A 140,283-nucleotide genomic window follows, 5' to 3' on the forward strand; every position below is an offset into this window, starting at 1 on the left:
TGCTGTATTTACAGCTTCAGCCCATAGAAACTTTGGAACCTCATTCTCACATAACATAGCCCTAGTCATCTCTTGAAGGCTTCTATTCCTTCTTTCAACAACCCCATTTTGTTGAGGTGTTCTAGGGCATAAAAAATTATGAGTAATTCCAAAGTCATCACAGAATTTTTCAAAGTCTTGGTTTTCAAATTCTTTTCCGTGATCACTTCTCAAATGGGCCACTTTCAAATCTTTTTCATTTTGAATTTTCTTGCAAAGAGTTGAGAAAGCATGAAAAGCATCATTTTTATGAGCAAGAAAAAGTACCCAACCAAATCTAGAGTAATCATCTACCACTACCAAACCATAGTGTTTACTTCCTAGACTTTGAGTTTTTGTTGGACCAAAAAGATCAATGTGTAACATCTCTAATGGCCTTTTGGTTGAAATTCCATCTTTTGGTTTAAAAGAGGATTTAACTTGTTTGCCTAATTGACAAGCATCACAAGTAAGATCCTTATCAAATTTGATTTTAGGAATTCTTCTAACCAGATTTTTCCTTACTAGCTTAGAAATTTGGTACATGCTAGCATGACCCAACTTTCTATGCTATAGCCATTTTTCAGATTCAATAGAGGTAAAACATATTACATTTTGTTCTTTCAAGTTCTCAAGAGTTAATCCATACACATTGTTGCATCTTTTAGCTTCAAATAAAATATTCTCAGTTTTTTCACAAACAACCAAACACACAAATTTTCTAAAAACAACTTCAAAACCTAAATCACACAATTGGCTTACACTAAGTAAGTTATGTTTCAAACCATTTACAAGAAGAACATCATTTATACAAGATGAAAAACTTTTACCAACTTTACCAACGGCCACTATCTTTCCTTTACCATCACCACCGAAAGTGACAAGTCCTCTATCATATTCATCAAGCTTTATGAAGAAAGTTGTCTTTTCGGTCATGTGCCTAGAGCACCCGCTGTCCATGTACCACATATTTTCCTTCCGTTTGGATGCTAGGCACACCTACAAAACAAGCTCAAGTGACCTTAGCTATCCAAATTTTCTTGGATCCTTTCACGTTAAACCATCTCCTATGACCCAAGCCATTGTAATAAAAAACAACTTTGTAAACTTTGTCACCAATCATTCTTTCACCAAAAAAACATTGAATGGGAAAGTGTCCATTTCAATTGCATAATCTACAAAACTTTGGAGTTGCTGATTTGTTAAAGTAGGTGGGATCTTGAAACCTTATGTTTTTAGAAGATGAAGCTCCATTTTCAAAAGAAGGTTTCTCATCAGATTTGTAAAACCCCAAACCAGCTTTATCAAAGAGTGGTTTTTGACTAGTCAATATTTGTTTTAAATTTTTAGAACTTTGAGTAAACTTGGCTAAGTCATTTTCCAGATTTTTAATCTTTTTCAGCAACTCTTCATTCTCCTTAAAACAATTTATATATGCAACAACAGAATGGTTACTTTCACAACTTTTAAGTTGGGCTTTTAACTGCTTATTTTCTTCAACAAGATCACAAGCAGTTTCGGCCTCCCTTAGCTTTTCCTTGAGAAAACCATTTTTAGTTTTAAGAATGATAATTTGTTGTTCAAGATCATGGTTATCAAGTAGAAAACATTTTATTTTTCCAGAAAGGTGGTCTATCATAAGATGAAGATCTTCAATGTTAGGGTTGTGAAAGACTACTTGATTTATGTGATCTGCCATGAGACATGGTTGTGACTTAGTCTTGGATTCCTCATCATCATCATCTGAGTCATTTTCCAAATCTTCCAATGAAGCCATCAGTCCCTTCTTCTTTCCTCTTTTTAGCTTCTCCTCCTTCTTTAACTTGGGACAATCAGATTTGAAGTGCCCCATTTTCTTGCAGTTGTAACAAGTTACTTTGCTAAAGTCTTTCTTCATTTTCCTTGAGCTGCTGCCTTTGCCTTTGAACTTTACAATTTTCCTGAATTTTTTCGCAAATAATACAAATTCATTTTCAGATGAGTTATCATTAAATTCATCATTCAATGGGTTAGTTACAGAAGAAAAAGCAATTCTTTTCTTTTTTGACTCTTTTTTCAAATAAGTGTTTTCAAAAGCAAGAAGGTTCCCTCTCAAATCATCACATGTCATGGAATCAAGGCTACTGCTCTCAGAAATAATTAAAGCTTTTGTTTTCCACTCTTTAGTGAGACATCTCAACACTCTTCTCACAAGCACAGAATCAAAATGTGTTATTCCCATAGCATCCAAGCCAACAATGATGGAGTTGAACCGTTCGAATAGTTCATCAATATATTCTCCTTCCTTCACTGCAAACATTTCATACTCTCTGTTTTACATGTCTATCCGAGTCTTCTTCACAATGGTGGTTCCTTGATGAGTGATTTGCAGTTTATCCCAGATTTCCTTTGTCGTTATGCATCGTGATACCCGTGGGTATTCCTCAAAACTGATAGCACAATTGAGTAGATTTACAGCCTTGGCATTTAGTTTCACCTTCTTTCTATCTTCCTCGGTCCAGCTTGCTTCAGGTTTAAGAGTGACTACTCCTTCAGCACTTGTGTTAGTTGGAAATTGAGGACCCTCTAGGATGATCTTCCAGAGTCTGTAGTCTACTGCTTGCACAAATATCTTCATTCTCTCCTTCCAATAGGTGTAGTTTTTCCCATTGAAAATATGCGGTCTATTGCTTGACTGTCCTTCTGTAAGGTTGTAGGACACCAGATTTGAGCCACTGCTTTCTGCCATCTGGATCTTTTCTCCAAGATGCAAAGCTTGATCTCTTTGAAACCAAGTTCTGATACCAATTGATAGTTTTCAGTGACTAAGAGAAGGAGGGGTTGAATCTTAGCCCCCTTTTTGCTTGGTTACACTTGCTGGAGACATAAGGAGACTTTTTTATTTTTGTCTCGTCCATAGCCATGAGACTTTTTATTTTTGTCTCGTTACTTGACACGAGATATTTTTTCAGTTTTAGCTCCTGTGCAGTAGAAACAGAAATGGAGTAGAAGAGAGAGAAAATTACACCCAGATATATCCTGGTTCAGCTGCTGAGTGCAGTGCAGCCTACATCCAGTCTCCATCACAACAATGATGGAATTTCACTATAATCTTCTCGATTAAATACTGTAAAGTGCTAACCTAACTTACAAGGGAATTCCCATAGAATCATGAAATACAACACAGATGTACAAAAGAACTCTAAGGACATCTATGGCTTTTTCTTTTAATTTTGCACTCTCTGTCTTTTTCTTCTCTATGACTTTTTCATACAAACCTCACTGTTTGTCTTTTTCCATGAGACTCAAGACATGACAAAATTAAACAGAAAAATATAAAACAGAATACATTGAAGGAGAAGAGAAATCTGTTAGCTCAGGTAGCTCTGAGAACTCTGTGCATTCCACTCTCACACTTTCTCCTTGCTCCAAACCGTGGCTGTTCTCTCTTTTTATAGAAGAAGGAAGCCTCCACATTTGAAGCCAAAAACCAAGCCAACTTCTTCTTCTCTAAGAACAAAACCGGTTCGGCTAGAGAGAGAGAAGAGATAACCCATGCAAAACCCAACATGCAATTACCTCTAGTCTTTCCTTGTTCATCAATCTTCATTAATCCGAGCGCTCCATCCTTGGCTTGCTCTCTAAGATGAAATTCTGGCCCTTGATACTTCATGATGATGATAGCTTCATCTGCTCCACTTTTGCTTCCTCCCTCACGTAGCCACCTTAGCTACCTTCTGTGATGAGTGAACCCAAATGCAGAGACAAGCCATCCCTCCAAGGATCTTCTCCTTGCTGGCCGAATCTCCTTCAACCATTTTTGGTATAGAAAAGCCAAGATCTCATCACCATATCTTACCATAAGTGATAAGAATCTCAGCCACTACATTTTTTATGTTTTCTTGCAATCAGCTCGATGGTCTTTTGGCGTGCATCTCCTTTTCTTTTTCTTCGGTGTGTAGCCATAGCCTCCATGCTTTCTCTGTGTTGATATGACCGAAGGAAGAAAGAGATGAGAGAGAAGAAACAATTTGGAAGGAAAGCAATTAAATGAATTAAACAAATTAATTGAAAAAAAGTTGATTTTACTTCCTTTGCAAATTAGCGTGCCTCATTATGCCATCAATCAAATCAATGACACTTTCTCTCTCATAGTTCCAATGCTAGCAAATTAAATTTTGAAATCCATCTCAAGAGAAGGAGTGGGATCCGTTGGAGGCATGAAGCAATTTTGCTTCCTTTCACAATATGTTTTGGATCAAGCATTGAATCATGTATCAACAATATTTAACTTGGGCTTGTAGCAATAATATTTTAATTTGACCAAAGTAAAGTAACCATAAATTCAGCCAAGTGGATCAAAGGACATTTTGTATCAATGCTAAATGTTATCTTTAATTTGGGCTTATGATAATATTTGGATTCCGGCCCAAATAATCACAAATTACTTTAGCCACATAATATAGGAAACATTAAACAAGGCTGAATGGTTTTAAGTATATTGGGTTTGCAATAATTTTTTTTTTCTGTTCGGTCCAATAAAAAAACCTGCATCACAAAATTATTAATTAACATATATTTAAATAAAAATCAAATTAATAATTTTGTAATTAATTATTTTAATAATGTTTGTCATCAAAATAAATTTGAGTTTTCAAACTCATCACATGAGAATCTAAAACAGCTCTTTAGGTATCTTAATATTATTCGTTTTTTCTAATATGTGATCATCCACGGTTTTAATGTATTATTTTATTAACACTGGATTTGATCTGCATGCTGTTTTTAGTTTAGTATTGTGTTCTATTGAAGTTGTATTAATTATTTTAATGTAGTAAGATGTTATCTACGATTAATTTTGACATATTTATTTCTTGTATCTTCTATCAGAATTTTTGAATTAGCTTGTTTGATATAATATGGATTTGAATCGGTCCTTATGATAAGGTAAAATAAAATTATAATTTATCATCAAATGATTTTACTGGAAATATTATCTCGATACCACAAAATATTTCTATGTACTATTCAATTTGTGGAATATTTTTTCTTCTTCAATTTTATTCCATATAATTTCTCTTCATGATTTTCTTTATGGGAGTTCCTTCCTACACTTATTCACTCAACAATTTATGTTTTATTTTTTTTTTCAGATAGTGATTTTGTAAATTATGAGAAGACCTAAGTCATGGCTTATGATCTGATTAGTCATATCAAATAAACATTTTGTACTTTTTGGTATTTATTGAACCATGTTTCATTTTTACATTAATTTCATATGTAATTTTATTTTTAGTATTTTGTTTTTGAGATATTACTGTCTTAATTTGTTATTACTCTTATAAATTCTTGTGATATTTTAGTTTTCTGATGTTGTTTCTATTTTTATATTTGTCTAGATGTAGAAATAATTGAGCAGCTTTGTGAAGTAATATATTTTTTAATATAATTTTAAAAATTGTGGTGGCCTGGTTAAAAATCTATAGGATAATACTTTTTAGATTACATATAAATTGTGGCAGTTCATAAACTATTGGTAATCATTTTACAACGGTTTTAATCCAAATTAAATTCCACTAATACTTGTCTCTCTTGCAGTGATTCTCTACTATAAAAATAAAAAATATTATGAAAATTTCATGAATTATTTTTTAATGAAAAAATTAACTATATATTGAGTAGAAGATGTTGTTTCTATTTTTACATTTGTCTAGATATAGAAATAATTGAGCAGCTTTGTAAAGTAATAATATATTTTTTAATATAATTTTAAAAATTGTGGTGGTTAGAAATTTTCAGGATAACATTTTTACATTACATATAAATTGTCGCAGTTCATAAATTGTTGGTAATCATTTTACAGCAGTTTTAATCCAAATTCCATTAATGCTCGTCTCCCTTATAGTGATTCTCTACTATAAAAATAACTAATATTATGAAAATTTCATGAATTATTTTTTAATGAAAAAATTAACTATATATTGAATAGAAGATACTGTTTTTATTTTTACATTGGTCTAGATGTAGAAATAATTGAGCAGCTTTGTGAAGTAATATATTTTTTAATATAATTTTAAAAATTGTGATGGTTAGAAATCTTTAGGATAATATTTTTAACATTACATATAAATTGTGGCAGTTCATAAACTGTTAGGTAATCATTTTACAGCAATTTTAATCCAAATTCCACTAATGCTCGTCTTCCTTGTAGTGATTCTCTACTATAAAAATAACAAATATTATGAAAATTTCATGAATTATTTTTTAATGGAAAAATTAACTATATATTGAGTAGAAGCACATATATGATAGTTTTATATATAATAAAAAGAATTGAATTTGAAATGAAAGTTGTTTAATTTGGCTTGCCTTCATCTCCTTGCTTCTGGTTCTGTACTTCTATGGCAAACTCCCTTCCTCCCTTCCTTTTTCTTTTCTTTTTTAATTAATGACTTAAAACATCCTTCCTTTTCTTTCAACTCCACTTTATTCATCAAGAGATTTAAGTGTAGTATGTTTATACTACTTCTTGTTATAATATTTGTCGTTTTAAAATGAAATCGGTTTAATAAATAATTTTGTAATTAATTATTCCTTCTATTTTAAAATAATTTTGTTATCAGTGTTTTATAAATATGAAACTGCTGCAAATCTATTTTTCGGCACCACAAAAACAGACGGTCTACCAAACACCACCACAAATCCATTTTGTGGCGATTTTAAACTGTCACGAATCTTTAAAAAAATCATTAGTATTTTTCGTATTTTTTTGTAAGGTTTTAAGATATTTGTCAATTGTCGTATTTACATAATGAGAAAGTTTAGGGGCAGTATTTTTATTAAAATTTGGTCAACACTTAACCAACAAAAGAAAAATGAATAATCCCACACCATTGGATGAAATCTCACACTATTAAAAATATCAATGATAGCTAATTGATGGTGACAAATCACAAAACTTGCTGGCCCTCTAACACTCCTCTTATATAATTAAACTAGTGGTTTTTTCCTAATATAATGATGTTATTTTGAAAAAGAGACACTCTAAAAAAAGGATATATTGCCCTTTGCCCACAGTTATCAAGTGTGCCAAACAAGGTTGCGAGAATCGAACCGGTCAATAAACCAAATAAAATTACTTATTTACTGATTTATTGGTTTGACCGAAATTCAACCGAAATTTAACCGGTTTAATTAAATATTAAATAAAATGATTAAAAATTTAATATATAATTTCAATAATTTCTAACTTAATAAAATTCAAAGTATATCATTTCTGTGGTGGTTTGCATTACAATTGATGAAATTACAAACAATGGTAGGAAAAGGCAATTTATGCTGTCACAGCTATAGATTCGTAGCAGTTGCAAAGACTTCTAAAACCATTATAGGCCTCAACTGCAAATGTGTAATGCAATTTAAAACACTAAACTAAAATAGTATTATCAGTTGAATCTTTCATACACAACAAGGTTTGCTACCAAGCTTTATTATACAATAAAAACTTTGTGCTTCTCATTAGCATTTATACTCATGGTTGATTCAAGAGAGTTAGTGCCTTGCTATGTTGGAGCATTTTCTCATCCTCCTACCTTTTATGTATTTTCACTCTTAAATCTTATCTCTAATTAAATAGCCTTTTTACCCATTAATTTATAGCAGTTCATTTTTACTTAATCATTTTAGTATGTCCTAGAACCACTATAAATCAGGTATTTGGAAACTGATTTATTTAGATTTCTATTATCAGAAAAAGTAAACAATAACCATTATCACATTGCCATTACAAGCCTCAATCAGAACCATTCATATGAGAAAACTTTACAATAATTTTATTCACAATTCCAGTACCAGCTAGAAACTCCCCAGATGATCAGAATAATGAACCAACAATATCCCATCTTCTCCCCTCACCCCGCAACTAAGATAAACACCGCACATGATCAAATTCATAAGCATAAAAAGATTCAAAGTTTACAGTAATTCCACCAACATTCATAATTCAGAATCCAAAATTTTATTCAACATTACAAAATTAACAAAATAAAAAATTGAAGAACTAAAGAATTCTGCCAAAATTTATATAATTAACAAAATAAAAAATTTACTGAAATAAAAAACTGAAGAACTCACTGCAGCTTCATATAGTTAACAAAATAAAAAAAATAATTAAAAATTTGAAAAACTCACTGCATCAGAGAGAAGAAAGAAGGTCCAGAGTCCACGGCGGCAGAAGTGATGCTTGGTAGGACAGAGGTGCCTGACGACAGAAGCTTCGAAGTTCGAACCAACCAGCCGTCGACGATGACGACAGAATCTTCAAATCGTGCTTCCGACGACAGAAGCTTTGAAGTTTAGACAAACAGACGACGACTACACCGATTGAAGCTTCGAACCGCGACGGTGGCAACCGCTGGTGGTCATTACTGACGTCGATTGGGCTAGGGATGGTGGAGTTCCTTTTGCCTTCTGCAGTTCTGCTCGTTGAAGGAAAGGGACGTTAGGGTTGAGAGAGGGCTGACAGGCGTGGTGACTTGGTTGGGTTAGGTAGGGGAAGGGCTCTTTCTTTTTTATCAGTGCCAGAAATGATGCCGTTTTGGGGAATGTCAAGAAACCGGGATTAAAAAAACCTGCCCAGTTTGTCTAGTTTGTCGGTTAATTATTGGTTTGACTAATTTTTTATTAGTTTTTTACAAGACGGTTCTGACGTATAACCGAACCGACTAAGTGATCAATTTTTTATTAACCCGATTGAACTAGTCAGTCCAGTCCAATTTTCAAAATCTTGATGTCAAATCCAATCAACATGGCTCAGATATTTAAAAAAGGATAATGTTGTTCTTTAATTAGTTTACAAAATCAAAATAACAATAGTATTATAAACTGAAGGGATGACTTGAATATGTACTTACATGATTAATTATACTGAAATATTATCTATTTTATTATATGAAATTCAAATGATATATATATAGAGAAAGCAAGTTATTACTTATTGCACCTACCTCATGATTGTTATTAAGTAGAAACTCAGGTACAGTTGTTTTCATATAAAGTTGACATTTAAAAGTCATTAGATAATTTGATAAATTTAACTAAATTATTGTCTAATAATTTTTAACTATCAATCTCACATGAAAACAATTGCATATGAATTTTTACCTTATTATTAATTATCCCAAGGATAACATAAGGGGGCTTCAGCACCGGAAACCCTACATGGACCTCCTTCATGAATGTCCCAAATACAATTTGTGCATTTTTCAAAATCACGAGCATGATTAAAGATTTCAAAGTGATGCTCTCCTTCTCCTAACCAAGAAAAGTAGCACCAATACAATGATGTGAACCAAATGGGGTTAGGAGAAAAATTGAAACTCCAAGACTGACCAGGTAAAATATTTATCATCCCAAAATCTGTATTCTTGTCCCTGCAATGAGTATTCAGATTCTTATTATTGCTCAATTTGTTGTTAATGATGACGGTTATTGATTTAGGAGGGAACAATTCACGTCGACTCTCACCAACATTGAACATGAAGGAAACAAGTATACCTAATATTATTGAAAGTGACACTACAATTTTGCAATGTGATGAACTCATTTTTTTTTTCCACAATATAATATATATATTTCGATAATGATGATACAAACAATTTTGTGGAAGACATACACTTCTTTTTATATGCAATACTTGGCGTAAATAAATTGTCAATTATGTCCTTTCTCAAATTACTAATGTGTGTTTGTTTTTTTTTTTTTTAAAGAAGTTATTTATTTGTTTGTTTGATAATTTCTTTAAAAATAATTTTGACATCTAGAATGAATATATATAAACCATAAAAAAATTTAAGAGATGAGAGTTAAAGATTAAAAAAAAAAAGAGAGTACAATTAGCAATTTTACCTCTTCCAAAATCAACTATTTATATGAATTATTATTCAAAATATATCTATTTTAATTTATAAAGGTTTAATTATATTTTTCTCTTTAGTTTTTTCTTCTTCTTTGTTTTCTATATTAGTTTATTCATATCAGAAATACTAGATAACTTAACCAATACTTTTTCTAGTTGACAATAATTGTCATTTGGGGTTATTTGTACATTAATTATATATGAGCTAAAAAAAAGAAGAATTGCTTGTAAAATTATTTCTCAAAAACCAATTTATAATATTGATGTTTTATATTTATTATTCTTGCTATCAGAGTAGTTATTTTGTAAATATTATATGCTTCAGCCTTTATACCAGTAGTGACGCCACACAATAAAAAGTCTTCAGTATGGACAAATTTGCTCACTTATTTCAACCCTCAATTTCAAAAGTATAGTTAAAAATTCAGAGAAACAAGGATAGGAAAAAACAGAAACAATAATTACTCAGAGAGAGTATATATAACTTCAATAAATAAATATTGATATTTAAATTTGAAATCTTCTATGAATAACTATGCAGTGTGATTCGGTTTTGAACACAATTCTGCCACTCATGTTTGTAAGCTTAACAAATTTCTTTATGACTTAAAACCCCAAGATAATAGTTCTTGAAATTCAATACAAGATACAACCTTAAAATTTTTTGGTTTTGTAAGTAACCTCATTTAATTACTTTCAATTTACAATTTACAATCTTTTAAAGATGTCTTTAGTATTTTCTTTATGACATTCGTGTTTTTCTTTAATGCCTTTGTAATGTGAACGCTTCACGTAATCGCATTTTTTAGTTAGAAGTGCTTACTGAATTGGTCAGCACGTGGAAAAAAAAAAGTAAAACCTGAATAAATTATTTTAAAAAATAATATTTTAATAATAAATTTTGAAAATAGTAACGTATTATTAGTAAAATTTTTGACAATGAATATAATAAAAACTTTATCTATTATGTGTCTTAATAAGGATACATATTAGTGTTATTAATTAAAAAAATTTATATAGAAAAAATACAAAATTCAATTTTTTAATAAATTTGTTATTTGTTTATTAAAATAAAAAAAATTAAAAATGTCTACTATTAATAACATTAATATGTGTCCTTAAGTAACAAATGAGTTCTATAATTGACATTTGACATAAATGAATTACTATTTGAATTAAATTTGTTGTTATTTGCTTGTTACTTTTCTCTTCTTTCTCCCTCTTCATTAAGCTTCCAACCCACCAATTATTTGTAATAAAGTAACGTTGACGAATTAAATTCAGTGAAACAAGGATTGGAATAAGAGAAATAATTAGAAGATAACTTAGATGGACAGTCAGAAATTAAAATTCTTATAGATATGATACTTTTAGATTTCGATTAGGCATTCGATGAGTTAATTAACTTTATCTTTTCGAGCTTGATATAATGAAAGTATGAAATGATTCCCCTTAAAAGTTTAAATTTATAGGATGAGTAATTTTATGATATTTAATTTACAGTTAATTATTAATCAATTACTTTAATAATTAAATAATACTAATACTGATCTTAAATATTGTTGACAAAATAAATAGTTAACTATTATTAATTATTTTTATAATAAAAAATGTATCTTAGTTCAGATAATTTTTGTGTTGAAAAAAAAAACGAAAAATTACATAAAATTCTTTGGTCTAAAGGTATTAAATGCTTTTAATTGTTTTAATTTTTCACCTCATAAACTTATTCTTAAAATTGGTATTTCGGTGATACTACTTAAAAATATAAACCAGTCAATTAACTTATGTAATAGTACACGATTACAGAAATGTATTAACAATGTATTTAAAATAGGAATGTATTTTATCTAAAAAATTTAAACTATTTAAAATAGGAATGTATTTTGATAAAATTTTAATGTTCAAATAAAATTTAAACTATTCTCAATTAACAATGTTTATCTAAAAAATAAAAATGTATTTTAATTAAATTTTAATAAAATAATATTATTTAAATTAAAAAATTGACTAAAAACTGAAATTTAAAGAACGATTAACATTTTTGATATTATATTATTAATTTAACAACTAAAATATATTACATAATACTTTTTTATTAAAATTAAAAAAAAATTCTTTTAAAATTAGGCTTAGTTTGATAAAATTTTTTGAAGAGGTGTTTGTGCTTTTTAAAAACTCAAACTCCTTATTTTGTGTTTGGTAAATAAAAAAGACCATGTATTTGTGCTTGTAACTTTTAAAAGATTAGGGTACTTTTGAAAGCACCTAAAATAGAGCTTTTTAAAGTTGGCTTATACTTTTCAAAATTTAAAAATCTAATATAACCTGATATGTTAACTAATTTTTAAATTTAATACTTATATTTATGTCTATTATAATATTTTTAAATTTTAAAAATTATTTTATTAAACACAATTAATATTGGTTGTGTTTATTAAAAATTATTTTTAGGGCAAGTTACTTAAATAAATAGAATAGAGAAAACGTTTACTCAAATGTGCAAAACTGATTCTTGTTACCTGCATGTGCAAAAAGCTATTTCTATGTAATCCGTGGCAACCCACCACGGTTTCAAAACGTGCATAAACCGTGGCAGGTCCTAGCGGATTATGGCCAAAAGATATAGAGTGTAAACCGTGGTAGGTCACCACGGTTTACTAAGGAGAGATGGCGTGCATAAACCGTGGAGAGTCACCACGGTTTATGAAGAAACTTGTTTGCACATAAAACCTTGTGGGTCACCACGGTTTATGTGTGGTAAATACTGGCCAGAAAACCTTGTTAATTTTATGTCCAATAGAAAATGAATTTATTAGCACAATAAATTTATTAGCAGAATCTTAAATTATGTCTTATCAACAACAACTTTTTATAATAGAAAGAGTACAATAAAAAAAATCAGATAATACTAAGAAAATGATTTTTATAGTGCTTAAAAAATTGATGTCTATTTACTAAAAAATAAAAAATTAATATTTAATTTAAAATGATGAAATTTAATAAATTTAAAATATTTAAAATTTGTTATGTAAAATAAATTAGAAAAAAATTAGACTCCAATAATAAACACCATGAAATTTTTGGATTTTTTTTATTATAAAATAAAAAAAAAATATTTTTAAAAATAAATTACACTAACATTAATGTTTGGAATCTGTGTTTTTATTTTTTATTTTAAGTTTTTATAAAATTTTCAAAATCTTAGGCGAACTTATAAAAACTACTCAAAAGTTCGTTTAAGCTTAAGGTGACCTCTCTCATTATATTCATTTTTATTTTTTCATTTATAAAATAAAGATTTATTACACTATAACATATTAATGAGTACAATAAAATAATTACTTGTTAATATTGGTATATTAATATTCATTAACATGCTTATTGATTAAATCTTTTATATAGATTTAATAAATTCACGTATAAGTGTATATTGATACATTAGTATTTGTTAAATTTAAAATAAAAATATTTATTATATTATAAGAATATTAATGAGTACTCTAAAAAATATTAATAAGTAATTATTTTATTATGTTCATTAATATTTTTTATAGTATAATAAATATTTAAATATAGTGTAAAATGAAAAATAGGGATAAACATAATGAAAAACTAATTGATAATACATGTAAAAATTTTATAGTATATATTAGTCAATAATACATAAAGAGAACGAAAAAATTTTATTATAAATATTCAATAGAAATAGATGATTTTTTTTTCTTTATAAAATGTACTATATAGTGTGTATTTATTAGGCTGCCTTTGTTTTCAACAACAAAATAGGATAAGACACTGAAAATAGGACAGGACAAGACACTGATGGATAGAGACACAAAATTTTGTGTTCTTGTAATTCTGCTTGGTGATAAACTAGAACAAATTATGAAAATCTAATTTATTCTCATTTTTTTCATTAAAAAAATTTGAGATGAAAAATATAATAATAAAAAATATAATTATAAAAAATTAACAAGAATAATAAAAAAATAAATAAATAATAAATTGTGTCTCTTGGATATAAAATTAACAAGGTTTTCTGGCCATTATTTACCACACATAAACCGTGGTGACCCACAAAGTTTTATGTGCAAACAAGTTTCTTCATAAACCGTGGTGACTCTCCACGGTTTATGCACGCCATCTCTCCTTAGTAAACTGTGGTGACCTACCACGGTTTACACTCTATATCTTTTGGCCATAATCCGCTAGGATCTGCCACGGTTTATGCACATTTTGAAACCGTGGTGGGTTGCCACGGATTACATAGAAATAGCTTTTTGCACATGCAGGTAATAAGAATCAGTTTTGCACATTTGGGTAAACGTTTTCTCTATTCTATTTATTTAAGTAACTTGCCCTTATTTTTAATTTGATTTACTAAACATAAATGCTACATCTTTTAAAAGTAAATTTTTAAAAAGTAAAAATTTTACAAATTAAGCCTTAATAAACACCCTCTCTAATTCCAACCTTCCAGTTTCAAAAACAACGTTGACAATTTCAGTAAAATAAGGATTTAGATAAGAGAAATAATTGTTGAGAGAGAGAAGAATGGCTTCTATTCGATCCTACCCCAAAGGATAATAAGATGCAATGTATGTAACATGGTAATAAATATTTGTATCAAATGCAATTAATATTCACATGAGTAGTTTTCATTAAAGAGAAATAATAACGATGCAAATTGTTTTTTGTATTTAATACTACAAAGTAAAAATATATAAAATAGTTTCATTTATAATAATTTGTATCAAATAACTAATATTTATCTTAATTAATTTGAATTAGTTGAATGATCATCTCATTCGTCTATGTAAAAAAATATTAAATATTTAAATTTCGCATTGTATATATAATAACTCATTGACTAACGGTAAATTCTCCTGCTGAGTTGAAAAATGTCATAAAAAAATAATATTTATCTTTAAAGTAGAACAATTTCTTATTGATAGTAATACTTATAGAGATTTGTCTTTGTTAAAATTTATCCGTGATAGTTTTATTTATTAGTATCATATTCATTTTTTTGAAATCAAAACAATATGACCAATATTGTCATCAGTTAAAATTTCACATTCTATGACATAATTTTTAAATTTTAAATTTATAAACTTATACCATTACAAAAGTTATTAAACTAATAATATTCTTTAATAATATTATCAAAACACTATGATTAATCAATGAATATTAATTTGTGTGAAGAAAAATCATAATAACTTTTGTTATTCAATTATCTCCTAGATGGATAAATATATTTTCCCCTAGTTTTTACGCCAATTATTATTACACCTTAATTATTCCAAGGATAACATACAGGAGCACCCTTACCCGAAACCCTACATGGACCTTTTTCGGAGATGTCCCAAGTACACTGTTGGCATAAATGAGCATCACGTTTATCAACATAAATATCAAAGGCATGTATTCCCCCGTTTAACCAACCAAATCTACAGAAGTACAATGAGTTGGAAAAATCGGTTGTATGGAAAAGGAAACTCCAACTTTGACCAACTGGAACTATTTGCACCCCTAAATCATGATTTTTATCCTTGCAGTGAAGACCAAGCCGCAAACCGTTCAGTTTGTTGTTCATCGTCACATGAACGGTCCAAGGAAGAGTAATAGTTCTATCAACACTCATACCAACATTGAGATTAAAAGAAGAAACAAGTATGAGCATTATCATGGAAACTGTTATTACAACCTTAGAGAGTGATGATGATGCGATCGTCATATTTAATTTGCACTATGTTGAAGAATTTTAATTTGATGATGAGATCAATCAATTTGTATATATAGAAGAAGCTAAGGCGCCTCTTTTTTTTTTTTTGTATAATGTCTTTTTTTTTAACCAAAATAAGAAACTCTAACCTGGAATCTCTTAATTGAGTATGGAAAGACTATACTAATTTAGCTATAACTTATTGGCTTTTTTGTATAATGTCTTGGTATCGTTGAATTGATAATTATGTTATTATTTAATTTAAAATTGTTATTTGTACGTTAAGATCGGTCATTAAAATTAATTATTATGTATTTATGTATAAATATAAATATAGGTATAGTTTAATTTATTTTTAATATATATTTTATATTTTAATTAATATTTTATATTGCTGACTTAATTTATTTATTAATTTTAATATACATCTAATATAGTTGTATTTAATAATTATTACTATTTTCTTACTCTTATAATAAGATATAGACAACAAATTATTAAATCATTTCACAAAATAATCTATTATCTATTATATCTATCTAGAGTAAAGTATTGTTTTTGTCCCCAACGTTTGGGGTAAATCTCAAAATTGTCCCTAACGTTTCAATCGTCCTATTTACGTCCCTAACGTTTTAAAATTGACTCAATGTTGTCCTGCCGTTAGGGATCCGTTAATAAAATTAACGGCGGGACAAAATTGAGACGATTTTGAAACGTTAGGGACGTAAATAGGACTAAAACGTTGGGGACAAAAACGATACATAGAAATAAATTTTAATTTTATTCTTCAATAATATCAATTTTTTACTGTATATAGTATTCAATTATTTTTAATCATATTTACACTTAATCACCTTATTTTCATTTTAAATAAATTTATTTTTTTAATTTTACACTTAAAGTAATGTATTTTTTTATAAATAAATAAATTTTACACTTTTATTCTAAATAAATAATGTAATGTGATTAGAATGAAAGTGTAAAACTATAAAAAAAATATAAGTAATGTGATTAAGTAATGAAAGTAAAATTACATTATTTATTTAGAATGAAAGTATAAAATTTATTTATTTATAAAAAAATTATATTATTTTAAGCGTAAAATTATTAAGAAAAATTAATTTATTTAGAATGAAAATAAGGTGATTAAGTGTAAATATGATTAAAAATAATTGAATACTATGTACAATAAAAAATTGATATTATTGAAGAATAAAATTAAAATTTATTTCTATGTATCGTTTTTGTCCCCAACGTTTTAGTCTTATTTACGTCCCTAACGTTTCAAAATCGTCTCAATTTTGTCCCGCCGTTAATTTTATTAACGGATCCCTAACGGCAGGACAACATTGAGTCAATTTTAAAACGTTAGGGACGTAAATAGGACGATTGAAACGTTAGGGATAATTTTGAGATTTACCCCAAACGTTGGGGACAAAAACAATACTTTACTCTATCTATTATATATCTCTAATTTTACAACTAAAATATACTACATGTCACTTTCTCATTGCAATTAGAATCAAATCTTTCCCTCCAAAATTAAAGAATTCTCCTCTCCTCCTTACTAATTTTATAACCAAAATGTGCCATATGTCACTTTTCCATTGTCATTGAAATTAAATCTTTCCCTCCAAAATTAAAAAATTCTATCATCCTCCTTACTAATTTTACAACCAAAATGTGCCACATGTCACTCCCTCATTGCAATTGAAATCAAATCTTTTCCACCAAAATTAAATAGTTCTCCCCTCCTCCATCTTCCTTTCTCTATTTCTCTCATTCCTTCAACCACTCTATCTATTTTATATATATCATTATCAATATCAATGATTAATTATTAATTTGACAATCAAAATGTGCAACATAACATCCTTTAATTGCATTAAAATTAAAATTAAAATATTAAAATTGAAATTGAAATATACATATATTATATATCATATATTACTATCTAATTTAATAATCAAATGTGTCACATGACACTCTCTTATTAAAATTGAGAGAAAATAATTTTTTTTCAAAATTAATAAACTCCCTTCTTAAATTCTCTCATCTATCACTCTCCATTTTTCTATTTCTCTCTACTATTTTTACTGTAAATATAATTTATATTTTATATTAGTAATTTGACAAATCAAAATATGTCATCAGAGTTTTTTACAATTAAAATAAATTTTTTCTTCCAAACTTAACAAACTCTCGCTCTCACTCTCATTCTTCATCTTTATCTTTCTCTCTCTTTTCTCTTATTCTCTATTTTTTCTATCTTTCTGTTCTACAGAAAACAAAATTAACAAAATAATATATTTTAAATAAAAAATATTATTATTATATATACATAGTTTTTTAGTTTTCTATTTAGTTTTAAATTTTCACTACTTATCTTTTTAATCTATATTTTTTTTCTTCTTTCAAATATTTGTTACATATAATTTGGAGAAAATACTAATATTATAATTAAAAGTTATAATCAAGATTCAATTATTTTAAAAAAAAATATTTTGAGTTAATTTTATAACTATCTGTATAATTTTTTTATGCTAAGATCTAATTATATTTTTATATACATAAAGAGAAAAAATATTATTTTTAAATAGTAAGTATAAAAATTAATTATTTTTATTTGTGTAACAGACTTAACAGTTAACACCTAATTAAATGTAAAAGTATATACGTTAAATTATTTTAAATTTTAGATAATGAATGTTAAAATTAATTATTAATAAAAAATTAGATTTTTTTTATATAAAAATAATAACTAAAATTTTTTTTATTTGATTTTTTATCTACAAATACCTTAGTTTTCTTAATTAGACACTTTTGTTAATTTACAATTTTTTTTTGTAAAAATAGTTTAATTTTATAAAACTTTTGTATCATACATAATTTATACTATAAAAATAAAATAGACTGTAATTTTAAAAAATTTATATTCTCATAATATTATTACGAGTAAAAAACTAGTTTATTTTTTGTATGCGATCATGTGTTAGGCATACAAATAAATTCAATGATTGTGATCTAATACAGCGGATGTTAATATAATACAAAAGAGGTAGAGAGTTTGAAGAATTTATTGATTTGAATGAGTGTGAAATTATAGAATGAATTCTAATAATACAAGAGGAAAAATAATATAAAGAAACTTATTGAATTAAATGCTTGTGATATTATAGAATCAACAAAAGAAAGGAAAAAAATTAAATCTTAAGAATTGTATTAAGTTGAATGATTGTGATAGTATAGAATCATTTGAAGCGAAAAAAAGAAACTTAAGAATTAGTGCTAATGTGTATGTTTTTGTGTACTGTATAGAATAATACATAAAAATATATGAAATTTTTATTAAAAAAAATTAAACCAAAAGTATATATAATAATTAATTAATTATCACTACAAAAGTCTTACAAAATTATAATTAAAATCAAATTTTAATAATTTTAATATTAAAAATATTAAAAATAATTAATATTTATTTTAATTAATTTAGATTAGTTGAGTGATCATCTTAACTCACCCGTCCACTTAAAATAAATATTAAAGATTCAAATTTTATATTGTGTATATAGCATTTCATTGACTAAGAACAGACATTCTTATTGAATTAAAAAATACCGTAAAAAAATGATATTTGTCTTTAAAGTATAACAATTTCTCATTGATAGCAATATTTATGGAGATTTATCTTTGTTAAAATTTTACCTGCGTCAGATTTATTTATTAGTATCATATTTATTCTTGAAGTTAAAATAATATGGCCAATATTATTACGTGTTAAAATATCATATTTTATGACATGATTTTCAAGTTCCAAATTTATAAACTTATACCACTACAAAAACTATTAAATTAATTAATATTCCTTGATAATATTACCAAAATATCATTGTTGAGTATTAGTTTGTGTAAAAAAAATTATAATAACTTTTGTTATAGAATAAATATATACAATTAATTTATTCTATCTAAAAATAAATTACCATCTATTAGATTGGCAAATACATTTCCCCCAATTTCTTACACCATAATTGTTAGTTAAAAAAAATAAATAACTATATTATCCTATAATATGATATATAAAATAATTTTTTATTTTAAAATTAATTATAATTAGTGAGATAAATTTTAAATTATATTTTATTTTTTACATAGTTAAATTTAAATTTAAAACAATTATTCTCCACGTACAATTCATTTTTTAATATAAGTCTATACAAGCCATTTAATTATATTCACGCGCGCATGTTCTTCTTCGTGCCGTTACTGCACGTTCTCTTCGTTGTTATTTTTCTCTTTTGTTATCATCGTCACTAACACCACCTCTTCCTCCTCCTCTTCTTCCTTCTTCTTTTTTCATTAAAATTTCTTCTCTTCCTTTTTTTTCCTCCTTCTCCTCCATCATCAGTTATCTCGTTGTTGAAAATAATGAATAATTCAAGTTTAGATTGTCAATTGAACCAGAACGAAATTGATTATTGTTTTGAATCAAATCAAGTGGCTGAGGTGTGGTTTGATTCTAGTTAATATTTTTGTTAGTAGTTTATGATTCTTTAGGTAAATAATGTTGTTTTTGTTTATGAAAATTGTTGTTCATCGTTGATGGTTTGAATTGAATGTAATATAAAAGTTCTGCATTAAGGAAAATATTTTTCTGTATTTGCAGTAAATTTCGGTGTAACATGAAGATATCTGAGTGTATTGTTTAAGAATTTTCGGTGTATGTGTGCTGATAAATTCTGCATAATTCAAAACTCTTTCTCATCCTCATCTTCTGCTACTTCTTCTTCTTCATCTTATTTCATATTCTCATAATTCTTTTTGAGAGAAAAAAATCAAACAAAGAAGAAAAAATACATAATGTTACAAAATCAAAGAAAGAGGAGGAGAAAAAAATGCAGCAATGACAACAGTAATTAAAAAAATGATGATGAAGATGAAACACGCAAAAAAAAAAAAAAAAAGAGAAACGCAAAGAAGAAGGAGAAGAAGAATGAAGAGGAGGAGGAGGAGGAGGAACGCGGGATATAAAGAGGAATAACGTGATTTCACGCGTGCGTTATGTACGTGAATTTTGTTGGATTAGGGTTAACTTGTATAACTTGTATGGCAAAAAGACTTGTATGTGTAGTAGTACTCAATTTAAAATTAATTAACAACTCACTCTTTTTTAATTTTAATAACAAAACAAAATTAATTAGTTGCAAAATATTCTCCATTTAATAATTTTAATAATTTAATTTTTAACTACCATAAATTAGGTTAGAAATTAATTATTACTTAATAATCAATAATATATATTAGTACCTAAACAATAATATCTAACATATAATTTATTTATTTTTTGACAGTATTAATGTATAATTTATCGAAAATTTATTGTTCAATTTTTTTTATAAATTTTATAGTATGCTAAAAATAGTGATTTAATTTGTTATTATTATTTTAAAAATTATTTATAATATTTTTATTATGTAATTAAATTAATTAATAACATTTATTATTGCTTTTTTAACATAAAAATTAATTTATACTATTTATTTATTTTTTCAATACTAATAAATAAATAGGTATTTTTACTATTATATTTATTATATTAAATGATGATTTAAGTTGCTTATTTCGTATATTAAATATAAATTATATGTTTTATATTAAATTTATTAATTTAGTCATATTAAGAGGAGAAAAACTATGCAATAAATTATACGTTATAAAAATTAGTTGGTTTACACATAAAATTTTATTAAAAAAATTATTTATCATATATAACAATTTTTTATATATATAATGTCATGTATATATTAGGATGATCTATTTTAATTATGTGAATGATTATTGTTATTTACTTTTTTATTGTATTAGTAAATAATATTTAAAATTAAAAAAGAAAAAAAATTAAAAAGTTTTTTATTTAAATTAAAAAATCTTTTGTAAATATATTTAATTTTTATATACACTAAATGTAATAAAATTTAATAGTATATATAGTATTTGAAAAGATATAGACAACAAATTATTAAATTATTTCACAAAACAATTTATCTTCTGTATCTAATAATGTGTTAGGCATACAAATAAATTCAATGATCGATTGTGATCGAATACAATGGATACTAATATAATACAAAAGAATTAAAAAATAATTTGAAGAATTTAATGATTTGAATGAGTATGAAATAATATAATAAATTCTAATAATACAAGATGAAAAAAGGATATAAAGAATCGTATTAAATTGAATGCTTGTGATATTATAGAACAAAAGAAAAAAATTTTAAAAATTGTATTAAATTGAATGATCGTGATATTATAGGATCATTAGTGTATGTTTTTTATAGAGGATAATACATAAAAATATATGAAAATTTTTATTAAAGAAAATTAAACAAAAAATATATATAATAATTATCATTATAAATAAATCATTCAACTTATTGCAATTCTTAAGATTTATTTTTTTTTTCTTTCTTTTGTTGATATCACAAGCATTCAATTCAATCCGTTTCTTTATAACCTTTTGTCCTCTTGTATTATTAGAATTCATTCTTTAATTTCACACTCATTCAAGTTAATAAATTCTTTGGATTTTCTTCCTCTTTTGTATTATATTAGCATTTATTCTATTAGATCACAAACATTAAATTTATTTGTATACCTAACACGAAAAAGTTTAGAGGGCCAACATCTTTTATATTTTGTAGTCAGCATGTAACCATCAAAAGAAAAGTGAATAATCTCTTACCATTAAATGTAATCTCACACCATTAAAAAGATTATTAATAACCAATTGATAATTACAAAACACAAAAATTGCTAACCCCTAGTACTCCTCTACCTAACACATAATGGCATATAGAAAAAAAGTTATTTCGTGAAATGATTTAATAATTTGTTGTGTATATTATCATAATAACAAAAAATAGTAATAATTAAATACAATCATGTTAGGTGTATATTAAAATAACAAATAAATTAAACTATCAATATAAAATATTAATTAAAATACAAAATATATATTAAAAATAAGTTAAATTATACATATATTTATTTATATTTATACATAAATATATAATAAAATGATAATTTTAAATTAAATAATGACATAATTGTCAATTCAATAATACCAAGGCAGTATTTAAAAAAAAAGGCCTTAGCTTCTTCTATATATACAAATTGATTGATCTCATAATCAAAATTCAGCAACATAGTGCACATTAAAGATGACGATCTCATCATTATCACTCTCTAATGTTGTAATAATGCTCATACTTGTTTCTTTCAATCTCAATATTAGTATGAGTGCTGATACCGTTCAAGTGACCATGAACAACAAACTGAACAATACGCAGCTTGTTATTCATTGCCACGATGATCAATGGGATTCAAAGCCCCAAGTAGCTCCAATTGGTCAAAGTTGGACTTTTTATTTTCAACATAACCCTTCTTCAAATTATTTGTTCTTCTGTACCTTTGCTTGGGTAGAGGGGGGAATATTCCAAGTACGTCGCTTTAATATTTATGAGACTGGACGTGACTATGACTGCCAACAGTGTATTTGGGCCATCACCGAAGAAGGTCCATGTAGGATTTCGGGTCCTGGGGGTACTGAATGTCATGATTGGGAACCGAAAAATGTATAAGGTGACAATAGTATCTCATCTATGGAATAATAATTTATTTTTTAATATAATAAATTATATATTAAACGACAAAAATTATTATGTTTTTTTTTCACGTAAATTAATATTCGACGTTAATGCCTTGGATAATATTACTAAGTAATATTAATCAATTTAATAGTTTTTATAATGGTATAAATTTATAAATTTAGAATTTAAAAATTATGTCATAAAATATTAAATTTTAATAGATAATAATATTGATCATATTATTTTGACTTTAAAAATAAATATGGTATAAATAAATAAAACTGATATAAATAAAATTTAATAAAAATAAATTTTTATAAATATTGCTATCAACGAAAAATTATTCTACCTTAAAGATAAATACTATTTTTTTTCGATCATATTTTCCAATTCATAGATTACGTACCCTATCCAAAGGTTAAAGTCACTCAATGTAATTAACATGTTATCTCAAAGAATGTTTAGTTATAGTATTCATCGCTGAATTTATAAATGAAAAATGTTATATAATATATAAATATTATTATTTTTTTATTAGTATTTAATTAATAATAATTTGTATCTATATTTATTAAAATTTTACACATATAAATAAATACAGTTTGTATTTATATTTTTTTAAATTTATATATATAAATTAAAAAAATTATGTTATTAAAAATAATTTAATATTTATATTGACTAAATAATAATGACAAAAAATATTAAAAATTACTAACTCTCCAAGAATTTATCTTTATAAATTACACTCAATTGTTAATGAATAAAACCATAGTAATTGTAGTGAGTGATGAAGCCTTAGTCGTAATTGTATATATCTCACATGCCATGATTATTATTTTTATTAACTTTTCCAATGATAACATATGGGAATTCCCAAATACAATGTTTGCATCTATATATGTCACGATTATGAACATAAATATCAAAGTAGTGAAATCCTGTTGACCATGCAAAGGAGCAGAAGTACAATGATGTGAACCAAGGAGGAAAGATGAAACTCCAATTCTGACCAACTTGAAGTTCTTTGAATCCAAAATCATTCTTCTTGTCCTTGCAATGAACCGTAAGCTGCTTGCCGCCGCTCAAATTGTTAATAATTGTGACTGTTACTTTCAGAGGTGGAAAAATTCCATCTTCACTCACACAAACATTGAACTTGAAACAAATAAGTAGGCCTAATATCATACAAAGTGACGATACTACAACTTTGAAGAGGGAAAAAAAACATAAGAATTAGTGCTCATTAGTGTATATTTTTCTGTATAGAATAATACATAAAAATATATGAAATTTTTTATTAAAAAAAATTAAACAAAAAATATATATAATAATTATTATTATAAATATTTTATAAAATTATAATTAAAATCAAAATTTAACAATTTTAAAAGTTAAAATATTAAAAAATAATTAGTATTTATTTTAACTAATTTAGATTGATTGAGTGATCATTTCACTCGTTCACTTAAAGTAAGTAATAAGGATTCAAATCATACATTGTATATGTAATAACTCATTGTGTAACACCTTCACTATCAGAATGTCACGCTTCCGGCTGTGCTACTCGGATAGCAAGAAGTGTTACGACGATTTTATATACTTTGACTCGACACCGCATCGCTAACTTCTTTAAAAATAAAAAATAAATACTTTAACTAAAAAAAAACAAACAGTCATAGATTCATATATAAGAGTTCTTACATAATAACTTATAATATAATATACATATAAAATATACAACTCCTATCCCTCTTACAAAATTGTAACAATAAGACGAGAGAAAAAAAATTATCTAATTAATATAATATTGTATAAACTAAAACGTAGTATAACTTTTCATAATGCTCCTTCATCTAATTCTTGAAAAAGTAAAAGTGTAGGGGGATGAGAACCTAACCACACAGTCTCATCCGTTCAGTTTGTTGTTCATGGTCACATGAACGGTCCAAGGAAGAGTAATAGTTCTATCAACACTCATACCAACATTGAGATTAAAAGAAGAAACAAGTATGAGCATTATCATGGAAACTGTTATTACAACCTTAGAGAGTGATAATGATGAGATCGTCATCTTTAATTTGCACTATGTTGAAGAATTTTAATTTGATGATGAGATCAATCAATTTGTATATATAGAAGAAGCTAAGGCGCTTTTTTTTTTTTTTTTTGAGTAAAATATTGATTTTGTCCTCAATATTTGGGTAAGTCTTAAAATTATCCCTAATATTTGAATCGTCCTATTTAAATTCTTAATGTTTCAAAATTGACTCAATATTATTCTGTCGTTAGAAATCTGTTAACGGAATTGATGGCGGGACAAAATTGAGACAATTTTAAAACGTTAGGGACTTAAATAGGATGAACACGTTAAGAACAAAAATGATACATAAAAATAAATTTTAATTTTATCCTTCAATAATATTAATTTTTTACGGTACATAGTTATTTAATTATTTTTTAATCATATCTAAATAAATTACACTTAATCATATTAATTTATTTTAAATAAATTTATTTTTTTATAATTTTATTCTTAAACAATTTTATTCATCATAAAATGTTTGTAGAATGACTAGTACATAAACTTGTGGGAAAAACATGATACATATATAATAAAGTAATGTGATTTTAGTCATTTTACAAACATTTTATGATGAGTAAAAATTTTTAAAAGTAAAATTTAAAAAAAATAAATTTATTTAGAATCAAAGCAATGTGATTAAGTGTAATTTACTTAAATATGATTAAAAAATAATTGAATAATTATGTACCGTAAAAGATTGATATTAGTTAAGGATAAAATTAAACTTTATTTATATGTATTATTTTTGTCCCCAACGTTTTCGTCATATTTAAGTCCCTAATGTTTCAAAATCATGTCAGTTTTGTCCCGCCATCAATTCCGTTAATAGATTCCTAATGACAGGATAACATTGAGTCAATTTTGAAACATTAGAGACTTAAATAAGACGATTCAAATGTTAGGGATAACTTTAAGACTTACCCTAAATATTGAAGACAAAAACGATATATTTTTTTATATACTGTCTTGGTATGTTGAATTGACAATTATGTTATTATTTAATTTAAAATTATTATTTATACGTTAAAATTAATCACTGAAATTAATTAATATATATTTATGTATAAATATAAATATAAATATATTTTAATTTATTTTTAATATATATTTTATATTTCAATTAATATTTTATATTGATATATAGCTTAATTTATTTGCTAATTTTAATATACATCTACTATGGTTATATTTAATAATTATTACTATTTTTTTACTCTAATGATAAGATATAGACAATAAATTATTAAATCATTTCACAAAATAACTTATTTTCTGTATGCGATTATGTGTTAGGCATATAAATAAATTCAATGATTGTGATCTAATACAATAGATGCTAATATAATACAAAAGAGAAAGAGAATTTGAAGAATTTATTGATTTAAATGAGTGTCAAATTATAGAATAAATTCTAATAATATAAGAGAGAGAAATGATATAAAGAATCGTATCGAATTAAATGCTTGTGATATTATAGAATCAACAAAAAAAAAGGAAAAAAAATTAAATCTTAAGAAATTGCATTAAATTTTTTTTGGTTGCCCACGGTATCTTCCAACCTGACAGACCAAGGACTAATCAATCGCAGATCGAAGCTTCATTTAAGAGTCTGTTGCTGGCTAATGGGTTGCTATATGCACAAGGCGGGATTTAAACCTCTGATACTTGTTTAAGCGGACGAGTGAGCTGACCACTTGACCAACTCAAATTGATTAAAAATTGCATTAAGTTGAATTATTGTGATATTATAGGATCATAATAGAGGAAAAGAAACTCAAGAATTAGTGCTCACTAGGTATGTTTTCGTGCATTGCATGGAATAATATATAAAAGTATATGAAATTTTTATTAAAAAATAAAACAAAAAATATATAATAATTATCAATATAAATATTTTATAAAATTATAATTAAAATTAAATTTTAATAATTTTAATATAAAAAATATTAAAAATAATTAATATTTATCTTAATTAATTTAGATTAGTTGAGTGATCATCTTAATTCACTCATTCACTTAAAGTAAGTATTAAAGATTCAAATTTTACATTATGTATATAATAATTTGTTGATCAGCAACAGACCTTTCTGCTGAATTGAAAAATACCGTAAAAAAATGATATTTGTCTTTAAAGTATAACTAACAATTTCTTGTTGATAACAATATTTATGGAGATTTATCTTTTGTTAAAATTTATCTGTGTCAAATTTATTTGTTAGTATCATATTCATTTTTGAAGTCAAAATAATATAGCCAATGTTATTACATGTTAAAATTTTATGTTTTATGACATGATTTTCAAATTTTAAATTTATAGACTTATACTATTATAAAAGCTATTAAATTAATTAGTATTTTTTGGTAATATTACCAAAACATCATCATTGAATATTAGTTTATGTGAAAAAAAAATCATAATAACTTTTGTTATAAAATATATAATTTATTCTATCTAAACATAAATTACTATCTTCTAGATTGGTAAATACATTTCTCCCAATTTCTTATGTCATAATTGTCATTAAAAAATAAATAACTATATTATCTTATAATATGATATATAAAGCAATTTTTATTTTTAAATTAATTATGATTAGTGAGATAAAATTTAAATTATTTTTTTATTTTTTACACAATTAAATTTAAATTTAAAATTAATTAACAACTCACTCTTTTTTGAATTTTAATAACAAAACAAAATTAATTAGGTGCAAAATATTTGTCATTTAATAATTTTAATAATTTAAATTTTAATTACCATAAATGAGGTTAGAAATTAATTATTACTTAATAATCAATAATATATATTAATACATAAATAATAATATTTAATATATAATTTATTTATTTTTTGACATGACTAATGTATAATTTATTGATGATTAATTTATTGTCCAAATTTTTTTATAAACTTTATAGTATGTAAAAATAGTTATCTTAGTTTTTATTATTATTTAAAAAGTTATTCATAATATTTTTATTATGTAATTAACTTAATTAATAACATTTATTATTATTTTTCTAACATTAAAATCAATTTATACTATTTATTTATTTTTTCAATACTAATAAATAAGTAGGTATTTATACTATATATTATATTTATTGTCTTAGATAATGACTTAAGTTATTTATTTTGTATATTAAATAATATAAATTATATGTTTTATATTAAATTCATTAATTTACTCATATTAAGAGAAGAAAAATTATGCAATAAATCATACATTATAAAATTTAGTTGGTTTGCACATAAATTTTATTTAAAAAAATTATTTATCATATATAATAATTCTTTATATATATTATGTCACGTATATATTAGGATGATGTATTTTAATTATGTGAATAATTATTGTTAATTATTTTTTATTATATTAATAAATAATATTTAAAAATATAAAAGAGAAAAATTTAGAATTTTTTTTAATTTGAATTGAAAATTTTTTTGTAAGTATATTTAATTTTTATATATACTAAATATAATAAAATTTAATAGTATATATAATATTTGATAAGATATAGACAACAAATTATTAAATCATTTCACAAAATAACTTATTTTTTGTATCTGACCATGTATTAGGCATATAAATAAATTCAATGATCGATTGTGATCGAATACAATGGATGCTAATATAATACAAAAGAGGAAGAGAATTTGAAGAATTTAATGATTTGAATGAATGTGAAATTATATAATGAATTCTAATAATATAAGAAGGAAAAAGGATATAAAGAATCATATTGAATTGAATGTTTGTGATATTATAGAATCAACAAAAGAAAGAAAAAATTAAATCTTAAGAATTGCATTAAGTTGAATGATTGTGATATTATAAAATCATTTGAAGAGAGAAAAAAAAAACTCAAGAATAAGTGCTCATTAGTGTATGTTTTTGTGCACTGGATGAGATAATACATAAAAATTTATGAAGTTTTTTATTAAAAAATTAAACAAAAAATATATATAATAATTATCACTATAAATATTTTATAAAACTATAACTAAAATAAAAATTGAATGATTTTCAATGCTGAAAATATTAAAAATAATTAGTATTTATCTTAACTAATTTGAATTGTTTAAGTGATCATTTTACTTGTCCACTTAAAGTAAGTATTAAGAATTGAAATTCTACATTGTATATGTAATAACTCACTGATTAGTGGCAGACCTTCTTGCTAAGTTTGAAAATACTATAAAAAAATAATATTTGTCTTTAAATTAGAATAATTTCTCATTGATAACAATATTTATGAAGATTTATTTTTATTAAAATTTACCAATATCAATTTTATTTGTTGATATCATATTCATTCTTGAAGTAAAAATAATATGACTAACATTATTAATTACCTGTTAAAATATCACATTTTATTACTTGATTTTCAAGTTCCAAATTTATAAACCTATAGCGTTACAAAAATTATTAAATTGATTAATATATATTTCTTGATAATATTACCAAAATATTTCGTAAGTATTAATTTGTGTGAAGAAAAATCATAATAACATTTGTTATTTAATATATAACTTATTCTATTTAAAAATAAATTATTATTCCTAGATTAGTAAATACGTTTTTTTTTATTTTTTTTACTATAATTGCCATTAAAAAAACATATAACTATATTATTTTATAATATGATATACAAAGTAATTTTTATTCTAAAATTAATTATCGGTTAGATAAAATTCAAAACATTTTTACGTATTTAAAGTTAAATTCAAAATTGATTAAAAACTCATTTTTTTTATTTTAATAACAAAAAATAAAAATTAATTAGGTGCAAAATATTTGCTATTTAATAATTTTAATAATTTAAATTTCAATTATCATAAATTGGATTAGAAATTAATTATTACTTAATAATCAATAATATATATATATATATATATATATATATATATATATATATATAGTACGTAAGTTAAGTAATAGACTAATGTATAATTTATTGAGGATTATTTTATTGTCCAAAATATTTTTATAAGTTTTGAAGTATGTGAAAATTAAATAGTGACCTTATTTTTTATTATTATTTAAAAAATTATTTATAATTCTTTTATTATGTAACTAACTTAATTAATAACTTTTATTTTTTTAACATAAAAAGTCAATTTATATTATTTATTTATTTTTTTAATACTAATAAATAAGTAAGTATTTGTATTATTATATTTATTATCTTAGATGATGGCTAAAGTTGTTTATTTTATATGTTAATAATATAAATTATATTTTGAATAAAGTACTAAATTGATCTCCAATTTTGGTTCTTAAGGTTTAAAGTGTCCTATTTAAATTTAAAAAAATTTTATTTAACTTCAATTTAGTCCTACCGGAGGTCAAAGATAAATAATTAAGGAAATATCCTATATGACAGCAGTATAAGAACAAGGTCGATAATCTGGAGAATAAGTACAAGTTCCAAAGACACAAAATCAACCGTGGATGCATCAATACATTTATTTATCATTTTTCTTATAATTAAAATGAAATATTTTCTATAAAACTAAAAAAAATGTTAAATACATGTACTGATGCATCCATGGTTGATTTTGTGCCTCTAGAGCTTGTACTTATTCTCCAAATTATCGACTTTATTCTTATACTACTGTCATGTAAGACATTTCGTTAATTATTTATCTTTGACTTCACGGTGGGACTAAATTGAAGCTAAATGAAACTTTTTTGGATTCAAATAGAAGACTTTAAACCTTAAGGACCAAAACTGTAACACCCTAACTTTTAGCACGTCATGATCGTACCAAAAGTAAAGAGTTACTAACCTGTTCTCCTTATTTACTATTTAATATTGAGCCTTTAGGTCGATATCGCGTTTCAGTTTATAAGAAAATACCAGAAAATTATTTGTAGTAATTCAAATCACACAATTATTAATAATAATAAATGTTATACAAATGAATTCAATATAAAACTCAAATACAATACATATCCCTCTGGATAAAATAAAACTTAAAGCAACAAGGGCGAGAGAACTCTATAAAAATAACAGGAATCACAAGTAAATTTACTAGTCGTCTGCATCTTCTAACTGAATCTTCGAACCTGTGTCACTGAAAGGGTGGAAGATTTTGGGGTGAGAACAAACCACACGTTCTCAGTAGGGAATGGGAATGCAGTAAAAGTAATGAATTTAATGCAAATAATTAACTTACTTAGTAAAACTATTTTGTTAATCCTTTGAAAATACTTTTATTTCTACTTTAGATAAATAATTACTTTTCTTTAAATTTCTAAACTCAAAACAAATTTTAAATATAAAACTAGTCACATTTTCTGTCTCTCAGTCACATAGTTAATCCTCGGTCAAATGTCAACTCGTAATCACTTTAATACACTCACAAACAAATAGTGCAAGCATGAGACTTAATTCAATGTACAAGCAAGTCACAACAAGACAAACAATACAATCACAAAGTAATAAAACAAGCAAGCATAATCAAATGCAAATGTGCAAACAACATGATGCATGTCTATCCTTAACGCAGGCCATGAGCTCACGTGTCGGTTGCCTACCCGCTCCCGACATTACCCGGGCACAAGTCCCAGATATGGCTTTCCAGATGCATCAGTGTGCTTATAAGTCGTACGGCTAGGCCGCATCAGTGTGACTTTCCAAATCAATAAGCGTACATCTGGAAAACAGTTCTCAGTGTGTGGGCGTCCTCACTTTACATTTGGCACTAAGGCCCAAACAATGTCACATCTGCTCTCCTGTGGCAGACACTTCATTAATTAATATATTCTTTAAAACCTTGTTCTCTGCTCTCTTGTGGCAGAGATTCCTTTTCTTAATAAACCGAGCTCAAATCTTTACTTAAAACAAAATCTCTCCTTAAAAGATTGAATTTAACATTATATTTTCCTTAATAAATCAAACTTTAAAATAGAGTAAATCTTTTCTTAACTAAATATATTTTAAATAATTTAATTTTTCAAAACCAAATCTTTTGAAATAAATTTTCAAATAAAACCTCAGATTTTATAAAATTTCGACGGTATTTTCTCTAAAATTCGGTCTAAACCACCCTATTCCTCAACAATTCACCAGCCTTTTTCTCAACAATTCTCAAATCAGCGAAATTCTTAATAATCAGAAAACAGTCACATTCACAGCAATAATCCATACTCAATAACATTACTATTATTAATATATATATATATATATATTTTGATATATTTGCAATTATTCAATTAATTTTGTAGGCATTTTAAATTAAAAACGTTTATCTTTAAAAAATAAAGTCCCTACCTCCGTATAAAATCAAAATCCACAAAAGTTCTGGAAAAACTTTTGACCGAGCTGCTGAAAAGAAAAGCGTCAGAAATCATCTGTGTCTCCTAAAACTCCAGTTGGCCGAACTCAAGGGAAAGAGGAGCTACGTCACCGTCAGCCTCCATCGAACAAAAGTGATGCCAACGTGTAGAGGAGGAAAATAAAACCACTTTTATCGGATTAGATTTTTGATTGGAATTATGGATCGCAAGAAATTAAACTTGAAAGATTTTTGGTGCCATGGTTTCTCGTTCTTCTCGCTCACGGCATTCTCCCTCTTTTTTTTCTTTAGTTCATGTTGATGAATGAAAGGAAATGAGGGTGATTAAAGGCTAAGGGTGTTGAATGAGAAATTTTGTGGTATTAAATATTAGGTGTCAAGCTTATATACATATTTATTCATGCACCTAAGCCACGTCTCCATTTTCTTTCTTTTATTTTCTTCATTTTCGGTGGGAAAGGAATGAATAATTAAAGGAAATTGGTAATAAGTTATAATGTGGTGTTTAATGTTATTAGGTGTCATGGCTAATAAATAAAATGAAACATGTGTCATATTTATATATATATATATCCGTTGGTGATGATGATTCATATGATGAAAAATGATGATTATAATTAGGTGACATAGGTTATATGTATATATATACACATAATAGGCTCCTATCTAATAATAATAATAATAATAATAATAATAATAATAATAATAATAATAATAATAATAACTTAAAATATAATAAAATTTAATTTTAAAAACTCAGATGTTGTATCCTATCTACCTTACAAAAATTTTCGCCCTCAAAAATTGATATAAGATGGAAAAGATTCATATCAACTCCATTTTAAAAAAATAACAAAGAAAAGAAATAGAGAGGTGTGGCATGTTCAGTTTGCAAATGTGAAAGAAACCATATTTGATGAAAGAAGTTTGAAACAAAAAGTTTTACGGCAAACAACCAAGAAAGAGATTCAAATTAGCACGAATAAGGATTATGCGTTGAAACGGAGCTAACCCCTAAACTTAACTTCTAACGTTCCCAAACCCCGTAATTTACGTTACTTATTACTTCTATTGGGTCTATGATAATCCGTTAGTACTCTCATATACATAAATCATTAGTATTAAGTTGGCTAGACTTATTACCATGAGGTATGCAATGGTAAGCTAACAGCATTAATCAACAGACAGTCATGCATCTCAAAGCTCAAACTCTTGTCATTAGGACAAGTCCTATTGCATGACAGACACTCAAAGTATGCAGTAAAGCATAATCAGTCCATTCCCAAGGCTCTAATAGGAACGAACTGCTCTGATATCATAATGTAACACCCTAACTTTTAGCACGTCATGATCGTACCAAAAGTAAGGAGTTACTAACCTGTTCTCCTTATTTACTATTTAATATTGAGCCTTTAGGTCAATATCGCGTTTCAGTTTATAAGAAAATACCAGAAAATTATTTGTAGTAATTCAAATCACACAATTATTAATAATAATAAATGTTATACAAATGAATTCAATATAAAACTCAAATACAATACCTATCCCTCTGGATAAAATAAAACTTAAAGCAACAAGGGCGAGGGAACTCTATAAAAATAACAGGAATCACAAGTAAATCTACTAGTCGTCTGCATCTTCTAACTGAATCTTCGAACCTGTATCACTGAAAGGGTGGAAGATTTTGGGGTGAGAACAAACCACACGTTCTCAGTAGGGAATGTGAATGCCGTAAAAGTAATGAATTTAATGCAAATAATTAACTTAGTAAAACTATTTTGTTAACCCTTTGGAAATACTTTTATTTCTACTTTAGATAAATAATTACTTTTCTTTAAATTTCTAAACTCAAAACAAATTTTAAATATAAAATTAGTCACATTTTCTGTCTCTCAGCCACATAGTTAATCTTCGGTCAAATGTCAACTCGTAATCACTTTAATACACTCACAAACAAATAGTGCAAGCAAGAGATTCAATTCAATGTACAAGCAAGTCACAACAAGACAAACAATACAATCACAAAGTAATAAAACAATCAAATGCAAATGTGCAAACAACATGAAGCATGTCTATCCCTAACGCAGGCCATGAGCTCATGTGTCAGTTGCCTACCCGCTCCCGACATTACCCGGGCACAAGTCCCAGATATGGCTTTCCAGATGCATCAGTGTGCTTATAAGTCGTACGGCTAGGCCGCATCAGTGTGACTTTCCAAATCAATAAGCGTACATCTGGAAAACAGTTCTCAGTGTGTGGGCGTCCCCACTTTACATTTGGCACTAAAGCCCAAACAATGTCACATCTGCTCTCCTGTGGCAGACACTTCATTAATTAATATATTCTTTAAAACCTTCTTCTCTGCTCTCCTGTGGCAGAGATTCCTTTTCTTAATAAACCGAGCTCAAATCTTTACTTAAAACAAAATCTCTACTTAAAAGATTGGATTTAACATTATATTTTCCTTAATAAATCAAACTTTAAAATAGAGTAAATCTTTTCTTAACTAAATATATTTTAAATAATTTAATTTTTCAAAACCAAATCTTTTGAAATAACTTTTCAAATAAAACCTCAGATTTTATAAAATTTCGACGGTATTTTCTTTAAAATTCGGTCTAAACCACCCTATTCCTTAACAATTCACCAGCCTTTTTCTCAACAATTCTCAAATCAGCGAAATTCTTAATAATCAGAAAACAGTCACATTCACAACAATAATTCATACTCAATAACATTACTATTATTAATATATATATATATATATATATATATTGATATATTTGTAATTATTCAATTAATTTTGTAGGCATTTTAAATTAAAAACGTTTATCTTTAAAAAATAAATCTCTTACTTCCGTATGAAATCAAAATCCACAAAAATTCTGGAAAAATTTTTGACCGAGCTGCTGAAAAGAAAAGCGTCAGAAATCATCTGTGTCTCCTAAAACTCCAGTTGGCCGAATTCAAGGGAAAGAGGAGTTACGTCACCGTCAGCCTCCATCGAACAAAAGTGACGCCAACGTGTAGAGGAGAAAAATAAAAACACTTTTATCGGATTAGATTTTTGATTGGAATTACGGATCGAAAGAAATTAAACTTGAAAGATTTTTGGTGCCATGGTTTCTCGTTCTTCTCGCTCACGGCATTCTCCCTCTTTTTTTGCTTTAGTTCATGTTGATGAATGAAAGGAAATGAGGGTGATTAAAGGCTAAGGGTGTTGAATGAGAAATTTTGTGGTATTAAATATTAGGTGTCAAGCTTATATACATATTTATTCATGCACCTAAGCCACGTCTCCATTTTCTTTCTTTTATTTTCTTCATTTTCGGTGGGAAAGGAATGAATGATTAAAAGAAATTGGTAATAAGTTATAATGTGGTGTTTAATGTTATCAGGTGTCATGTCTAATAAATAAAATGAAACATGTGTCATAGTTATATATGCTAATAAGTCATATTTCTATTTCTTTCTTTTATTCCCTTAATATATATATCCGTTGGTGATGATGATTCATATGATGAAAAATGATGATTATAATTAGGTGACATAGGTTATATGTATATATATACACATAATAGGCTCATATCTAATAATAATAATAATAATAATAATAATAATAATAATAATAATAATAATAATAATAATAAATAATAACTTAAAATATAATAAAATTTAATTTTAAAAAATTTGGATGTTATAACTAAAACAGGATTATGTCCAAATATAAAAGACTAATTTAGTACTTTACCTTTATATTTTTTTATATTAGATTCATTAGTTTACTCATATTAAGAGGAGAAAAATTATGCAATAAATTATATGTTATAAAAAGTAATTGGTTTACACATAAATTATTTTTATAAAAGACAAAATTAATTTTCATATATAATAATCCTTAATATGTGTAATGTCATATATATATTAGGATGATCTATTTTAATTATGTGAATGATTATTGTTATTCACTTTTTATTGCATTCGTAAATAATATTTAAAACTACAAAAGAGAAAAAATTTGGAAATTTTTTTAATTTGGATTGAACATTTTTTTGTAAGTATATCCAACTTTTATATATATTGAATGTAATAAAATTTAATAGTATATATAATAGTTATTACAGCAATAACTCAAAACATTAATCTAAGATATACTTGGACTCAATAAAACCCTCAAACGAGCAAGATCAATTTAGGCCTATTGTTAGGGTATAAAATATGACTTAGATTCATTACCTTAAGGTCCAATGCAGATGAAGTTTACGTGTCCCATCTCAAATAGGATCAAGTTGGATTTTTATTTCTAGTTAGAGTTGGTAATGAATAGTCGTAGGGGTACAATGGGCCCTCTTTCCGTCCCTCACTCCCGTTTTAAAAAATACCTCTCGTCTCATCTCTATCTATGTCTCAAATTCCTATGTAATAATCAAGTCCCCTTTACGGAACGTAGATACCCACATGTATCTATGAATATTATTTGAAAATTTTTAAAATAATTTTTGAAAAGTTATAATATAATAATCATAAAATAATCAACTCAATATAATTCGACATAATTCATAACATATTTACTATAAAAAAATAATATTTCAAAAAAATTATAAAAATATCTTTTAACATAACGTAATTTTTTAAGAAAAGACTACGACGTAATGATAAACTTAAGAGACAATGAAAGTCAGTTAGAGAGACAGAAATATATATATATATAGAGAGAGAGAGAAAGAGATGCAAAATCAATGCTGAGGATGAGTCTAAAAGAAAGATGTAAAATTCGGTTAATTAACGGCTAATTAATTTATAAATGAGAATTTATTCTAGAAAGTTAAAAATGTGATTTTTATGGCTTAATATGATAGATGAGATTGAGACGAGAATTTTGGTACCAATTTTATAGAAATTGGATCAAGATTGGACCGAACGGGCCAAACTGGGCCAACCGGACCCAAAGTGGACCCTTGGCCCAACTAAACTAAACTAAAACCCTAGTTTTCAGCATTCTCTCTCCTCACAATATACAAACACACGCTGAAATTGATATGGAGGGGGGAAGAACACTCTTTCAAGTTCTTTCTCTCATTTGATCTTCAAACTACCATAACTTTTGATCTAGAGCTCCGATTGCCGCACTGTTTGCGGCCACGCGTTTATCGAGGAGAGCTCTAAAAAACTCATACAATCAATTTTGAGGTAAGCCACGTTTTTCTCTTCGAAATTCTAGTCCTTGTTTTCGAGTTTCATGGACAAAATATTGAGATTTTGGGCTCTTTGATGTTATATGACCCAACTCTCTTGAAGGAGAAAATTAACATTGTTTTCTTGGATCTTGGATGTGGTAAGATTCTCAATCCTAGTGTAATTTATTGTTCTATGATGTTTGGGTATTGAGATGTTGTGTATGGGTATGATGATGGTGACTTAGGTTGTGTATATGTGAATATTGGAGCTTGATTGAGACTTTGAAAAGCTTGAAAAGGGATTTGGTGGTAAAAATCTGTTCTTGGAGGTGTTAAGACTTTGAGAGCTTGAGGAAAAGTGGTTTGGAAGTGCTCCAGTTGAGATTGGAAAATTGGCTAAGGTATGGTCTCGGTTTATCGTATCTAATATGTAATGTGGTAGGAAATACTTAGGCTAGAGGCCTTAAGATATGCATTAAATTATTGGTGTTGTTGAATGGTTGAGATATATGATGTGGTCATATATGTGATTATGAATATTGATGCCTTGATGGGGTGATATATGAGAAAAATGCATGTTGTGATATATGCTTGATGAGTAATTGAGGTTGAATTGTGGGTGACACCATGTTGATGGTGAGCATGATATTAATTATGTGTAATGATGGTTAATTGGAAATGGTATTATTGAAAATTGGGATGAGAAAGTATGTATGACATGTTTATGTGTTTGTCTCTTAGCCATTTGATTGAGAAGTGTTAAAATAGTGGGATGATATTTTGTGAATTGTGGTAAAGTGTTAATGTGTGAGTTGAGGAGGCTTGATGTTGATTTTGGTATATTTTTATTGATTTTAAAGAAAAGGTATTAAATTGGCATGTTTTGGTTGATTTTGACAAGAGTTGAAAATGTCTTGTTTTGAAAATGGCACTTTGTGGTTTTGTGTTAAAACATGGTTTTTGGGCATGCTTTGATGTGACATAACTTGGACTGCGAATTTTTGTTTTGTGCCAAACTTATTTAGAAGTGAAATTGGATCCGGGATGTCCATGCCGTTCGAAGAACGTGCGAAAATCGATTTAAAATGAGAAAGTTATGTCCGTCGGAAGATTGGGGGTTGAATCTGTGAATTCTGCAGCTTTTAACTTAGAAAATTTTTAGCAGAATGACCCTCCGCGCGTAGGCGCACTTGGCGCGTACTCGTCGTTCTTCAAAAAGGCACCATCCACACGTGCGCGGAATGTGCGCGGGCGCGTCGATGCGCTCCACCAATTGCCCAGCCATTTTCCCGAGAGTTGTGCTAGAGTTGTGTTTGGGGCGCAAGTGCACCCACGTGTACGCGTCGTTTGGCTATTTTTCAATCCACGCGTCCGCGTGAATGACGCATACGCGTCGATGAACTTTGTGGCCATCCACGCGTGCGCGTGGAGTGCGCGTACGCGTGGCCTTGTTTTTATCCCAAAGTTGACTTTTGAGTTTTAAAAGCCAAATTTCATACTTTTAAGCCTCCGATCTTACCACTTATGCCTTAAATCATTATGATATGCCTAGCAATGAGAAAAGAAGCTAGGGGATGTGGTAACTTGCGAGTGAAGCAAGGGAAAAACGAATGATCAATGAGGATCAAAGATGATTATGTGAGATGCAGAGGATGGCGGTGGAAGTGCTTGTTATGCCATGGGCCGAAGGGCCGTAATTGTTAATGAATTGGCTGGTTATGGATTTAACCGTGAGCCGGATGGCTGGATTATTACCGTGTTACGGTGGAGCCATGATTATGGCTAAGTATAAATACATATATGCTGTTGAATGAATTGTGAATATTCGCACTTCCACTATCGGAGATAAGAGTTTTCCTAGGAGGAAGCAGTGGCTAGCCACCACGTGCTCCAGGTTGAGACTCGAAGCTCTTTTGACCCTATGTCGTCAGGGTGGCCGGGCACTGTTAAAGCCCCGGATGAGCTCACCCCCATAAATATTCACCAGCGAGAGTGATGGATATGGATCATGATTTTGATCAAGTTTATATTGAGTATAATTCGAGTTGGGGAGACACGACAGAGGGACAGTCCAATGGTTAGCTACCAGGACTTGTCGGGTTGGCTCTATAACCGACAGATGATATCATCAGCCATTAGGGACAGGCATTTATCATATGCATACTATGTGAATTATTTGAGATTGCTTATTTGACTGCATATTACTTGCTAATTGTCTAAATGCCTTATCTGTTCCTATTTGTATATTTCTTGTTTGAAATAACTGTGTTTGCTATATTATGCTCCTGCTGGTGGTTGGGAGGTCTGAAGGAATTGGAAAGGGAAGTATTAGCTAGACCGAAGAATCTTTAGTCAGTTGCCACTTATGGTTTAGCTTGTTTATAAGCTTTGATTTTATCTGGAGGAAGTTCTAGGATTGCCTTCGGCTTTCCTCTATTATTACATGTTATATATGTGGGAACTGTTACAATGCTGGGAACATCTGGTTCTCACCCATGTGGATTTTGTGGTTTTCAGATGCAGGACGTGAGGTTTCTCGCTGAGGCATGCTGGAGACTTCTGGATCAGCGAAGATTCTTTGTTCTCGGGACTCTGTTCTGGTTTATATGTCTTGCTTAGATACTTCTTTCTCCACTAAATAATACAAACTGTGATGACTCCCCTTATAGGAGATTTTGGAGAATAGGTTCTCTGTTTTTATGTCCCTTTAGGTTTCTTTTGGGGTTTTCTTATTTTATTATATGTATATATTGCTATGCTCGGACCGGTCATCTTCGCAACCAGATTTTGAGTTTTGATATTTCCATTTTTGACACTCTTTTATATATATATATATATAATCTCGTGTTAGTTTATCCTTGTTCGTTACGTTATCGATCGGAGTGTTGCGCTTTCGAGTTACGAATTTTGTTTTACCCCCTTTTCTTGAAAAGGCTCCTAGTTATAATCATTTTTCATAATACTATTCGTATTAAATTTTTATTTTAGAGATCGTAATACCTTGCCATCTCTGAATGATGACTTAAGCATAAGACTCTGTATGGTAGGGTGTTACAAAAGAAAGATCGAAAGGTTTGAATTGGAGGTAGGAACTAGGATTATTAATGGATGAATTTATGTATGTATAAATTAGGATAAATCAATAATTTCATATTCGCGTGGATTTAACGGGTCCCATGTTGTCAATACCTATGTTTTCGTCCCTGACTATTTCACTTGGGCAGGTCCCACCCATAGAGATTTTTTGTATTCCTATATTTAGTCCCAAATTACGAGTAATTTCTGTGAGTATCTATTTTGGCTGGTTTTTTTATTATTCTAATTTCTAACATTTGTTGGCTTGTAATGTGGAGCTATTCCAACCACTCAATAAATTCCTAGATAACCAAAATTTATGTTATATCATTTTCATAAAATCATCTATATCTTTGTTAAAATAATATTAATCAAAGATAAATAATAAAACACTAAATGAAGCACATTTTTTTATATATATAATAATGATTAATATCACATATTATAACTACTTATAAAATCATATTAAAAAATATCAGCAAGTCTAGACAACTTTAGGAAAGAATTAAAAATATTAAAAAATTACATATTGATTCGTAAGATTTTGTTTTTAAAATTTTTTCATGGTCTATGATTATACTTTTTTCGTATCGATGATATTAGTTGTAAAATCTGATAAATTAGTTAATAATTAGCTAATAAATTAATTATTAATCTAGAAAATTATAAAATAAAATTTTATAATTTAATGTGATAGGGTTAATTAAAATAAGAATTTTAATACTAATTTTAAAGAATTTGGCCTAAAATTAGACCAAACGAACCGAACCGAATGAACTGAATCTGTGTTGAGTCCAAGGCCCAACCCACTCACCAAACAAAAGGAGTTCAGCTTCTCCCTCTCTCCTCATGCCTACTGAAACGCTGAATGTTCAGTAAGGAAAGGAAGAACACCTTCCCACAAACACAAATTGTAACTTGATAATCAAATTCACATAACTTTTGATCCGGAGCTCCGATGGCCACATAATTTATGGCCATGCGACCACAATGGCGAGCTCTACAAAGCTTATTCAATGATTAGGTAAGAAAACCACTTATGTATTCTAGTTTTCTCTCTCCTAAATTTGAAAATTAATGAGCAATTATGTTAAAATTGTTTGATTTTAGTGTTTAGATTTGAATTAGTTTGCGGGTTTTGTTGGGTGTGGCTCACTTGAGCTGTGGGCAAGGTAACATAGTGAATTATTTGAGTATATGTGATTAGGTATTGAGTTTATATGTATGGATGCAATGATGTGTATTAGAAAATATATATCTAAGTGGTTTGAGGCTTAATTGATGGTCTTGGAAGCTTGGAGTGGAATTTGTACTGAAAAATCTGTTTGGGAGGTGTGTGGCCCTGAATGCAATACCCTAATATTCAAATCCTTATGCTCGAGTCATAAGTCAATGATACTACGGTGGTACGACTCTCAGGTGGATTTTTAATATATAAATATAGGTAATTTCGGAAAGAGTATTAATCGAGAAGCCTGAAAAGAGTATAAATAAAATCGCGAAGACGTATCACTCACATTTTGACAACAAAAAGATAAACCGTGAAGCCGAAAGTGATATATGGACAAGGCATAAAGGAGATTAAGAGATAGATAACAGATAGATATTTATAACATAAGTAAATAGCCACTAGACGCGACCCGCGAAGTTTAGGCCGGCTAGGGTACAGCATGAAAGTAGTTGACAACAGTATATCCTAATCTCTCCCAAAGGAAACATGAGAGCCTCTATAGGCAAGTTCAAAAGAGTTCAATACATAATATAATCTTTTCAAAATAAAGGTGGAGAGATTCTAAGCAAAACACAAAGTAGAGAAAATAAGGATCTTCGCCGTCTCTCAGACGACCCACAACTCACTTCTGAGCATCTGGATCTGTATCTGAAAAACAAGAGATATATACAGAATGAGAACCACGGGCCCATGGGTTTCCAGTACGGTAAAAGTGTCAAATAAATACAATGCACTGCAATAAAAACTCACTAAGCATCCTAAACTTCTTCACCAATTATCCATCCTAGGTTCTCGCTAATCCATGAATAGGCAACTGTCATAAGGGAGTGCTAAATCTAATTCATGTTTCACATGTTTTCCAACTCGCTGACTCTTCCACGAATCAGACTCAGAATCATAAGCAAAACCATCACCAGTTATTCTACCTCAGCAATTCTATATCAATACATCATACCCTCACCTGGAGCTAGTGAAACTACATCACTGCATCTACCCAGGGAGCTCAAATTATCTCATTCAATGATCATCATCATCATGCAATCACATCATCAATTCATCTCATCAAGAACAACCCTCAACATCTACCGACACCAGCATGAGGGGCCTCTCAGTTGTACAAACATAAGCAATACAGGCAACCAATACACAAATAAGGTACAAGTAGAACAAGTAGCACATAATCAAGTAACATAGCATATATGATGTAGAAATCCAAAATAAATAGGCAAACCCAAACAATTCAAACATATGCAAATGATGTATGCCTGCCCTATTTCTGATGATATCATCTGTCGGTTATATAGCCAACCCGACATGTCCTGGTAGATAACCATTAGACAGAAACACCCCTTGCGGAGCAAGTAGGTTTGAGCTACAACTCCCTTGCTACTACTCGCTCAACCCAGAGCTAGTGAAATAACCACTACTGCGGCTACTACCCAGGCGAGTGTTTAAAAGCTCAACCTGGAGCGAGTGGATTCACCACTACTGCCACTACTACCCAAGCATCACAATCTCTGACCTAGAGCAAGTGGGACGAACCACAACCCTTGCTACTGTCCAGGATCTCAAAACATACATTCGTTCAGTTTAAAATCAATCATCATTGTTATCAAATCTCAAACATTAACCTGGAGCAAGCGGGATGAACCACCACCCTTACTACTACCCAGGTATCACAAATACACATTTATTCAAAACTCCATAATTAAACTCATTTATCATAAACATCCTTTCCCGTTTCATACCCGGAGCAAGTGAACAACGCCACTGCCTACTACCTGGGGTCACATATCACATTTCAACATTTTCCATTATCATCCATGTAACACATTCATTCATTAATCATATATGCATTTATACTCAGCCATAATCAATAATGGCTTTGCCGTAACCCGATAATAACTCAACCATCCGGCTCATGGTTCAGTCAAGAACTAGCCATTTATCAATAAATATAACCCTTCGGCTCATGGCATACACGGTACTTCCACCGTCATCCTCTATATCTTATATAATCATCTTTGATCATCATTGATCATAACTTTTTCCCTTGCTTCATTTGCACGTTACCACGTCCCCTAGCTCCTTTCTCATTGCTAGGCATATCATAATAATTTAATACATAAGGGGTGAGATTGGAGGCTTAGAAGTATGAGATTTGGCTTTTAAAACTCAAAAATCAACTTTGGCATGAAAACAGGACCACGCGTACGCGTCCTCCACGCGCACGCGTGGATGGCCACAATGTTCATTGACGCGTATGCGTCGCCCACGCGTATGCGTGGATGGAAAATAGCAAAGGGATGTGCCCGCGTCAGCCACGCGTACGCGTGGGTGCGTTTGTGCCCCACGCACAAAACTAGCACAACTCCGGCACAACTCTCGGGAAAAATGGCTCGGCATTGGGTGTAGCGCATCGACGCGCACATGCACACCACGCACACGCGTGGACGGTACCTTCTCGAAGAACGACGCATACGTGCCAAGTGCGCCTACGCGTGGAGGGTCATTCTGCTAAAAATTTTCTAAGTTAAAAGCTGCAGAATTCACAGATTCAACCCCCAATCTTTCGACGGACATAACTTTCTCATTTTAAATCGTGTCCTGTCCGTTCTTCAAACGGCATGGACATTCCGGATCCAATTTTATTTCTAAATGAGTTTGGCACAAAACGGGGATCCGGAGTCTAAGTTATGTTCCGTCAAAGTATGCCCAAAAACTATATTTTCATACAAAACCACAAAGTGCCATTTACAAAACAAGCCATTTTCAACCCTTTTCAGAATCAACCAAAACATGCCAATTTTGACCCTTTTCAAAATCAATCAAAATATACCAAAATCAACTCAAGCCTCCTCAACTCATGCATTAACACCTTACCACAATTTACAAAACCGCCATATAACCATTTTTACCCATTTCAAACAAATGGCTAAATTACAAACATATTAACATGTCATACATCCTTCCTCATCCCAATTTCCAACAATACTACTTCCAATCAATCATCATTATACATAATCAATATCATACTCACTATCACATGGTTTCACCCACAAATCAACCTTAATCATTCCTCAAGCATATATCACAACATACATATCTCTCATGCATCATCATACCATCAAGGCATCAATAATCATAATCACATATATGACCACATAATATATCTCAACCAAAACCAATATACCTTATCTATATAATTTTACCCAAAGTTACCAAATTCCACACTTCAACTCCTCAAACTTTATTATTCAATAACCAACCCAATCATTCATATATTCATTATCTGAGATTCATCCAATCACTTGTGTCATCATACAATGCACACATCAACTTACCTTCTTTACCTCTTTCTGGCCTCCGGTCCAATTTCACAATTTAAATACATAAACCACAAATCAATACTCATTACCCAATACATCAAATTCTCAATACACCAAGTATACAAGGCCACACAATTCTCAACCCAATCATTAGTTCACATTACATACCAACTATGCATATTAGCACCAACCATTTACACAATCCAAACTTAATCCTAGGGGCATCTAGCCTAGGAATTCTCATCACACCACACGGTACTTAAATAAAACTTAAATCGTACCTCTTGTAGCCAAACCAATTGAGCCTCTTCTATGGAAGTCTCTACCAACCCTTAGCTCCAAGCCTCACCAAGCTCCACAAGCAACACCAACCCTCCAATTGTGCATCAAAATCACCAAATACACTAACATAACCAATTTCACATACATACATCAACCTAGGGCTCATAAAAAATGACAAATCACAAGGGTTTGAGAACTTCTTACCTCAGCCCATATGAAGTAGGGAAAGAACCCGCTTAGAATCCATGTTGAGTATCCCTAAACACCCAAAATCACAAGATTTCAACACTAACTATCCAAAAACGTGTAACAGTGGGAAATTTTGAAAACTGAGCAGTGATAAATATAATAATCACCACAAAACTTAGATAAAATTGTAGAGGATGAGAAGAGCGACGTGCGGCCGCAAATAGCTCGTCAATCGGAGCTCCGTAGCTCAAGTTATGGTGGTTTGAAGATCAAAGAGAGTGAGGTTTTCTCTCTTCTCTTCTCTCTTCTCAATTCAGCGCCCAACACCCCTTCTTTAGGGTAAAATAAGCTGAAATGCTCATAACTAATGTTTATATATATTGGGTCTTGGGCCCACTTAGGCCCGGTTCACTTATTTTTGTCCGTTAGCCCAATTTTGGGCCAAAACCTTTAAGATTAGCGCTCTAAATCGCACTTTAAATATTTTTACCTCCCCTAATTATAATTCCTCATTCATTAATCTTATTTACTCATAATCAATTTTTTCAGCTGCAGTACCAGACAGATCTCAGTCGGTACTACCGGTCAAAATTCTACTGTGCATTTTTACGCAGAAAACTATGTTTTCCGACTCGAAAAAATTCACTGAATCCAAATATCATATTTAAATCATCAAATTCCAATTGCCAAATCTTCCAACCATATTCGCTCCTATTTAACTTATTATTTAATTAATTTCAGTTAGACCGGGTATTACACTGAAAGTTTGAGAAAAAAGTGACTTAGAAGTGTTCTGAGTTTATGGAAAAATCGGCCAACGTATGGTTTCGGTTTCTCGTATCTAAAATATAATGTGGTGAGAAAACTTAGGCTAGTGACCTTAGGATAAGAATTGAATTATGATATTTTGTTAATTGCTTGAGATGGATTATTATGTATGTGGTTATAGGTTGAGATGGATTATTATGTTTTTGATAGCTTGGGGGTTGTGATTGATATTTTTGTTAATGTTATATGTAATTTGTATGGGATATTAATTATTATGCACAATGGTTAATGAATTTGAATATTGTTGAACTTGAATTATTGAGTTGAGATTATTAAAAGAGGAGAATTGGTAAGTTTTGGAATGAATAAGGAGGTTAGAAATATGTGTTGGGAAATGTTTAATGCTGATTTGTTAAGGTTTGGATTGGTTTTAAAGGGTTTGGAATTGGTAGGTTTTGAAAATGGAGGTTTTGTAAAGTTTTATGGTAACCATGATTTTGACTAACTTTGGCAAAGCATAACTTAATTTCTGGACCTCTAATTTGTATCAAACTTTTTTAGAAAGAAAATTTGGTCCGAGATGTCTACACCATTCAAAAAACGGAGAAAAAATATTTCAAAACAAGAAAGTTATGCAAAATCAAAGTTTGGTATGCAAAACAGAAATTTTTGACTTAGCAACTTTTTGCTTCTGCTGCTAAGCCCGCGTACGCGGACCCTCCCTATACACGGATGGTGGTCTCTACCTAGTGCCTCCGCGTACACAGCTGAGTGGCGCGTATGCAGGATGGGCAAATTTTTCAATGATGTGTACACGGGCATAGAGATGCGGATGCAAACCCCTGTTTTTAGCCGTGTACACATCCCCTGTTTTTCGGAAATATAAATTTTTGTGTTTTTAAACCAATCCTCTAGTTCTCAAAACCTTTCCAGTTCTTGTTTAAAGCCTGGTAGGTCGATCTTTGGGTAGTGAAGTATGATTTTAGGCCGTGAAAAAGATAACTCGTTGGCCAAAAATTAACTTTTCACAAAATTTTTACAAGATTTCTAAACCTCAATTTTCACAACACTTCAATTTCCATCCCTTTTTAATCTTACCACACCACATCAACTTAAGCTCAAACATGACCCAATATACCAATTTTCTATACAATCATTCATTCTCAACAACAATATGATCCATACCAACAATTTACCTATACATATGTATATACCTCATCCACACCATCAACTTTCTCATACCAATCTGACAACCACTCAACCAATCCACATTCAATTCTACTCAATATACTACAAAATACATCACAATCAATATCATTATCATAACATCATGATTATCATTGTTCAACATACACTCAAGGTTAGTTCTCACCATTCTCATCTTTCAACCCCAATCATTAAAATCATGCAACACAAATCATGAATACCATCATTCTTTACCCAAGTTCATGATACTCAACATTTACTTTAAGGTTACTAACCACTAATCATACATACATGTTTCAACCTATCTTATGGTTATCTAACCTATGTTTTCACAAGACATTACAGTTTAGTTACGAGAAACCGAAACCATACCTTGACCGATTCCTCCCTAAGCTCAAAATCACTAAAATTCAAGCTTCAAGGTTCTCAATCAACTCTAATGATTTCAGCCACCAAGGATTATTCCAAGAGCTCCAATTTACCAATTCAACCTCCAATTTAACATAAATTCAATCTAATTCATGTAATTTACTAAATTAGCACTAGGGTACACAAAATTGGGTAAACCACAATGGTTTAGAGTTTCCTTACCTTATCCATTGATGATTGGAGTATAAGCCAACAATTATCTAATGTTAGATTGAATCTAAACTACCAAAATAATCAAAATTACTCAAAACCTAAACCATTTTCGTGGAGAAAGAGGTCACAGAAAACTGGGCACAAATTATAGAAATACTTACTACTTTATTTAAATAGAATTGAAGAGGACTCCGAGGTGAACGTGTGACCGCAAACGGCTCGTCAATCGGAGTTTCGGATCAAAAGTTATGGAAGATAAAATATTTGAGTGGCAAGGGTTTTATGTTTGCTTCCCTTCCCTTTCTTCTCTGCGGACAGAAGCTTGAATGATGAAGAAAGCTTGATTTCAAGCTTAGGTACATGGAGTTAGGTTGGTGGGCTTGGGCCCACTTGGGTATAGCATGCTCGTTGTGAGTGCCTTTGGGGATAATTGAAGCACTGAGCTTGAGATATTGATTGTTTCGTGTGGAAAGGAAACCAGAATGGAAACTCAGGGACGAGGTCGATCACGTTAATAGAGAGATAGTGAGGATGATTAACCTAGCCTATGCGTTATGAGTTCGACATGTTACGGAAAACCAATTCATGGAGTTGCGGCATATCAGTTGATGGGTGAGGTCCAGCACGGGTGGCAGGGGAAGTATCGACTGATGCTTTTGCGGTTTTTAATTATGATTTTCAATTTCTAACCGATATTACCTTGAACCTTGTTGAAAAAATTTTAAAACTTAGAATGATTTTGAAATTTGGTTTGGAACTCTTGGTTTAAATGATATGGTTTAAAAGAAAAGCGAGTTCTATTTTATAATTTTGTTAATTTGTAAATTCGGTTTGAAACTTAAGCCACAATTTAAGGATTTTAATGAATTTAAGGAAATCATGATTTCAAGTAATTAATTTAAGAATAAATTATTTTTGAGTCTTTTGAAAAAGCCTTAGCAATGGACTCGTTTAGATTGAACTTGTTCTGAGAGTTTTGAAAAGTGTTACAAAATCAATATTTGGTTTAAAGAACATTTTTTGGATTCTTAATGACGATAATCAGAGTGACACGGCGAAAGGCGAGAGAGAACATCGACACGGTAGGATGACGGTGGACAAGATGCTTTGACGACTTGTTTGGGTTGACAACGTTGATAGTAGAACGCTTCGTGGAGGATATATCATGCAATTCGAATTTTGGAGACAAAATTCCTAATTAGAAGGGGAGGATGTAAGAACCGAAGTTTTCACGTAAAACTGCTTTAATAAAATGATAATTTTTAACTGCCTGGAATATGTTCGAAAATATAGAAATAATATTTTAAAAATAAAAAGGTGAAATTTGAATTCAGTAAATTTTTCTGAGTGGAAAAATGTATCTTTGCGAAAAAATTTCTGTAAAAATGTGTATCGGAGTTTAAGCCGGCAGTACCGGCTCTAGTCTGTCCAATACGGTGTATTTTAGAAAGTAAGATTTTGAAAGATTGAATTTATTGTCTTGAAAAGACAAAAATAATTTATAATTGAAAATCGGCCCAAGGTCCAACATATATACGTGTGTTTAATGAGCTTTCAGCTCATTTTATACATAGAGAGTGAGAGAGGGACAGTGATGGAGAAGAGAGGAGATGAGGGTTTGGTTATTATTCACTCATCACCTTGTTTTGCTTATAACTTGAGCTACGAAGCTCCGATTGACAAGCCGTTTGCGACCACGTGAAGCTCTCACTGAGTCCACCATTTCTAACTAAGTTTTGTTGGTAAAAAATATTGGATGTGAGCATGCTTGTATTTTCTCTCTGGTTGTAAGGGTGACAGGGCACAAATACCCTCTAATGGTGACATGGAACAAATACCCTCTAATGGTGACAAGGCACAGATACCTTCTAATGGTATTAAGGCACAACAGAGAGACTGTATCCAGGTTAGCTACCAGACACGTCGGGTTTACTTGATAACCGACAGATGAGACTCATCAGCCATAGAACAAGCATGCATCATATGCATCTATGTGTTTGTTTGGTATGCTTTGTTTGGATTGCCTAACTGCTTGCATAAACTATTTGCTACCTGATTATCTGCTGTATTTTAATCTTAATTGTGATTTCCTTGCATGTAATAATTGTGTTTGAATTAATGATTTCAATGGAGGCTGGGAGGTTCAGAGGGGTTGAAAAGAGAAGTTTTAGATAGAACAAAGACCCTTAGCTAGTGGCCTGTTTTGTTTTTATGGTTTAGTTATGTTATAAGGTTTAATTAATATGTCGAAAGTTCTAGGATTGCCTTCGGCTTTCCGGGACATTATATGTTAGGTATGTGGGCATTGTTACCATGATGAAAATATCTGGTTCTCACCCCATACATATTTTGTGGTTTTTAGATGCAAGACATGAGGCACTTCGCTGAGGCATGCTGGAAACTTCTGATAGCGAAGATCTTTGCTCTTTTGGGGTTTTACTTTTGGATATATGTATATATGTAGATACTCATTATCTCCACTACTGATGTATATAATGTATTAACTTCCTCTTAGAGGATATTTTGGAGAGACAGGTTCTATAAACCTGGTATTTTGGTGTCTTTTGGGTTCTCTTATATATATATATATATATATATACACTTATGTGCTCTGGCTAGTGTATCTTCACAAACCGAGTCTTGAACTTTGTTATCTATATCTTAGAACTCTTTAGTATATAACCATGTTACTCTTACCTTGCTTCGCTTACGCTATCGTTTCGAGAGTGTTGCATTTTTTGATTTAACGATTTTGCTTTACTCTTTTCTTCAAAGGCTCCTAGTTATAAATCTTTGTCAAACTATATTACACATATATAAATTCTACTTTTAGAGGTCGTAATACCTCACCACCTCTGTCTTATGACTTAAGCATAAGATTCTGTGTGATAAGGTGTTACATTATGGTATCAGAGTAGTTCGTTCCTGTAGAGCCTAAGGGACGGACCGATTATGCTTCTGTGCATTCTCTGTGTGTGTCTATGTGCTATTATGATATCTAACTGATATATGTGGTATAAATATTCATGAACAAGCATTTGGGACTCAAGACACTAGACTTGCAATATTGAGATTGATCAACTTGATATCATCTGTTTGGTGTGTATAGGAATTAGATGTCGACTCACAAACGTGGTCGTGGATGAGGGAGAGGTAGATTAGGCAATGTAAACTCTGAACCAACAGGGAACCACCCCGTAGACTTTATGGCTGCCTTGGGAAACATGGCTACGGCTATGTAGGCGACCGTCGAAGCACTGGAAAACCAGATGAATAACAGGAACAATAGGAACAATGAACAAGAGGGGCCAATGACTCTCGCCTCCTTTCTGAAAGTGAACCCCCAGACCTTCAGGGGGATTTCAAACCCCACTGAAGCAAATAACTAGATTTAGGCTACGGAACGGGCGCTGCAGGCTCAGCAGAAAGGTGAGGCCCAGTACTGGTGATAGGAAACACGACATATCCTGCAACCAGATAGGGGTGTTTGCGGTGCGGTTTGGTTCAGTTTTTGAGAGAAATGTCATCGGATCCGATTGTCTAATTAAACTGTGGTTCGGTTTTTTATCGAAGCCATCCGAACCAAACCAAACCAATTAAAATCGGTTTGGTTTGGTTCGGTTTGTTCAGTTTTTTCAATTAATTCAAAAAAATACTACAATAATATTATAAATTACCAAAGCTGTAAGAACAAATTAGAAAGAATAGAACCAAACTAATTCATTGAATGGCATTACTGTAACAATACAAATACACAATCCACATCATTGACGAAACTTAACTTTCTTTTCAAGTTAATCATTCTCTAAGTACATAAATTCTTTTCTGGAGTCCTACTCTTTGTCTGCACAAAGATGTGGTACACAAGTATCCATATTTGCTCAACACACTTTCTATTTTTGAATTATTGCTAACAAAACTTTAAACAGATGCCATATTTAACATAGTACCTATAGAGTGAAAATCTTTGGAGTCGGCTATTGGACATTTTTGATGCTCTGGCACAACAATTGCTTCTTCAAATTTAAGTTTCATAACAGCTTTTTCACACTCCTTCAATTTCTTTGATGCATCAGTGTCATTTGGGCACATTTTCTTGACCTATTTTAATATAAGAAAATCAGATCAAACACATTTGGATAGTATATGCTAAATAATATCATAAGTGAGGTAATCAAAGTTGTTATAAAAGGGCAGATCAAATAAATAAGAGAATTGCATGACTTTAAAGATCTCACAAACAACACCAAACAAAAAGAAATATTATTATTTTAGAAACATGGAAAATGAAAGCAATGAGTATCAACCTATATGTATTCAGCAATGTAGCAACCTTTTTAAGAAAATAGACATTTATAATTGCATATAATTACCTGCTGAAAATCTTTTAGAGCCTCCTTGAATTTTCCCATAGCAAGATGAGCTGTACCTCGCCTATAATACCCCTATAACAAGTAACTATAATTAGCACACAGAAGTTTTGGTAGATAATTAAATTCAAGCAAACCTAAAGTTATAGGAAGTGAAGCACCTTTGAGTATTTAGGATCAACTTCAATAGCCTTTGTAGCATCTTGTATGGCACTACCGTATTCCTCAAGCCGAAGATGTGCAAAGGCACGATTAGCGTAGTAAACCGCATTTTTATCGTTTAGTTCAATAGCTTGCGTATATAGTTCAATAGCTTGAGTAAATTTGTGAGCTGAAAAGCAAAAACATTGGATGATCAGTCTTTGAAATAAATAAAACAAAATATAAACAAAAGGTGGAAAGCACCATGTACCAGCTCCTTTGCAGTATAACATCATATGCAACAATTAATGAAAAATGAAAAGATGACAACATTAATTCCATTCCATACACTTCCGACATTTGCTATTCAAAAAAAAATACCACAAATTACCAAAGCTGCGAGGTCGGAGGTCCTGTGTTGATCGTCGGTGCTGTCTGCTGTGTTGCCATGTGGCTGTTGGGTCAGTGGGTGACTGGTTGGTGGCAAGGTGCTGTGTTGAGCTGGGTCTTCGTCTTCGTCATGCACCGGCGGTGGGATTTGGAGGAAGGCTTCGAGATTCAAGGACGTGGTTGACTCAGGCTGGCTCCGTGGCTGGGTGCACAGGCCGTAGAGGGCGAGATATAGTGCCTTGCGTGGTTAATGGTTAGGTTCCGATTTGGGATTTGGGGGTTAGGTTTGGATTGGGGATTTGGAGAGGAACGCAGTCGCCAGTAGCGCAGCAGTAGCACACCACTAGGACTCGTTTGGGGGGGGGGGTGTGGGGTCTGGTGGGGTGGTTGGTAGTTTTTAATTTTTAGGGTTTTTGGTCGAACCGATTTGGTTCGGTTAGGGTTTTCATGGTAAGAACCGAAAATCAAACCGAATCGCAAAAAAAAAAAAAAACAGCAAAAACAACGCTTTTTTTTCGGTTTTTGATTAGTTCGGTTTTCAGTTTTTTCGGTTTGGTCCATCAGTTTAGTTTGGTTCGGATCGGCTTTGAACATCCCTATAACCATATGGAGCTGTGGTACCATGGGAAGTGTTCTGAATAGAGTTTTACAGGAAGTACTTTTCCATTTCGGTCAGAAATGTCAAGGAGCTTGAATTGTTGCAATTAAAATAAGTCCAGATGACTGTTACTGAATACACTAACAAGTTCGAAGAACTGTGCCAATTCTCCTGCATTTGTCAAGGCGCTTCATAGGATTTTGCGGAGTGAAAGTGTATTAAGTACGAGAGAAGCCATCAAAGTGATATTCTAAGCTCTGTCGGGCCGATGGAGATTAGGGTTTTCTCTGAATTTGTGAACAAGAGTCGAGTTGCTGAAGAATGTGTAAGGAAGGCTGCTATGGCAGAGAATGATCGCTGGGAATTCCACCGTAGGGAGAACTACTAAGGATTCGCACCAAGGTGCCAAGAGTTTAAGAGAAGAGGATGCGCACAACAATTTTCTCAAGGACAGAATAACTTCGGGGCGAATGATGACCGCTAAGAAAATGGTAGAGGAAAATAGACAGTGGATGCTTCAGATGATTCGAACTATCAGAAATGTGGAGGTCGTCACCCAAATAGGCCGTGTCGTTATGGTTCGGGCTCATGTTACAATTACGGAAAGCCAGGACATTTGGCCAGAGACTGCCCACATAGGAGAAGCCGAGATGTACCCGGATCCGATCCTCAGGTCCGAGGTAATAAATTTTGACCGCTTTGAACAATACCTGAGGATGGCATTCATTCGTAACACATGTTTAGGTAAAAAAAATCATAATTTCCGGTAGATGACCATAAGTTTTGTTGATAGGGGGTTTGGTTAGCACAAATGATTAAGTAAGTCTTTAATAGGAAGCGATTAGAGTGACGCAACGAAAGCGCAAAGATTGGGAGGACGTTAGGACAACTAAGGTCAGAATGGAGGAAACGTGGGAGATAAGTCGTTGTGGAGATTAGCAAGGGACGAGAAACTATCTGTTCGGTTGGAAAGGAAACTACTCTCACCAACTCTTGTAGTAAACAATATTTTCGAGGGCGAAAATTTTTGTTAGGGGGGTAGGATGTAAAACCCGAGAAATTAGTGAATAATTAGCTAATAAATAAATTATTAATTTAAGAAATTAGAAAATAAAATTTTATAGTTTAATGTGATAGGGCTAATTAAAATAAGAATTTTAATTTTAATAGCAATTTTAAAGAATTTGGCACAAAATTGGAGCAAACGGGCCGAACTAAGAGAATCAAGCCCGTATTGTGCCCAAGGCCCAACCCACTCACCTAACAAAAGGAGTTCATCTTCTCCCTCTCTCCTCATGAATGCTGAAACGTTGAATGTTCAGCAAGGAAGGGAAGAACACCTTCCCACAAACACAAACCCTCACTTGATAATTAAATCCACATAACTTTTGATCCGGAGCTCCGATCGCTGCACTGTTTGCAGCCACGCGACTGCAGTGGCGAGCTCTACAAAGCTCAGTTAATTATTAGGTAAGAAAACTACTTCTGTATTCTAGTTTCCTCTCCCTTAAATTTCAAAATTAATGAGCAATTATGTTGAAATTGTTTGATTTTGGTGTTTAGGTTCGAATTAGCTTGCATGTTTTGTTGGGTGTGGCTCACTTGAGCTGTGGGCAAGGTAAGAATCCTCAACTCATAATGAATTATTTGAGTATATGTGATTAGGTATTGAGTTTATATGTATGGATGTCAATGATATGTATTAGAAAATATATATATGTAAGTAGTTTAGAGCTTAATTGATGGTCTTGGAAGCTTGGAGTGGAATTTGTACTGAAAAATTTGTTTGGGATGTGTGATGCTCTAAACGTTTGAGGAAAAAGTGAATTGGAAGTGGTCCCAGTTTATCGGAAAATCAGCCAAGGTATGGTTTCGGTTTCTCGTATCTAAAATATAATGTAGTGTGAAAACTTAGGCCAGTAACCTTATGATAGGAATTGAATTGTGATGTTGTTGATTGCTTGAGATGGATTATTATGTATGTGGTTAATAGTTGAGATGGATTATTATGTTGTTGATAGCTTGGGGGTTGTGATTGACGTTCTTGTTAATGTTATGTGTAATTCATATGGGATATTAATTGTTATGCATAATGCTTAATGAATTTGAATATTGTTGAACTTGAATTATTGAGTTGAGATTATTAAAAGAGGAAAATTGGTAGGTTGTGAAATGAGAAAGGAGGTTGGAAATATGTGTTGGGAAATGTTTAATGCTGAATTGGTAAGATTTGGGTTGGTTTTAAAGGGTTTGGAATTGGTAGGTTTTGAAAATGAAGGTTTTGTAAACTTTTATGGAAACCATGATTTGACCAACTTTGGCAGAGTATAACTTAATCTCTGGACCTCCAATATGTATCAAACTTGTTTAGAAAGAAAATTTGGTTCGAGATGTCTATGCCGTTCGAAGAATGGAGGAAAAATATTTTTAAACAAGAAAGTTATGTGAAATCAAAGTTTGATATGCAAAACAGAAATTTTGGACTTAGTAACTTTTTGCTTCTACTGCTAAACCCGCGTATGCGGACCCTCTCTATACGCAGATGGTGGTCTCTACCTAGTGCCTTCGCGTACGCGACTGAGTGGCGCATACGCAGGATGGGCAAATTTTTCAATGATACATACGCGGGCATAGAGATGCGTACGCAGACCCCTTTTTATAGCCGTGTGCGTACGCACAGCCCCTGTTTTTCGAAAATATGAATTTTTGTGTTTTTAAACCATTCCTCTAATTCTCAAAACCCTTGTTGCTCTTGTTTAAAGCCTGGTAGGTCAATCTTTGTGCAGTAAAGTATGATTTTGGGCTGTGAGAAAGATAACTTGTTGATAAGGAAGAGGTAAAGTAGATGATGATGAATAAGGAAGTGTTGGTGATGTGAGATAAAGAGTGATTGATGAATAAATGATCATGATTAATTGAGGAAGTGTACAAACGTGGCGAGTATGCCAGAAATGCATAAATGAGTTAATAAATGAATGTGGTAAATGAATCATGATGTAAAATGTTTGATGTGAGTATGCTTGTATTTTCTCTCTGGTTGTAAGGGTGACAAGGCACAGATACCCACTAATGGTGACAGGGCACAGATACCCTCTAATGGTGACAGGACATAGATACCCTCTAATGGTGACAAGGCACCAATTCCCTTTGATGGTATTAAGGCGCAACAGAGAGAATGTAGTCGGGTTAGCTACCGGACACATTGAGTTGGCTTGATAACTGACAGATGAGACTTATCAGCCATAGGACAGGCATGCATCATATGCATTTATGTGTTTGTTTGGTATGCTTTGTTTGGATTGCCTAACTGCTTGCATCAACTATTTGCTACCTGATTATCTGCTGTATTTGAATCCTAATTGTGATTTCCTTTCATGTAATAATTGTGTTTGAATTAATGATTTCAATGGAGGCTGAGAGGTTCGAAGGAGTTGGAAAGGAGAGTTTTAGATAGAACGAAGACCCTTAGCTAGTTACCTGTTTAATATAATCAATGAACATAAAATATTATAATAAAAAAAGATGTGTTCTAATTAAAATATTTTTAAAAAATATGAAGAAGAAGAATCTATTAATCAAGTTCTAAAAAATAATACAAAAATTTGAAATATTAATAAATAAAAGATTGGGTTAAGTATCATTTTGGTCTCTAATGTTGAGGTTGAAATTTTTTTTTTGTCTCAAACCTTTTTTGTACTCAAATTTGTCCCTAAAGTTCAATGTGGTTTTAAAATCGTTATTTTGACCTAAATCTTAAAATTCTGGACTAAATTACCCATAATAATTTTTTTTAAAAAGAAAAAGAACATGAGTCAGCAAGGGAGAAGTGTAGCAATCACTGGAGTCTAGAAAGAGAGAAAAGAGAAGCAGTCATTGGAAGAGAGAGAGAAAGAAACACGGAAAAGAGGAAGGTGGCAACGATACTAGGGAGGGAGATGTCCGTGCTGCTCCTCACTGCTTGCGTTTGAGGGAGAAGTCAGAGTCGCCATTGAGGGAGAATGAGTCACCATTGAAGGAGAAGCACATCCATGAGAGGGTGTGATGGAAACGACATTGTAGAAAAGAAAGAGTCATCGTCGCCACTGCTCCTCGCGTGCTCGCCACTGTTCCACGCTCCTCGCCAATGCTTCTCGCGTGCTGCCGTTCCAATTCTTTTTTTTTTCATTTCTATTTCTGCTTATGTTTCTTTTGTTTATTACATTATTTTTGTTTTTGGTTCCATTGTTATTGTTGCTGATGTCGTGATGAAGAAGACAAAGAAGAAGAAGGTCCTTCTTATGATAAATTAAGGGTTCACTTGTTGGCTGATCTTAAAAGAGAATGTCAAATGCTGGTTGATAGTTATAGGAGTGCATGGAGAGAAACTGGACATACCCTCATGGCTAATGGTTGGACAGATCAAAGATAAAGAACATTATTGATTAACTTCTTGGTGTATTGTTCTAAAGGTTTGTGCTTTATAAAATCTGTAGGTGCTTTAAGTATGGTTAAAAAAAATTTCAATGTTGTGTCCCTTGTTTTCTGAGGTGATTGAATGGATTGGTCCTAAATATTCTGCTTGTTGTGACTAATAATGCGGCCAATTATGTTGCTACTGGTAGGCTTATCAATCAGAAATATGAGAATATCTATTGGTTACTATGTGCTGCTCATTGTCTTAATCTTATTCTGAAAGATATAAATTAAACATCACGACACACATTTCTAACATTACATTACGTGCTTTAAAAATGCCAATATTTGTGTATAATCATATGGTTTTCTTATCTTAGCTTAAAAAAGACCTACTTGAAAATAAATTGTACGTTCTAGTGCAACTCATTTTGCTACTGTATTTATCACATTGAAGAGCATATTTGACCAGTAAAGTATGAATCTACAATTTCTTCAATGTGATAAACACAGTATCAAAACGAGTTGCACTAAGACATACAAATTGTTCTGAACACTGTCACTGACCTTCGAAAGAGGTTGAGCGCAACAGAGAGCAGGACAACGAGACGACGGTGACAAGACGACAAAGACAAGATGATGGCGAGCAGAATGAAGACGATGGAGGATGGATGCCGAGCGAGGAAGAAGAGAGCGATTAGGGAGTTGAGGACAAGACGAAGAGAGAAGCCTCAGACAACTACGGACGGTGGCAAGTGTTCACTTCGTTCAGCGGTGGTGGAAGCAAGCTAGGGTTTTCACTTTACCTTTTCTTTCTTTGTGTTGAGGAAGGAAGGAAACGAAATTAGGAACGAAGGAAGGGGTTCGGGGGAGAACAACTTGTTCTTGTTTTTTTTTTTAATTTAACCAAAATGGCATCGTTTTAGAAAAATCGGCCGGTTCAATAATTTGTGCTTAGTTTTATCACGAGCGATTTTGAGGATAGAATCAAACTATTGATATCATCGTCGATTTTTTATCGGACTAATTTGATCGATCGGTTCAATTCGAATACCTATAGCATGTAGAAAGAGAAAAGATACTACTACCTGTAGATGTGAGTGAGATTTAAGGATTATTATTCAGTAGATGTAAGTGAGATTTAGATTAGAATAATTTTTAGATATACCATCTCTCATATTGAAATTACAAAGAAAAGAGTAATGTATCTTAAATTTGTTTGAGTTGTGCTTTTTCTTCTTTTTTTTCTTTTATTTAATTTTTGAAAAAAATATCTTTATCAAGTTCAGTTCAATTTATTATAGAAAGTAGGAATTTTTTAGGTTTTAATTTCATCATCCCACACTTATCTGCGTCATTCTTCTAAATTATTTTGGTACATTAAGATGAATTAAAACCTGAAGGGATGAACAATTAACTCAACCATATTATTGTTTATTTCTATTGCAGTGGGATACTAATAAGAATAGTAATTCCAAATTATGTGAGAATCTTTTTTTATTAACATTGGATTTTATCTGCATGTTATTTTCAGTTTAGGATTGTGTTCTATTAAAGTTTTATTATTCTAATGTAGTGAGATATTATTTACAATTAATTTTAAATAAATACGGAGATATTATCTATAATTAATTGTGTTCCATTTTTATTTATTTTTTTAATGACAATTATGGTATAAAAAATTGAAAAAAATCCAATCTAAAAAATAATAATTCATTTTTAAATAAAATAAATTATATATTGAATTAAAAAAAGTTATTATGATTTCTTTTCATACAAATTATTAATACTGAACGTAACGATAGTGTTTTAATAATATTACGAAAGAGTATTATTCAATTTAATAGTTTTTGTGTAATGGTGATATAAATCTATAAATTTAGAATTTGAAAATTATATCATAAAATGTGAAATTTTAATAGGTAATAGCATTGGTCATATTGTTATGACTTCAATAATAAATATGAAACCAACGAATAAAACTATCACAGGTAAATTTTAATAACGACAAATTTTCATAAATATTGCTATCAATAAAAAATTGTTATACGTTAAAGACAAATATTATTTTTTTTTATAGTATTTTCCAACTCAATAGAAATATTTTGTCACTAGTCAATGAGTTGTTACATACATAATGTAAGATTTGAATCCTTAATACTTACTTTAAGTGGACGAGTAAGATGATCACTTAACCAATTCAAATTATTAGTTAAGATAAATACTAATTATTTTTAATATTTTTAACATTAAAAATCGTTAAATTTTTATTTTAATTATAATTTTATAAAATACATATAGTGATAATTATTATAAATATTTTTTGTTTAATTTTTTTAATAAAAAACCATATATTTTTATGTATTATCCTATATAGTGCACGAAAACATAGAGTAGTATTGAGCACTAATTCTTGAGTTTCTTTTCCTCTCGATCCTATAATATCACAATCATTCAACTTATTGTTGTCATTCTTAAGATTTAATTTCCCCCCCTTTTTTTTGTTGATTCTATATATAATATCACAAGCATTCAATTCAATACAATTCTTTATAACCTTTTTCCTTCTTATATTATTAGAATTCATTCTATAATTTCACACTCATTTAATCAATAAATTCTTTGGATTCTTTTCCTCTTTTGTATTATATTAGCATCCATTTTATTAGATCACACTCATTAAATTTATTTGTATGCCTAACACATAGTCGCATATAGAAGATAAGTTATTTCGTGAAATGATTTAATAATTTGTTGTCTATATCTTACCATAAGAACAAAAAATAGTAATAATTAAATACAACCATATTAGGTATATATTAAAATTAATAAATAAATTAAATTATTAATATAAAATATTAATTAAAATATAAAATATATATTAAAAATAAATTAGATTAATAAATATTTATATATAAATATATAAAGACTAATTTTAGTAGTTAATTTTAATGTATAAATAAAAATTTTATTAAATAATGACATAATTGTCAATTCAATGATACCATGGCAGTATTGAAAAAAAAAAACAATTCCGTTACGTTATCAACAATAATTCTACTAATTTCTGCCAACTTATTTATAATTGTATTTAATGAAAGTGTTTTTGTGGATGTGTCTAATAAAAATATTTTTTTATGGCTGTGTCTAATAGAAGTGTCTTTATAGATGTATTTTCTAGATGTGTCTCCTTATACATATGTTTAAAATATAATAATTAATTATTGTTGATAATAAATTAGCAGATAGTATATTAGTACCATATACTTTTCCTAAAAAAAAGCCTTAGCTTCTTCTATATATACAAATTGATTGATCTCATCATCATAAAAATTCAGGAACATAGTGCACATTAAAGATGACGATCTCATCATTATCACTCTCTAAGGTTGTAATAATGCTTATACTTGTTTCTTTCAATCTCAATATTGGTATGAGTGCTGATACACTTCTTAATCCTTGGGGGAAAGTTCATGTGACCATGAACAACAAACTGAACAATACGCAGCTTGATATTCATTGCAAGGATAAACATTGGGATTCAAAGCCCCAAGTAGTTCCAATTGGTCAAAGTTGGACTTTTCATTTTCGTAACAACCCTTTTTCAAATTATTTGTTCTTCTGTAGCTTTGCTTGGGTAGAGGGGGGAATATTCGAAGTGCGTCGCTTTGATATTTATGTGGCTGGACGTGACGATGATGTATGCCAACAGTGTACTTGGGACATCTCCGAAAAAGGTCCATGTAGGGTTTCGGGTTATGAGGCTCCTGCATGTTATGCTTGGAAACAGGAAAATGTATAAGGTGGCAAAAGTATCTCATCTATGGAATAATAATTTATTTTTAATATAATAAATTATATATTGAATGACAAAAATTATTATGATTTCTTTTCATATAAACTAATATTCGACGATAATGTTTTGGGTAAAATTACTAAGTAATATTAATCAATTTAATAATTTTTATAATGGTATAAATTTATAAATTTAAAATTTAAAAATTATGTCATAAAATATTAAATTTTAATAAATAATAATATTGATCATATTATTTTGACTTTAAAAATGAATATGATATAAATAAATAAAACTGACATAAATAAAATTTAATAAAAATAAATTTTTATAAATATTACTATCAACGAAAAATTATTCTACCTTAAAAGATAAATACTATTTTTTTTTTCGATCATATTTTCCAATTCATAGATTACCCTATCCAAAGGTTAAAGTCACTCAATGTAATTAACATGTTATCTCAAAGAATGTTTAGTTATAGTATTCATCGCTGAATTTATAAATGAAAAATGTTATATAATAAATAAATATTATTATTTTTTATTAGTATTTAATTAATAATAATTTGCATCTATATTTATTAAAATTTTACACATATAAATAAATATAATTTGTAATTATATTTTTTAAAATTTATATATATAAATTAAAAAAATTATATTATTAAAAATAATTTAATATTTATATTGACTAAATAATAATGACAAAAAATATTAAAAATTACTAACTCTCCAAGAATTTATCTTTATAAATTACACTCAATTGTTAATGAATAAAACCATAGTAATTGTAGTGAGTGATGAAGCCTTAGTCGTAATTGTATATATCTCACATGCCATGATTATTATTTTTATTAACTTTTCCAATGATAACATATGGGAATTCCCAAATACAATGTTTGCATCTATATATGTCACGATTATGAACATAAATATCAAAGTAGTGAAATCCTGTTGACCATGCAAAGGAGCAGAAGTACAATGATGTGAACCAAGGAGGAAAGATGAAACTCCAATTCTGACCAACTTGAAGTTCTTTGAATCCAAAATCATTCTTCTTGTCCTTGCAATGAACCGTAAGCTGCTTGCCGCCGCTCAAATTGTTAATAATTGTGACTGTTACTTTCAGAGGTGGAAAAATTCCATCTTCACTCACACAAACATTGAACTTGAAACAAATGCGTAGGCCCAATATCATACAAAGTGATGATACTACAACTTTGGAGACTGATATACTCATTATTTTTGCACAATATTATTATTGTTATATTAATGTATGTGTTGATGATGAGAGACTCTTCTTCTTTTATATATATAAAAGTCGGCTTGAATGAAATGTCATCTTTTGTCCTTATTCAATTATTTTTATGCGTTTTGTTTTTACTTTTGATTTGTAAAATTAAGTTATATATGTTGGTAGCTTATAGTGTTTTTGAAATAGTATTTGATAGAGTTCGTTAGAAATCACATTGGATACATTCATTATCTACTAATAAAGTAATTTCTACTAATTAATGTGTTTATATATTTATTTTTCTTAGAAAATATGATTTGTTTAAAAATTATCAATGTTGTAATAATAATAGCTTAATGAGATTATTGGTCGTCAAGATAGTAATAAGTACTTGACCTATTTAATTGGTGACCTTGAGTTAAATTTTACGGGGAAAAATGTATTTATGGTATTTCTTTAAGAGAATAACGGATATTATTTTACAAAGAAAAAAATTGAACACCAACAACGAAGGAGAATAATTATCATTATATATGTAAGATAACATGTAGTAGATGATACATGAATTATTATTTACATTAATTATTTTATAAAACTTTAAATTCTGTGTGTGTTCATTTATATGTGATTATTTTATATTTTTTTCATTTCCTTTTTATTTGTCATTTTTTTAATATATAATTATTAAACATGTCTTAAAATTAACCATAATCAAATGATAATATTACTAATAAAAAATACTTAATTAATGAAGTGAGAATACAGTTAAATAAATATGAATTTAATTTTGATACACTGATAATATAAAAAGTTTTATACAGTCATCTAAATATATTTATTTGTTAAATGATCATTTATTGATAAATAAAAAAAGTAATTATTTTTATTAATATAATATTATGTAATTAAATATATATAAAATTATTTTATATTCACATACAGTAAATCAAAATTAATTCTAATATATATATAAGTAATACTTCAATAATAAATATTACATAAAAGAATAAAAGTGACAGATTACGTGCGTGAAAAAAAAGGAAAAAAAGATGCAGATGAAAAGGAAAAGTAGATGGAGTAAATATATTATATATTTCTATCCAACTGCAATGACTTTTTTACGTAAATGCGCACCTGAGAAACATTATTTCCCAAAATGCGCATGGCTGGAAATCTTTCTGTAAATGCGCATCGCCATTTTGTGGCCTCTGCACGTGAAATGGAAATAAACTCCATTTCATTTATGGTGCCCACGAAATGGGCATGCCATGTCAAGCCAACCACACACGAAATGGATATTCCATTTCCATGAGGGCAGCAGCGAAATGGAGGGAGGAACTCACGGCTGGCATCAGCGAAATGGGAGCACGGCTGAGCTCAGAAGCCATGTCTCCTGTACCGCACACAAAATGTCACAAATTTGTGTGTACCGCACACGAATTGGGACAACGGCTAGGCTATATAAACCCTTCGCCAGCAGAAGTAAACCCACATTTCTCACTCTCACTTCTTCTACCCTTCTTTCTTCTCCGAAAATTCCATTCTCACAGGAGCTACTTTCAGTAATTTTTGGGTGTCATAATGGCATCTGAATATATTTATGTGATCATATATCCCGATGGTGAAATTTCGTATACAGGTGAGGGAGTGACCTTTATGTGTGACGACCCACTTTGGATAATGATTTCTCCACAGTCCTGTCTGCAACAACTTAAAAATATGATTCTGATGAACACTGGGCTGATTGGAAAAAAGGAGATCAGTACGCTCATTTACAGGATGCCCGTTGCTGTAGCGAATTCGTTTACATATCAGAAGATGCATATTAAATCTGATCAGCACGTGTCGATGATGTTTTCATATCATCGTAGCATCGGAAGCATCTATTCGATGAAACTCTGCGTGAAGCTCCAAGATGTGGGGGGCAGCTCATCTAGTTCGAATAACGTGGAGGAAATGCGAAATTCCGGTGCTGGTGAAGGCATTCCATTTTTGGACATAGGCAGGGGTCGTAGTCCGTCCTTTAATGCCTTCGTGGCCCCTGCCCAGGATACAGAAATACCTGACCGACGTCCCTCCCCAAATGTCCATGTTGCATATCCGGAAGGAATGGCCGACGGGTTGGCTGACTCGTCTGAGGAAGACGAGATTGAGAATGATAGTGGAGAGGAAGCAGAGGTTGTTCCGGAAACCCAACCGGTTCAGGGCAATAGGGTCATCCCAAGTGTTGTTGAACCAATCAATGTTGCAAGGGTCGGAGGTCATTCCAGCGGCACCCCCGACCATTACCTGCACCTCAGTCTTGGTCCAATGAACTCGACAAATGCAGAGGACATACCCAGTAACTATGGTTTGACAGGTGAAATGGAGCTAGAGGTTGGCCTGAAATTCCTGACTAAGGATGCAGCAATGCTTGCTGTTAAGAACTACAACATACGTCGAAGTACGGAATTCAAAGTAGTGGAGTCAGATCATACCAGGTATGTTTGTCGGTGCAAACTTTTTGGTGACCAATGTTCCTGGCTGGTCAGGGTTGCGAAGACGAGGGCGTCCAGATTTTGGGAAGTTCGAAAATACCAAGGGCCTCACACTTGTTTGGCGTCCGCGACTTCGCAAGATCATGCTCAACTGGATTCAAATGTCATATGCCAGCACATATTTCCCATGGTTCAAGCAGATGCAACGATTTGCATAAAAGTGTTGCAGGGGTCCGTGGAGTCGGCATACGGATACAAGGTGTCTTACAAAAAGGTTTGGCTAGCAAAGCAAAAGGCAATAGCAAGAATTTATGGAGATTGGGATGATTCTTATAACCAGTTACAGAGATACTTCAATGCGTTGCAAACCTTTGTTCCAGGTAAGCCTATCTATTGGATTGCATACTAGTTTTGTAATAGTTTTCATCCTCTTACGATTTTGCCATTTTGTCGTAGGGACAATTGTTGACCTACAAACCCGACCATACTACGTGGGCAACACCCTCGATCGTGAAAGCGTCATGTTTCATCAAGTATTCTGGTCATTCCCATCGTGTGTCGAGGCATTCAAGCACTGCAAGCCTCTAGTTTCGGTTGATGGAACACACCTGTATGGTAAGTACATGGGTACCTTGTTGATGGGAATAGCACAGGACGGAAACAACAACATTCTTCCCATAGCCTTCGCGCTAGTGGAACGGGAGAACACAGATGCATGGTACTTCTTTCTGACCAACTTAAGGAGACATGTGGCTACGCAACCAGGTGTTCTACTAATCTCTGACAGGCATGCGGCCATAAAGGCTGCGCTGGAGCGAAAGGGTTGTGGCTGGGAACACAATGTTTACTGTGTCCGACACATTGCGTCCAATTTCGCAACAAACTTCAAGAGTAAAGAAGCTAAAAGACATCTTGTTAGCGCTGCATACTCGAAGACCCAAGAACAGGCACAGTACTACCTAGAGTTAATAAGTGCGGAGGATCCGGCCACGTCCCCGGCAATGATGGCTTGGATAAGAGGGTTAGAGCCACCAAAATGGCTCCAACACTGGGATGAGGGGCGCCGATACGGTCACATGACAACGAACCTTTCTGAGTGTATCAACTCTGTGATGAAGGGCACTCGTAATCTCCGGTGTGTACAATTGTGAAGTCCACGTACCACCGTTTAAATGCATTGTTTGTCCAGAAGGGTCGGCAGGCAGAAGCACAGGTAGCATGTGGCCAGATGTTCTCACAGTTCTTGCAAAAGGCAATACTTGCCAACAGTGTATGACAACCAGACATTCCCTCGATGTTATAATCAGTCGCTAGGCACATGCCTCTATATAACCAACAGAGCACGGCACTACCCCAACTATATGTACTAATGGCTTCATAGTTTGCCAGGAGAGGAAGATAACGTATGTGAACCGTGTTGTTCGCTTTGTCAGGAAGTAAAACGCCGCCCAATAAATACATAATATAACAACGTGCATACCGTACGAGGGCTTCCTCGGGAGAGTCAAGAGGCATCCGTTGCAATCTACTCCTGAGCCACTTCAGTTTTATGTTATACTTTGTGGTCCCAACATGTCCGTCCGGGACTTCTCCAAGGAGTTTCTCACACCATTGTCAAATATCTCTCTGGTGGAACTTATTCCATGACCTCAGAGTGCCGCTGACCGGTTCACCGTCGATTGGTAATCCCACCTGCATGGCAACATCCTCCAAAGTGATAGTACACTCACCCCATGGGAGGTGGAATGTATGGGTCTCAGGACGCCATCTCTCCACAAAAGCGCTAATCATTGGGTTGTCGTACTCAAAACGCTTTATCAGAGATGCATAATAGAAGCCGGCTCTTCTTAGATACGGCTCCAGCATCTGCCTCCTAACCTCCATACTCGGATCTGCTTCGTCTACAGAAAAAACATCAACCAGCGTGCCATGCGGAGTCAAGACACGTGCCGGCTAAAAATGAAATAGATTAAAACACAATTATATAATTTAAAACAATCATTTAAATTATTAACAATTTTTTTTTTGTAATAAAAAAAATAAACTCACCTTAACATGTAAATGAGCAGAAATGTGAAATTCATCCAACCTATTAAGATTTTCTTCCACATTAATTCCACTCCCACTCATTTTTTTAACAATTCAATTACTCCTCAACTTCTCTTTTTTTTTACCGAAGCAACCCACTACTTCACTTCTCCTATTTTTACTTTGGCTTTGGTCCCCTCCCCTCCCAGAACCTCCTTTTATATGCTTCAACCTCACATCCCAACAATAATTTGCCTCACTTTCACCCAATGCATGCTCGTACGGGAACTGCAACGTGCTGCTTTAACTGCCCCCCCCCCCCATTTCGTGCCTGCCACACTTGATATAGCCCATTTCGTGTGTGCCTACCAGGATATGGCCAACTCGTGGATGACACACTTGACTTGGCCCATTTCGTGTTTGCCATCAATGAAGTCCCCCATTTCGTGCTTCCCTTGCGTGTATTGGTCCAATTCGTGGCCACCAAGGTTGACATGCTCCATTTCCTTTGTGCCAGGCACGAAATGGTTTGTGTCAGTGCCATAATCTCATTTCGTGGCCACCCTTCTTGATGTCCTTACCATTTCCATTTCGTGGTTGCTGCTTGCGAGTTGGGGATGCGCATTTGCAGAAACATTTTCATCCATGCGCATTTTGGGAATTAATGTTTTTCAGATGCGTATTTTGGTAAAAAAGCCCAACTGCAATTAATATCTCAAATTTTCACACACATAACGCTACGTCAATGTATGTATTTGCAAAGCTTCAACAAGGAAAAGGACGTTGAGAATGGTAAGTAAAATGTGTATATGGGAAAAAGTTAAATTAAATGTGACGAAATTAATTTTTTTAAGAATTTAATTTTGATGTACTATCAGTATAAAATTATTTTATACATACATTTAATCACATAATTTTATATTATAAAAATAATTATCTTTTATATTGACCGCGTGAATGATTATTCGAAAGAACGGTTATAATTGCATGACTGTGTAAAATATTTCACACTATCAGTATATTAAAATTAAACTCTTTTTTTAATAGTTTAATTTGATAAAATGAACTACATAAATGATTATATTTCTAATATATTTTTCTATGTAAGATTATCTTTTAAATTTAGATTTATATAATTCTTTACGTAGATCTTTTTTTTATTTGTCTCATGCTATTTTTTTCTGCTTCTGGTGGAAATAAGAAAATTAAAATCAAATTCTAAATTTTTCGGTCATAAAAATCTTAATATTATGTTATAAAATTATTTTTTTCAAAATTTTAACATGATAAGATGACTATAAAATACATAAATAATTATATCTCTAACATTAAAATATGTATTATAAAAAGATCATTTTACTATGACTTTATTACGGTGACTATGATGTTTTAAAAGGTATATATTTGCTAAAATTAATTAAAATAACACTTTTTATTGTTAAATAACGCTTTTCAAAAAAAAAATATTGCTTAAAAAATGTTAACAAAATATTAAAAAATATATATTAATTTAATTTTAACAACACTTACATATAATCATGTAACTACCTTAGCATAATCATATTAAAATTCATCGTATAATTGTGTCTGATAAAATAAATTTTTTATTATTATATTTATATAATAACACTATAAAAGTATAACACACATTTATTTAAGTTCGTTAGTAAACACTTAAATTGATTTTCCAAAATTTTCAAATTAGATATAATTGGTTTGAAACAAATTTTTATTCCGTAAAAATTTTTGAAAATTATTTTTATCGGATTGAGATACATATTGAGTAAAGGATTTTTTATTTTAATAAATAAAATAAATGTAATATTTATCGAAATAAATATTTTTATGGAAATTTATCAATTTAAATTCCCTTACCGATTTAAAAAATACATGTATCTCGTTTACAGTGTAAATAAGATATACACGTGTCAATTTGACTTGCTATATTACATTATAAACGAAATACGTGAAAAATCATCTCGTTTACACTGTAAACGAGATATGTCAAAAAAAATTTAAATCGTTAAATTCTCGTAAAAATATTTATTTCGGTAAATATTATATTTATTTTATTTATTAAAATAAAAAATCTGTTGAGTAAATAATTTTTAATAAATTTTATTATAAGACAATTATCAACAAAATTAATACTAAAAAATTTATAAAAAATAAAAATTTATTAAAAACTAAAATATCTTATCTAAAATTTTTTTTAGATTAATTTAGGTTTTTATTCAAGTTTTTAATTTAGAATTTAGTTTATATAAATAGTGAGTGTAATCAAAGCAATTTACACATGTATATTCAGTATATTTGTGTACATGATTTCAAGTGCTACCGAAGTCCGTTATCTCACTTATTATTATATATCGAAGTGCCAACAAACCAATTAAAAATTAGTTACCATTTTCAATAAAGGGTATAATAACTCCATGGTAATAAACAAACAAAATCATGCAATAAATTTATCATCTTCAACATCACCTCGAGACAAATTTGCTCATGCTTCCAACCTTCCAGTTTCAAAAGCAACGTTGACAATTTCAGTAAAATAAGGATTTGGATAAGAGAAATAATTGTTGAGAGAGAGAAAATTGGCTTCTATTCGATCCTACTCCCAAAGAATAATAAGACGAAATGTATGTAAAGCGGTAAATATTTGTATCAAAATGCAATTAATATTCACATGAGTAGTTTTCATTAAAGAGGCAGGAATAATAACAAATTGTTTTTAGTATTTAATGCTACAAAAGTAAAAAGAAAATAATATCATTTATAATAATATTATAACAATTTATAGGAATAAAACGATAATTACATTAAATCTGACTACAACTTTTCAATTTGGAAGAGCTTAAAAATAGAGTTTTAATTGAAGATATTTCAAGATATAATAAACATCTCTAATATACGTTTTAGCTTTGAATAACAAAATTCATATATAGCATCTCGAATTCTCCGTCATAACTCCTCATAAGGCTTTCTCTTCTCTCCTTTAATTTGTCCTTGTAAACCAAAGTCCACTACTGAAAAAAAATTATATTACTAACGAATTTATCGCTAGATTTTATCAACAGATTTTTTGTTACCACATTTATTCGCAAATATACCTTAAAATATGATTAATACTAAGACAATAAGTATAGTAGTTATGTATGTTTCACATGTATTTGCATGAATTATATTGAAACAAGCTAACATAATAGGATCAAAAGTTAAAGGTGGTTACTTTTACGAAAATATTTTCATATGAAGATGATATTATGAATTGTTAACATGTTCGATTGAATATATTTAGTTGAATTAATCTTCGTATGAAGATATTTTTATAAAAATACCAAAACTAAAAAAGAAAAACAGTTAAGAGTAGTTAGTGTGTAAAGCTGTTAGCAAAACAACCAATTCTTTTATATACAAAATGTATGTGGACTTTTTTAATTTAAAGAAAAAATTGTTATTTACTCAAATAAATCTAACTACACAGGTTTACTGTTTTGAACATTTGGTTCCATTTTCGAAGGCTTAAAATGTGAAAATAATAATTATACGGTTTGCGTAGAGCATGACAGCAAAAACCAAAAAGACAGTAATGACATTAATTAATCGAATGAATGTAGATAAACACATTGTAAAAAATCTAAATGAGCAGGTTAACATTGCATTATTTTCTTTACTTTTTCTAGTTAGTATTCCTATATTTTCAGAGACACCAAATCCATAAACTGAAACTCGTTTTTACTGTCATGGTCTTCGAAAATAAGAGAAAATTTCCCCACATTTTCGCTAGCTACAGGCGCCAAATTAATTGTCTATTTTTGCTGTCGGATTGCAAAAATGCAATCATGCTTTTGCAGCTAGCAATAGTAAAAATAGAGAGAATTTTGTACTTATTTTCGCTGAGATTTAATGCGAAAACTTTGTAATTTATATTTTCGCAGTCATGCAATGTAGAAAGAAAAATATAAGTAGAAAGAAAAATATAAGTAGATAATAAAAATATTAAACAATATGAATAATAAATATATCGTATATTTAATTTATTAGGTGTGCGAATGGTTATTCTAATATTAAAATTTAGGTGAATAATTTGAAAATGTAGTATGTTTTACTTAAATTGAATCCATTTTAGATCTCATTGTTCATGTTGTTTAAAAAGTCATTGGTTATCTAATATAACTCAAATAAAAATAAAATTAAATGTTTAAAATGGTAAATTTACATAATTCGATTTATTTAACTAAATAATAATTTTTTTATTTAAATAAAAAACAACGAAATGTATTAAATCTACTCTAATTAAAGTATAAAATTTGGTGTCCGAAAATTAAACTCGTACAACTAAACCAGCAAATGCACCAAATCGTCCAAATAATATTTTAGGTGAGTGAAGATCGATCTCACAAAAATTATTGGATTGAACAAACAATAGTTGTCTTGCAGATTTTAATCAGAAACAAAATAGAAAAAAATGGTTGTTGTAGAAACGCATGAAACAAAATAAAAATGAAGACAATACCAATTTAATGTAAAAACAATGATAAGAATGCGGTTAAGGTCTCAAAAATATTTGTTCATTTGGATTAATATTTTTTTACAGATTATTTTAACAATGAGTGATCCATTCAATAGCAATATATACTATACTGTGTAAGGTGTATTGAATCATAGGCAATCACAATAATATTCAGTTTAACATATACTCTTCTTTCATCTCTCTCCGATCCCATAAAGGCATAAACCCATTTCACATGCTAAGGTTCATGCGAACTTTTGATGCATTCAATTAAGTATCACCATATTAATAAAAGTACACTATTTAAACATTCATTCAAAAGTATATATAATATATATAATTGAATTATATAAGGTATTTCACAGTATTAATACGTAAAAATTAATAAAAAAATAATAAAAAGTACCGAAATAATTATTATTACGCCTTATGTATAATTATAAATTAAATACTACTTTTCCAGGGATAACATATAGGAGCAGCAAAACCCGAAACCCTACATGGACCAGTTTTGGAGATGTCCCAAATACATTCTTTGCATACATTAACGTCACGTTTAGCATCATAAATATCAAAGTGATGTACTCCTCCCCCCTCATACCAACTAAAGGTACAGAAGAACAATGATGTGAACCAAAAAGGGTTTGGATGGAAATAAAAACTCCAACTTTGACCAACTGGAACTATTTTGAACCCTGAATCCCAGTGTTTATCCTTGCATTCAATACCAAGCTGCATATTGTTCAGTTTGTTGTTCATGGTCACACGAATGGTCCAAGGGATAGCAGCAACGTTGAGATTGAAAGAAACAAGTATGAGCATTATCATGGGAATTGTTACTACAATCTTAGAGAGTGACGATGATGAGAGCGTCATCTTTACTTTGCTATGTTGATGAATTTTGATGACGAGATCGATCAATCTATATATATGGAAGGCTTCTTTCTTTTTTCTTTTTTTTTTTTTTACTGCCTTGGTATCAATGAGCTGGCAATTATATTAATATTTAATTATTTCCATGTTTGGCTCTTATGATAAAATAGAGACAATAAATTATTAATAGTAATGTGAGGTATCTAATAAATATTATCATTTTGGACTAATACTTAAACCGTAATAATTTATATTTATATTTATAAAAATTTGTACATATGAATACATAATTTTTTTATATATTTATTAAAATTTACACATATAAATTAATATAAATTATATTTATATTTATTAAAATTTACACATATAATGGATTAATAAAATTTATTTATTAAAAATAATTTGGTGTTAATATTAATGAGTTATTGACCAAAATAATAAATAACAAATATATTTAATAATAAAAATAAATTAATTAAAAATAATTAGAATTTATTTTATTTAATATTTATTAATTAAGATAAATTTTAACTAATTATTTTTTGTCGCTTTAATATTATCAAATTAATAAAATCTACTATAGGCTCAAGATTTTCTATTTGTCTTATACTTTATTTATTTTTATACTTTAAAAAAAATTAAAAACAATAAATATCAAACTCTATATCTTCTGGTCATGTAAAATCGATCATATATCTCATAAAACCATTTATTTCAAAAAAAATCTTAGATAAAATTATATAAATGTTTATCTATCCTAACCTCTACCAAACAACTACTTAAGCTTTAATTTTGGCATAAGGATAAAAACGGAAATTCTAACATGTATCATATTACAACCAATCAAAAGGAAGAAAATTAGATGAGATGGTGTTGTTCCTCCAAAGCTCTTCGATCGCTGAGTTCCTCCACTTTTCTAAAATGATTCGATCAATTGGAGCCACCACCGCCGTGGCTCTTCTCAACGGTGAGGGAATGGGAGTTGATTCACCTTCCAAAACTCGCCGGCATTCGGACAAGACCAGAGACAGTGGAAGACAGATTCCTCCTCCAATCCGTAGCATGACTTGATTCATGTTAATAAAATTTTTACGAGAAAGAAAAAAGTTTTAAAAATCCAATTATATATTATTATCCAAAACAAAGAATTTTAACATATATAGGATAAAATTAAAAAAAAAAAGACGCATGCAAAAATTCACATTTCAAATAATCCAAAAATAACTCTTGCGCGAGCGAAAATTGATAATTAGTTTCATGACAATAATTAAGTACGAGAAATATATAGTTTGAACCAAAAGAATAATAATGCTACATAAAATAAAATATTTTGAATTATATATATATATATATAATATTACATTATATTATTTATTACATTGATAGGGAAAACATATATAGCAAGTCCATTAATTATTTTTCCAAGGAAAACACTCAGGTTCTCCACCGGTAACCCTACACGGATGTGCTTCAAATATATCCCAAACACAAAGGTAAGAGCATCTATTTGGCCAATCACGTTTACCAACATAAATATCAAAGTAGTGCACTACTTCTTGCTCATTATACCATGTAAACATGCACCAATACAATGGCGAGAACCAAATGCGAAAAGGGTTATAAAACTCGAAGCTCCAACTCTCACCAACTTGAAGTTCTACGAACCCAAAATCCGAATGCTTGTCCTTGCAATGGAGACCAAGTTTCATGTTCAGTTTGTTGTTAATGGTGACTGTTATTTCTTTAGGAGGGAGAATGGAATCATCATCACTCATACCAACTTTGAAATTGAAAGAAAGAAGTATTGCCAGTATCATAAAAAGTGATGATGATACTCTCATCATTTTGGATTTGGACGGTGATATTGATGATGTACTCATTTTTGCACAATATAATTAATGATGGGTTCATGATAATATCAGTTCGTGGAATGAAGACTATTCCTTTTATATATACACTAGTATATTACCCGTGTAATACGCGAGAAATGTTTACTTTCTTATATTTATATTTAAAATATATTTCTAAAAAAAATTTTATCATGAACATATTTAATTTAAAAAAATAATGTTATACTTTTGTCATTTATATAAATACCAAACAATGGTATAATAATAATAATAATAATAATAATAATAATAATAATAATAATAATAATAATAATAATAATAATAATAATAATATGTGTTATAAAAATTTATTCTAATTTAACAATTTTTTTGGTGACTTTTCTAATTTAACAATTTAATAATATACATTCTATTCCATGATTATCTTATTTTATTTTCTTTTACTATTTATAGTCATAGCGAGAAGTTATTTTATTTGCGATTTTATATAAAATAAGTTTTAAAAATATTTAATGATCCGTTAGACTAAAACAACTAAATAGCAATGAACTCAGAACTGAGTCAGCACACAATCCTCCCATAAATCTCTTCTCAAACCACTAAAATTCCGAAAGGCATGCCATCAATGAAGACCCCATCCAATTCGATAACAAACAGATATGCATAACTGCCTTCAGCGAACCCTATTATATACAAATAACTCATTTAGTTATAGGTACATGATTCACTCTGAATATCATCTCTACTACTCATACTCATACTTACTTGAATGTTGGAGTCCCTTTGCAGATTGCAGGTACCCAACGTCGCCTCCCCTCGAGAAGACGACGTTCCACTCCCTTTGCTCTAAGAAAAGCCAGTTCGAGTATCACCAGAACGAGCTATACCTCGGAGTTCACTTTCGCATAGGAACATTTGGCGCCCACTGTGGGGTCAAAATCTGTCTAACCCCACTTTCCTTTATTTTGCATATTTTTTCATTTCCATTTGCAGGACACAAGAGATGGCGATCGAGCACAGTCACGCTCCCTCCAACATCAATCAGGCGGAAATCTTGGCAATCAATGAAGCCCTCAAGGCCGAGAATCAAAGAATGGCCGAGCTCCTGCGACAGATGGAGCACGATCATACCAAAGGAGAACACAAAAGTGTTGAACACAAGGGAGACAACGATGAACACACTTCGAAAACTAGACAAACCATCCCCAAAACCACAAAAACAACCGTCAAAAGAACCAATCCTTTCACAAAAGAAGTTATGAGCTTCAAAATGTCCGAGAATCCTAAAACCCTACCAAAGAATAGGAGACCCAAATGCCCACGTCACCAAATTTTATGCCATGATGTTCATGAATAAGGAGTCTGACCCCATCATATGCCGAACCTTCCCAACCTTCCTGAATGGGGCTGTGCTCATCTGGTTCTCCAACTTACCCGAGGGTTCCATCTCTAGCTAACTTTGATGAGCTGGCCGACCAATTCATCAACCACTTCGCTGCGTCCAAAATATACATCACAACTCTGACTATCTGAGCACCATCAAACATGGGCCGAACGAGAGCCTAAAGGGCTACATGACCAGGTTCGCGGAGGCAACCAACGAAATACCCAACCTGAACCCCGAAGTACACCTCCATTCTCTAAAGAGTGGCCTCCGGCCAGGGAAATTCCAAGAATCCATAGTAATAACGAAACCAAAGACCCTGGCCGAGTTCCGAGAGAAAGCAACAACTCAAATCGAAGTCGAAGAATTCTGAGCACTACGAAGAGTAGAAAAACCTACTCCAAATAGGGAAAAAGAAAGACGAAATAGGCACTCAGCCAGCAGGATAGACCAAAGATCGTTCAGACTAACTCCTAAGTTCGACAGCTACACTCCTTTCAACACGAAAAGAGAGGACATTGTAAAAGACATATTACATTCCAAACTCATCAAAGCCCCAAACAGAGCCGGTACATATCAGGACCAGAGGCACGTGGACAGATCCAAGTATTGTGCTTTCCACCAAAAGTATGACCACACTACAGACGACTGTGTAATAGCAAAAGATGTCCTTGAGAAGCTAGCCCACCAGGGACTGTTAGACAAATACATTGACAGCCGAGGACGAAGGCGGAGCACCGAAGGCCTCGGCCAACAACCCAAAATGACCGACAACTCCCGAGACAAGGGAAAAAGGTAGACAATGATAACAATCCACCCCGCAGAATAATAAACTGCATTTCTGGTGGTTTTGCAGGTGGCGGATATACAAACTTGGCAAGAAAAAAATCGTACCGAGCTATGATGACGATGACAGAGTCAACTTTACCTCAACCTGCTAACAAGGACAAACCAGAAATCTCATTCAGCCCCGAGGACTATAAGGTTGCTGACTGAAATCTAGACAACCCCGTAGTCATCACAGCACAAGTCGGAGAACCGCTGGTAAAGAAGATCCTAATGGACCCAGGGAGCAGCGCGGACGTGCTGTTCTACTCAACGTTCCAAAAAATGAATCTGAGCAACAAAATCCTCTAACCCTTATCCGAAGAACTGGTAGATTTCTCAGGTGAGCGAGTATCTATCCGAGATTATATTTGGTTACAGACCACCTTTGGAGACTATCCCAACAGCAGAACTTTAGAAATACAATATCTTGTAGTAGATTGCAAGAGTCCTTATAATATCATTCTAGGCAGACCATCGTTAAATGCATTCAACGCTATTGTTTCTACTGTGCATTTGTGTGTCAAGTTCCTTTCACAGGATAACAAAGTGATGACTATCCATGGATACTAAAATGAGGCCAGACAGTGCTATAACGCTAGCTTAAAAAGCGAACAACCAAAACAGCCCGACCAACAATATGTCCAGGCGGTGTATAACTCGGAACAGCTACCTCCCTTGGCAGACTTGGACCCAAGGACCAACCATCAAGAACGATCGATGCCAATTGACGACCTCACTAAAGTTCAATTAACAAACGAAGAAGACAAGCATACATACCTCGACAACGCACTAAGAAACGATGAGCGAACCCAAGTGATCGAGCTATTAAGACAAAATGTTGATCTGTTCGCATGGACACCAGCAGACATGCCAGGAATAGATCCCAATGTCATTTACCACAAGCTAGCTATCAACCCATCAGTGCGACTTATAGCTCAGAAAAAAAAAGACACCTCGGCATTGATGAAAGGACGGCCTCCCTGGAGGAGACTCAGAAACTACTCAATGCTGGCTTCATCAAGGAGCTCAGATATTCCACCTGGTTGGCCAATGTGGTAATGGTAAAGAAAAACAATAGTAAGTGGATGATGTGTGTGGACTATACAGACCTTAACAAGGCCTGTCCAAAGGACGCATACCCCCTCCCATGCATTGACAAACTTGTTGATAATTCCTCTGGTTTTCAATGTCTAAGTTTTATGGATGCCTATTCCGGTTATAACCAAATCCTAATGCATGAGCCTAACCAAGATAAGACTGCTTTTATTACTAACAATGGTAATTTCTGATATAAGGTTATGCCATTTGGACTAAAAAATGCAGGCACTACCTACCAACGACTCATGGACAAAATTTTCATAAAGCAAATCAGACGAAACATAAAAGTCTATGTCAATGATATAATGGCAAAATCAACACATATGACATGCCACGTCGAAGACCTAACAGAGATATTCCAACAACTACGAAGATACAATATGAAACTTAACCCAGAAAAATGTGCTTTCGAGGTACAAAGTAGGAAATTCCTCGGCTTTATGCACACTTGCCGAGGTATTGAAGCAAACCCCAAAAAATGCCAGGCGATCCTAAACATGCGAAGCCCAAAGACAGTCAAAGAAGTCCAACAACTAACCGGCCGACTTGCAGCATTGGCCAGGTTCCTGCCCCATATAGCCCATGAATCACATCACTTTTTCAAAAACCTGAGGAAACAAGAAAAGTTCCATTGGTCCGAGGAATGCGAAGCAGGTTTCACATAACTAAAGGCCATACTTTCGGCCTCTCCAATCCTCCAAACACAAGAAGTAGGTAAACCACTTTATTTATACTTATCTATTACTAACCATGCTATTAGTTTTGTATTAGTAACAGAAACAGAAAAGCAACAGCACCCGGTATACTTCATCAGTATATCACTTTAGAATGCTGAAACTCGCTACGCAAAGCTAGAGAAACTGGCCCTAGCTCTGGTCACAACAGCCAGGTGCCTACGACAATATTTCCAAAGCCATATCATCGTGGTCAAAATAGAACAACCCTTAAGACAGATACTGACAAAATCTGAACTAGCAGGAAGGTTAATCAAATGGTCAATCAAACTGTCAGAATATAACATCCAATACCAATCTAGAGGCGCCATCAAATCACAAGCACTAGCCGACTTCATTGCAGAACTAACTCCAGAAGACCAAGCTCCTAAAGATAACGTATGGACACTATACATCGACGGAACCTCAAATAGTAAGGGCTCCGGAGCTGGAATACTCCTCCAAGATGATCACGAAATTCAATTTGAACAATCACTACAATTTACTTTCCATGCAAGCAATAACCAGGCAGAGTATGAAGCTTTAATAGCAGGACTGCAATTAGCTCACACCATGGGCATCACACAGATAAACGTCAAATGTGATCCTAAGGTACTACATCGGTTGAGGAGGGAAACAAAGTACGTCTTATAAGGGTGTGGATACCTCTCCCTAGCATGACACGTTTTGACGAGTGAGTGTGGGGGGATTCGGCTATCATCCCTATCGTCAAAAGCAAAACCGTGAGGCCTTGTGTGCCAAAGCGGACAATATCGTGCTAGTGGGTGGTTTGGGCTGTTACATATGGTATCAGAGTCGGAGCCCAGATCGATGTGCCACGAGGGCGCTGGGCTCCCTTAGGGGGTGGATTGTAAAGTCCCACATCAGTTGGGGAGGGGAACGAAGCATGCCTTATAAGGGTGTGGATACCTCTCCCTAGCATGACGTGTTTTGACGAGTGAGTGTGGGGGGCTTAGGCTATCATCCCTATCGTCAAAGAGCAAAATCGTGAGGCCTTGTGTGCCAAAGCGGACAATATCGTGCTAGTGGGTGGTCTGGACTGTTACAGGTAGTACAACAGGTAACAGGTAACTTCCAAGTAAAAGATCCCCTATTATTAAAGTACAACACAACGGTTAGTAACCTCATCAGTAATTTTCAAAAATTTAATATTTTCCATATACCTCAGGAGCAAAATAACAGAGCAGACATCCTCTCAAAATTGGCAACAACAAGAAGTCAAACCAAAGCACCTATACTATCTCAATTGACACTAGACGAGCCCAGTGTTATGCTAACAACAATTTCGAGTGTCTTTCATGAAGACGACTGGAGATCACCTCTCATAACCTACTTGAAAACAGGTACCATACCAAACAACATCCGAAATCCACAGAAATTCAAACGAAGAGCAAGCTTCTACACCACACTCAGAACCGAATTATACAAAAGAGGATTTACAAGACCTTTCCTACGATGCCTAAACACAACAGAAGCCAAATTGGCAATAGATGAAGTCCATGAAGGAGTCTGTGGCACACACATCGGCGGCCGAAGCTTAGTCGCCAAAATTCTTCAAGTTGGTTACTACTGGCTGACGCTAAAACAAGACTGCATGAATAAAGTCGAACACTGCGATCAATGCCAATGTCACGCACCAATCATTCACAACCAAGCCGAGCAGTTACATACATCTGAGATATCATGGCCGTTCAACAAATGGGGGCTAGATATCCTCGGACCATTTTTCCCCGCTCTAGACCAGGTTAAATTTCTAATTGTCGCTATAGATTACTTTACCAAATGGATAGAAGCTATACCATTGGCAAAAATCACTTCTGAAAAAATGATCTCCTTTGTATGGAAAAACATAATATGCCGCTTTGGTATTCCTCAAGTCATTATTACTGATAACGGCAGACAATTTATAGATCAGAAGTTCACAAATTTTTTGCAAAATTTCAAAATAATCCAACAAGTTTCTTCCGTTGAACATCCACAAACTAACGGTCTAGCCGAAGCCGCCAATAAGATCATTTTTGTAGGGCCTCAAAAAGAAATTAGAAGATTCAAAGGGAGAATGGGCCGAGCTCATCCATGAAGTAATGTGGAGCTACAACACCACTGAACAATCATCAACAAAGGAAATACCTTTTAGGCTAGTATACGGATGCGACGCCATGATACCAATTGAAGTATCCCTACAAAGTAACAGAACCACAAGCGCAAGCAAAAGCGACAACGTCGAGAAAAGAAAAGCCGAGCTCGACCTCATAGAGAAAGATCGAGACAAATCAGCACTTTAGCAACTAGCAACAAAACGAGCTATAGCTCGGAAGTACAATAAGAAGATCAAACCGAGGATATTCTCGGAAGGCGACCTCATACTCAGAAAGGTCAAAGACATACGAAAACCACAAGGACATGGAAAACTAAGTGCAAACTGGGAAGGACCATTCAAAGTATACAAAGTCATCGGCAATGGGGCTTACAAAATACAAAAGCTTGATGGAACTATCTTACCAAACACATGGAACATATCCTCTCTAAAATTGTATTTCAGTTAGTCTATAAGTTGGACACGGTGATGCACTCTTTTTCCTACTACCAGATTTTTTCCTAAGGAGGGTTTTGTTGGAGAGGTTTTAATGAGGCACACCACCCCGCACCTTTTCAAATAATTATATTACAAACTAAACATCTACTCCCATCATTCATCTTTGCGCAACTAAATTCGAGCAAACAATATTGACTCCCAACGCATTTGAGCGTATCTATCAAAAAATGAAACAACTATTGCATATGCTAATCAAACGCTTTTCTCATACTACAACTCAGAACAAGCACAAGCCAACCGACCACAAACCCAAACAACACTAACAACACCACAATTTTCTTTGCTACAATTCAAACCAAATAACGTGAAACATTCATAAGAAATAAAGCAATACCCTAAACGAACAATCCAAAGCAAGATTATAACAAGGCAAACCCTCGCAAGAGAATCAGGATTCTCGCCCTCACCCTCGACATCATCATCATCCTCAACCAGCTCGCCTCCGACAATCACCTTACATGGATCCATCCTCGACAAATCAGCATCAGGTACCAGAAACTTCGCTTGCTCAACAGCTCTTTCAAATCTGGCCGCAAACATTTCCAAGCCATGATTTTCCTTCTCATCCTCAGCTTGTTTCTTTTCAACCCCAAGCACAACCAACCTAGTTTCCAGAGACGCTCTCTCCTTAAGGGATTTTTTCAAAGACGTCTCGAGAGCACCGAGCTTCTCCCCTAACTGATCCACCAGATCCAAAGCATCGCGAAGCTTACCACTTTTTTCAACATTCTCCCGCATAACTGATCCATCGCAGCTTTGTCAAAAACAGCCCTGGAACGTTTCAACTCCTCGGTCTGATCAACACACATCAAGCGGGCACCAATAACCTAAACACAGAAACCACGTCAAAAATAATTATAAATAAACAAATCAAACAAATCACTGCAAAAACACCTACAGATACTGGGCCACCCCAACGTCCCCAACATCATGAATGAGCTTAACGTCAGAAGGACTCTGAACATGCTCGTCGGCCATGACAATAAAAGGGAAGTGCTCGCTCTATAAAGATGTCAAATCATCATCCCTTCTATAACTATGCAACACTTTCTGGTTTTCAGTAAACTTTTTAACCTGATCCAGGTTAACCTCTTCTCCCGTATCCTCCTCGACCACGTTCTTAGTCTTCTTCACCTCACTTCTTTTCCTCTTAAAGCTAACCTTCTTCGGAGATGGCTGATTAACCTCAACACCTTTCTCCGCCATAACTTGACTAGTTGAGCCTTGCTTCTCGACGTTCTTTGTCCAGAAAAAAGCTCGCAAGCTGGATGAAATCACCTTCGGAGCCTTCTCAACTACAAACACAAACATAGAAATCAATACATATAAACAACGACACACAGCATAACCAAACAGAGTAGTTACCTATATATCCGTCAAGGGCATCCCTATCCACTTCCAACTCAAGGAGCTCAACAACAGACATCAAACCCGAAGATGAAATATGATTAACTAAAAACTCCACGATCATTTCATTCCTATACTCCATTCCATCCATCTCAAGTATCTGCCTAGGTCTCGGAACCCAGTACAACGGGAACCTCTCCAACAAACATTCATCAACAAACCAATGATATTTACCCTCCGCAACACCTATCTTCAAAAACATGGACTTAAACCCCTTATAGGAAGACCTATATAAACTAAAAATAGCACGACCCAGAACATTGGCAAGATTCAACCAACAACCCCGGCTAACCCCTTTACACTGAAATAACGCAAAGAAAACTTCCAACGAAGGCTCAACCTCTAAGAACCCCATCAGAATTTGAAAAGCCCTAACGAATGCCCATGAGTTAGGATGCAACTGCGATGGTGCGCAGTTCAGCTGCATCAACACGCCACACTCAAACTCGGAGAAAGGGAATCTGACATCCAAGTCCACAAAAATACAGTTATACATAAAAAAGAACTCAAACCCCTCCCCACGATGAAAAACGCGATCGTCAATACTACACGGAAGAAACCTAAGCTTCACATCACTACCCTCTCTGACCCATGAAGAAGCCGAACCTAATTGTGCAATACTACTCTCGTCATCAAAAACAGAAACATACTCCTTCACTGATTTAGCCACCCACGCGAAAGGATTCAGTGGGTCCCAAACCCACACATCCTCAACAAGCTTCACCTATGTTTTCACATCTGTCCCTACCTCTACCTTCTTTCCTTTCTCCATTCCAAAAACAAAAGTACACAAAGAAGACGAAAAGAAAAGGAAGAGACAAATAGAGAAGAGCAAACTAACCTTTACTCATCTTCCGCAAACACAGGAGAAAGAAAAACAAAAAACTAAACAACTGGATACACCAAGAATCCGAAACCACCCACCAGCCCACTACCCTTCCCACAAGCGTTACATCTCCCGGAGCAAACCTGACGATCGGATTTTCTATCGGTAAAGAAATTCACAAATATATGATCACGTTATAAGTATAGCTTCTAAACCAACAGAAAATCCTTTCGTACAAACGTTTGGTTGTCACAAGTAACAAACCCAATAAAATTTATAAACTGAAGTATTCAAACCTCGGGTCGTCTTCTCAAGGAATTGCAGGGAAGTATGATTTATTATTGGTTATGGAAAAAGGTATATTTTTGGGTTTTAATGTATAAAATAAAAAGCAAGAATAGTAAATGGTAATGAAAATTAAATGACTAGAAAAGCTCTTGACAAGGTATGAAAACTGGAAGTCCTATCCTAGTTATCCTTATCAATGGTAATGAGAATTATATTTTTTTGCTCCCACTCAGTCAACCTCTAACAATGAAGGTAAGTTAAGTGGATAAATTAATTTAACACCTAAAATCCTAGTCAACTCCTAAGGAAAGACTAGAGTTATAGGAATTTAAATCAATCAGCAAAGATAACAATTATAAATCACAATGAGTTTGACAACTCAAGAGTTACCAATTAGTCAACCAAAGCCAAAAGGGAAAAATCTAAATTATTTATATAATAAATAGAAGAAAGCAATCATGAGTCTGAAATATCTCAAATTATATTAAATAGAAAATCAATCTAAACATAAAGAGTTCACAAACTAAATTGAGAAAATAAATAAAAGGAACATTGAACCTGAAAATTGAGGAAGATGAAATCCTAATTCCTTTAAGAAGAATTCTAATCCTAAATCCTAAGAGAGAGGAGATAACCTCTCACTCTAAAAACTACATCTAAATTATGAAAAGTGAAAATATGAGTCTTCTATGTTGTGTTGATGCATTCCCTCACTTTATAGCCTCTAATATGTGTTTTCTGCACCGAAAACTGGGTCAAAAACATCCCAGAAATTGCTCCCAGCAATTTCTGGTTCGTACAGGTCGCGGCAAAATGACACGGAGGCGTCGTCCACGCGTTTGCATGGATTGAAATTCGCAGATGCGATGCGTGCGCATCATCCACGCATCCCCATCGCCTAACTTCGGGGCAGCTATGACAAATTATATATTATTGCGAAGCCCAGATGTTAGCTTTCCAACACAACTGGAATTGTGTCATTTGGACTTCTGTAGCTCAAGTTATGGTCAATTTAGTACCAAGAGGTCAGGCTGGACAGCTTTAGCAGTTCCTTCAGTTTCTTGTATTCCTTCCAGTTTTGCATGCTTCCTTTCCATCCTCTGAGTCATTCCTGCCCTGTAATCTCTGAAATCACTTAACACACATATCAAGGCATCGAATGATAATAAGAGAGGATTTAAAATACACAAATTAAAGACTCTAGGAAGCAAGTTTTCAATCATAGAATAAATTCTGGGAAGGAATTGTAAAACCATGCAAATAGTATGAATAAGTGTGCAAAGGCTTGATAAAAACACTCAATTGAGCATAAGATAAACCATAAAATAGTGGTTTATCAACCTCCCCACACTTAAACATTAGCATGTCCTCATGCTAAGCTCAAGAGAAGCTATAAAGGAGTGAAGAGGAATGATAGAGTATGAAATGCAACCTATCTATGTGAATGCAACTACATTAAAAATGTTTCTACCTACTTGGTTAAAAGTAAATAAGTTCTCCAAGACAAATATGAATCAAATTCCACTAATTCAAATTACACAATAAAAGACAAGTAAACTTGTAAGAAGATAGCTCATGTAAGCAGAGAACATAGAATCAAGCATTGAACCCTCACTGGTAGTGTATATGCACTCTAATCTCTCAAGTGTCTAGGGTAATCCACTCTACTCTTCTCTAATCATGCTTTCTAAACTTTGTTCTTCATCTTACCAATCAACAAATATTTAGCATACCAATGCAAACATCATGAGGTCTTTTCAGGGTTGTAATGGGGCTGAGGTAAAGGTAAGGATGTATATATAAGACTAAGTGAGCTAACAAAGTGAATCCTTGATTAGTCTAAGATCTCATCTAACATACACACTTTATATAATTTCAAAGTTCTTTACCTAGCTACCCAAATTTTCCCACTTTTGTATTACATGCTCATGCACCAAATTTATTTTTGAATTTTGTCCCATGTGCATTGGTTCTTTTATTTTGCATTGGGGTAATTTTTATATCCCCTTATTTAATTTTTTTTATCTCAATGCACATGGTAATTTAATTATTTTGATTTCACATGAGCATGCTTCCCAAATTTTGAAATAACTTATTCAATTTAATTTCTTTTTTTCTATCATCCCATGTTCCCATAAAATTTTCCATACTTAAATTATACACAATATCTATCTTAAGCTAACCAAGGATTCAATTTGGAATTTTTAATTTGTTTTTCTGCTTAAGACTAGTAATATGGTTATAAAATATAAGGGGATTAAAAAGCTCAAAGTGGCTAACAAGGGTGACATAAAAGGGTAGGCTTATTTGGGATAAGTGAGCAAAAACAAGTAATGGCCTCAATCACATGCAAGCATATAAATACAGTAAATAATGGACATATAGAATGTAACAAAGCAAAGATTGCAATTATAGAGAAGAAAACATACAAGAATAAAATATTTATGGTTAAATAATATAACCATACAAATAAGCTCAAAATCTCACAGGTTGTGTGTTCTTTGGCTCAAAAACCATGTTTCAAATACAACTTCAAACAAATTTAACAAAAAATTTTCAATTTAAATTAGTGAAATACTATAAAAATTTCTTGAAAAAGAAAATATTACTTCAACCAAGTAGTAACTAAATGCATAAAATCAAACAAACATACAATCAAATATGCAAATGCAACAATGAACAAACAAAGAAAATTAAACATTGGTGTTAAGATAGGAAATAGCTAACCCATGGAGATCGGTATCAACCTCCCCACACTTAAAGATTGCACCGTCTTCGGTGCATGCTAAGATGTACAAGTGGACAGACTGCTCCAACTGATGCCTTTCTCTATAGATTGTGCAAATTGACTTGCCTGTCTCCCCATTAAGAAGCTTTTTCTCTCTCTTCATGGTGGTCATCTTGAAAGAAGAGAAAAAGGAAGGAAAGTAACCCAAAAATAAAGATAAGAACATAAATAAAATATGGGTGTTAATGCCAAATAATAAAGGTCTCAATTACAATGGTAGCTACAACATGCAAGTGAGAAAATAGTGGAAGCAAATGGTATATCAATAGTGCAAGAATTGCAACAATGGGGAAGAGGGTGTGGGTAATGCAAAATATTGTAAGCGCATATCAATGCAAATGAAATGCAAGTATCATAAAAGAATAGCATTGACTTATGAATAATAATACCCAATCAGAATAAAACAAGTCATGAAGCACCAGAATAATTCAAGAAAAGATGCAATAGTTAAAGAAGAGAATTTTAACACCAATGGAAAAGAAAAAGAAAGTAAGAAAGGAGGAAGAAAGAAATAAGAAGGAAAGAAAGGATTTAGATATGGGGAAGAAAAGATAAGATATTTGGCTTATCTGGATAAGCTGTGTGTCGCTTGTGACGCGGACGCGTGAGTGACGCGTTCGCGTGGATAGCGCTTCTATAAAATGACGCAGACGCATCATCCACGTAGTCGCGTGGATCGATTTGTTCAATTAGCACGAGGGCAGCCTTGCGGTCGCGCAACTCTCTATTTGAAACTCATATTGCCAAATTTTAGGGGACGTGGTCGCATGGTGAACGCGATCGTGTGGTTGGCCTTGTTTTGAAAAACAGCGCGGACGCGTGGGGCACGCGTTCGCGTGGTAGGGCTGGTGCTTCTAGCACGGTTCCAGCCCCACTCCATCACAACTTGCTGCCATACACCCTTTCTATGTCAATTTTTAGGGCACGCGTTCATGTGGGTGACGCGGACACGTGGGAGGTATTTTTCCCACATGACGCGAACGCGTCAGCGACACAGTCGCGTGGGTCAAATTGTGCCAAAGGCACGCCTCCAGCCACACTTTCGCGTGACTCTCTGTTCAATCTTATTTTCTTCCCAACGCACATATGACGCAGACGCGTCAGCGACGCTGTCGCGTCGCGTGCATGATTTTTTTTAATAATGCAGTATGCAGAATGCAATGCTAATATGAATGTTATGCATGATTTCAGGTCCAATCAAAACTCAAAAACAAACAAAACATACTAGAATTAAAACTGAAAAGGGAACGATCATACCATGGTGGGTTGTCTCCCACCTAGCACTTTTTGTTAAAGTCCTTAAGTTGGACATGTGGTGAGCTCTTTGTCATGGTGGCTTGTGCTTGAACTCATCTTGAAACTGCCACCAATGCTTGGACTTCCAATAAGCTTCAACATCTCCAAATAAATTCACCAAGCATTGATGAAGTTCTCTACAAGCTTTGAGCTCCCAAAGTTGATCCTCATATATTCCTGGATCCCAAATCTTATTTTTGCACCCGTCTTCAAGTTGATCATCATGATTCCATCCGGGTAGTAAGCAGTTTGAATTCTCACTGAAGCAGCCAAATAACATCCTAGACCTATTCAATCGAGTTCTACACCAACCTTTGCGTTTGAACTTAAAGCTTCCAACCATAATGAACCTTGCAGGACAATTCTTACCACTGACCATCTTCCTCTTACTCTTAATGTCACAAAGAGCTCTAAGTTGACCATCCGTCTCTAGTAGCCCATATTCAAGTGGGAAAGTAAAGGATAAGGATAGGAATTTTGCCCACTTGAACGTTGTGTTGGACGGTAATGGCCTTGGGAGAGGTGTTTCTAATGAATTTGCAAGCTCCACTCCCTTGTGCTCTTCTCTGACAACTTTCACCTCTTTGCAAGCTTCTTCAATATCAACCTCTTCCTCTTGGTAGCTTTCTTCTAATTCAATCTCTTCTTCATTGCTCACCAAGGGCATGAGAGGTTGTGCCTCTTCTTCTTGAATCTCCATCTCTTGATCAACCTCTTCCAAGTCTTCAACTATGATATGCCTTGGAGGTTGTACACCTTCTTCAACATCAATTTCAAACGTCTTGGAAGGAGGCTCTATAACTGGACTTTCCCATGGAGGTTCAGCATCTCCTAAGTCTGCAACCACTTTTTTCTTTTCAATAATTGCTGCTTTATCCAGTTGTTTAAGTATAAAATCGTACTCCTCCTTGATAATTTCTTTTATGTGACAACTCCCTTCAACTACTCCTTCATCTGCAAAGGTCTCTTTTACCTTCACTTTTAGTGCCTCCTCTAGCTCCTTATGAAGTATGGATTTGCGAAGATGATCCCTTCTCTCTTGTTCCATGTCAATAGCATCATTGGGATCATGTTGCTCTTGGATTGCTGGATGTGGGTGCTCTTCCATGGATGGTGGTGAGGGGATGGAGAGATCATTCTGTGGTTGAAAAGGAAGTACACTAGAGCTTGAGGGTTGAGTATTTGAGGTAGAAGATTGGTCCATGCAGGATATAAGATTTTGGAGTTTAGAGGTGAGACCCCTGAGAGAGGTAAGTGTGTTCTCCATGGAGGTTTGGGGTGGATAGGAGGGTTCATCTTGATAATGATAAGGAGATGGTGTATGTTGAGGTGGTGGTTCATGAGAGTAGTTGTGTTGGAATGGGGGTGGTTCTGTGTATGGTTCATTTGGCTCATAAGGTGGTTGGTATGGTAGATACGGGTTAGGGTCATACGGAGGTGAATGGCGGAAAGGGGCTTGTGAGTATGGTGGTCCAAAGTCATGTTGAGGAGGGAGTTCATAGGCGTATGGTGGTGGTTGTTGATAATCAAAAGAGTGCTCACCATAGCCATTGCCTTGATATGCATCACATAATGGTTGTTGATAGTCCATTGGAGGTGGTTGTTGCCATAAGGGTTGATCAAATCCTTGTGGCTCCTCCCATCTTTGATTGTTCCAACCTTGATGCCTGTTCTCATTGTAATCTCCTCTACCTGCAACATAATTGTAACCAGACTTATAGCCAAAGAGGTGAGAGTTCATAGTAGTAAGAGAAAATAAAAACAAAAACTAATAAAAAGAAAGTGTTTTGAAAAAGATATGATTTTTGAAAAAAAAAAGATAAGATAAGATTTTGAAAAAGATATGATTTCTGAAAAAAAAAGATAAGATAAGATAAAAATTTTGAAATAAAAATCTGAAATTTTTTCTTTTTTTTGAAAAATATTTACAATAACCAATAATAAGGCACACGTTTGCAATTCCCCAGCAACGGCGCTATTTTGACGATCGAATTTTCTATCGGTAAAGAAATTCACAAATATATGATCGCGTTGTAAGTATAGCTTCTAAACCAACAGAAAATCCTTTCGTACAAACGTTTGGTTGTCACAAGTAACAAACCCAATAAAATTTATAAACTGAAGTATTCAAACCTCGGGTCGTCTTCTCAAGGAATTGCAGGGAAGTATGATTTATTATTGGTTATGGAAAAATGTATATTTTTGGGTTTTAATGTAACAAATAAAAAGCAAGAATAGTAAATGGTAATGAAAATTAAATGACTAGAAAAGCTCTTGGCAAGGTATGAAAACTGGAAGTCCTATCCTAGTTATCCTTATCAATGGTGATGAGAATTATATTTTTTTGCTCCCACTCAGTCAACCTTTAACTATGAAGGTAAGTTAAGTGGATAAATCAATTTAACACCTAAAGTCCTAGTCAACTCCTAAGGAAAGACTAGAGTTATAGGAATTTAAATCAATCAGCAAAGATAACAATTATCAATCACGATGAGTTCGACAACTCAAGAGTTACCAATTAGTCAACCAAAGCCAAAAGGGAAAAATCTAAATTATTTATATAATAAATAGAAGAAAGCAATCATGAGTCTGAAATACCTCAAATTATATTAAATAGAAAATCAATCTAAACATAAAGAGTTCACAAACTAAATTGAGAAAATAAATAAAAGGAACATTGAACCTGAAAATTGAGGAAGATGAAATCTTAATTCCTTTAAGAGAAATCCTAATCCTAAATCCTAAGAGAGAGGAGAGAACCTCTCTATCTAAAAACTACATCTAAATTATGAAAAGTGAAAATATGAGTCTTCTATGTTGTGTTGATGCATTCCCTCACTTTATAGCCTCTAATCTATATTTTCTGGGCCGAAAACAGGGTCAAAAACAGCTCAAAAATTTCCCCCAGTAATTTCTGGTTCGTACAGGTCACGGCAAAGTGACACGGAGGCGTCGTCCACGCGTTTGCGTGGATTGAAATTCGCAGATGCAACGCGTGCGCGTCATCCACGCGTCCGCATTGCCTAACTTCGGGGCAGCTATGACAAATTATATATTGTTGCGAAGCCCCTGATGTTAGCTTTCCAACGCAACTGAAACCGTGTCATTTGGATCTCTGTAGCTCAAATTATGGTCGATTTAGTACCAAGAGGTCAGGCTGGACAGCTTTAGCAGTTCCTTCATTTTCTTGTATTCCTTCCAGTTTTGCATGCTTCCTTTCCATCCTTTGAACCATTCCTGTCCTATAATCTCTGAAATCACTTAACTCACATATCAAGACATCGAATGATAATAAGAGAGGATTTAAAATACACAAATTAAAGACTCTAGGAAGCAAGTTTTCAATCATAGAACAAATTCTAGGAAGGAATTGTAAAACTATGCAAATAGTACGAATAAGTGTGCAAAGGCTTGATAAAAATCACTCAATTAAGCATAAGATAAACCATAAAATAGTGGTTTATCGAAACCCCAACCGTTCAAAATGCAAACTAAAACAATTAATCAACGGTCAGATCATAGCAATCACTTCAATCCCCAACACGCATTAAATGCAGCTTTCTTTTCCCAAAACTCTCTCTCTCTCTCCTAAAAAGCACTCCCCGCGAAAATTCAAAATAAAATCCATCACATTTTCAAAACATTTCAATGAACAAGTTAAGCTTGGGGGCTCCGAGTTATAGCTCGGCACAACAAACGAATTATAGCCTATGAACTGCCACAAAACCTAGTTTCGAGTTATAACCCACGAGTAAAAGCTTAACCTGTTCATGACTCGAAAACAGGTCAACCTTGGGGACTATGATCCGTTAGACTAAAACAACCAAATAGCAATGAACTCAGAACTGAGTCAGCACACAATCCTCCCATAAATCTCTCCTTAAACCACCAAAACCCCAAAAGACATGCCACCAATGAAGACCCCATCCAATTCGGTAACAAATAGATATGCATAACTGCCCTTAGCAAACCCTATTATATACGAATGACTCACTCAGTCATAGGTACGTGATTCGCTCTGAATATCATCTTTACTATTTATACTCATACTTACTTGAGCGTTGGAGTCCCTTTGCAGGGTATCCAACGCCGCCTCCCCTTAAGAAGACGACGTTCCACTCCCTTTGCTCCAAAGAAAGCTAGTTTGAGTATCACGAGAACGAGCTATACCTTGGAGTTCACTCTCGCATAGGAACATTTAATATTATTAAAAATATTTCTTTTTTTTTTAATAGTTGTACACTTTCAAAACATTCATGCATAACCAGAAAAAAATAAAAAATATTAAAATAAAATCATATCTAATACGTTAAAAAATAAAATCTCAAAATAACGTAAAATTAACTAATCATGGTAAGTATTTTCAACAGCAAAAAATAAACAATATTATTTAATTATCAAAATTTAATTTAAAAATTCTATTTAACAGATTAACATATTCATTCTATAAAGTAGGTCTATGTATTTAATTATAATATTTTTAAGATTAAAAAAATTTATTAATTAATGATATAATGAATTAATTTTTTTAATTTAATAACAAATAATTATGTATAATTGTAGTTTATATATATAATTTACGTTTAGTGTAATTAGTAATGAATTGGAATATTACGTTTTTTTAATAATATAATTATATACATTCTTACCATTAATTGATTTAACTATACGCATTCTAACTTTAATAATATATAAATATTTTCTTTCTTGTAATCATATATTAATAAGATATGATATAAAATATTATAATTATTAACAAATTTTACTATAATTAACTATCAAATGCTAAGAAATATAATTATTTAAAATTAATATTTTTTAAAAATAAGAAATAGAAAAGAGAGACAAGCATACTAGTATCAGAATTCTTCATAACAGCATATTTGGAGCCAGAATGCAACATGTTATAGAATAGTATAATGAAAGGATCAATTTCAATGAAAACAAAAAGTACATTTTTATTCTATGAAGTAGTCTAAAAAAATAATAAATTAAAAAATTAAACAAAATGTTTTGACTCTAAAATTTAGACTTATTAATGATAAAAAAATACTATATATAACATTTAGTTGAACGAAAATTAATTACAAGAATTAATATCAATATATGTGTTATTAATGCACATGTACATAAAAAAATTATTAACGTAAATATCATATAAATATTAATTATATATAATTGACAATTATATTAGAGTAATTGACAATTAGTATAATTATTTATTAAATGCTAATTTTCATATAATTATAAAAAATATACTTTTCAAATATTTTGAGAAGAGAAAAATATACAACTACTATACATGCAACGTATCACGTTAGTATTTTTAGTACCAGAATGCTACCCGTTATAGAATAGTATAATAATGATAATAATAATAAAAATATCAATTTTGATAAAAAAAAAATAAATAATATATTATTATTCTATGAAATAGTTAAAAATTAATAATAAATTAAAAAATTGAATAAAATATTTTAGTTTTAAAACTTAGACTCATGAATAATAAAAAAACACTATATATAATATTAGTCGTACAAAAATTAATTATAAAAAAATTAATATCTATATATGCATTTTTAATACATACATAAAAAAATGTATTAACGTAAATATTATATAAATACAAATTATGAATGATAGACAGTTATATTAGAATGTTTAATAATTAGTATAATTATTTATTAAATGTTAATTTTTATATTATAATTATAAAAAATATATTTTTTAAATTTGAAAAGAAAAAAATATGTATACTGATATCAGAATATACTACATAAATTTTTTGGAATCTAAATACTGACCATTGTAAAATGATATAATGATAATGATGATAGGCACAAATAAATTAAATTACCTGCTTTATTTAATTTGTCCTTATTCATTTACTTCATTTATTTTCTTTTATTACCATCCAGTTTCTATTATGCATACGAGTTCAATTTTAGTAAATTGACAGTATAAAAATTTTATTTGGTCAATAATTAAATTTATATATGCATTTAATTAGATGATTTTTAAAATAATAAATTTAAATTTTATTTTTGTTGATTATTTGTGCAAAATTTTTTTGCATTTCTATTATATAAAAACTTAATTCTATTTGATAGAGTAGTGGTTAAGTTGAAACTGAATTAGTTAAGCCAAGCTGAATTAGCAGAATTAGTACTAGTTATACCCTTTATTAATTAGATTAGTTAAAAGTTAAGCTGTTAGTAGACTCAACATATATATAGCCAGCTGTTAGTAGAGTGCATAATGGAACAAGTGTTAAGCAAAACAATAGAGTTAGATAGCAGAGTGCATGATAGAGTAGTGATTAAGCTAAAACTGAACTAGTTAAACCAAACTGAGTCAACAGAGTTAGTTATACCCTCTCCCAGTTAGATTAGTTACAAGCCAAGTTGTTATTAGGCTCAATATATATATATATATATATATATATATATATATATATATATATATATATATATATATATATATATATATATATATATATATAGCCAACAGTTAATTACAAAGAGTGTTGTAATAGTTCAATTCCTCTTTACCAAATTATAAAAATCATTTTTTTCTTCTTTTTCAATTCTCTCTTCTTCGATCCCTATTCTTCTCTTTTAGTTAGGTACTGATACCTTTCACTATTCATATAAATTTACAAAATTGCAAAAGAGTTACACACTATACATTCTTTGTTTTTATTTTGGTTTTATATTTTGCTACATATTATTTTCATACTTAAGTCTAACCGTTGCAAAATGTAAATACTAGCGAAAGCAAAACCATTGCAAAATTGCATGCACCACGAACCATTTTCTTAAGGACAAATAGCTAGCCACAAAATGTTTTGTGTTCCCGAGAATCCATAGCTGCAATAATGGTTTTACAATATAAATTATCGTCATCATTCATAGACATGCAATGCTCAGTTTGGTGTCTCTAATCTTTGGGTGGAGGAAGTTGTGACTTACTTGAACTGTGAACTAAGACTAAATAACTACATCTTTTGAAAGAAAATTCTTTTAAAGTTTAAAGATTAGATACGTCAAGTATCTCTTTCAAAAAATCACTGTAATCAAAATTTAAAATTTTCAAGGTGATCGACATCTGGAGAAAAAATAAACAAACAAATAAAATAAATGAGCAAACTAAAATAAAACCAAAAATAAACATGATCATGAATTTACAAACATATAAAATCAGAAAAATGAATTGAGTACGCTTACCTTGGATAAGCTATCCAACTTGGATAACATGTAGAGATAATCAAGCAACTTGAGTATGGAAAGCTATTTTGGATCAAAATTAGAGAAAAAACCTTTGAAGGATACCTCCTCCATTCCAAAACTCTTAAACTATTTGAAAGATATTTGGGACCTTTGAAAAAATGACCATTTTTTATTATAAGTATTTTGAGATTTTTCATATGTTTAAAAGTTGTTCCATCCCATTTTACTTTAACATCATCATTTTTCTCTTTTTTTTTTTGATGGATCTTCACTTCCTTTCTTTTTAAATGAGAGAAATTCCAAATGTATGATTTCAATGGCACTAGTTTCCTTTCATGACACAAAAGTAAGAACATAAATTAATTAAAATACATGTGTTAAGAAAAAGTCATTAACAGACTTGAGTAAAAAAAAAAAAACTATTACATACATGATTATCTTCTTAAAATTTACCTATATCCTTGTAGAACCATAATCTGCTACGCTTTCCAGGCATTTCTGATGATTTTTTTCGATATATATTTTTGCCTATGTCCTCCATTAGATCATGTAATGTTATTCTGAATTGATTATTCTTTATGAGAGATTTTTCAACCAAAATTCCAATATGATATTTCATACAACTCCTATAATGAACTTGAAGTATATCTGTAACTTCTCATGAATTATATTCTTTAAAACAACAAGAAATATCAAGAAAAATATTATGCACATCTTCTCCCAAAGCATCAAAACTAACCTGAAGTATCTTACATATTTTATTATCAAGAACTTTTTCATATAGATCCATTGCAGATTTCTGCAGTTCTAAATCTTTTCCAAACAAGTTAAAACCTATAACTTTCAAAGCCAATGGAAGTCCAGAAGCATAAGTTATTTACTCCACAGGTTAAAATATTCTCATACCTTGGGTTGACAATATCTGTTTTAAAAGCTTTCCAATAAAGCAAATATAAGGACCCTTTCTTATTTAAACCTTGTACCTCATATGTCCTTTCAATGTCATGAGGTGTCAGCAAGTATTTGTCCTGTGTTGTTATAATGATTCTGCTTACAGGATGAAACTAATCAGATTTTTCCGCAATAGCTATCCACTGTTCATGTTCATCAACATCATCCAGAACCAAAAGAACTTTTATTCAACTGAGTCTACGTTGTATCTGTGAAATTCCTTCCTTAACACCTATTATCTGAATTCTCTCCTATCCTAATATCTTAAAAAGAAGATTGTTTTGAAGTTGCACCAACCCATTTTTTTGTAAAATTTCTCTCACGTTTTCAAGAAAACACACACCTTTAAAATTGTCAATAATCAAGTTATAAAGAGCAAGAGCAAGTGTTGTTTTTCCTATGCCATCAATTCCATGTATCCCTACTGATGAGCGGATAATTTATACGCTTTTTGGCATTGTTTTTAGGTAGTTTTTAGTAAGTTCAAGCTACTTTTAGGGATGTTTTCATTAGTTTTTATGTTAAATTCACATTTCTGGACTTTACCATGAGTTTGTGTGTTTTTCTGTGATTTCAGGTAATTTCTGGCTGAAATTGAGGGACTTGAGCAAAACTCTGAAAAAGGCTGACAAAAGGACTGCTGATGCTGTTGGAATCTGACCTCCCTGCACTCAAAATGGATTTTCTGGAGCTACAGAACTCCAAATGGCGCGCTCTCAACGGCGTTGAAAAGTAGACATCCAGAGCTTTCCAGCAATATATAATAGTCCATACTTTATTCGGAAATTGACGACGTAACTTGGCGTTGAACGCCAAGTACATGCTGCTGTCTGGAGTTAAACGCCAGAAAAACGTCATGATCCGGAGTTGAACGCCCAAAACACGTTATAACTTGGAGTTCAACTCCAAGAAAAGCCTCAGCTCGTGGATAGATCAAGCTCAGCCCAAACATACACCAAGTGGGCCCCGGAAGTGGATTTATGCATCAATTACTTACTCATGTAAACCCTAGGAGCTAGTTTATTATAAATAAAACATTTTTACTATCATAATCGCATCCTGGATTGTAATTTGAATCCTGTGATCACGTTTTGGGGACTGGCCATTCGGCCATGCCTGAACCTTTCACTTATGTATTTTCAACAGTGGAGTTTCTGCACACCATAGATTAAGGGTGTGGAGCTCTGCTGTACCTCAAGTTTCAATACAATTACTATTACTTTCTATTCAATTCTCTTTTATTCTTATTCCAAGATATACGTTACACTTAACTTTGATGAATGTGATGATCCGTGACACTCATCATCATTCTCACCTATGAACGCGCGTGATTGACAACCACTTCCGTTCTACTCTAGGCCGGGCGCATATCTCTTAGATTCCCCAACAGAATCTTCGTGGTATAAGCTAGATAGATGGCGGCATTCATGAGGATCCGGAAAGTCTAAACCTTGTCTGTGGTATTCCGAGTAGGATTTTGGGATTGAATGACTGTGACGAGCTTCAAACTCGCGATTGCTGGGCGTGATGACAAACGCAAAAGGATCAATGGATCCTATTCCAACATGATCGAGAACCAACAGCTGATTAGCCGTGCTGTGACAGAGCATAGGAACGTTTTCACTGAGAGGATGGGATGTAGCCACTGACAACGGTGATGCCCTACATACAGCTTGCCATGGAAAGGAATAAGGAGGACTGGAAGAGTGAGTAGTGAAGTAGAGTTTCAAGAGGAGCACAGCATCTCCATACGCCTATCTGAAATTCTCACTATTGATTTACATAAGTATTTCTATCCTATTTTATTTTCTGTTTATTTTTATTAATCATATTTGATTTTCTAAATTCCATAATTTTATCCTCCTGACTGGGATTTACAAGATGACCATAGCTTGCTTCATACCAACAATCTCTGTGGGATCGACCCTTACTCACGTAAGGTATTACTTGGACGACCCAGTACACTTGCTGGTTAGTTGAACGGAGTTGTGTCCACACATAAGTGCCATAATAATGATTCCATACAACAACAAAGAATACTACATTGATGTGATCACAATTTCGTCCACCACCTACCATGTGAACTCAATCAGATTTCCAAAGGTAAAATTATTTTTAACAAATGGTTGACATTATGTTATATGCATACATAATGTATGTTTTTTCATTTTCGTACTGAGCATTTTTCGTGCAACTAATATATTTTTTTACCGTGTTGAGCATTTTCCGTGCATTGCACGAGTCATTCATTAGTAACTTTCTATAATAAAATAAAGTTTGAATGTTTTTTTACTCTACGATTATCACATGATAGAGTAAGATATGATTTTTATCTTTTATTTTCCATATATGAAGAAGACAAGATATTTGCTTCATTTCAAACGAATTAAACACTAGGAATAAATTATAATATGCTATACTAATGGTATATATATATATATATATTTGCTGAATCTATTTTTTTTTCCTATACAATGAACATGAGAAATTATTTTTTGTTGTGTTATATGACATAAAGAAGCTTCTTAACATTAGTAATTAACATGTAAGGGATAATTTCAATTGTACGTTCAACAGAGAAATTTGTGTATATTAATTTAATTTGATTAATGTTGACATTATGTTATATACATACATAATGTATTTTTTTATTTCCCGTGCTGAGCATTTTCTGTGTGATTAATATATTTTTTAATTTCTTAATTTTCTTCTTCTTCCTTCTCTCCTGATACCCTCCCCTTATTTCTTCCTAATGTAATATTACACCAAGACAGGTGTGGTATCATGTCAATGACACTTGGTATTTCATACATTTCATTCTTCTCCAAATCTAAATGATGCAATCTATAATGGTTACAAAATGAACATGGCAAATCTTTTATGTCAGTGCCAATCAAAGTAAGCTCTTCTAGATTTTTCATCTTTTTTGGAATTTTTAGAAATTTCTCAAGACTTGAACATCCAAATAGACTGAGTGTTTCAGTGAGGCCAAATTAATAACAGGTGAAAAATTTCTAAGTTTGCGATACTTTTTAGCATTCAATATTTTAAGTTTAGGTAAAAAAACCAACTGAACTGTGAACTGAGACTAAATTACTATATCTTTTGAAAGAAAATTCTTCTAAAGTTTGAAGATTAGACACGTCAAGTATCTCTTTCAAAGAATCACTATAATCAAAATTTAAAACTTTCAAGGTGATCGACATATGGAACAAAAACAAACAAACAAATAAAATAAATGAGCAAACTAAAAAAAATCAAATAAACCTGATTATGAATTTACAAACATACAAAATCAGAAAAATGAATTTAGTATGCTTACCTTGGATAAGTTATCCAACTTGGGTAACATGTAGAGATAATCAGGCAACTTAAGTATGGAAAGCTATTTTGGATTAAAATTAGAGGGAAAACACTTTGAAGGATACCTCGTCCATTCCAAAACTCTTAAACTATTTGAAAGATATTTGGGATCTTTGGAAAAATGACCATTTTTTATGATAAGTATTTTGAGATTTTTCATCTGTTTAAAAGCTGTTCCATCCCATTTTACTTCTACATCATCATTTTTCTCTTTTTCTGATGGATCTTCACTTCCTTTCTTTTTAAATGAGAGAAATTCCAAATGTATGATTTCAATGGCACTAGTTTTCTTTCATCACACAAAAGTAAGAACATAAATTAATTAAAATACATGTGTTAAGAAAAATTCATTAACAGACTTGAGTAAAAAAAACTATTACATACATGATTATCTTCTTAAAATTTACCTATATCCTTGTAGAACCATAATCTGCTACGCTTTCCAAGCATTTCTGATGATTTTTTATATATATTTTTTTGTCCATGTCTTCCATTAGATCATGTAATGTTATTCTGAATTGATCATTCTTTATGAGAGATTTTTCAACCAATATTCTAATATGATATTTCATACAACTCCCATAATGAGCTTGAAGTATATCTGTAACTTCCCATGAATTATATCCTTTAATACAACAAACAATACCAAGAAAAACAATCTACACATCTTCTCCCAAAGCATCAAAATTAACCTGAAGTATCTTATATATATTATTATCAAGAACTTTTTCATATATATCCATTGCAGAAGCATAAGTTATTTATTGCACAGGTTAAAACATTCTCATACCTTGGGTTAATAATATCTATTTTAAAAGCTTTCCAATAAAGCAAATATAAGGACTCTTCCTTATTTAAACCTTGTACCTCATATGTCCTTTCAATATCATGAAGTGTCAACAAGTATTTGTCCTGTATTGTAATAATGATTCTGCTTACAGGATGAAACCAATCAGGTTTTTCTGCAATAACTGTAAACTGTTCATGCTCATCAACATCATCCAGAACCAAAAGAACTTTTACTCGACTGAGTCTACGTTGTATTTGTGAAATTCCTTCCTTAACACCTATTATCTGGATTTTCTCCTATTCTAATATCTTAAAAAGAAGATTGTTTTGAAGTTGCACAAACCCATATTTTTTGTAAAATTTCTCTCATGTTTTCAAGAAAAACACACCTTCAAAATTGTCAGTAATCAAGTTATAAAGAGCAAGTGCAAGTGTTATTTTTCCTATGCCATCAATTCCATGTATTCCTAACATGAGAACTCGATCAGTAGAATCTATTTCCAAAGGTAAAATTACCTTTAACTAATGGTTGACATTATTTTTCGTGCGACTAATATATTTTTTTACCGTGTTGAGCATTTTTCGTGCATTGCACGAGTCATTCATTAGTAGCTTTCTATAATAAAATAAAGTTTGAATGTTTTTTTATTTTACGATTATCACATGATAGAGTAAGATATGATTTTTATCTTTTATTTTCCATATATGAAGAAGACAAGATATTTGCTTCATTTCAAACGAATTAAACACTTTGGGAATAAATTATTATATGCTATACTAACGGTATATATATATATAATGATTGCAATTTATTTTTATTTAGGCACCTGACCTTTTATTACATGATCATAATATGTATTACATCTTGGTATTTTTTTCTTCCCCAATTTTTATATGATGGTTATTATATGATACTAAGCATGTGATCATTCAAGTTGTTTTCATAGTTGTTAATAGATATTTTAATAAGCTAGGGATGTTTGTATATTTAAGGTTATATCAACATATTCATTTGAGTTGAAAGTTGTCATGCTTAAGGATTTGTGAGTTTAGATTTATATATATATATATATATATATATATATATATATATATATATATATATATATATATATATATATATATATATATATATTCAAATTTTATCTTTTCGCTTTCTCTATAAAAAAAATACTTAATAAGTTGTTCTAATTTATTTTATTAATTTTTGCTACCCTTCCATACTTGTCCTTGAGAAAACAAAAATCAACTCGAACTCCATCGTGTATTATTTAGATTATCAACCCCTCTCCTGTTCCCCAAACACCCCGTTCTAGTGGAACAAAACAAACGATGTCGAGCCAAGAGCACTCCCATTTTCATATACTAGAAAAAATAGTGGATAGAAGAATCCACTAAATATTAATTAATCTGTATTGACCACGAATCTCAATGATCAAGAATTAGAAATTAACATGATAAAGAACTCAAGAATATCTAGTAGTATTAGAAAATCTCTAATTCAATTCCAATTTGAAAATCAAATAAGTCGTATCTTACTCAGACTGATAAAAAGAGCTGAGGTTATACTAAAAGCCGCTAGTAGAAACACCACTCAAATAAAATAGACTTCCGAAATGCGGATATATTTGAATTAAAGGAATTGGTATGGTATTAATTAAAAGGAAATGGAAAATATAGAAAAATTTAATAACCCAGCTAGAAAACAATTGATACAGTTGGATCCCCCACCCAAATTAGTCGTACCTTTAAAGTCCAATTCTTCCCCATACTACGAGAGAAAGGAAAAATGTGAAAACTACCATTAAAGTTGCGCCTCAACGCATTTCGGAAAAAACCAGCTAGCTCTGGGCTCAAGTGGCATTTCACCCCTAATTTTTTTTCTTATACAATGAACATGAGAAATTATCTTTTGTTATGTAATATGACATAAACAAGCTTCTTAACATTAGTAATTAACATGTAAGGAATAATTTCAAATTTTCATTCAACGTAGAAATTTTCTATGTTAATTTAATTTGATTAATGGTTGACATTATATTATATGCATACATAATGTAATTTTTTATTTCCCATGCTGAGCATTTTTCGTGCGATTAATGTATTTTTTGTTTTCTCAATTTTCTTCTTCTTCCTTCTCTCCTGATACGTTTCCCTTATTTCTTCCTAATGTAATATTACACTAAGACAGGTGTGGCATCATGCCAATGACACATGGTATTCTATACATTTCATTCTTCTTCAAATCTAAACGATGCCATCTAGAAATGTTACAAAATGAACATGGCAAAACTTTTATGTCAGTGCCAATTAAAGTAAGCTATTCTAGATTTTCCATCTTTTTCTGAATTTTTAGAAATTTCTCAAGGCTTGAGCATCCAAATAGACAGAGTGTTTTCAGTGAGGCCAAATTAATAACAGTAGAAAATTTTTAAGCTTGGGGTACTTTTCAGCATTCAATATTTTAAGTTTAGATAAAAAAAATAAATTGTGAACTGACATTAAATTACTGCATCCTTTGAAAGAAAATTCTTCTAAAGTTTGAAGATTATACACATCAGGTATCTCTTTCAAAGAATCACTGTAATCAAAATTCAAAACTTTCAAGGTGATTGACATCTAGAGAAAAAACAAACAAACAAATAAAATAAATAAGCAAACTAAAATAAAACTAATAAACCTTATCAAGAATTTACAAACATACAAGATCATAAAAATGAATTTAGTACGCTTACCTTGGATAAGCTATCCAACTTGGGTAACATGTAGAGATAGTCAGTCAACTTGGGTATGGAAAGTTTTTTTGGATCAAAATTAGAAAAAAAACTTTGAAGGATACCTCCTCCATTCTAATGCTCTTAAACTATTTAGAAGATATATATTTGAGACCTTTGGAAAAATGACAATTTTTTATGATAAGAATTTTGAGATTTTTTATATGTTTAAAAGCTGTTCCATTCAATTTTACTTCTATATCATCATTTTTCTCTTTTTCCAATGGATCTTCACTTTCTTCCTTTCTAAATGAGAGAAATTCCAGATGTATGATTTCAATGGAACTACTTCCCTTTTGTCACACAAAAGTAATAACATGAATTAATTAAAATACATCTGTTAAAAAAAGTCTTTAATAAACTTGAGTAAAAAAAATTATTATATACTTGATTATCTTCTAAAACTTTAACTATATCCTTGTAGAACTATAATCTACTATGCTTTCTAGGCATTTCTGATAATTTTACTCGATATATATCTTTGCCCATGTCCTCCATTAGATCATGTAATGTTGTTTTATGAGAGATTTTTCAACCAACATTCCAATATAATATTTCATACAACTCCCATAATGAGCTTGAAGTATATCTGTAACTTTCCATGAATTATATCCTTTAAAATAACAACCAATATCAAGAAAAACACTCTGCACATCTTCTCCCAAAGTATCAAAACTAACCTGAAGTATCTTATATATTTTATTATCAAAAACTTTTTCATATTGATCTATTGCAAATTCCCACAGTTCTAAATCTTTTCCAAACAAGTTAGAATCTATAATTTTCAAATCCAACGGAAGTTCAAAAGCATAAATTATTTATTGCACAGGTTAAAACATTCTCATACCTTGGGTTGACAATATCTGTTTTAAAAGCTTTCCAATGAAACAAATCTAAGGACCCTTCCTTATTTAAACCTTGTACCTCATATGTTCTTTCAATGTCATGAAGTGTCAGCAAATGTTTGTCCCGTGTTGTAATAATGATTTTGCTTCCAGGATGAAACCAATAAGGTTTTTTCGCAATAGCTATCAACTAGTCATGCTCATCAACATCATCCAGAATCAAAAGAACTTTCATTTGACTGAGTCTAATACTTTTTTTTGTGAAATTTCTCCCTTAACACCTATTATCTGGACTCCTTCCTTTCCTAATATCTTACAAAGTTGATTGTTTCAAAGATACACCAACCCATATTTTTGTAAAATTTCTCTCACTTTTTCAAGAAAACACACACCTTTAAAATTGTCAGCAATCAAGATATAAAGAGCAAGAGTAAGTGATGTTTTCCTATGCCACCAATTCCATGTATCCCTACCATGTGAATTTGATCAGTAGAATCCATTTCCAAAAGGAAATTATTTTTGACTGATGGTTGACATTATTTTATATGCATGCATAATGTAGTTTTTATTTTCGTACTGAATATTTTTCATGCGATTAATGGATTTTTTTACCGTGCAGAGCATTTCTCGTGCATTGCACGAGTCATTCATTAGTAGCTTTCTATAATAAAATGAAGTTTGAATGCTTTTTTATTTTAGTATGAGGTACAAGGTTTAAATTAGGAAGGATCCTTAGATTTGTTTCATTGGAAATCTTTTAAAACATATATTATCAACCCAAAGTATGAGAATGTTTTAACCCGTGCAGTAACTTATGCTTCTGGACTTCCATTGACTTTGGAAGTTATAGGTTCTAATTTGTTTGGAAAAGATTTAAAACAGTGAAAATCTGCAATGAATCAATATGAAAATATTCTTGATAATAAAATACGTAAGATACTTCATGTTAGTTTTAATACTTTGGGAGAAGACGTACAAAGTGTTTTTCTTGATATTGCTTGTTGTTTTAAAGGGTATAATTTCTGGAAAGTTACAAATATACTTCAAGCTCATTATCAGATTTGTATGAAATATCATATTGGAATGTTGGTTGAAAAATCTCTCATAAAGAATAATCAATTCAAAATAACATTACATGATCTAACAGAGGACATGGGCAAAGATATATATCAAGAAAAATTGTCAGAAATGCCTGGAAAGCATAGTAAATTATGGTTCTACAGGGATATAGTTAAAGTTTTAGAAGATAATCAAGTAAGTAATAGTTTTTTTTTTTTACTTAAATTTATTAGAGACTCTTTTTAACACATATTTTGATTCATTCATGTTTTTACTTTTGTATGATGAAAGGAAACTAGTGCCATTGAAATCATACATTCGGAATATCCTTCATTTAGAAAGGAAGGAAGTGAAGATCGATTGGAAAAAGCGAAAAATGATGATGTAGAAGTAAAATAGGATGGATCAGCTTTTAAAGTTTAAACAGATGAAAAATCTCAAAACACTTATCATAAAAAAATTGTCATTTTTCCAAAGGTCCCAAATATCTTTCAAATAGTTTAAAAATATTTGAATGGAGGAGGTATCCATCGAGATATTTTTTCTCTAATTTTGATCCAGAAAAGCTTTCCTTACTCAAGTTATCTTATTATCTCTACATATCACCCAAGTTGGATAGTTTATCCAAGGTAAGCGTACTAAATTCATTTTTATGATTTTGTATGTTTATAAATTCATGATCAGGTTTATTTTGTTTTATTTTAGTTTGTTCATTAATTTTATTTGTTTGTTTGTTTTTTCTCTTGATGTTGCTCAATTTAAAAGTTTTGAATTTTGATTATAATGATTCTTTAAAAGAGATACCTGATTTGTCTAATCTTCAAACTTTAAAAGAATTTTTTTTCAAAAAATGTAGTAATTTAATCTTGGTTCACAGTTTCAATTTATTTTTTATCTAAACTTAAAATATTGAATGCTGAAGAGTATCCCAAACTCAGAAGTTTTTCACCTATTATTAATTTGGCCTCACTAAAAATACTCAGTCTATCTGGATGCTCAAGCATTTGAGAAATTTTTAAAAATTCTAAAAAAAGATGGAAAAAATCTAAAAGCGCTTACTTTGCTTGGTACTGGAAATGTTCATTTTGTAATCTTTTTAAATTGTGGTATTTGTATTTGGAGGAGAATGAAATGTATAGAATACCAAGTGTCATTGGCATGATGCCACGCCTGTTTGAATGTGATAGAGTTAAGAGAAAATAAGAGAAGGGTATCAGGAGAGCAAGAAGAAGGGCTTCATGGAATACTCACTCATTCCCTCCCCTTTTCACATATATATCATCTTTCTCTAAAAAACAATAATTTGTTATATGACTTTTTTTCCACTAGCTGTTGCATGGTTTTCAATCTGAATGTGTTAGACCTAAGGGGCAACAATTTCACAGTCTTTCATGAATGCATCCAATAATTTCGCATTCTATAACATCTCAATGTGGATGATTGTGAGCATTTTCAGGAGATTAGAGGGATTCCACCAAACTTGAAAGAGTTCTCAGCATTAAACTGTAAATCATTAAGTCAGAGGGGCACAAGCGTGTTACTCAATCAGGTATTGTTACTTTTTAATCATTAAGAATGCAGATGACATCATAATTCATATTAAATTAATAATGCATGGTAAACTATTACTTCTGCATTATGAATGAATGACAGCAAGTGCACGAGGGTAGAAGCACCCACTTTGTGATGCCAAGTGGAAGCATTCCAAGGTGGTTTGAGTGGCGCAGCAGTGGACCTTCTATTTCTTTCTGGTTTCGTGGCACCGAATTCCCTTCCAAATCTCTTTGCATTGCAATTCTACTCAAACATGACATCCATTCCCCACCACTTCAAGTAAAACCCATTGTGACCATCAATGGCAACCAAGTTTGACATGGATTTGGAAGACCAATGGATCAAATATCTATTTTTAATATGAACAAACATTTTGATTATAAAGCACTACATTTTGAAAGAGGATGGAATCATGCGAAGCTTTCATATAAAGTATATGGGAGATATTTGATTGCAAAAGAGATGGGAATGCACGTATTGAAGCAAGAGAGTAGTAGTACAATGGAAGATATTCGATTCACTAATCCATACAAAATGACACAAGTAATTATAATGATGATCATGCTCTCAACAGCATTCTCCAACCATCTCAACAGCATTCTCCAACCATAAGAAGCAGCCCTTGCTCCTCCAAACATGCATTTGTTTGTGGACCTTGCTGTTTCTAACACACACACTTTCTGGATAATAACTGTCAGTTAGGAAAGAGGGTAGGTAGGATTCAATATCAGCATCCGCACAGCTATATGGTTGTCACCACTTGTGTATGTCATAGTATTTTTTGTAAGAACCGCAATTAATCGAACCGGTTAATTAAGTGGTTATATTGCCCGGTGCTACGCGAGAAAAAGTAAAAACGATCAAAAACCTTAGAAAAATAGTAGAAATAAAAAACTGGACGTTAATTTTAAAGGTTTGGCCCGAAGTTGGGCCAAACGGCCTAAAAATGCTAACGGGTTGAACCGGGCCCAAGTTGGGCCCAAGTCCAACATATATAAAGGTTCATTTAATGAACCCTAGCCTCATAAACATACACACACTTCAGAAATTGAGAAAGGGAGGAGAGGAAGAAGAAAACCCTTTTTACCTCAATCTTCCCAAGCTCATATCTTGAGCTATAGAGCTTCGATTTGCGTGCCGTCGGTGGCTACGCGTTCCTTGAGAAGAGCTCTACAAAACCCCTCTCTAGAGATAAGCTTAAAATCCTCCCAGTTCTTCTCTCTAAAATTTCGGGTACCTAGGGTTTTTTATTAAGTGAGTTTTTGTGATTCTTGATGTTTAGGTTCACTCTAACCCTTGCTTAGCTTTGGGTTTTGCCATCCAAATCTGTTGAGAAAGGTAAGAGGCTTTGATCTTTTGTGAAATTTTGATTTATGTTGAGCCCTAGGTTGATTTTGTGGTGATTTATATGTATATAGCTTGATTATTGTGAGTTTGGGGCTTGTTGGTGCTTGTTGGAGCTACATTGATGGTTGGATTTTGGTTGAAAGCTCATTTGGTTCATATTGGGAATCGGCCAAGGTATGGTTTCGGTTTCCTCTATGTAGTATATAATATTCATGGACACTTAGGCTAGTGAACCATAAAATAGGATTGGATTTGAATGGTTGATGAGTGGTTTAATGATATTGTATGATGATGTTTGATGAAATGATGATTTTGAGTTTGGTATTGATGATTAAAAGTGATATGATGAGGATTATTGATTTGTGAAGTTGAGGAGTGAATTATGTTGATAAATGTGATATTGGTGTTGATTGATTGGTAATGTAGTTGGAAAATTGTTAATGAAGATGACATATGAGATATATTGATGTTGATGTGGTGGATGAGAAAAAATGTGGTAAATTGGTGTAAGATGACATAGAGGGTTGATTTTGATGAAGGGTGGAGGTTGGGAATCGTTTGGTTTGGTTTTGGTTGTGTTTTGCAAAGTAATTGTGAAAATTGTGATTTTGGGTAAAAGAGGAATTTTGGTAAACTTTGTTTGATCATAACTTTTTCCTCGATTTTCAAAATTCATTGAAATTTGTTTAGAATTAAAGATCTTTGAAAACCCTTTAAATCGGTATAAAGTTTGTAAAATTTGGAATTTCGTAGAGGAAGTTATGATCATTCAAAAATTGATGTTGAAAATTGGAAATTCTGCAAAGTTACAGAATTCTGAGTTTTCTGGTATGTGCGCACGCACAGCCTTGTGCGTACGCACACTCTGCATAAATGGTGACTTGTGCGTACGTACAAACCTGTGCGTACGTACAAACCTGTGCGTACGTACAAACCTGTGCGTCTGCACACGCAGAGGTAGGCAATCTGCTTGCAGCGCTGGCACAGCTTGTGTGCGCGCACACTAATGGAAAGTTATGACCTGTGCGTACGCACAGACCTGTGCACACGCACACGTTGGGGAGGCCAATCTGTTGGGGCGTTGGCACAGGTTGTGCAAGTGAACAAACCCTTTTATGTTTTGACACCTGTGCGTACGCACACCCCTGTGTGTACGCACACTTTTAAAAATTTTCTGGGCGTGCACACGCACACCCCTGTGCGGACGCACACGCCCTGTTTCTCAAATTTTGCTTTGTTTTCAACTATTTCTTCTTCCTGACAAGGTTGTAAGCTTCTATAACATCTTTTTAAGACTTTTGGACATATTTTTGGGTGCTCAAACATGGGAAATGGTTTAAGGGTTTTAGACACTATTATTTGAAAAAGTTAGCAAACGGAGTACTAGGTTTCTATTGTTTTGGGGAAGGCTTGATGATGTATGATGAATGGTTGATGAATGAGATACGAAATCAAGGAACTGAGATGTGAATGAACAGTGGTTGAAAAGAGTTGAGGACTCTGAATGAAGTGATGGATCCATCTTGTGCAAAAAAATGTTTTGAAAACCACTGTATCACTTTTCATTGAGATTATGAGACGCTATGCGCCCGGCAGGAGCCGAAGTTGGATCCTGCCTGTCAAGGTAGCGGCGGTGGCATAAGGGCGGTGGTTCGTCCTGCTTGCGCTTAGATGTGAGGTCGGTGGCAATAGATCCCGCTCACATCCCTTCAGATCATCAGAGCGTAGAGGCACAAAATCCTGGATAATGATCCGAGCACTATATCTAGGGGGTTTCCACACCATGAATCCGAAGGGTAACACCTCCATGGAGATGTGTCGGGTTGGCAGTTGAACCAACAATGTGATATCACAGCCAGTAGAGTAGGCATTTATCATATGCATTTTTTACTTGTTTGTATGCTTTGCCGACTTGATATTGTTCTCCCTATCTGTTTAACATGTCTAATTGCTACTTGTATTAATTGTTGTATATGCCTTTACTTGTGTTTTACTTGTATTGTATAAACTTGTGCTTTTACTGGATTTGAGGAGGTTCGGAAGGCGGTGGCAATGGGATCGCATGGCGGATTGGTTGGTGAAGGTTGTGGGACAGCGGTGTTTGACTAGAGTAAAAATTCCCTAAGATAGATTACCTTGTTATGGTTCTACGGCTTAACTTGTATTAAGGAATTACATATTATGCTGTTTTGGTTTAGTATGCTTTAAATTTGGATTCTTGTGATGGATATGGAGTCTAGGATTGCCTTTGGTGTCCCGGAATCTTATATCCTACATCACTGGAAACTATTACCATACTGAGAACCTCCAGTTCTCATACCATATTTCTGTTGTATTTTTCAGATGTAGGTTGCAACCCACCTCGGTGAGTTATCTGGTTGGTGATAGAAGCGGAGGATTTGGATATTTCTTTTGAGCCTTTGATGTATTTTGAACATGTCTCTCACTTTTGTATTTCGTTTCGCCTAGAGGCTTGTGTTTGAGGGAACAAAATTTGTATAAGCTATTTTTACTGTCTGGTTTCATATATGGTCTGTATTTGGCTAGTCGGCCTAAACTCCACGAGTCTTGGCTAGCTTCTTATGATATTATACTATTATACTATGGTGTTTTGTTATTCTATACCTTTTTCTTATGCTTTAAAGTTAGTATCTTTGTTAGTACGTTTCGCGCTTTTGAAATCCATATTTTGAGCGATATTCTTCATCAGGCTTCTAGATATTATTAATTTCTTCTATATAAGATATGTAGAACTGCCGTAACATTTGATTAACCTTTGCTTTATGACGCGAGGTAAGGCTTAGGCTAATTAGGGTGTTACATTTTTTATTAAGGTAAGTGTGATGCTTCCCTTGCTTCTGCTTGTTTGATTAACTATGAAATAGAGATGACCATTCAATATGTTAACTTTGAGCAACTTTTTTGTATCATACATTTATATATTGAATGATTCTGAATTCGTAACACAATGCAATTGCAAAGCAAATAGATAACCCTGTTGCCCATGGTCAATTTGAAGCTTTATTCTTTGCTTTATCTTAACTCATTAAGTTATAGGTAAGAAGATGAATGTTTTGAATCCTGATTTTTGTGGCACGAGAGAAACAAATTATGTTGCATCAATCAATATAGGCCAAGCTTGCTACATTCCCATTTCTAAGAAACGAGCCTTCATTTTGGGACATTAAGCAACAATTATATGATATTGATTCATTCTGAAATTAACAGAGGACTAGGAGTAAAAAAAAGCACAATTGCAAACATAATCCATTCTTTTTGGTTGAAATGAAAGAAAGTGGATACTTGATGGGTGCCTCCATCCTTATTATTATGAACCTGGCATGTGCCGGGTTTTTTTGTTATCTGACCTATGCTTTTCAAATGTATGAGAAGCATGGTTGATGTGAAGAATGTGGATGTGGACTGGTCATTGAAATGTTGGTTATTATAAAATCCATTCATGAATGAAATTTTTTTCTTCCCTTGAATGGATTAGACGTGGTGCCAATTTCAAGTTAGGAAGGTTGAAATTAAAATTCATCTTTAATATTAGTAGTTGCGATAGCAAGCATGCATGTCATTCGTTGTAATTCTCTCTGCATTATTGTGTTGTACATAAACAACTTAGAGGATTTTAGTTGTTATTTTTAGCATGCATCCTAACATGGCCTTTACTCATTTTGTTCAAATTGCTAAATTTTTATAATATGAGGTAGATATTGTTTTTAAATTTGGCACTTATCTGTAAATGTGCAGCAATAACTTATTTGATATATAGATGCAGAGAATAACTATGTATATGTTTATTCTTGTTCATGTAGCACAATGATGAAAGTGAGTTTGGAGCAGTGAACTTGTGATTTCAAGTATATTATTGGAGTTTTGTTTTAAATCTTTTTAAACAAGTTTTGATTTATTCTTATGCAAAGTTGTCCCTGACTTTGAATTGCTTTACTTGAGCAGTGCCTCTCTTTGATATGATTTGAACTTGTTTTGGGACAATATAACCGTCTATTGAAGTTTTAATAAAATCGCTTTCAATCCAGTCTACACTCCTTTACCTTATACTCTGAAAATTTCTGTATGTGATTTAAATCGTTCGATTATAGTGTATCATCTTTTCCTTTTATGAGTAAAACTTTATCTCAGGTTTTCTTCCAACAAGATTGTAGTTTTCATACATGCTTGAAAAAGAAGAGAAAATACAATTTTGCTCTTACCAAATTAATCTTTCCATTTACAAAGTTTGTGTAATCTATTTCCACTTTAATTTATATTGAAATAATGTCACATTTACGCTTTTATTAATCTTTTGAAGGATGTTTGTTACCCATTTTCTTTTTCAAAACATGAAACGATTTCTCCTTAAGTTTTCCATTCTTTACGAACAATGCATTCGAGAATATTTTTAAACCATACTCTTGAGTTCTATAAGCTGTCTTTGGTTTGGATATTCTTCTTCTGTAAACCTCATATTTCTTGATTTAGCTTGAATTCGTTTCAAAATACTGTGTTATTTTTTTTATCTTATTGGTCCTATCGGAATCTCTTCGACTCAAGAGTTACACGTAAAGTTATCAGTTGATTCTCTTTCCAACATTCTTCGTTATTTGTTTATCCTTGTCTACTTGTGATTTCAACAATTCTTTCAAATTCTCGCGAATACGGTCCTTGCTGCTTTTCTTTCTTTTCTAAGATCTGTTATCCTTTTGAGTATACTCGAGATTAGTTTTGGTATCTTGTGTGACTGTTGGACTTAGTAAATGACACATTAATTCTTTAGGACACGTTTGGAGAATGCAAAAAGTAAAACTCGTAAGTGTACGATGTCACAGAGAGTTGTGAAACCTTATTTTACGTAAAAAAGTAATGTTGATGTGGGACTTATGACCAGTAGTAAGGTTTGTAAAGTGTTAAACGAAGTTGAAAACCTTCAGATGAGTTGCCTAATAAAGTACGGTTGGAAATGGTGGAGATAAATTATATTGAAGTTTGAATAGTTGAATCTCTGAAGTTGGTATGAGATCAGTATGCGGGCGTTAAGCACATCGTTTTAACTTCGGCTTGTTTTATAACCTTTTGTCGCCTTGCTTTACCATCACATGTTTGAAACATATTATTTTGTGCATCAAGCCTATCTTGTAATCTTGTTTTGCATCATACTTATATCCTTTATTTTTTATGCTATAGAAAATCTTGGTATTTGAAACTATATGTATATATATATGAGGACTTTTATTTCTTCTTTAAATGAGTTCAAGAGTGAAGTAATATGAAATCTCTTTTATTTTGTATCATTTTCGAGGACGAAAATTTTTATAAGGTGGATAGGATGTAAGATCCATAATTTTCAAAAAAATATTATCATGGGTTAATTTCAATTTATTTATTATTAAGACTTTATTTTTAAAAATTATTTTATTAAAAGTAATTAAATCAAGTTTTGACAATTAAATTAGAAATTTTACTTAATATTATAATTATTGAATAATTTTCTATATTTAAATTAGGCAGCTTAATATTTGTAAAAGAATAAGGATTTTATACAATTTAATTAAATAATAGAAATTCTAGAATTTAATACTTTAATTTTATAAACAAAGAAAATTAATTATATTAAACTTAATTTTAAATTAAAATATTTGATTAAAAGTTAATTAATAAATTAATAATCAAATAACCTTTTCCAAATAAATTTAAAGAATTAAATTAAATTTTTAATTATTACTCTATACCCCTGATTTTATTAAAATTACCTAAACTACCCTAATCCTAACTCTCTACCCCACCGCCACTCACCCTCTTTCCCAAACCTAAACCTAACTGCAAGGGAAACAAAAGCGGCAAAGGAAAGAAAATGGGAAAACAGGAAGAAGAGGAAGAACGGAGTGGGGGCAGGGAAATCAAGAAAAGAAAGAAAATAAAAAAAAGAAGGGAATGAAAGAAAGAAAGAAAGAAAGAAAGAAAATAACTTCCTGCTGCTTGCGCCGCCGCCGCCGTCCAGGAAGCTGCCGCTTCTGCTCGCCGTCGCTGTAGAGACAGCGAAGAGAGATGGCTCGCGATTGAAGGGAGGTCGCGGGCTTGGAACCGCCGCACCTTCATCGCCGTTGTTCGCCTTTTCTGTCACAGCCACCGTCCCTGCTGCGAAGTCCGTCGCCGTTGCTGTAGCTGTCAGCGCCGTCGTCCATGGATGAGGCAGAGGAGAGAGATCCGGGAGGAAGGGAGGATCGGGACCTGTCCAGCCACCGCGCACAGTTGCCGCTCCTATCATCGACCATCCTCATCAAATCCGCCACCTCCGAAGCTTCTGGCCGCGACTTCTGGCCGCACCTCTGCCGCCAGAGAGCGCTGCTGCCACGGAAAACCGCCTTTAAAGCCTGTGTATGTTGGAAACTGCCGCTGAAACCCATGTCTTCTTGGTAAGCACTTTGTTTCTAAAACTTCTTGAAATCAATGTTCTGTTGCAACCTGTTGGAGATTCTGAGATGCTGGTACCGTAGGTTTGGGTTCCGGTATTTGCGCGTCGAAATTAAGGTTGTTATGGAACCACCGGAGATTCGGGGAGTGCCAGAGCTGCCGCCTGTTCGGTTCAGAGGGTCACTGTTGCTTTGTTTCTCGTGGTGAGGTTATTTGATTCTGTTTCAATTTATCGTAAATGTTTCATTACTAATTTCGTTCTATTCCGCTCAATATCAATTTCGCTTTAAATTCTAATTTATGTCAGAAAAGTGTTGTTGCCGCAATTCTTGATGCCGCTGTTGATATTGTCTGAAAATAAACAAGGTTGCTGCCGCTGCTGTAAAATTGAAAATAAACAGGAATTGATGAGTCTAACTACTGAGCTTTGACTAAATCAAGGTATGGGTTTTTCTTAAAATCTAATTTATATTACAGAGTTGTGATAACTAGATATTAATGTGAGAGAACATATGTCTGTGATTATGATTGTCTTCTAAATGTGGTTGTTTGCTGGACTGAATGACTGATTGCTTGATTGCTTGAGTAGTTTGTGATTGCTGAAAAGAAATTAGTTTGAAAGGTTATTTAGTTGATTATTATGAAAAATGGCTTTTCTTGGTTTTGAAGTTATTTTCGTTAATGTAAAGGAATTGGCCTTGGAAATGATTTGGAATATGAAACTGGATTAACTTTGAGTTAGTGACTTTATAAATGATTTAGTATTTGAACTTGTTTGATTTTAAAAGAGATTTACTATTGGCATTGATTCGCTTGAAAACAACGATATTGGAACTGGTTGAATTTTGAAAATGAATGAGATTTGGAAATGGTTGAGAAAGGGTTTGAGAAATGATTATATGGGACCCGAAAAGGGTGGCAGAGTCCGAGTTTTAGAGGAGATGCTGCCGAAATTTTATAAAATTAGAAGCTTCACTTGAAGAAGTTATTTTTAAAAAGGTTTAATTTTAAGTATTATATGATTTGAGATTACTTCATTTATCAAAGGAAAAGTTATGTTTTGGATTGAGAATTGTTAGTAAATGGAATGAAAAGAAGGATGATGAGGATTTCTTTGAAATATGGTTTTTGAATGAATTTGGAAATGAGAATTGGATTGATGAATGATTATGATGTTGAGAATATTGAGAATGTTACATGAAGGTTAATGTCATGGCTTAATAAATGATTATATACTGATTATGAAAATGAAATGGCTTATGAATGAAATATCTGAGATACGAGGTTCCCTGGATTAAGTACCGTGGCTTGCCACCACGTGTATCAGGTTGAAAACTTGATACTCTGTTGACCCTACGACATAAGTGTGACCGGGCACTATATAAATTCCCGGGAATGTTACCCCCATTGAGCAATATTGATTATTTGAGAAAAAGCTATGCATAGACTCTTGGAGATGCACGTCGGGGGACAGTCTAAGGACAATTCAGATTTGTCGGGTTGGCTGGATAACCGAAAGATGAGCCTCATCAGCCATAGGACAGGCATGCATCATATGCATTTGTATGCTTTGCTTGGGCTTGAACTTGTTTTGGTTTGCCTAATTGCTAAACTGTTCCTAACTGCTACTTGAACTATTTGCTGTAACTGCTTCCTACTTGTGTTTTACTTTTTTGTCTTGCCTGTGTTTGTCCTGGCGTGATACATTTGAGAATGGACTTTGATACTGAATTAATGATTGTGTGGTTTGATTGCGTGGTTGGTTTCTGATTGAGATTTGCTTATGTAAAAAGAAAGACCTTGGATTTCTGAAAGATTAAACATGGTTTCTTTAAAAAGGTTTTGAACGATTACCTATTGGTTTTTAAAAGAGTCATAAGGCAATGATAATCACTGAGCTTGAAAACATTTTTCTTATTAAATATCTTCTTATGACAACTTTGAAACTCCGTGGTGAGACCGTGTGGTTAGGTTCTCACCCCCTACAGCTTTATCTTTTCAGGAACCGGCTGAAGAAGCATTAAGAAGAGTCCTATTGAGTTTGGTTTATATACTGTTGTGTTAATTAGATTATTTTATTCCCTCGTCTTTGTTATTACAAGTTTGTAAGAGGAACAGGAATTATATGTTTTATATGTATAGTATATTATGAGTTATTATGTAAGGAGTCTTGTATATGAATCTATGCCTGTTTGTATTCTTCTTAAGATAAAGTGTTTATTTCCGATTTTCAAAGAAATCAGCGATTTAGTGTTGAGTCACAGGCTCCTATTTTAGTGTTTAGTATATAAATTAGTCGTAATACTTCTTGCAATCAGAATTGCGCAGCCGGAAGCGTGACTTCTGATAATGAGGGTGTTACATTTTTCAACTAGTTGGCTCCACTTCTAATTGATTCTCTAGCAGAACTCGATAACAAATTAATTCCTAGCAAATAAGTTTAACACTACCAATTTGGACAACATTAAATTAAGAGCTATGGATAATTATTTATTAATAATATATTAAAAGAGAGCTAAAGATAATTTTTAAATTCATTCTTAGCCTCCTAGATTTTTAACATGATATCATGTTAACTTAAGTGGCTCTAGATCTATTGTTAGCTTTTTACTCCTCTTTTTTCATATCTCCTCTTTCTTCATATGTCTCATTATTTATTTTTTACACCTTAAGGTCCCATTAAATTTATCAAACGTTACAAGGAATAAAATCAATGTCAATCTCACTTTAAGGTCCATTAAAATTATAAAACGTTATACCTAATAAAGGTCCAACTAAAATCAATGTAATAAAATTTAATGTACAAAAAAAAATTAAAATTCCACTAAAATGATCAAATGTTACAAGAAATTAAAAATAAACGTATAAATTTTTTTAAACTTCCACTAAAATTAGGATAACCAATCAATTTTAAATGTAATCAATTGTAATATTAGTTTTAAAATGTAACTAATGAATACAATTAAAAATAACATAATTATATATTATATAATCAGATATTACAAGGATAACTACAACAGTTATTTTAATGGTCACAAATAACAAAGAACAATATAAACATATATACATCTAAATACATATTTTTTATTTTTTTTATATAATCAAATATTACAATGGTAACCATAACAGACACTTTAATGATCACAAATAACAACTTCTATCTTTGTATTATACCATAGAATTCTCATTATATTTTTATCTACACATAATAATCTATCTTATATAATATTATAAGATTCTTTTTTAACCTTAATTTGTTTATATTCTCTGAAGGTTGTGGTAGGCTTAGAGAAGGGGAGTTGAATCTATGCCTTCTTTTTACGTTGCTGTTATTATACTTTTAAACAAACTTTCAATTCTGATTTTGTTTGTACTTAGCAGCAGAAATTTATGGGACAATTTATTTTTGTCTCATAAATATCAGAAAACAGAACACAGCAGAGAAGAGAAAAGCTAACACCAGCATATATCCTGGTTCGCTTGCCTTGTGCTATGCAACCTACGTCCAGTCTTCTCCAACACAATGGAGGAATTTCCACTATAGTTAACAGTATTACATACACCAATTTTACACTCAAGTTCTAACCTAACTTGACATTGGCTATGCTAATACCTAACTATTCAATCTTAGTGCTAACCCAACTAAGAAAGGGATATCTTACAGGTACAAGATACAAGATACTTAACCAACCTAAAGAAATTAGAAAATAACTCTAGGCTTTTCTCTCAAGTGTATCACTCAGCCTTTTTTCACTCATGGCTTTTACTTGAGCTTTCTCACAATGTCTTTTCTCACAAGAAATTACAAAAAGATAAACATAGAAAAGTACATCACAATTTGTAAAACATGAAGGAGATTGACTTCATCAACAGCCTCTTCGCTATGTGCAAAACCAGATTTGCAAACCTACAGTTCTTCAGTATTGGCTGAATGCTTCTTTGAAAGAAAGCATTATCCAAGTAGAGGAACTTCTTTGCAGAACACAACTCACCAAACTCTGGTTTTCTCTCCTTGATTCTGAATGAGCAGAAAGCTTCTTTTTATCTCCTTGTATGTTCCTTGGTTGCTCACCCTAAGTCAACTTCTTGAGCACTGAGCTTCACCAACCCAACCATTCACTTTTTCTCATTAAACATCAGAGTGGAAACTTTGCTTCTGACTTCTCTATCTTGACTGAAAGCCATAATACAGCAACCACAAAAGTCTTCCAATGGTCAACCGAATCTGAACCCCATACACAGCAGATTAGGGCAGAGAGCAACTTTCCCTTGTATGCCATTTTCAGACTTGCAGATAGTTGGGAAGAAGAGAAGAAGATCTGATGCATGTAAAAGGAAATGAGTTATCTTTAACCTAAGCTTGATTTGGTTTGAAATGGTTGAATAGACTTCTGAGTTTCAAGCTAGGACTTTCTCTTTCTTACTTCTTTGATGATCACCTTAGGGAAGAAGCTTTCTCTTTCTCTTTCTCACTTTTCTGAGTTTGTGATTTGACATGGTCAGAGAGGATAGGAACGTTGCTTGTGATGTGAGATCAAGTTTGGAGGGAATTGAAATCAACTCGGGCTTGGATCAGACATCCATTAAGCAACCCGTTTGATTTTGGATGTTTCTTTTGGGCTTTGTTTATTTAACCAGCCCACCAGTCTTGTTTTATTTTCCATTTCATTTGGGCTATAATTCAAATTTTGGCCTGCAACATTTTATAAATAATTAGTAATATGCAATTAAAATTAATCAACACTAATTATTTATTTTGCCAAAAATAATGTTTGTCATCACTAATTAATTTAGTTAATTTCTTAACTCAACAATCTCCTCCTTGATGACAAACATATTTAAGCAATAACCAAAAGGAATTAAATTTTAGTAAGGTTAGAAAACTTCCCTTTGAATTATGTTTATGTTGCTCCCCCTTACTTTTTCAAGAGTGGCTCCCCCTGGATTTATGCTTCTTTTCTTTGTTCCTGTTTTGCATTTCATTTATAGATAGAATAACACAGAGCTACACATCTTTATCTTGACTAAGGGAGTTTAAACACCCACAAAATCAGGCAGCAAAATTTTCAACATGTGAAAACAAGTTTTAATGCAACAGTCAGACAGATATCACACAAGTAAATAATATTAGCTGTAGTAATGTTCATCAGTCCAAGTTCAAGCTCAATTACTACTCCCCCTTTTTGTCATCAAGGGCAGAAAACAAGCAAGATTAACAAAAACAGTACCGTGAAACCTGCAGAAGAAGGTTAGAGCACAGTTCAAAGTACTAATTAAATAACCAAAAGTGCAGTAGTATTAGAGTTATTACAGTCATCCAAAAATAAACAGTTCAACAGTAGCAAAAGAAACAGAATTCATGAGACAAAAAGATCAGCAGCAGTGGCAATGTCTTCATCCTTTTGAAGGTTATCAATAAAAGTCATGAACACAGCCCCTCTATCCCTTGATTTCCTTAGAAAATTCTCATGCTTGCTAGCTAGCTTCCTTTGTTCCTTACTCATTGCAATCATATGATTGGATTGGGAGACAAATTCCTGAACAACATCCTTGACCACATTCAGCAGAGCGAATTTTTTCCAGTAGAGATGGAAGTACCCTCGGTGGAAGGAGCAGGAGATTCCTCAGGGACAAATTCATCATCTCCATCATCTAACACCACCCTCTCAGATCGAGTAGGTTCCTTTTGCTGTTTCACTGCACCACCTCTTTTTAGATATGAATGTCTATTTTGATATTCCTCATTGGTCAAGTCAACACCAAAATACTCAAATATGCAAGTTAGAAACATGCCATAAGGAAGTGCTTTGTCTTTCTCACTCCTAACAGAGTCAAACATGTATCTAACCATCAAATATGCAAATGAAATTTCAGTTTTGGTGAGAAGGGCATATAAAACAAGAGTATCAGTGTAGGATACCCTTTGATATGAACCACTTTGAGGAAGTATAATGTGGTTGACCATTCAGTGCAACTGAGCACGCTCATATCCTAGGGCTTTGTGAGTGGGTGTGATGCCATCAATTAATGAAACATGTTCACAGATGTGTGCTAATGCATCATTGTAGGAAATACCAAAACCCTCATCCCACTTAATTGAAGTGTAAGCACAAGGCCCAGCATCAGTATACTTCAAAGCATCACTGATAGTTTCATTGTTTAAAACTATGTCTCGGCCCTTTACATATGAGTGAGCAGTGCCTTCATGATATGTCATGTTGGCATAAAATTCTTTGACCAATAAGGGATAAATAGGCTTTTTAATGTCAAAAGGTTATTCCAGTCCAGAAAAATCAAGTTATCAACAAATGGAAAACCTTTTCTTCTCAAAGATGGCAAATCAGCTAGAAAAGATGGACACAGTATACGATACCGAATAACCCCCTCATAAAAGTCATTGTTCATGGCAGATTTGAATCTATAAGGATTATAGTTCGAATGAGAGGTCAAAAAGTGAGCTTTATGATCAAAAAACCCAATGTCAGGTTCAATAACTGATTTAAGAGGAACTCGAGTTTTACCTCGCTGAGAATGCACAGGAACAGACCTTGACCTAGGTTGTGGTGGCTCAGGAGCAGGTTCTTCAGCAGCAAGGCATTTGCCCTTGGATGATGCAGGTTTTGAGGAGCTCGGTTTAGAAGGAGTTGCCTTTGGTGCATCGATTTGGCGGAGGATAGAACCCTGGAGGGATTCTTTGTGCGAGCCATAGGGTCGGTTCATGGAGGAGAGGTAGGAGGAGAAGGTGAGGGAGTGAATGTAGGGTCTTGAGAGCGAGTTGATGGTCTAGGATATGTTGGAAGCTTATGAAGCTTTTCACGTGGTGCTCTTTTTGCGATGACTTTCTTCCTCGTTTGGTTAGTTTCAGACTTTTGAGGGAAGAGAAGCAGTAAAGGTAGTGGAGGAAACCGAGGAATTGAGGAGAAGTTAATGGAGGAAAGAGAGGGAGTGTTGGTAACCGTACCCAAAAGAAGTTTTTCACAAACCATGCAACTGCATCACTTTTGAAAAGACTTGAAAAGACATGACCTCATAAAATAAAGATTTTATTTGATTTTAAACTAGGAAATTAATTTTTAAATTTTGAAAACCTTTATTAAATTAAACTGAAAATCTTTTTGGACCAGAAAGCATTAAATGAAAACTCTTTTAAAAATAAACACACAGGCCAACAAAAATTCAACCAAACAAAAATGTAACATTCATATTTGGGCCCAGAGATGGTTGGATTTAAGGAAACATTTTGGACCACTCTAGATCAGATTTTTGAGAAAGGCCCAGATTAACTCTTACTTGAAACAAGTCCAGAACACGCTGATTTGATGAGAACGTTCATCACCTGCCCAGAATTGTCTCATACCTGTTTATGAGACAAAATGCTCCAGCAAACACATTAGCAATTTTCAATCAATGAATTATAACTCAAAATACCAAGACTAGTCCTAAGCATGCAGAATCTATCCTCAGGCAGTGGTTTAGTGAAAATATCTGCCAATTGCTCTTCTGATTTAACAAATTGAATGCTAATATCTCCTTTTTGAACATGTTCTCTTATTGAATGAAATTTCACTTCAATATGTTTAGTCCTAGAGTGCAAGACTGGATTTTTAGAAATATTAATGGCACTCATATTATCACACAATAAGGGAATATTTTCAGCATTTAATTTGTAATTAGCAAGCTGTGTTTTTAACCACATAAGCTGAGAACAACATGAAGAAGCAGCTATATACTCAGCCTCAGCAGTGGATAACGCCACTGTTGGCTGTTTCTTACTTGACCAAACATTCAAGAACTTTCCAAGGAAGCAACATAAGCCTGAAGTGCTCCTTCTATCAACTCTATCACCGGCAAAACCTGCATCACAATAACCAACTGCAGAAAAATCATCAATCTTAGGATACCAAAGACCAAAATTGGATGTGCCATGAACATATCTAATGATCCTCTTAACTGCAGAAAGATGTGACTCTTTAGGTTTGGATTGGAACCTTGAACACAATCCAACACTTTGCACAATATCGGGTCTAGAGGAAGTTAAGTACATAAGAGAGCCAATCATTCCTCTATACCTAGTCTCATCTATATCTTTCTCATTTCTCCCTTATCTAATTTTGAATTAGGGTGCATGGGAGTTCCCATGGGTTTGGCATTTTCCATACCAAATTTCTTCACTAATTCCTTGGCATACTTCTCTTGAAGAATGAAAATACCATTTTCAGCTTGTTTAATTTGCAGCCCAAGAAAAAAAATTAAGTTCGCCCATCATACTCATGTCAAATTCACTTGTCATGAGTTTTCCAAATTCAGAACAAAGGGATTCATTGGCTGATCCAAAAATAATGTCATCAACATATATTTTGACTAGAATAAAAGAATCATTAGAATTCTTGATAAATAGAGTTGTGTCTCTGGTGCCTCTTTGAAAACCATTTTTCAAAAGAAAATAGCTAAGTCTCTTATACCAAGCTATAGGAGCTTGTCTTAAACCATAGAGAGATTTAGATAATTTGAAGACATGATTAGAATGCTCTTTATTTTCAAAACCAAGTGGCTGCTCCACATACACTTCTCTATCTATCACACCATTCAAAAATACACATTTCACATCCATTTGATATAATTTAAAACCACAAAATGCAGCATAAGCTAAGAGAAGTCTTATTGCTTCTATTGAGGCAACAGGGGCAAAGGATTCATCAAAGTCTATTCCTTCTTCTTGGTCATATCCTTGTGCCACCAACCTTGCTTTGTTTCTTGCAATGCTGCCATCTTCTCCTAACTTGTTCCGAAATATCCACTTGGTTCCGGTCACTTTCTTTCCACTTGGCCTTGGAACCAAAGTCCACACTTAGTTCTTCTCAAACTCAAGAAGATCATCCTCCATTGCTTTAACCCAAGAAGGGTCACTAAGTGCTTCCTTGACATTTTGAGGCTCCATTTGTGAGAGAAGGGCAATGTTTGATCCTTCAATTGCCTTTCTAGTGGAAGACCGTGTTTTCACCCCATGAGAGACGTCCCCAATGACAAATTCCTCAGAATAATTCTTCAAGAATCTCCATTCACGAGGTCTGTTGGACTTGGAGGCAGATTCAGTCACCAAGAGATTCTGGGTGCTGCTGGTTTCAGGATTTCCTTCAGATTCATGAGACAAAATGTAATTGTCTCTTGAATTTTCAGCACCTGCAATTTCTGGTTCAGCTTGACCAGAATTTTCTTTTTCATGATTTTGAGCAGTTTTATTTTCATTTTGAGCTTGATTCCTTGTATCACAATCTTCCAAAATACTTTGCACCAAGTTAGTATCACAAAATGTAACATGTATGGACTCCTCAATAATCCTAGCATCTTGATGATAAACTATATATGCTTTACTAGTTATGGAATATCCTACAAACAAGCACTCATACACCTTTGGATCAAATTTACCCAAATTATCCTTGTTATTTAAAACAAAACATTTGCATCCAAAGATGTGCAAGTAGTCTAAGTTTGGTGGGTAACCTTTCCAAAGTTCATAAGGGGTTTTCTTCAAAAATTTCCTTATGATTGTTCTATTCAAAATGTGGCAAGTTGTATTAATCGCTTCAGTCCATAGGAATTTTGGAACATTACTTTCACAAAGCATAGCTCTTGTCATTTCTTGTATGCTTCTATTCCTTCTTTCCACAACAACATTTTGTTGTGGTGTCCTTGGACAAGAGAAGTTGTGAGATATTACAAATTCCTCACAAAAGGATTCAAATAAATTATTTTCAAATTCAGTTCCATGATCACTTCTTATAGAAGAAATCTTTAAATCCTTTTCATTTTGAATTTTCTTGCAAAAAGGTTCAAAGACCGAAAAGGCTTCATTTTTATGTGCAAGAAATAAAACCCAACCAAACCTAGTATAGTCATCCACAATCACTAAACCATAATGTTTACCACCTAGGCTTTGAGTTCTTGTTGGACTAAATAAATCAATATGTAGCAACTCAAGTGGCCTTTTAGTAGAGATGTCTTCCTTTGGTTTAAAAGAACTTTTAGTTTGTTTTCCCATTTGGCAAGCATCACAAGTAATGTCTTTGTCAAACTTTATCAATGGAAGATCTCTTACTAATTCTTTCTTTACAAGTTTGTTTATTTGAAACATACTTGCATAGCCCAATCTCTTGTGTCATAGCCACTTTTCAGAATCTTTAGAATGAAAACAAGCTACATTTTGATCTTTTAGTTCATCAAGGGTAAGTCCATACACATTATTAACACGCGTGGCAACAAAAAGCACTTCATTGGTCTTTTCATTCACAACACAATATTCAAGTCTTTTGAAAGTCACTAAATATCCTAAATCACACAGCTGACTTATACTCAAAAGATTGTGCTTCAAACCACATACCAAAAATACATCACCAATGAAAGTAGATTGTTCATTACCTACTTTTTCAACAGCAATGATTTTACCTTTACCATCATCTCCAAAGGTCACAAAACCTCCATCATACTTGTTCAATTTGATGAAATAAATTGACCTTCTAGTCATGTGCCTTGAGCATCCACTATCCATGTACCACATGTCCTTTTTGTTCTTGGATGCTAGGCAAATCTGCATGAAGAGTTTCAAGTAGCCTTAGGTATCCAAATTAATTTGGATCCTTTGAAGTTAATCCATCTTGGTTGCCCAAGTGCATTGAAATCACAAACAACATTATAAATTTGGTTTCCCACAACTCTCTTTTCAATGAAACATTGTGCATATGAGTGACCAAATTTTTTGCAATTAAAATAGTGATTTTTTTATGCATGTTGCTGAAAATTTGATGAGCTACCATGCTGGAAATGATTAAATGATTGAAATTTTCTGGTTTTTGGAAGAGGTGCATTTCTTTTAACAAACTGATTTTTGTTATAATTATTCCTCTTTGCAAAAGCATTTTCACCAGAATTTTTGAAAACCTTTGTATTTTTTGAAAATGAGATTTTGTTGTAAAACGGTGGTTTCTTGAAAGCTACCTCATTTTTCGAGTTGAATCCCAAACCTGGCCTGTTTGAAGTAGGTTCAGTTTTTGGTGAAGTTTCAGTTTCACTTGTGTGAACTCCATCAAATTTCTCCTCAAGTGTAGGAATATACCCAATACCAGATTTGTTAGATGTGGTTTTTGTATTTGATGAAGAAGCCACAAATTTTATAGAGGAATCATTAAAAACTGCATCTTCCTTGGCTATATAACCTAAACCAAATTTTTCAAATAATGGTCTTTGACTTGCAAGTAATTTGTCCAAGTTACTAGAACTTTGAGCAAATTTTGCTAAGTCACCATTCAGCCTTTTAATCATATCATTTAATCTTTTATTTTCAGCAATTAACTCATGAGAAGGATCCACAATGTGCTTTCCTTTCAATTTTTCAAGTTCAGATTTTAAAAATCTGTTTTCTTCAATAATGTCCAAAGCACATTCAGTTTCCTTCACATTTTCTTTTAAAAATCATTTTCAACTCTCAACACATCTCTTTCAGATCTGCATTCATTGTACTTGTCAAGCAGTTTTGAGGTATTTAAAGTGAGATCATCAATAATAGCATGTAAATCATCAATGGTCAAATCATAATAGTTTACCTCATCAAGATTGTTGTTTCCAGCCATGAAGCAGTCTTTATCTTCACCTTCAGATTCTTCTTCTTCATTTGAGTCGTTCTCAAGATCTTCCCAAGCTGCCATGAGCACTCTTTTCCTTTCTTTCTTGCCTTTGTCCTCTTTCTTGAGCGTTGGACAGTTTAGCTTGAAGTGTCCAGCCTCCTTGCAATGATGACAAGTCACCTTGCTTAAGTTCATCTTGTGTTTCTTTGAGCTTGAACCTTTGTACTTGCTCTTGTTCTTTATCATCCTTCTAAATCTCCTAGCAAAAAATAAGAGTTCATCATCTGAAATACCATCACTAGACTCACTCTCTTTTGGTTCTACTTTTAACTTGAGGGTTATTCCCTTTTTCTTTGAGTCGGTGTTTGTGTGTGTGGTTTCATAGGCTAGGAGTTTTTCTCTCAGCTCATCATAGGTTATGGGACTTAGGTTCTTGCTCTCGGTTAGGATAATGGTAGTGGTTTCCCATTCTTTTGTGAGGCTTCTAAGGAGTTTTCTCACCAAGGTTTGTTCTGCATAGTTTGTACCCATAGCATCAAGGTTGTTGATTATAATGAGAATCTCTCAAACGCTTCATCAATGCTTTCTCCATCCTTCATGTTGAACATCTCGTACTCTTTTTGCAGTATATCAATCCTCGTTTCTTTTACTTGTTTGGTGCCTTCGTGTGTAACCTGGAGTTTTTCCCATATTTCTTTGGCTGTCTTGCATCTAGACACCTTCCGGTACTCTTCAAAGCTGATAGCACAGTGAAGAAGGTTGATTGCTTTAGCATTCAACTCCATCTTCTTCTTATTATCTTCATTCCATTCGGCTTCTTCTTTTGGTGTTACCATTCCATCAGCACTTATTTTTGTTGGGATCTTGGGACCGCTCACAACTATCTTTCATATGTTGTAGTCAATGAAATGGATGAAGATCCTTATCCTTTCTTTCTAGTAGGCATAGTTCTTCCCGTTGAAGAAAGGTGGCCGGTTGTTTGACTGGCCTTTAGTGAGGGTGTAGGCAACTGTGGTTGTGCCCAAGTTGTTCTCCATTAGATCTTTGCTCCAAGCGGTTAAGCTTGATTCTTGAGACCTTAGCTCCTGATACCAATTGAAGGTTGTGGTAGTGATGAGCGGATAATTTATACGCTTTTTAGCATTGTTTTTAGGTAGTTTTTAGTAAGATCCAGCTACTTTTAGGGATGTTTTCATTAGTTTTTATGTTAAATTCACATTTCTGGACTTTACTATGAGTTTGTGTGTTTTTCTGTGATTTCAGGTAATTTCTGACTGAAATTGAGGGACTTGAGCAAAACTCTGAAAAAGGCTGACAAAAGGACTGCTGATGCTGTTGGAATCTGACCTCTCTGCACTCGAAATGGATTTTCTGGAGCTACAGAACTCCAAATGGCGCGATCTCAACGGCGTTGGAAAGTAGACATCCAGAGCTTTCCAGCAATATATAATAGTCCATACTTTATTCGGAAATTGACGACGTAACTTGGCGTTGAACGCCAAGTACATGCTGCTGTCTGGAGTTAAACGCCAGAAAAACGTCATGATCCGGAGTTGAATGCCCAAAACACGTCATAACTTGGAGTTCAACTCCAAGAGAAGCCTCAGCTCGTGGATTGATCAAGCTCAGCCCAAGCATACACCAAGTGGGCCCCGAAAGTGGATTCATGCATCAATTACTTACTCATGTAAACCCTAGGAGCTAGTTTATTATAAATAGAACATTTAACTATTGTATTAGACATCTTTTGACAGTTTAATCTCTTGACTGTTTAGCCTTTGATTATTTGGTCTCTTGATCACTCAGGGGGCTGGCCATTCGGCCATGCCTGAACCTTTTACTTATGTATTTTCAACGGTGGAGTTTCTGCACACCATAGATTAAGGGTGTGGAGCTCTGCTGTACCTCAAGTTTCAATACAATTACTATTACTTTTTATTCAATTCTCTCTTGTTCTTATTCCAAGATATACGTTGCACAACACTTTGATGAATGTGATGATCCGTGACACTCATCATCATTCTCACCTATGAACGCGCGTGATTGACAACCACTTCCGTTCTACTTTAGGCCGGGCGCATATCTCTTAGATTCCCCAACAGAATCTTCGTGGTATAAGTTAGATAGATGGCGGCATTCATGGGGATCCAGAAAGTCTAACCTTGTCTGTGGTATTCCGAGTAGGATCCTGGGAATCCGGAAAGTCTAACCTTGTCTGTGGTATTCCGAGTAGGATTCCGGTATTGAATGACTGTGACGAGCTTCAAACTCCTGAAGGCTGGGCGTTAGTGACAAACGCAAAAGAATCAATGGATTCTATTCCAACCTAATTGAGAACCAACAGATGATTAGCCGTGCTGTGACAGAGCATTTGGACCATTTTCACTGAGAGGATGGGATGTAGCCATCAACCAAGGGTGATGCCTCCAGACGATTAGCCGTGCAGTGACAGCGCATAGGACCATTTTCCAGAGAGGATTGAAAGTAGCCATTGATGATGGTGATGCCCTACAAACAGCTTGCCATGGAAAGGAGTAAGAAGGATTGGATGAAAGCAATGAGAGAGTAGAGATTCAAGAGGAGCACAAGCATCTCCATGCGCCTATCTGAAATTCCCACTATTAATTTACATAAGTATTTCTATCCCTTTTTATTAATTATATTTGATTTTCTAAATTCCATAATTTTAATCTGCCTAACTGAGATTTACAAGGTGACCATAGCTTGCTTCATACCAACAATCTCTGTGGGATCGACCCTTACTCACGTAAGGTATTACTTGGATGACCCAGTACACTTGCTGGTTAAGTTGAACGGAGTTGTGTCCGCACATAGCCAATAGCCATTAAATAAATCTCATGCAAATACAAAGAGGATCACAATTTCGTCCACCAAGTTTTTGGCGCCGTTGCCGGGGATTGTTCGAGTATGGACAACTGACGGTTCATCTTGTTGCTCAGATTAGGTAATTTTCTTTTCAAAAATCTTTTTCAAAATTTTTCTTTTCTTTTTCGTTTTTTTCCAAAAATATTTTTGAAAAAAAAATTAATAAAAATCCAAAAAAAAAAATCATAAAATCATAAAAATCAAAAATATTTTTGTGTTCTTGTTTGAGTCTTGAGTCAATCTTTAAGTTTGGTGTCAATTGCATGCTTTTAAAAATTTTCTTGCATTTTTCAAAAATCCCATGCATTCATAGTGTTCTTCATGATCTTCAAGTTGTTCTTGATAAGTCCTCTTGTTTGATCTTGATGATTTCTTGTTTTGTGTTGTTTGTTGTTTTTCATATGCATTTTTTGTTTGTTAGAGTCCATGCACTAAAGATTTCTAAGTTTGGTGTCTTGCATGTTTTCTTTGCATCAAAAATTTTTCAAAATTATGTTCTTGGTGTTCATCATGATCTTCAAAGTGTTCTTGGTGTTCATCTTGACATTCATAGCATTCTTGCATGCATTCATTGTTTTGATCTAAAAATTTCATGCATTGAGTAATTTTGTTGTTTTTCTCTCTCATAATTAAAAATTCAAAAATCAAAAAAAATATCTTTTCCTTATTTCTCTCCAAATTTTCGAAATTTTGGGTTGACTTGGTCAAAAATTTTCAAAATTAGTTGTTTCTTACAAGTCAAGTCAAAATTTCAATTTTAAAAAAATCTTATCTTTTTAAAAATCTTGTTCAAAAATCATATCTTTTTCATTTTTTTTATCATTTTCGAAAATTTCAAAAATATTTTTCAAATTATTTTCAAAATCTTTTTCTTATCTTTATATCAGATTTTCGAAAATATGCTAACAATTAATGTGATTGATTCAAAAATTTGAAGTTTGTTACTTTCTTGTTAAGAAAGGTTCAATCTTTAAATTCTAGAATCGTATCTTGTAGTTTCTTGTTAGTTAAGTCATTTTAAAAATTAAATCTTTTTCAAAATATCTTTCTCTTAAAACTTTTATCTTATCTTTTTATCTTATCCTTTTCAAAATTTTATATTTTTCAAATTTGATTTCAAAATATCTTATCTAACTTCTTTTTTTTTTCTTATCCTTTTAAAATTTAATTTCAATATCTTTTTCAATCACTAACTAACTTTTTGTTTGTCTCTTATCTTTTTCAAAACCACCTAACTACTTTTTCCTCTTCAATTTTCGAAATATCTCTCTCTTTTCAAAAATTCTTTTTAATTAACTAAATGTTTCATATTTTAATTTTAATTATATTTTATCTTTAATTTTCGAAAATTACTAACCCCTTTTTCAAAATTATTTTCGAAATCTCTCTTTTCTATTCTTCTTCTATTTAATTATTTAATTACTAACACTTCTCTTCACCTCTCTTCATCTAAAAATCCGAACCCATCCTTCTTCACTCTTCTCCCCTTTCTTTTCTACTAACATAAAGGAATCTCTATACTGTGACATAGAGGATTCCTCTTTCTTTTCTTGTTTTCTTCTCTTTCATATGAGCAGGAACAGGGATAAAGGCACTCTTGTTGAAATTGATCCAGAACCTGAAAGGACTTTGAAGAGAAAATTAAGAGAAGCTAAATTACAACAATCCAGAAACAACCTTTCAGAAATTTTCGAACAAGAGAAGGAGATGGCAGCCGAAATAATAATAATGCAAGGAGAATGCTTGGTGACTTCACAAAGCCAACGTCCAAGTTTGATGGAAGAAGCATCTCCATTCCTGCCATTGGAGCCAACACTTTGAGCTGAAACGTCAGCTAGTTGCCTTAATGCAACAAAACTGCAAGTTTATGGACTTCCATCTGAAGATCCTTATCAGTTTTTAACTGAGTTCTTGCAGATCTGTGAGACTGTAAAGACGAATGGAGTTGATCCTGAAGTCTACAGACTCATGCTTTTCCCTTTTGCTGTAAGAGACAGAGCTAGAATATGGTTGGATTCACAACCCAAGGATAGCCTGGACTCATGGGATAAGCTGGTCACTGCCTTCTTGGATAAATTCTTTCCTCCTCAAAAGCTGAGCAAGCTGAGAGTGGATGTTCAAACCTTCAAACAAAAAGATGGTGAATCCCTCTATGAAGCTTGGAAAAGATACAAGCAGCTGACCAAAAGATGTCCATCTGACATGTTTTCAGAATGGACCATATTAGATATATTCTATTATGGTCTCTCTGAATTTTCGAAAATGTCATTGGACCATTCTACAGGTGGATCTATTCACCTGAAGAAAATGCCTGAAGAGGCTCAAGAACTCATTGACATGGTTGCAAACAACCAATTCATGTACACTTCTGAGAGGAATTTCGTGAACAATGGGATACCTCAGAAGAAAGAAGTTCTTGAAATTGATGCTCTGAATGCCATATTGGCTCAGAACAAAGTGTTGACTCAACAGGTCAACATGATCTCTCAAAATCTGAATGGATGGCAACATGCATCCAACAGTACTAGAGAGGCGGCTTCTGAAGAAGCTTATGATCCTGAGAACCCTGCCATGGCAAAGGTTAATTACATGGGTGAACCTTATGGAAACACCTATAACTCATCATGGAGAAATCATCCAAATTTCTCATGGAAGGATCAACAAAAGCCTCAACAAGGCTTTAACAATGGTGGACGCAATAGGCTGAACAATAGCAAGCCATATCCATCATCTTCTCAGCAACAGACAGAGAATTCTGAATAAAACACCTCTAATTTAGCCAATGTAGTCTCTGATCTGTCAAAGGCCACTTTCAGTTTCATGAGTGAAACAAGATCCTCCATTAGAAATCTGGAGGCACAAGTGGGCCAGCTGAGTAAGAAAGTCATTGAAACTCCTCCCAGTATTCTCCCAAGCAATACAGAAGAAAATCCAAAAGGAGAGTGCAAGGCCATTGATATAATCAATGTGGCCGAATGCACAAGGGAGGAGGAGGACGAAAATCCTAGTGAGAAAGACCTCCTGGGACGTCCCTCAAGCAAGAAGGAGTTTCCTATTAAGGATCCAAAGGAATCTGAGGCTCATATAGAGACCATAGAGATTCCATTAAATCTCCTTCTGCCATTCATGAGCTCTGAAGACTATTCTTCCTCTGAAGAGGATGAAGATGTGACTGGAGAGCAAGTTGCTCAATATTTAGGAGCTATCATGAAGCTGAATGCCAAGTTATTTGGTAATGAGACTTGGGAAAGTGAACCTCCCTTGCTCATTAATGAACTGGATACTTGGATTCAGAAAATTCTACCTCAAAAGAAACAAGATCCTGGCAAATTCTTAATACCTTGTACCATAGGCACCATGACCTTTGAAAAAGCTCTGTGTGATCTGGGGTCAGGGATAAATCTTATGCCACTCTCTGTAATGGAGAAGCTGGGGATCATTGAGGTACAACCTGCCTTGTTCTCATTACAACTGGCAGACAAGTCATTAAGGCAAGCCTATGGAATAGTAGAGGACGTGTTAGTAAAGGTTGAAGGCCTTTACATCCCTGTTGATTTCATAATCTTAGACACTAGGAAGGAAGAGGATGATTGCATTATCCTTGGAATACCTTTCCTAGCCACAACAGGAGCTGTGATAGATGTCAACAGAGGTGAATTAGTCCTTCAATTGAATGGGGACTACCTTGTGTTTAAGGCACATGGCCATCCCTCTGTGACAGAAGAGAGTAAGCATGAAGAGCTTCTCTCAGTTCAGAGTCAAGAAGAGCCCCCACAGTCAAACTCTAAGTTTGGTGTTGGGAGGCCACAACTAAACTCTAAGTTTGGTATTAAGACCCCATATCCAAACTCTAAGTTTGGTGTTGGCAACTATACAACATTGACCTGATCACCTTGTGGCTCCATGAGAGCCACTGTCAAGCTATTGACACTAAAGAAACGCTTGTTGGGAGGCAACCCAATTTTATTTATCTAATTTTTATTTTATTCTATATTATTGTTATTTTGTGTTTTATTAGGTATATGATCATGAGGAGGCACGAAAAAATCATAAAAATTAAAAACAGAATCAAAAACAGCAGAAAAAAAAATTTCGCACCCTGGAGGACGCACAGACTGGCGTTCAACGCCAGAACAGAGCCTCATTCTGGCGCTGAACGCCAGAAACAAGCAACATTCTGGCGCTGAACGCCAGGAATGTGCCCAGAGAAGAAAAGCTGGCGCTGAACGCCAGTAACAAGCATGAAACTGGCGTTCAACGCCAGAAACATGCTTTACATGGGCGTTGAACGCCCAGAATGTGCACCACACGGCGTTTAAACGCCAGAATGGTGTGCAAAGGCAATTTACATGCCTATTTGGTGCAGGGATGGAATTCCTTAACACCTCAGGACCTGTGGACCCCACAGGATCACCTCAGGATCTGTGGACCCCACAGGATCCCCACCTAACATATTCCCACCTTACCTCCTAATCCTATTTTTGTGATTTCTCTTCCCCATATCACACTTCCCAACACTTTTCACCAATCACCTCAATTCCTCTTCCCAATCAACCCATTCACCACTCACATCCATCCACTCTTCCCCATAAACCCCACCTACCTTCAAAAATTCAAAACCAATTTCCCACCCATTCCCACCCTAAATGGCCGAACACACCCTCCCCCCTCTCCCTATATATACCCTTCCATTCTACTTCATTTTCACACAACACAAACCCCTCTTCTCCCACTTAGCCGAACCTACCTCTCTCCCTCTCCACCATATTTTCTTCTTCTTCTTCTTCTCTTCTTTCTTCTTTTGCTCGAGGGCGAGCAATATTTTAAGTTTGGTGTGGTAAAAGCATAAGCTTTTTGTTTTTCCATTACCATCAATGGCACATAAGGCCGGAGTATCCTCTAGAAAAGGAAAAGGGAAGACAAAAGCTTCCACCTCCGAGTCATGGGAGATGGAAAGATTCATCTCCAAGAGCCATCAAGACCACTTCTATGATGTTGTGGCAAAGAAGAAGGTGATCCCTGAGGTCCCTTTCAAGCTCAAGAAAAATGAGTATCCGGAGATCCGACATGAAGTCCGAAGAAGAGGTTGGGAAGTCCTAACCAACCCCATGCAACAAGTCGGAATCTTAATGGTTCAAGAGTTCTATGCCAATGCATGGATCCCTAGGAACCATGATCAAAGTATGAACCCGAGTCCAAAGAATTATCTCACAATGGTTCGGGGGAAATACTTAGATTTCAGTCCGGAAAATGTGAGGTTGGCATTCCACTTGCCCATGATGCAAGGAGATGAACGCCCCTACACTAGAAGGGTCAACTTTAATCAAAGGTTGGACCAAGTCCTTATGGACATATGTGTGGAAGGAGCTCAATGGAAGAGAGACTCCAAAGGCAAGCCAGTCCAACTAAGAAGACTGGATCTCAAGCCTATAGCTAGAGGATGGTTGGAGTTCATTCAACGCTCCATCATTCCTACTAGCAACCGATCTGAAGTTACTGTGGATCGGGCCATCATGATTCATGGCATCATGATTGGAGAGGAAGTAGAAGTTCATGAGGTCATCTCCAATAAAATCTACAAAATAGCCGACAAGCCTTCACCCATGGCACGGCTAGCTTTTCCTCACCTTATTTGCCATCTATGTTACTCAGCTGGAGTTATCATAGAAGGAGACATCCTCATTGAAGAGGACAAGCCCATCACCAAGAAGAGGATGGAGCAAGCAAGAGAGACCCCTCACGGTTCTCAAGAGATGCATGAGGAAGCTCATCATCAAGAAATCCCTGAGATGCCTCAAGGGATGCACTTTCCTCCCAACAACTATTGGGAACAACTCAACACTTCCTTAAAAGATTTGAGCCACAATGTGGAACAATTAAGGGTGGAACATCATGAGCACTCCATCATTCTCCAAGAAATAAGAGAAGACAAAAGAGCAATGAGGGAGGAGCAACAAAGGCAAGGAAGGGACATAGAAGAGCTTAAGGACATTGTTGGACCTTCAAGAAGAAGACGTCACTAAAGGTGGATTCATTCCTTGTTCTTTATTTCTTTCTATTTTTCGGTTTTTAATGTTGTGTTTATCTATGTTTTGTATCTCTACTTCATGATCATTAGTATGTAACCGTGCCTTAAAGCTATAAATAAAATCCATTAATCCTTCACCTCTCTTAAATGAAAAATGTTTTAATTCAAAAGAACAAGAAGTACATGAATTTCGAATTTATCCTTGAATTTAATTTAATTATATTGATGTGGTGACAATACTTTTTGTTTTCTGAATGAATGCTTGAACAGTGCATATGTCTTTTGATCTTGTTGTTTATGAATGTTAAAACTGTTGGCTCTTGAAAGAATGATGAACAAAGAGAAATGTTATTGATGATCTGAAAAATCATGAAATTGATTCTTGAAGCAAGAAAAAGTAGTGAAAAAGAAGAAGCTTGCGAAAAAAAAAAGTGGCAAAAAAAAATAGAAAGAAAAAGAAAAAGCAAGCAGAAAAAGCCAATAGCCCTTAAAACCAAAAGGCAAGGGTAAAAAGGATCCAAGGCTTTGAGCATCAATGGATAGGAGGGCCCAAGGAAATTAAATCTAGGCCTAAGCGGCTAAACCAAGCTGTCCCTAACCATGTGCTTGTGTCATGAAGGTCCAAGTGAAAAGCTTGAGACTGAGTGGTTAAAGTCGTGATCCAAAGCAAAAAGAGTGCGCTTAAGAGCTCTGGATACCTCTAACTGGGGACTCTAGCAAAGCTGAGTCACAATCTGAAAAGGTTCACCCAGTTATGTGTCTGTGGCATTTATGTATCCGGTGGTAATACTGGAAAACAAAGTGCTTAGGGCCACAGCCAAGACTCATAAGTAGCTGTGTTCAAGAATCAACATGCTTAACTAGGAAAATCAATAACACTATCCGAAATTCTAAGTTCCTAAGAGACGCCAATCACTCTAAACTAGAAAGGAAAAAGTGAGATGCCAAAACTGTTCAGAAGCAAAAAGCTACAAGTCCCGCTCATCTAATCATAATTAATATTCATTGATATTCTGGAATTTATAGTATATTCTCTTCTTTTTATCCTATTTGATTTTCAGTTGCTTGGGGACAAGCAACAATTTAAGTTTGGTGTTGTGATGAGCGGATAATTTATACACTTTTTGGCATTGTTTTTAGGTAGTTTTTAGTAAGATCTAGCTACTTTTAGGGATGTTTTCATTAGTTTTTATGTTAAATTCATATTTCTGGACTTTACTATGAGTTTGTGTGTTTTTCTGTGATTTCAGGTAATTTCTGACTGAAATTGAGGGACTTGAGCAAAACTCTGAAAAAGGCTGACAAAAGGACTGCTGATGCTGTTGGAATCTGACCTCCCTGCACTCGAAATGGATTTTCTGGAGCTACAGAACTCCAAATGGCGCGCTCTCAACGGCTTTGGAAAGTAGACATCCAGAGCTTTCCAGCAATATATAATAGTCCATACTTTATTCGGAAATTGACGATGTAACTTGGCGTTGAACGCCAAGTACATGCTGCTGTCTGGAGTTAAACGCCAGAAAAACGTCATGATCCGGAGTTGAACGCCCAAAATACGTCATAACTTGGAGTTCAACTCCAAGAGAAGCCTCAGCTCGTGGATTGATCAAGCTCAGCCCAAGCATACACCAAGTGGGCCCCGAAAGTGGATTCATGCATCAATTACTTACTCATGTAAACCCTAGGAGCTAGTTTATTATAAATAGAACATTTAACTATTGTATTAGACATCTTTTGACAGTTTAATCTCTTGACTGTTTAGCCTTTGATTATTTGGTCTCTTGATCACTCAGGGGGCTGGCCATTCGGCCATGCCTGAACCTTTTACTTATGTATTTTCAACGGTGGAGTTTCTGCACACCATAGATTAAGGGTGTGGAGCTCTGCTGTACCTCAAGTTTCAATACAATTACTATTACTTTTTATTCAATTCTCTCTTGTTCTTATTCCAAGATATACGTTGCACAACACTTTGATGAATGTGATGATCCGTGACACTCATCATCATTCTCACCTATGAACGCGCGTGATTGACAACCACTTCCGTTCTACTTTAGGCCGGGCGCATATCTCTTAGATTCCCCAACAGAATCTTCGTGGTATAAGTTAGATAGATGGCGGCATTCATGGGGATCCAGAAAGTCTAACCTTGTCTGTGGTATTCCGAGTAGGATCCTGGGAATTCGGAAAGTCTAACCTTGTCTGTGGTATTCCGAGTAGGATTCCGGTATTGAATGACTGTGACGAGCTTCAAACTCCTGAAGGCTGGGCGTTAGTGACAAACGCAAAAGAATCAATGGATTCTATTCCAACCTAATTGAGAACCAACAGATGATTAGCCGTGCTGTGACAGAGCATTTGGACCATTTTCACTGAGAGGATGGGATGTAGCCATCAACCAAGGGTGATGCCTCCAGACGATTAGCCGTGCAGTGACAGCGCATAGGACCATTTTCCCGAGAGGATTGAAAGTAGCCATTGATGATGGTGATGCCCTACAAACAGCTTGCCATGGAAAGGAGTAAGAAGGATTGGATGAAAGCAATGAGAGAGTAGAGATTCAAGAGGAGCACAAGCATCTCCATGCGCCTATCTGAAATTCCCACTATTAATTTACATAAGTATTTCTATCCCTTTTTATTAATTATATTTGATTTTCTAAATTCCATAATTTTAATCTGCCTAACTGAGATTTACAAGGTGACCATAGCTTGCTTCATACCAACAATCTCTGTGGGATCGACCCTTACTCACGTAAGGTATTACTTGGATGACCCAGTACACTTGCTGTTAAGTTGAACGGAGTTGTGTCCGCACATAGCCAATAGCCATTAAATAAATCTCATGCAAATACAAAGAGGATCACAATTTCGTCCACCAAGTTTTTGGCGCCGTTGCCGGGGATTGTTCGAGTATGGACAACTGACGGTTCATCTTGTTGCTCAGATTAGGTAATTTTCTTTTCAAAAATCTTTTTCAAAATTTTTCTTTTCTTTTTCGTTTTTTTCCAAAAATATTTTTGAAAAAAAAATTAATAAAAATCCAAAAAAAAAAATCATAAAATCATAAAAATCAAAAATATTTTGTGTTCTTGTTTGAGTCTTGAGTCAATCTTTAAGTTTGGTGTCAATTGCATGCTTTTAAAAATTTTCTTGCATTTTTCAAAAATCCCATGCATTCATAGTGTTCTTCATGATCTTCAAGTTGTTCTTGATAAGTCCTCTTGTTTGATCTTGATGATTTCTTGTTTTGTGTTGTTTGTTGTTTTTCATATGCATTTTTTGTTTGTTAGAGTCCATGCACTAAAGATTTCTAAGTTTGGTGTCTTGCATGTTTTCTTTGCATCAAAAATTTTTCAAAATTATGTTCTTGGTGTTCATCATGATCTTCAAAGTGTTCTTGGTGTTCATCTTGACATTCATAGCATTCTTGCATGCATTCATTGTTTTGATCTAAAAATTTCATGCATTGAGTAATTTTGTTGTTTTTCTCTCTCATAATTAAAAATTCAAAAATCAAAAAAAATATCTTTTCCTTATTTCTCTCCAAATTTTCGAAATTTTGGGTTGACTTGGTCAAAAATTTTCAAAATTAATTGTTTCTTACAAGTCAAGTCAAAATTTCAATTTTAAAAAAATCTTATCTTTTTAAAAATCTTGTTCAAAAATCATATCTTTTTCATTTTTTTTTATCATTTTCGAAAATTTCAAAAATATTTTTCAAATTATTTTCAAAATCTTTTTCTTATCTTTATATCAAATTTTCGAAAATATGCTAACAATTAATGTGATTGATTCAAAAATTTGAAGTTTGTTACTTTCTTGTTAAGAAATGTTCAATCTTTAAATTCTAGAATCTTATCTTGTAGTTTCTTGTTAGTTAAGTCATTTTAAAAATTAAATCTTTTTCAAAATATCTTTCTCTTAAAACTTTTATCTTATCTTTTTATCTTATCCTTTTCAAAATTTTATATTTTTCAAAATTTGATTTCAAAATATCTTATCTAACTTCTTTTTTTTTCTTATCCTTTTAAAATTTAATTTCAATATCTTTTTCAATCAACTAACTAACTTTTTGTTTGTCTCTTATCTTTTTCAAAACCACCTAACTACTTTTCCCTCTTCAATTTTCGAAAATATCTCTCTCTTTTCAAAAATTCTTTTTAATTAACTAAATGTTTCATATTTTAATTTTAATTATATTTTATCTTTAATTTTCGAAAATTACTAACCCCTTTTTCAAAATTATTTTCGAAATCTCTCTTTTCTATTCTTCTTCTATTTAATTATTTAATTACTAACACTTCTCTTCACCTCTCTTCATCTAAAAATCCGAACCCATCCTTCTTCACTCTTCTCCCCTTTCTTTTTCTACTAACATAAAGGAATCTCTATACTGTGACATAGAGGATTCCTCTTTCTTTTCTTGTTTTCTTCTCTTTCATATGAGCAGGAACAGGGATAAAGGCACTCTTGTTGAAATTAATCCAGAACCTGAAAGGACTTTGAAGAGAAAATTAAGAGAAGCTAAATTACAACAATCCAGAAACAACCTTTCAGAAATTTTCGAACAAGAGAAGGAGATGGCAGCCGAAAATAATAATAATGCAAGGAGAATGCTTGGTGACTTCACAAAGCCAACGTCCAAGTTTGATGGAAGAAGCATCTCCATTCCTGCCATTGGAGCCAACAACTTTGAGCTGAAACGTCAGCTAGTTGCCTTAATGCAACAAAACTGCAAGTTTTATGGACTTCCATCTGAAGATCCTTATCAGTTTTTAACTGAGTTCTTGCAGATCTGTGAGACTGTAAAGACGAATGGAGTTGATCCTGAAGTCTACAGACTCATGCTTTTCCCTTTTGCTGTAAGAGACAGAGCTAGAATATGGTTGGATTCACAACCCAAGGATAGCCTGGACTCATGGGATAAGCTGGTCACTGCCTTCTTGGATAAATTCTTTCCTCCTCAAAAGCTGAGCAAGCTG

At 32.5% G+C, this 140,283-nt stretch overlaps 4 protein-coding genes and 4 pseudogenes across 4 annotated transcripts; 3 read left to right on the top strand and 5 right to left on the bottom strand.

Moving 5' to 3' along the window:
- The first annotated feature begins 61,779 nt into the window (after positions 1 to 61,779).
- LOC130981189 (S-protein homolog 5-like) lies at positions 61,780 to 62,223 on the top strand. Its single transcript, XM_057904806.1, has one exon. The coding sequence runs from the start codon at positions 61,780 to 61,782 to the stop codon at positions 62,221 to 62,223; it is 444 nt and encodes a 147-aa protein (XP_057760789.1).
- Positions 62,224 to 63,048: 825 nt separating this feature from the next.
- LOC130981190 (S-protein homolog 5-like) lies at positions 63,049 to 63,459 on the bottom strand. Its single transcript, XM_057904807.1, has one exon. The coding sequence runs from the start codon at positions 63,457 to 63,459 to the stop codon at positions 63,049 to 63,051; it is 411 nt and encodes a 136-aa protein (XP_057760790.1).
- Positions 63,460 to 65,232: 1,773 nt separating this feature from the next.
- Positions 65,233 to 67,081, top strand: LOC130981191 (uncharacterized). Its single transcript, XM_057904808.1, has 3 exons — positions 65,233 to 65,933; positions 65,985 to 66,310; positions 66,387 to 67,081. The coding sequence occupies exons 1-3, from the start codon at positions 65,233 to 65,235 to the stop codon at positions 67,079 to 67,081; spliced, it is 1,722 nt and encodes a 573-aa protein (XP_057760791.1).
- A 7,672-nt stretch (positions 67,082 to 74,753) lies between these two features.
- Positions 74,754 to 75,224, bottom strand: LOC130981192 (S-protein homolog 19-like). Its single transcript, XM_057904809.1, has one exon. It carries the CDS (start codon positions 75,222 to 75,224, stop codon positions 74,754 to 74,756), a length of 471 nt encoding a protein of 156 aa, XP_057760792.1.
- Positions 75,225 to 82,836: 7,612 nt separating this feature from the next.
- On the bottom strand, positions 82,837 to 100,432 carry LOC130981193 (disease resistance protein Roq1-like; annotated as a pseudogene).
- Positions 100,433 to 100,641: 209 nt separating this feature from the next.
- LOC130981194 (disease resistance protein Roq1-like) lies at positions 100,642 to 101,245 on the bottom strand (annotated as a pseudogene).
- A 1,642-nt stretch (positions 101,246 to 102,887) lies between these two features.
- Positions 102,888 to 104,890, bottom strand: LOC130981195 (disease resistance protein Roq1-like; annotated as a pseudogene).
- Positions 104,891 to 104,988: 98 nt separating this feature from the next.
- On the top strand, positions 104,989 to 107,321 carry LOC130981196 (disease resistance protein Roq1-like; annotated as a pseudogene).
- The last annotated feature ends 32,962 nt before the right edge of the window (positions 107,322 to 140,283 follow it).

The sequence above is a fragment of the Arachis stenosperma genome, chromosome 5 (assembly GCF_014773155.1).
Source record: "Arachis stenosperma cultivar V10309 chromosome 5, arast.V10309.gnm1.PFL2, whole genome shotgun sequence".
NCBI classification, from domain to species: Eukaryota; Viridiplantae; Streptophyta; class Magnoliopsida; order Fabales; family Fabaceae; genus Arachis; species Arachis stenosperma.

What these genes read in the sequence shown, in the direction of transcription:
- LOC130981189 (XM_057904806.1), top strand. Translation starts at nt 61,780, where the DNA reads ATGACGATCTCATCATTATCACTCTCTAAGGTTGTAATAATGCTTATA.
- LOC130981191 (XM_057904808.1), top strand. Translation starts at nt 65,233, where the DNA reads ATGCCCGTTGCTGTAGCGAATTCGTTTACATATCAGAAGATGCATATT. An exon ending in GTGGAGTCAGATCATACCAG is followed by an intron (nt 65,934 to 65,984) that starts GTATGTTTGTCG and finishes CTGGCTGGTCAG; the next exon opens with GGTTGCGAAGACGAGGGCGT. An exon ending in GTTGCAAACCTTTGTTCCAG is followed by an intron (nt 66,311 to 66,386) that starts GTAAGCCTATCT and finishes ATTTTGTCGTAG; the next exon opens with GGACAATTGTTGACCTACAA.
- LOC130981192 (XM_057904809.1), bottom strand. Translation starts at nt 75,224, where the DNA reads ATGAGTACATCATCAATATCACCGTCCAAATCCAAAATGATGAGAGTA.
- LOC130981190 (XM_057904807.1), bottom strand. Translation starts at nt 63,459, where the DNA reads ATGAGTATATCAGTCTCCAAAGTTGTAGTATCATCACTTTGTATGATA.